Genomic DNA, 144,179 nt, shown 5'->3' on the forward strand with positions numbered 1-144,179 from the left:
CTATTATCATTTCTCTGAGTGACTATCTTACACTTCCATGAAGATTTAGCTAGTTGTTTTTAAACTCTAACCTATTTCTTAAGTTGATTTTGCTTCCTTTCTTTCCTTGTATAGTTAGATGGGTGCCCTCATCTCCCCACCCTACCCACCCCCCCTTTTTCCCCACTTTTCCCATGCTTTCTATCTTAAGGGTCTAAACTGGTATCTGTTTGTGAGCATATATTTTATTAGAAGTAGATCTCATTCCAGTTTGGGGAACTTCTCTCTCCTTTCTAATGCATGAGCAACATGTTATTCATCACATACAAAATTCTAAGGGCCACCTTGCTCTTTCTCTGACTCTACAATTTTCAGTGTTAGAGAACATTTCAGACACAGGAAAATTATTTCTGTCATGATCCTGAAATTTGTAAGCCTGTGATTTTTTTCTTTACATACCAAGGAAAGGACACTACATATACACTGTAAGATTTCAATATTTACTCAAAATATGGCAATGGTTCAATTATTTAATTATTCTATAATTCACTTTCCTTATCTGAAAAACAGGACTAATATTGTCCACTTATACATTTTGTGTGTGTGTGTGTGTGTGTGTGTGTGTGTGTAATGTGATCATTTTTTCCTTCTTGGAGGCAAGAGAGGAGTATGAGAAGGGAGAGACAAGGGAGGAGAAGAAGTACTTAAATGTACATTCCAAGAGAGAGCTGTATTTCTCATTTCCAAAATATATCATCAGGCTATCATACTGATAATTTACCCACACCGGCTAATTTTTTTATTTCAACATCACTTCTCTTTCTATGCATGTTTCCATATACTATTTACAAATATTTTCAAAATATATATTTCTATATATTAACTTCTGGGTCAAGTAGTTAAATGCCACCTTGGCAGAAATGTGCTTTATTTTTAATAATAACAACTTTTTATATCTTATATAACTACCTTTGATTTTTAGATTAAGCTAAATTAACTTCATTATGTTCAATAGATACTAACACTGCATTGACATTTAATAGGCTTTGTTTTGTCAGATTTTCTCCCCTAAACATGACATTCATGCCACAGATAATGCTGCAATCTTAAGGAAGTTATCCTATTGATTCCAAAGCAATCTTTCACATCATCCATCACTGACACTTTTGCAGTATCTCTTTTTTGTTCTTCATTTAGTATCTGTGATGGCAAAATCATAACATTCAAGAAATTGCCCTGTATTGAACCCAGTAATCCAGTCAACTTTGGCTTCAAAAACATGCTTATACCTGAAAGAAGTAAATACTTGGAAACAATTTTGTGCTCATAAAAACAGTATTCAGAGGAAGATAGGGGTGTCAAGATCACAAAAGTAATTTAGGAGACCACTCAGAACAACATCATATTTCAAATAAGCTAGAAAACCAGTCTGAAATATATCAGGCGACAATTATGTTGAGAGCAACCCTAAGCTTTATTGTGTTAAAAACTGTGCTTCGTTTTTGTTTTTCTATTTCTTTAATATACAGTAAAGTTTAATCCATAAACATAGTATAAAAATAGATTATAAATGAGGGGGCACCTGGGTGACTCAGTCGGTTGAGTGTCTTAATTCGGCTCAGGTCATGATCTCACAGTTCATGGGTTTCAGCCCCACATCGTGTTCTGTGCTAACAGCTGGGAGCCTGGAGCCTGCATCGGATTCTGTGCCTCTTTCTCTCTCTGTCCCTCCCCCACTTATGTGCTCTCTCTCTCTCAAAAATTAATAAACTTAAAAAATTTAAATAGATTATAAATGAATTTATTTAATTGCCACTTATATAAGTGGAAAGGCAAGTGGCTGTTATTCAAAATTAAGTTCCAGTTCAAGTTCTATATATAATTAGTTGAATCCTGGGGAAACAATTCAGTTAAAGATTCCTTTATATAGAGGATTACAGCCCCTCTCACAGGTCTGTAGGGAGATTGAAACAACAAAAGTGAAAATGGTGTGTAAATTACTGAATTTAACTCTTTCTTTTAAAGAAATGGTATGAGCCTCTTTTACTCCTAAATTCAATTTTGATTATATGGCTAGGCCAAATCCCTGTATGTAGGGTTTAGATGCTAAGCTAAGGGGTAACAAAGACAAAGCTTACCAAATCTTTTCTTTTTTATTTTTTTTAATGTTTATTCATTTTTGAGAGAGAGAGAGAGAGAGAGAGAGAGAGAGAGAGAGAAGGAGGGGCACAGAGTGAGGGAGAGAGAATCTGAAGCAGGCTTAGCACACTGTCAGAGCAAAGCCCTGACTGGACCTGGAAGTCACAAACCAAACCCTGCGATCATGAGCTGAGCTGGAGACTGATGCTCAACCCATTGAACCACCCAGGTGACCCTTACCAAACCTTTCTAATCAATCCTACATCCTTGATCCCATGTATATGTCAGGGGGTGGGGAAAAGGGGGTGGAATGTTGGATCTTTTGCTTATTGAAGAGTAAACTGAATCAGGTTCTAGCTTACACCCGTCCACAGAAGGACTTAGTGTAGACATGAATTCAAAGGTTATCTTTACTATCTACAAGTCATATGACATTGAGAAAGTAACATAACTTAAAAAATTTTTTAATGTTTATTCATTTTTGAGAGACAGAGAGTGACAGCATGAGTGGGGGATGGACAGAAAGAGAGGGAGACACAGAATCTGAAACAAGGTCCAGGTTCTGAGCTGTCAGCACAGAGCCCAACGCAGGGCTTGAACCCACGGACTGTGACATCATGACCTGGGTCGGAGTCAGATGTTTAACTGACTGAGCCACCCAGGAACCCCGAGAAAGTAACATAACTTTTTTAAATTTTCTTTCAGTTTCTTAATCAGAAAAAATGGAATAATTTTGAGGTATAAATAACCAAAGTGCATATTAAAACACTTAAAAAAACCTGCACTATAGTAGTTACTCATCAACTATTAGATGTCTTCTCTATTCTTTTTGTCTTACTTATCAATACAAGAAATCAACTCTTCTCCTATATAATACTTCTAGTAATATCCATTCACATCTTTAAAAACACCTCAAGTCATTTCCAGATATTTGCCTCATTTTTCAAGTGTGCTTTTGACTAACAGAAAGTATTTGTGCAATTTATATGATGAGCTTCACCAAATTTATATTTTTTAAATATTTGACTCCTTGATTTCAGTTTGATGACTAAATATAAGAGGAATAGATTTGGTCCTGAAACACATTTACAATGCATTCCTCATACTTAGACACTTATTTATCCTTTCTTCTTTAAATTCCATCATGTTTTATTTTGTCCATTTCTGAAATCTGTTGATGCTCATCTGTGTGTTGTCCTCATTTCATTAATTTGAAATATGTTTATAGGAAGTAAAACATTTATCTTTCATAAAGGGCTTCTACTTTATAAATGTATTCTATTTTTACTCAAACAGCTTACTCCTTTATTCTCTTACCAGGGAGATATTTTCCACCCATCTATGACTTTTTGTTAGAAAAATAATTACTACTTTGTACCCTTCCCTCTATTTTTAGCATGTGCATTATGGGATATCATTATTCAGTTGAATGGTATGGTCATGTTATATGATTTTGTGTTCTAGCACCATTCCAAATATACTACTCAAAACATGTACCGATTTAAATATTAAATTTGCTATATGTTATCCATAAATTGGACAAACATGACATCTCTATTGCTAACAACATGTTATAAAAGTAGATTAGGCAGAATAATCTCTATGTAAGATCCTGAGGTAACCACAAGAAATCACCCAGCCAGTTGATCAAAATCCAACTCACATTTATGTAAGATTGTGAACTGATTTCTTATCCAATAAATTAGTGTTGCATATCATCTTTACTTTCCTTTGCAGTTTCAAGTGTCTTATAAGAAATACTACCAAATGCCTTACTGATCTCTACATCTATTTGATTTTTCTACTATCTACTCATCTCATATTTCCCAAGGAAGTGAGTGGGTTTAATGTGATCCTAAGTGAACTGAAACTTATGTTAATGGTCCTTGATTACAGCATCTTGCCTGGGTTCAACATTAAGTGAGCCAGCCCACAGTTTGTTTACTCCATTTTGATAAAAGTCAAATGTTTATAAAAGTCAATATGATATTTGCCCATTTACAAACATTAATCTTCTATCTACAATAATGACTCCATGATGATCACCAATGGCCATTCAGAGATCTTGCTTACTAGTTCTTCACTTCAGTGCCAAATTTGTCTCCTGGGGAAATAGCTAGTTGTTCACATAAAATATCCTGATCCATCATGAACATCACCTTGGGAAACTGCCTCCAGTATTTGTGTTTGTGCTCCTATTTGAGTCTAATGGTCATTTTACTTGACAGAGAAGACAAAAGTCAAATATTGATTAAATGTTCTGGTTTTATACCTAATTCATCATTCAGCAGTTTCAATACCTCCTTGGAAAAAGCTCAGATATTAATAAAATAAGAAAATAATAGCTACACACTTGGCCCCAGAATGAAGAACTATCTTTCCTTGATCTTTTGTGCTAAAAATAAGAAAAAGCAGCATTTATGCTTAACTTAGCAATTTGCCTGCCTCAGCTCATTTGGGGGCATTTTTATTAATATTATATTTATTTACCTTTGCTTTTCTTTTTATCTGTTTATATACCCTTTTGAAATATAAACACATTAGTATGCAAAAGCTCCTTGCAGATTCTACATCCCATTAGCTCTGAAGAATACATTCAAATTTCATTGATACAAATTCATTTTTTGATCTTGGAAAAGTCAGTAATTCTCTCAGAGCCTTAGTTTTATCATCTGTGAAATGAGTGTAATAAAAACACCTACCTTATCTTTTGATTTTAAGTGGCATTTAGGTCTCCCTTTCAAAGGTGGACAGAGACCATTTAGAAAGACCCTTTCTCTATTCTGAATAAAAAGGGATAATTTTTTGCATATATGACTAAACATGAAATCTAGAATGGCAAGTCTTCAAATACCAGAAATTAAGATTTCAAAAGCATAAAAAGAGAGTTTATTGAAGCCCATAAAATTCACAATGGTATTGAAACTGAATATATAACTTAGGGAATTTGGTTTTATACCAGTGAGGGAAGGGGAAGGGAGTGGAAATAAAATAATCATCCTTGCCTTTTCTTTATTAAACATGGAGAAGAGAGTAGGGAGAGTATTTTATTAGGTTAAATATAAGAGTTTAGACTTATGTATTGGGTAATATTTTTTCCCATATACTACTTTGAAACTGACCCTTATCTTATACCATATACAAAAATCAACTCAAACTGAATTAAAGACTTAAATGTAAGCTCTGAAACCATTAAATTCCTAGAGGAAAGCATAGGGGAAAAGTCTCCTTGACTTGGGTCTTGGAAATTTTTTTATACAACACCAAAAGCAAGGCAACAAAAGCAGAAATAAACAAGTGGAACTATATCAAATTAAAAGCTTCTCCACAGTGAAGAAAGAAAATCAATAAAATGAAAAGTCAATCTATAAATAGGAGAATATATTTCCAAACCATACATCTGATAAAGGATTAACATACAAATACAGAAGGAAGTCATACAACTCAGCAGCAAAAACCCAAATAACCCAATTAGAAAATGGGCAAATTATAAAGCTACAGTAATCAAGATAGTGTGGTACTGATGAAAATGTATACAAATAGGACAATGGTGCAGAATAGAAAGCCCAGAACTGGATCCATGTAAATACATTCAACTGATCTTTGACAGGGGAGCAAAGGTAATACAATAGAGCAAACAAAGTCTTTCCAACAAATGGTGCTGGAACAACTGGATATCTATATGCAAAAAAAAAAAAAAAAAAAAAAAAAAAAAAAAAGGAATCTAGACAAAAACCTTATAGCCTTCACAGAAATTTGCTCAAAATAGACCACAGACCTAAATGTAAAACACAAAACTACAACATTCCTAGAAAACAGCATAAGAGAAAACCTAGATAAAGTTGGGTCTGGCAATGACTTCTTATACACAACAGAAAATAAACAATCTATGAAATAAATAATTGACAAGTTGGACTTTATTACCCTTAAAACCTCTACTCCCCGAAATATCGTGTCAATAGAATGATAAGACAAGCCACAGACTGGCAGAAAATGTTTGCAAAAGATAACTGATAAGAGATTGTCACTCCAAGTATACCAACTCTTAAAACTCTACAATAAGAAAATAAACAACATAATTAAAAAAATGGGCCAAAGACGTTGAGAGATACCTCACCAAATAAGACATACAGATGGTAAGTAATCATATGAAAAGATGTGCAAATCATATGTTATCAGGAAAATGCAAATTAAAACAACAAAGAGATACTACTATATACCTACTAGAATGTCCAAAATCCGGAATACAGACAACACCAAACACTGGCAAAGATGTGAAACAACAGGAACTCTCATTCATTGCTGTTGGGAATACAAAATGGTTCAGTCACTTTGGAAGACAGTTTCGTAGTTTCTTACAAAACGTTTTACCATATCATTCAGCAATGATACCCCTTGGTATATTATCAAGGAGTTGAAAACCTATGTCCACACAAAATCCTGCATACAGAAAGAAGTTTATAAGACCTGTATTCATAGTTGTCAAATCTTAGAAGCAACTGAGATGCCTTTCAGTAGGTGAATAAATGAACTACGATATGAAATATTATTCAGTGCTAGAAAGAAATGAGCTAACAAACCATGAAAAGGCACAGAGAAATCTTAAATGCATATTACTAATAAAAGAAACCAATCTGAAAAGGCTACATACTATATGATTCTAAGTATATGACATTCTAGAAAAGACAAAACTATGGATACAATGAAAAGATCAGTGGTTTCCAGGGATGGAAGATGGGGGAGAGATGAATAGGCACAGCACAGTCAATTTTTAGGGCAATAACAATAGACTATGTGATATTCTAATGATGGATATGTCATTATGCATTTGTCTAAATCCATAGAAGGGACAACATTAACAGTGAACCTTAATGTAAATAATAGAGTTTGGGTGATTATGATTGTCAATGTTGGCTCATCAATTGTAACAAATAAACCTCTCTGAAGGGAGATGTTGATAATGGAGGAAGCTATGCATGCATGGGCGAAGGACTGTATGAAAATTCTTTGTACCTTCCTCTCAATTTTGCTTTGAATGAAAACTGCATTAAAAATTAAGTTTTATTCCATTTTATATATAAACCACATCTTCTTTATCCATTCATCAGTTGATGGACATTTAGGCTCTTTTCATAATTTGGCTATTGTTGAAAGTGCTGCTATAAACATAGGGGTACAAGTGTCCCTATGCATCAGCACTCCTGTATCCCTTGGGTAAATTCCTAGCAGTGCTATTGCTGGGTCATAGGGTAGATCTATTTTTAAATTTTTGAGGAACCTCCACACTGTTTTACAGAGTGGCTGCTTTTGGCTCAGGTCACGATCTCATGGTTCATGAGTTTGAGCCCCACATTGGACTCTGTGCTGACAGCATCGAGCCTGCCTGGGATTCTCTCTCTCCTTCTCTCTCCCTCTCCCCTACTCATTCTCTATCTATCTCTATCTCTATCTCTATCTCTATCTCTATCTCTCTCTCTCTCTCTCTCTCTCTGTCTCAAAAATAAATACATAAACTTAAATTTTTTAATTAAGTTTTAATTTGAAAATCCAAAGCAAAATATGTATTAAAAAAAACTTGTATTTCTAATGGGAAATATTAAAAAGCCTATTAAGTGGGCATTTCATACACAATGAAGAGCAGTAGAGCATTATGCTTTTATTTTTGAAAAATTAATCTTTTGGGAGGAAGGAGGAGAGATGAATAGGCAAACAATGCTACCTCTCTGTCCACATTTGCCCACTTTGCTCAGGCATAACCATGACCCCTGGCTGGGGAATACATGGTCAATGAAACCATGAAGACAGTTGCCTGGAACTTCTTTTAAAAAGTAATCACAACTTGCCACCTTTGCCTAGGAGCTGGAAATGGGAGAGGAATGAGAAATCTTCCCCCTTATAATTAATTACTCCTTTTAGAATAGATTCAAGAATAGAAAACTTCAGAAGCAAGCCTAGGGCACTTTAGATCATGGCCTGTGTGGAATAGGTATTTGGAAACTACATGAAATCTTTGACCTTGGTCACCCTACATTTTGCCTATTTGCAAACCTAATAGAATGTTATTCCCTTAGACCCACAACAATCCAAATTCTGATGCATTCACATAACAAAATGTGGTTGAGTTCACCCAATGGGTAGTCATTGTATTTTACTGAGCAATATTCTATCTCAGTAATAGCCATGCCCCCCCCCCCCCATCCCCACCATCCATGACAGAAACTGCTGGCAACTTCAGCAGCACTGAAAACTAAAGTGCTTCATTGGGAAATTCCATTGAATTGAGGAAGTGTGGCAATGACAAGCACTGTGGCAAAATGCAGTCAGAGTTAGGTGAAGGTGCAGTTGATTTCTCAGTTTTTTCAGAAAACTGTATGAGTTTTCAATTCAACTCTGTTGGTGTGGGCAGAACCAATATATTTAATGCAATTATTGGTGATACACTGATCACCATCACTTAAACTATACAGTTGATGAATGAAATCTGTATAAACATTCCAATCACTGAATTAAATATATACATATTTATTGGTTAGTACTTATGTGCTAACAACTGTGATGGGTGATTTCACATCCTATATCTTAATTACTCAAGATAGTATTTCCCATTTGTATCGCTGAGCATTCTAAGACAGTTAAGTCATTTTTTCCATAGGTGTTATGTGCCAGAGCCAGATGAAGCATTATTTAACACTACCAAATCACAGCTGCATGAAAATATAATTCTACAGGTGGAAGATTCCTGAGAGATGACAGAGTCACACCTTCTATAAGTATAGCAATGTTACTGCATAAACTTCTGAATCTTCCTAAGATTAGTATTCACTGCTTCACAATGTAGTCATTTCTATTGCTGTGTAGCTTTGTTAGCATGTCTTCTTTACACTACGCTGAAATGGCTCCCTGAAATTTTTACCAAATCAGTCTCAGTTTTGTCTTCCAGAATTATACACCAACTTCAAAATCTTCTTCCACAGGGTCTCCATGCTTCTTGTAACTGAAGATGAAATCATAATCTCTCTAAGACTCATCTCCCCTATGGCCTCAGCTGTATTAATTGTTCCTCATTTAAAGAATTTTACTATCTTGTAAAGATATTATTGCTCGTATTTGAATACACTTACCTTGCAACATCCAATACTAATTATATAATTGATTATATATAAAATATACATATAGAAACATATAACATACAGAAACATACATATAAATAATTATGCTGTGATTTGAATTTATTAGTAGTCTATCACTCCCTTATTCTGGATTACATAACCTAATATAGCAGGTTACATTTGTTTTTCTTCCCCAAGTCTTTCGACATGATCTTTTGACTAGTTTATGTCATCCAGAAACTAGTTCTCAGCCTTATTGTTTGAACACACTAGTGTGTCATAATCCATGAAGTACATACTGTCTCAGGCATTTTTTTTTTGCAACTCATAATTTCTATAAAATGTGGGTTATTTACTTCGACATTATTTCAGTGACTCAAGGTTTTCCTTAAGGTAACTAATTTACATTCCAGTGTTCTTTATTAAATAACAAAGAAAATATTAAATGGTCTAAATTTTTGAACAGTGAAGGATGGCTATATTGTGACTATCAAATATCATGTGTGACTTGATTAAAAATATAGAAAAATAGATATAAAACCACAAATAACATGTGGCATTAGTTTGTAAGTTCTTTTCTATTTTCCCCTAAAATGTTAGAAATTGTTTTATGTGCTTATTTTTGCAAATATGTGTGAGAATTCCTAAATTATGTAACCAGGATAAAAACTCCTGAGTCATAGTGTGTGGCTTTTTTTTTCAAATTTACTGAATATTGACAAAAATGTTTTCCATATTGGTTATAGAAATATGCACATTTTTAGCAGTATATTAAAATTCTTATAGGTCCATATTCTTTTTTGTCTTGTTCCTTACCTATTTTTCCCAGTCTTATTGAAACATAAAATTGATATATAACATTGCATTCATTAGTTTAAGGTATACAACACAATGATTTGATGTAGTAATTTCACAATATATATTTCACAATATATATTGTGAAATTACTAACACAGTAAATTCAGTTAACATCTATCACTTAATGTAGTTACATTTCTTCCCCTTGTGGTGACAACTTTTAAGATCTACTATCTTAACAACTTTCAAATATATGAAAAAGCACTGTTACCTACAGTCGCCATGCTGTACCTTATATTACTAAGACTTACTTATAACTGGAAATTTGTACATTTTGACTCTTTCCTTCCAACTCCCCAATTCCCAATTCTGGCAACCGTCAAACTGTTCTCTACTTCTATGTGTTAGATTTTTTGAGATTCCAAACCTAAGTGAGATCATGTATCTTTCACTGTCTGACTTATTTCACTTACATAATTCCCTCATTCCATACATGTCACAAATAGCAGGATCTCCCTTTTCCTGGCAGAATAATATTCCATAGTATATTTATGCCACATTTTCTTATCCATTAATCCATTGATGGGCATGTAAGTTGTTTCCATTCTTTGTGTGCTTTAAATAATGCTTCAATGAACATGAGGAAGCAGATACTTCTTTAAGATAATGATTTCATTTCCTTCAAATATATACACAGAAGTGGGACTGCTGGATCATATAGGTAGTTTTTATATTTTCTAATATAAAAACTTCTTAATTTTTTGAGAAACCTCTGAACTGTTTTTCATAGTGACTGAACCAATTCACATTCCCACCACCAGTGTACAATTATAGTTCCCTTTTCTCCACATCCTTGCCAATACCTGTTATTTGGTCTGGCCCAACTAATTAGGAGCTCATAAGAGATGAAGAATCAACTGCTTCTTTCCTATGGGTTATTTTCTCAGTAGATCTTCTTCACGTTTATCCCCCCTGTTACTATTATATGCATCATGTTTCTTTTGGTCTGCTTGTCTATTCCTATTCCACCATGTTATTTTTTCTTGACTTAAATTAAGACTGTGATAGAGAACTCTCATCTGACATGACTCTCTTTCTTTTCATGTTTCTTTACCAATTTCTAACAGATCACATCAAATCTTTTTTTTTTGTATTGTATTGCAATAGACTTGTAAAATATAGTTGTAGAACAAATAAATAAATATTTTCCCTTTGAAAATTAAGAAGGGAATGGGACTCAGCGACATCAGACTATTTCCCATAGTATCTAGCAAAGTGTTTACACATTGTCAGTACTTAATTAAAGCTTTATTGTTACAGAAAGAGATAATGCCAGTGAATGCATTAACAAATACATAACATATAAGCCTTTTAAATAGAAGCTTCTTAAACAGAAACTTCTTGTGGGTGCGGGCCATTCTACTGTTGTTTTTTCTCCCTGTGTAGGTAATAGTACAACTAATCTGGAAGATATTTGATTAAAGCTAATGATTTCATTTGGGGTTCACAAGATATGTTTTTGCTGCAGGTAGCAGAATACTGGTCTAAAAGTGTTTTTAAAAATAAGAGTTAATAATCTTGCAAAATGACATTTCTGGAAGTAGATGTTTTTAGATGTGCTTAATTGAACAGATCAGCAAATGCTAAGGTGCATAAGGATCACCTGTCATTTTTATTTTTATGTTGGTTCTTTTCTTATAGACACATCACACCTATCAGATCTCCAAGTTTGTATCCTCATAACAACAATGCCCAAAAGTAATAAGAAAAAGCAGGGTTTCTCCTCATGTCATCTCTTTGATCATGCAGTAAATCATGCCTATAAGCTCCCATCTACCTCCTTTCCATGTTTAATGGCTACATGAAGACTCCTATCATTCATTAGCCATGACTAGTTATGATTTATCATCAGGCAGAATCCACTGTACCTGAGCATAATGCTGAAGGGATACTGGAATAAAACCAAGTTCCTTTTACCAGTGAAAGAGGATGAAATTTCTTCCCGATAGAAAGTCAACAATTTCTGTCACATGAAGTTTCATGTTTTCAAGTCAATAATAGGGGCAACACAGCACACATACTGAAAAGAGTGGTTATTTAATTTTTTTCTTAAAACAGTTTGTCTATAGAAATTTTTAAAAGAAATGGTTGATAATTACTTACCAATATCTTTAAATCTTGATAAAATAAAGTGATTTTTAAAGGCATTTGCTCCTGATTAGTACTAACAGTTTGTTTTTATCCCCCAGCTATCTTGTCAACATAAGATTGTGCTATTTCTTAATCACTTGATATAAATTTTAGAGAAAAAAACCCACTACCACAGAAAAGTGATGGATTCCCCTAGAACAACCTGCAATGCAGGAATCCCAACAAGTAAATACACACACACACATTCTCACAAAACATTAGTGAGATTTAATTTTCCACAGATAAAGCAGAATTTATATTTCCAAAAAATTATTTTTCCATCAAAACTAATACATAATTTATAGTTTATTATAATGACGTTATGCAAATATCTCCTGGGATTTCTATTGAGAGATTGTCTTTTGATTCTATGTCACCTTTTTTTTTTCTCTCTTGATTTTTCTTTTCTTTTTTTCTTTTCTTTTCTTTTTTTTGTGGGAGGAGAGGAAAGAGAGTCCTTGGAACTATGGTTTAATTGATTATCATTATCAAAAATAATTTCTATACCCAGGAGGTTTTTATGGACTAATCTTGTTACAAAGATTTGGGAGTCAAAAATACGGTTTGATTAAAAAAACAGGACCTCTGTCTTTGTTTTCTAAACTACTCCAAATACAGTCTTATAAAAGTAATTCCAGTAAACTTTCAAGCAATAGTATCATTGCTATAACAGATACATAAGTTTAACTAGTATAAATTAAAAATATTTATGAAGATCTATTTGTTTTGTTCTCATTGTTATTTTTTAATCTGTCTAGTTTCTTTTATTCATCTAGCAATGTATATGTATTTTAAATATCTTATTTCCTGGAATCAATGTTCAATAATTTGAATTAGACGTTGATAAGTGATCCTCAAGTGTCTACTCCTCTTTTACATGACTATCATTTTCCCTGATAATTGGAATCAATCCAGTATTGTCTTACTGATGAGCTTGGCAATCCTAGGATATGAAATATGTGATGGAAAATTTCTCTGAATATTCTTGCTAGCTTCATAAAATAGGCATCTTGGGAAATGCTGAGCTTGTGAAACAGGTAACTAAAGTAGGAAATGGATAAGATTTCTAACTTAAATTGGCCATTATATGAAATGAACAAACTTGCTTCCATTTCCTGAATAAGGAATGATTTCTTCCCTTCTGTGAATTGGATGGTGATCGATATGGCGGGTGGTAGGGAGAAACTAATAGTAATCCTTTGCCTATGAAAAGCAGAACTTCTAAGAATTGGCATGAGATGTTGCAGCTGTGGAGTTGGGGAAAGATCTAAGTTACTTCATCACAGTATTGAAAATTCACCTCCACAGGATTAAGCTTACATGCCCTTATTTCTAGGAGGTAACTTGTATATGTGAGGTGAGGTCTACATTGTATAAACCAAAATGGAAAAAAAAGTTAAATAGAGAATTAGGACACAGTAATCAGTTATATGGATTTTCTGTTTCCTACCTGCATAGTGCATGGTGGCAAAGTACTTAACACACATGCAGACACACACATGTACACACACACACACACACACACACAGACAAATGCATACATGTTTTCTAGTTTGGAGTTCCCCACATGATTTACCTGGCTAAGGTGAATTCATTTCCTTTCTTTTTCTTTGGGTCATACCATTCCTTCTGTTGTTTTAATAACGTTTCCTATGAACCCTGTATTTGTCTCCTTGTACTTCTGCCATTAACTACTACTGAAATTTTAATTGCATCTTGTTTTATATAATTTGCTACTTTGCTTATAAAGATTATGCTTCTCATCTGTTTCATACTAGAACCTCACTGGGGACATGGAATACATTTTTAATTTCTCTGAATTTTCCACACTGTTTGGCACACAGGGGGCATTCGAGAATAATTGTGTGTTGAGTGTGTTGTGTGTGCTCAGGGCTGAGCATATTGAAAATGTGTAAATAATTATATCCTGACTGATCTATTATCATCATAGACTAACCATTTTTCCCGAGAATGACCAAAAATGTATATTAAAAATATATACAGTTATGTACACAGTGGAAATGAAGGCACGATTTAAGAGTCTGGTTATTAAAGTTGGTTTAAAGCTTTATGTCATATATATTCAATATTTCCCTCGTAAAGTCTTCAAATTACTTCAAAAGTACAAAGAAAAGTGAGTTTTATTATATCTCACTAAACAAAAAGTCCTTCGTTCTCTCTCTCTTTTTCAACATGTGTACCACACAGACAACTCATTCACGTTTCTTGGCATTTTTAACCATTTTGCATTTAAAATAGTTAACACATGCCTAGGAGAATAGAAATAGAATTATCATTGGCCATTTTAAACCATTTAGAAATATTTGTGCTTATCTACAATGTTTAGTAATTCTGTGTTCATATTAAGCCTCAAACTCTGAATATGAATAATAATGGATTTTTTTCTTCATAAGGAACAAATGAGATCATATGGTTGTATCTAGTCTCTGAATTTTATGTATTCATTTACAGATTCATTCACATGTTCAACAGATATTGACACAGTGCCTACCACGTGTGGGTGGTATTCTAGACAATGGAAACAAGAAGGTTAACACTGATCAAGCAGACAATGTCCCTCCTCCCTTAAAGCTTCAATGTACTAGAGAGACAAAAAATAAATAGATAAATATACAAAGCAAAAAATGTTAAATAGTGTAAATGCTAAGAATTACATTCAATTGGGGGTTGTTCGGACTATGAGTACTATAATGAGTCAGTATTATAAGGACCCTAAGGCAGGAAACAGCCAGGGATGTTATCTGAGGAGGAAGAAAACTATATGCTGGCACTTGGGAAGTGGAGAGTGGTTCTTGATGGAATCAAAGTGGTAGGCAAGAATCAGGTCATGTGAGGCCCTACAGGCTGAAATAAAGAGTCTGCATGTTATTTAAAATAAGAAAGAAAGGGGCACCTGGGTGGCGCAGTCGGTTAAGCATCCGACTTCAGCCAGGTCACGATCTCGCGGTCCGTGAGTTCGAGCCCCCGTCGGGCTCTGGGCTGATGGCTCAGAGCCTGGAGCCTGTTTCCGATTCTGTGTCTCCCTTTCTCTCTGCCCCTCCCCCGCTCACGCTCTGTCTCTCTCTGTCCCCAGAATAAATAAAAAACGTTGAAAAAAAATTTAAAATAAGAAAGAAAGCACTACGGTTTCCAATAGGGAAGGAACATGATCAGATTTACATTTTCCCAAAGATGACTCAGGCTGCTATGTGGAAAATACATTGCAAAAGAGTAAGAGGAGAGTCAGGGCAACTAGTTAGAAGTTCCTACAGAATTTCAGTCAAGAGATGATCTGGAATAGTCTAGCAAGTTGGAAGCAGAATTGGTGAGAAGCAGACAGATTCAGAATATATTTCAGGTACCAATTCTAAAGTGAGCAAGAGGGTTGAATGTAAACATGGCATGAATATACAGTTTGTATCATGCATTTTGTTAATTACCTCATCACCATTGGAGGATAACACCAGAATGACTATGGCTTATCATACAGCAGCTTAGCAGAGCAGTAGAAACAGATGGTCTGGATATTAGAGAAGTTGTTTAACCTTCTGTGTTTCAGTGTTCTTATCTATGAAATGGGAAATAATAATATTATATAACACAAAGAGTTGGTGACAGAATTAATACATGCAAAGTACTAACAACAGCGTCCAGTATTAGTAATGCTACATAATATAATAAAAATAATGGTTATTTTTGAATGTCCACTATGCAACATCAGTATGACTTAATGGAAAGAAGACGGCTTGGGAACCTATCCTTGAATCCTGCTCCATAATGCATCATTTCTTCTTGGCCTTGAACATATCACTAAACCTATCTGAACCTCAGTTTCCCCACCTATAAAGTGGAGATATTCAATGCTACATCATAAGATTGATATAAGGATTAAATGGGATATTTGTAAATCATTCAAATCTGTGATCACCAAGAAACTTAAATATTAGTTACTGTGGAAAGTCAACTGTTTCCAATTCTTTATTCCTTCTCCTCTATAAAATTTAAGACGTTGATCTTAGCCATATGACTTTCTTAGCCAAGTAGATGTTGCCAACAAGATTCAAGGACAGTATTTATATGTGCAGATTTTGGCTTGTCTTCTTGTGCATTTCCAACGTGTTGTGAGAATATGGCCCAGGTAGTTGCTGGCCCAAGGAGAATAAGAAAACAAATGGAACAGATCTGAAGCCAGTCTGACACCTGGAGCCAAGCTCAGGGAATCCACAGCTAACCCAAAGAACTATGAGTAAGCAAAAAGAAACATTTATTGTTGTAAGATACTTGGATTTTGAAGATAATTGTTATGCAGTTTCACTGCAGTAAAAGTTGACTAATACATTACGTTTTCCCTTTCTTTGTTTTAAATCATGATAATTCCCAATACTTTAAATTATAGCCCAAACTTAATTGTTTGACTTAAAGAATTCTCAAGTATAGTTCTCTAAGACTTTGAACTGTAGTTCATATTTATTATCAATAAACTAGGATTGTTCACAGTAATCATGTGATTGGCATTGTAGATTCTCTTGGAAGAAAAAAGGTAAATATGTGAAACTTGATAAAACCAGGATCTCTCACTGAGAACATACTATGAGTCTTCCTGAAGTCCTATGTCCCAGGCATGCTTATGAACTCTGAGATGGAGGGACTGGAGTAGACAGGCAAGATTTCCTAAATGATGTTGGTATTGAGTTGGACATGAAGGACGGGTGTATTTCAACAGTGCCACCTGAATTCTGAAGCATTTTGGCTCTACAAATACTGGCTATGAAAAACATAGGAGTCATTAGTCAGTCCCTGACTTTTGTTTTTTCTGAGGCATAAGGAAAGGCAGTCCTCTCTCCCAGCTCCAGGGTCAGAGCCTCCTGACTGTGTATTTATCTACCTGCCTAATGGTACCTGATTTCCTCAGAGGCTATTGGCAAGACAACATTTTGGTTTGATCAAATTCATCTTCTGACTATTGTTTTTGTCTTTAATAAGCCAAAGTGACACTTTACATTGAAAGTTAAAAGGAGAAGAGATAGGGGAAGTCCATTGATTTACTGTTTTATTAGAGGAAACAAAGATGTGCTGTGGCCTCACATGTAAAGTCACCCATCTTTCACCTCTGAAGGTTTCAGATTTGAACTAGGTGTATTATTTATCCTAACTCTGTCAGGTGCTGTAATCACAGATACAGAGCATCCAGGGGGAGAGGGAGGCAATTGCTGGAAGAGGAATTTTGAGTAGATGCTATCAAGGTATCATCTTTCCCAATGTGTTAACTATACACCTCAACAGTGAAGGAAAAAGGAAGGAATAGAGAACGAAGAAAGGAAGAGTGGGGGAAAGGAGGAAAAAAGAAAGTGGAATAGGTATCTCTTAAGCAAGTAGTATAAACCAAGCACAGATTAGATACTTCATGATATATGAGGTATATATAGTTATATACTTCATTAATTGTTCATGTTGTCCCCCAAAGCTATACATTAATAGATCCATTTTACAGATGATGAGTTTAAATAAATTGCTTAATATCCTGCAGCTAATAAGAACCTGTATTTAAATGTGAATGGAATAATTTAATTATATAATGATATCAAGAATAATCATCTCATTTAAACTTTATAACAACTGTCTGAACATATTCTATTATTGTTCAGTTTTAGAGAAAACAGGCTAATGAATGTTTAACAACATGCGAAAAGTCATACAGCTTATAAATGGCAGAGCTCAGCTCACACTTGAAGTTACCTAACTACAAAGCTCCTGCTTTTCTTCTTCTAATTAATGAGTATAGTTATTCATTAATGAGATTTAATGAGATAAGAACAAAATTCACTTGTTTTCCAAATATGTCTGAAAGAGAAGGGCAGTTGGTGATTACGACAGACCTTGAGTAGTGCAGTTTCTGTGCTGCTTCATGCATCTTGCCTAATTTAAATAATTTCCAAGTTCTTTTTCTTCCAGTTGTTACAAAGTAAAATCTCTCTTTCCCACCTCTCAACTCACCACTAATTGCATTTCTCCTATTTAGCAGATATGCACTTCTGTCAACTAAACCGGTTTCCCCCTTCTGCTAAAGAAGCCAAGGATTCAGCAGCAATTAGGAATAATTGTTGTGATTTCTCCACCTACCTAACTCTGGCTTCCAACAGAGCAGCACATCCCATTAGCCTTTGAAGACAAGAATGTTGAAAGAAAAATGTATCTTTTGAAAACCAAACACCGTTGAATTTAGCATCCAGTAATCTTTATTAAGTCCTTCTCTGGGCAAAACAAAATAGATGATGTGTGAAAACACAGAAAAAGTGGAATACAAGGTTGTTTTCTTTAGACAAGTGTCAAACATTAGAAGAATTAGGTGGAGGAGGGCAAGGTAGCAACTATAAATTATAAACTGAGACGTGAGCCCAAAGTATTCTTCAGGTTTACCCAACTTAAAATTCCAAGATTGGGTCATTCCTTTGAGTTATCAATTCATGAAGAATCCCTGTTAAAATGAAAATTCTCTTTGAAGTGATGAAATGTACAGCTGTGTATGTGTGTATAAGTATGTGACGGCGGTGGGGGGGATGGGTATCTGTATGTATTTGTGGTAGAGAAAGTGTTGCCATCTCCCCAACACTAATCCTATTAAGACATTTAATGCCTTCACAACCTTAATGCCTGGCTATTTGGAATGCAGAGAGTAGGCCTTGGGGAGATAACTTAAACTGAGATGTTTTTAAGTTCCAGGCAACCTGTCTGTCTGGACAGCTTTCACCTAAGTTTTTTTCTTACCTGTGCTCCCCACTTGTAGAGAATTTCACTAGTTGGCTTGGGATGTATCTAAATTTGTTTGTATCTATTTGCAGTGGGCTTATAATGTAGTACAAAGTAGAAAAAAAATTTTAAAAAGTCACTCAAAAACCCAGATTTGCAAGAACTGGTCTGGAACATATGAAAAAAAAATCATTTGGAAATAAAAACAAACACTTCACTTACTCTATCAAAACATTATTCTGATGCTGTTTAAGTAGTCATCTATAAACAAACACATGTACAATTTGCTTACCAAGCTTTTATTTCAGCCCATTTTTAGCTATACATATAGACCTTGGCATTTAATCATAAGTCAAAATGAACAGTTATCCCAGTGGCTAGCTTCTCATTCTAAAATACCCCCTACCCTCCCTTCTTACAGCCCCACTATTCAAGACACCAGATCATTAGAAAATATAAGGATCTTGTCTCCTGGTAAAATATGTCATTGCTACAGCCCTGTCCAGTTGGAATGTGATCATAGATTAGTTTAACCTGATCATGAAATTAGGGAGCTCAATTCATCGCCCTGACCAAATAAAAATAGGATGGGAGGTAAGAGTCATGGTCAGAGAGCTGCTAGGACTTTGAACCTTGGCTTATTGAGAAAAACAACAACAAAAGAAACACACTTAGAGGTGGTAGTGGGTATGGCTCCAAACCACAACTCTTATGAAGAGTCAGATCCAAGGGGGTCTGCATTGTCAACATTTATGCAGATACCAAACAAGTGGGTTAGTGCGTTTTTGATATCAATTTCAAGTATCAGAAATTCCACTCTCTCCCCACTCCTTGTATCTTTCCTTAATAACATACATAATATGAATTTTTGAAATATTGGCACAATTCCCCTGTAGGAGTAAAGTTACTCCATATTAAATCCTCTCAAACTTCAGCTGTGAATTTCAAGTTCAGCATTCAGGGAGTTGGTTTCTCATCTCATCGTCTTTGCTGTTTTTTCATTTCAATCATAACTTCAAGTTCGACTTCATTTTGTCTTCTCCCTAGCACTAACCTTATCAGTTATCTTCATGTAAAGTCTTCCACTACCTCATGCTAATCATGTGGACATTTTATTTGGAAATATGTGACCCTGCTTGAATCTCTTCTGCACATCCAGATACTAGACATGAGGACAGGTGGTTCTAGGAGCAGTCTCCTGCAGCCAGAGGTGGGGGCAGGGTACTGCTCATGTGAGATCAGGAAGACTTTGCTGTGTTCACTCTGCCTTGGGCTGTTCTGTTGGATTATTCTCCAGCAGTGAAATTTATTAAACACTGTTGTTTGCAACCTGATATTTGGGGGTGCTGTACTAAGAGAGAGAGAGAGAGAGAGAGGGAGGAATAGAATCAAACTGAGTTTTCATTGACGTATGCTTCATTTTTCCCTTGCAATTACTTCAAAAACAAGTCTTACCAATGGATCCCCAAGTACTTCCTAGGAGAACATTGCAACACAGAAAATAAGTGCAGATATTCTGTGTACAGGTGAAGAATCAACTTCCCAAGGCAGTCTCTCTTGCCCTAATTAAGAGAAAATGTTAGAACCAAGCAGAAAAACACACACTTTCACAGCTAGATCTGACTTCAGTGATCAAAGATTTCCTCTTGGGGAGGAACCCTAATCATTTCTAAGCCAATGGCTATCGGCTGGTAAAACTAAAGCATAGTGAATTTTCAGGCAGAATATCTTGAATGGGGTAAACAGAAGCTGATACCAAGATAAAAGAGGAAAAGAGGCAGTGTGCTCAAGGAGTGTACTGTGGTACAGCATGCAATAATAAAAGGACAACTGGAAGATGACTTCAGAGACCAGAGGGCCAACCCTGGTTCCCTTCTGTATCATTAGGGAATCACAATTAGAGGGACTAGTGTTTACCTGGTGCGTCTGATAAATATCTAGTGTATATGATACCTAAGGTATTATATACTATTTGTCAAACCTTCCCCATGGGATGGTTCTAAACCTCATAAATTTGCTTTCAAAGGCAGATTTTTATTAAAGTCCTGATTATTAATGTTCTTACTAGATAGGGCTTAAACCAAGGTTTAACACTGCTCTTGGAAAATATTCTAAACATACTATGGTGGCTATTCTCCACGTGGCTCACTGCTTCAATACAGGCTCACCCTGCTGTATTCCTTGGGAGGCTTGGATTGCCTCACCCTTATCTTCTGGGTTGAATTCAAGACTGCATCAATGGGAGGTACTCTCAGTAGATTGTAAGCCAGGGTGAAAGAGTCTGAAGTACTTATTTTCCTCACTCATTTCCTGCCTCAGCACCGTGGTTCTGCCAATAGCTGGTTCTGATGCCTGACAGAAGACCTTTCCCTGGATCTGAACTCTCATCAGATGGGGACGAGGTTTCCCACACCTCTGTCACATCCCTTTCATTAAGCTACCCTTGTTTTAACCCTTTTGAGTGTGAATTTTGTTCCTTCTAGAACTATGACATTTTTTGTTCCCATTGGGATTGTAAGAGCTGGTGGTTACATGGGGATCCCAGAGAAGCCAAGGCAGAAAAAAACGGTTGGCCTTTGTATAGGCTATGTACACATTAATCCTCATTGTGTGCCCCCTACATTCCTCCTTCAGCTTTACATGAAATCCTCAACATAGATATGTTGTCTTTGCCTTAACTTTCAGGGCATCTGTCAAACTACAACTTGGAAAAATGCAGCAAATTAAGCATTTGGCTTGGCTTAATGTGTCAAAGTAGCTTCTGTAAATCACGAGGAAGCAGGGATTATTCATTAATTTATTCATCCATTTGACTGTTCATAAATTCATTCAATGAGTATATGTCTTTGTGCCAGTCTCATGACCGGTGGTAAACAAAAGGTACACTCCACTGGTACAGCAAAGAGAGTCTAATGGAAGTTATCATTACCTCTAGGTCTAAAGGTGCAAGGAAAGGGAGCCCAGGGAGTATTGGTGCTATGGAATCAGTCTATCAGGAAGGAGTTATTGTAAAAGAATATAGACACTGCCATGTGAACAGTACCCAGGTAGAGAGAGCAAGACAAGCTGCTTCTTCCTTTGTCTTTCCTCTCTCAAATTTCCAGAGAGTGACTGCTGTGGATCCAGCCCAATATAAATCCACAAGGCAAGGTAGTCTAGGTGAGTCTGTTTATAGGGGATAGTCCCTTGAAGGACAAAACTGGGGAAGGAGGATAGCTCTGTTTGTGTGACAAATGGAAAATCACTTATATAGACTATAAATGATGTAGAAGGTGAATGTATAAGTCCTGACGAAGAAGATAGTGATTCTTGCTCACAAGAAGCTCAAAATATAAAGGTACAGATTCCAGAGCAAGACCAATAGTAGTATTTAATGATGTTGACTCCGCCAGTCAAAATCATCTCCTTGGGAAAGTGTGATTCTTTTATGTACCAATAAATTATTGCTTAGACTCAATAAAAAGTCTAAACTATTTTGCAACTAGTTGCTACTGATAAGCCAAACAGTTTCTTCCACTTTAGTCTGGAGAGATAAGAAGTTATGTTGGAATATTAAATAGGCCATTTCAGTTACATCAGCATATGTATCCCTTGTCAGCGGAGATAGGCTTCCTGTCACTTCCTTGAAATTATATTGTACGAGGGATTTAGAAACTGGAGGTCTCCCCATTGGACACTCTACAACTGGTCAGACTGGCTAACAGTTGCATTTATAAAAGACATTTTCACTGGAGGTATTCATGACCACCCTCAGGCCAATGATTCACTCAGAGGACTCCGAAGTTATTCTCACCACTATGGCTTATTATAGCAAAAAAATACAGAGTAAACTCAACAAAGGGAAAAAACCACATGGGGTAAAGTCTGGAAGAAAACAGTGTCAAGTCTCCAATAGTGCCTTCTCACTAGTGTCAAAAAAATGTACTTAATTTTTTTATATGAGACAACACACGGGAAAGGTTGCCAACATGGGACACTTTTCTGAGCCTGGTTGTCCAGGATTTTTATTGGGTATTGGTCACATAAGCATACCACCACCTATGTGACTGACCTCAGTCATTCAAGCTCCAGACCCTTAGTGGGAAAGCAGCTGTTCAGCATACATCACAGTTAGAATCAACTATCTGGACAAACTGGACACTATGGTTCAAGGTCTCAGGCATGCAAAAGACACTCTTATCAGATAGAACATTTTAAGAGCTCAGTTCTCAGGAGCCCACTAAAGGCCAGTCATGAAAACAAGCCTTTCTTTGATAAGGTTTGAGCAACCCAAACCTGCTGAGTTAATCCTTTTTTTCACCCACTTGTAAAAGTGCTATATTAAATTTTCTTGTTCCTCTCTCAATGTGAGCAGCATTGCTGGAAAAATAAAATAAAGAGTCCATGTCCATACTTTCTCTGATTTGAAGCTAGCCACCAGCAAAATTGTGAGACTAATCATATTGACTCTTATGTCCCCATTTGCTTCTTTGTATCTATTTTCTCCACCTTTAGGGTTTACTCAGTCTCTTTTTGCAAGCTCTCACCATCCTCATGTTTTCTCTTCTTCCCTCATCAAACCCCATTTTTAGAAAGGCTTGGAGATTGCCACTTACTGCTTACAGTGAGCCTCAGTTTCTGCTTCTCTCAGAGAGAGTTTACAGCTCAATGTCCAGCTTTTTCTGTCAAATGAAAAGATGTGGCCCCTGAGGAATGGAGAAGGAACCCTCCAGGAAATGATTACATTGTGATGTCACTAAACCCAGCCCTAGGCATTAGCTCTTTGACATTTCACTTTTAGAACCTTATTTTACACTATCCAGACATTGTAATTTTGACTCCTAAATACCTGATCATTAGTTATCAGTTCACTGCTATTCACATGATAATTATACCTCACTAAACAGTCCACAATGATATCCCTCATCTATTTATTGGAGGCCACATATTCGGCTGTCATTCTCTGTTAGAAAATACCGTTTCTCAAGTAATAACTTGAGCAAAATATGGTGAGGCCCTGTATGTATTCATAAGTAACACAGGACATTTCCCCACTTTAAGAATCAGTATTTCTCAGATATTCACCTTTAATTGACAAATTGTTATTTTAAAATGAAAACATCATCAAGAGAACAGATTTCATGTATTTCACATTTTGTTCTTTCTTCTATCCCTGGCTGAATTTCAACCAAGAACAAGTATTGAGACCACAAAGTGACATGATTGGAAGCAGGATGGAAAACCATCCATGAAATTTCAATAGTCAGCTTCATATTATGTCTTCCCTTTCTCCCAACAAAGTCTGAGAAAACACAAAATCATTTGTTATTTGTAGATAAGCAGCTGTGTTTGGGACAATGCAATTACTAAAACACTCTATACTCTAGGAAAAGAAATGTGCATGTGAACGTTTGTATCAATGCATATGCTTATTGGAATGGCTGTTTGTTGCAGGATGTTTGTCCGTCTGTATATGCACGTAAGGCTATTTACCACACAGAGTTTCTGTCTATACCAATGGTCTCTTGTTTCTAAAAAGAATTTCTAGAAAACACATAAGAATGAGGAAAATAAATCTAAGCTTAGTTGTGCAGGAATTCATCTAACAGCCCAGAAGTTTGTAATAGTAGAGCCCTGTTCGGAGCATATATTTTTCTATGATGACATGAGAAAGGAAAGCAAGACCCCTCAAGACTTGCTAGCCTTGAATATTCATAGACCTAGAGAAACATACACAGCAGAAGGGACAGGATCTGCATAAACCAGGTGTGTATTCACCTCATTGTGGTGACAGCCCAGGGCTTTTTTTTTTTCTCCCACTTCCTAAACAAAACCAACAGCATATCAGTAAGTTACAGATTCAAGACTATTGCTTCTGGCATATTTCTAAGATAAAAAAATAAAAGTAGAGATGTTTACAGTGTAATTTTTTTCCTTTGTAGCAAAATAAACACGGCAGAAGTTTAGAAGGAATAAAACATAGGTTGAACAATTTCCCTGACCTTGGGGTACCATAGTACTAATTTAGTAAGATAAAGAAAAACTTCAACTTGTCTTTCTAATTTTCAGTCACTGTATTGCAGCCTGTACCCAGGATTTTTCTCCTCCAGTGCACTTTCTACACAGTAGCCAGAGTGACCTTTATAAAACACAAATTGAATCATGCCATCCCTGCTTAACATTTTTCAGTGGCTTCCCATTGTGTTTAAAATCCAAAAATCATACCATAGCCTTCAAAACTCTAGGTGATCTCACCCTTAGGCTTAATTCCTAACTTTCACTGCCACTGTCTCTTTTACTCAACATGTTTCAGGCTATAAGAACACCTTCTTGTTGTTTCTAACACACCAATCACTTGCCTGCCTTTAGGCCTTTTGGAATCACTGCTCCCTCTGCCTGGAATGCTATTTGCTTCTCTTGGCATGGCTGCTTCCTTCTTATTTTTTTTTTTTTTTTTTTTTTTTTCAGGTAGGGACTAAAATGTTAATGTCTAAAAGAAGCATTCTCTAAGAACCCTTTTATTTTCCAACTGGGCACCTGGATTGCTTTCCTAATTTTATTTACTTTTAATTACACACACACACACACACACACACACACACACACACACACACACATATCCTGTGCTCACTGGGGCTTCCTCTCTCCTCTTCTAATGCATCTATTGTCAGAACACTACTTGTTTATTCACTGACTGACTAAACCCCACCATGTCACAGACACTGTTCTTGTCCCTGGAACACTATGATGAAAAAGCACCATGTCTGTCCTCTAACAACTACTGAATTACATATTCTAGGTTTTAAAAAATTCCATTAATTTATTCACACTATTCATTGAATCTAAGATGCATTAAACTCTGTGCTGGGTTCTTGGGCTACACATTTAAGCTAAACAAATTCTGGCTTCCGTGAAAAGTTTATTCTATAATAAAAAACACAAATAATTACCTAAATTGCTAAGCAATTCCAATTATGATAAGTGCTTCAAAAGTTCAGAGTTCTAGGATTGCATATAAACCCATCCTAGTCCTGAAGGATGGGAAGGACATAGTTCAGCAAGGGAGAGAGTGTTCTAGAACAGATGGTGGGAAAGCTCTGAAATAGGCAGAAGCTTAGTGTAGTAAGGGTAAGGAAGAGGGTAGTGGGACTAAAACACAAAGAGGAGAGGATGAACTCTGCAAAGTGAGCTGAAAATAAAGCAAGTATTAGATACTGCAATCCTGAGGCGGCTACTCCAAAGAATTGGAATACATTAAAAAAGCAAGAGTAGATCACAAAAGTGAGTGACTAGACTTTTTATTTCTAAAAGATTAAAATTTCTTTTAGTATTAGAGTTGGTCAAGTGAAAAATATCTTAAGTATCTCTGTACCTTTTCTCAGTACCTGAAACATGGCAGGCACACAAAACATATTTACTTAATAAATGGCTAAACAATAAAAGGAGAAAATATACTTCCTATTAAGATTGTAAGTTTCTTGAGGATAGGAAATATGCTTTTTTTTGGCATATTTAACATTCTTCCTCTTGACTTCCAACAAAACATATGAGACAAAGCAGATGCTTACTAATATTGTGACTTCTACTCTCTTTCCTTCTCCTATCTGTGCCAATATATCTCCAAGCAATTAGGTCACAAAAGTAGCTACCAGTCTATGTGTTTCCTCCTGTTCTTGCTGCTCCTGGAACTCGAAAATTAATTCATAAGGGGATGTGCCAAAAAGAAGATAAAATATTCCCTCACTCCCAACAGCCACACAGATGCACAGGTATACACTCATCGATTCCTATGCAAAGCAGAAAAGGGAAGAAAGAGAATGTTTTAGGAAATCTGTCCTATGCATTTTGCCTGGTTTTGATGATCCTTATCTTCATTTGCTGTAATCATTGGAATTGCACATTTGCTTAAATGTGTGTGCGATGGCATATGACAAGCAGATGAAAATTGGCAGTCTGGTCATTTCCACTCCAATCAATATTTCCTTCCACTCAATTAGCATGTGCTCTATGGTTTTAAGGCCTCCTTATTGGTTCTGCCATTTTGCTATAAAACTTAAGTGTTGCACTTCCAGGCTGCATCATAATCACTTTATTAGTAGTTGAAACAATTTGTAAAATGTTGAGGGAATATTCTTGCCAAAATCCCTGGTGTGAGACTGATGTAATGAAACATTCTCACCCTCATAGACTTAAAGACCGTGATGCCTTTTGTTTCTCATACTTAAAATCTTTTTTTTTTAACCAGAAGACAACAACTATTATAAAAAGTTGTATTTTTTTGTCTCCTTACATACTTTTGCCTTTTATATTGCTGTGACTATCATTTGGTTTATCTTTTCCTCCCTGTCCTCCTTTGCTAGTGCGTTTTTTGCATTTTACGGAAACCTCATGATGTATGTTTTTATTGAGTAAAGTGCAACCTACTGTTTTCAAAGAGCCTCCACTAACTGGGTTTGTGATGGGAGTACAATCACTGAGTATAGGGGAGAAAAAGTAAATTAATTTAATCTTTGAAGTCTTAGTGGAAAAACCTTCTCTTTCTTTCTTTCTTTCTTTCTTTCTTTCTTTCTTTCTTTCTTTCTTTCTTTCTGTTGAGAGAGAGAGTGTGTGTGCATGTGGGGGAAAGGGACAGAGAAATAGACTCTTAAGCCCGCTTCACACTCAATGCAGAGTCCAACACATTGCTTGATCCCACAACTTTGGGATCATGACCTGAGCCAAAATCAAGAGCCAGATGCTCAACCAACCAAGCCACTCAGGGACCTCTGAAGTCTTACAAGAAAAACTTAACTACAAGTTTTCACTTTTCTAAGATTACCTTGGTCTGGCACAAAATCTTCCTCTCTATCTTCTGATGTTAATGTCTACTCAGTGGTCAGATGCTTTAGCTTTGTGTTATATATAGTTTCTTGATCTAGACTGGCTTTCCTGTAATCTGGAGTTTTGAATTAGTCATCCTTCTTCTACCTTGTGGACCTCCTCATTCTCAAAGCCACCAATGCTGATAGGGAGAGGGGTTTTCATCCTAATTGTATTACAAACTCTTAGTAGTCTATTAAAGGGAAGGCCTCTCTTACAATTTTTCTTACAGTTCTCTTTTTCAAGAAATTTCAAGGAAATTGGTGTCATCTCCTCCCCAGATTGGGATAGAACAAGTGACACCACATATTTATGCACCCAACTTATATTTTTTTTCTGCCAAGAATCAACTTGATTCTAAGATAAAGGGTGAATGAATTCTCCTCTCCTACCTTAAGTAATCTCTGCTTAGTTGGGGCTGATGTTTTTTGGGAGGTCTCCTCTGAGTACTTTTATAGGCCCCATTTGGAGTTCTCCTATTATTTATGCAATAGGACCCACTACTCAACTTGAAAACCGAACCTCTAAAGAGCCCTTCTGTTATGCTAGAGGTTACTGGACCACATATAGATAACAAATTCACACTTCTATGAGATTCTTATAGAAGTCTCATATGTCTTTCTACTAAACTAAAACAAATAAATAGGTGTGTATGTTTAGCTGATTATATCTGCAATTCCAAAAGAAAATCACACAAAATACTTTTTACTATAGTTATTTTCTTTGACAATAAATTAATATTTGCATCATTGTACTGAAAACCCTTAAGAGAACACCCACAGGGGGAAAAAACATTCCTAAGATTGTTTTAAAGAATCCAGTTCTCTTGCAGTTCAAGTGCTTGGTGAATATCAACCATATGAAAACCTAAACCAGAAGAGGACAGTGTCTATTTTCGAAATAAAATTGTACATTTATATAAACAGAATGAATTTACTAGATTTTCATAACACTTTTTTCCCTATTTTGAAAGGAGAAAATAAAACCAAAGTGTACATGGTTCTGTCTGTAAGTTAGTGTTTCCTCCATATATTCATTTTTATTCAGATTTTTTATTTTTTTTTTTTTTTTATTTTTTTTTTTTCAATATATGAAGTTTATTGTCAAATTGGTTTCCATATAACACCCAATGCTCATCCCAACAGGTGCCCTCCTCAATACCCATCTCCCACCCTTCCCTCCCTCCCACCCCCCCATTGACCCCTCAGTTTGTTCTCAGTTTTTAAGAGTCTCTTATGCTTTGGCTCTCTCCCACTCTAACCTCTTTTTTTTTTTTTTCCTTCCCCTCCCCCATGGGTTTCTGTTAAGTTTCTCAGGATCCACATAAGAGTGAAAACATGGTCTCTGTCTTTCTCTGTATGACTTCTTTCACTTAGCATAACACTCTCCAGTTCCATCCACGTTGCTACAAAAGGCCATATTTCGTTCTTTCTCATTGCCACGTAGTATTCCATTGTGTATATAAACCATAATTTCTTTATCCATTCGTCAGTTGATGGACATTTAGGCTCTTTCCATAATTTGGCTATTGTTGAGAGTGTCTGGAAAACAGTGTGGAGGTTCCTCAGAAAATTAAAAATAGACCTATCCTATGACCCAGTAGTAGCACTGCTAGGAATTTACCCAAGAGATACAGGAGTACTGATGCATAGGGGCACTTGAACTCCAATGTTTATATTCAGATTTTTTATAATAGCCTTATAATTTAAAATTTTTAATTGTAGATAGCATGACCAAACACAAGGGAGGCCCCAAGGATTACTTTGGAAAACCTGCTGAATAGACATATTAAAATAAGACAATATATGTAAGTAGAAGTATTTACAGTAAAACAATTTTGTTTCAATTTATGGACTTCTTTACATCCACTCTGTCTCTTTCCACAAAGTAATAACGCAGGACATAAACTAGAGGGAAAAAAAAGAAAAAGCAAACAAAGTATGGGAAATATATCTTGTTTTCATTTGTGTCAAAACAGCAATAAACTGGAAAAACATATTCAGCTAAGGTGCTATTTGGATTTTATTTATAAAGGCTACCATCTCCAGCCTAATGTTCATTAGCTTTGTCCTTGTTGCCTAGTTACAGATTTATAATTTTTGTCTCTCTTGTTATTGACGACTCTAATGGAGAGAGCAGCAACTGAGGGCCTGATGAAAACACTTTTCATCTCAATTCAGAGATGTTAACATTTTTTGTATGTCCAGTGCTGCTGATTACAATGATCTGGGAAAAGAATGGTCCTAAAAGAATCAGTGAGAAGGACCTCAGGGGTGGTCTGAGACGGCCTGTCTTTGTTTGGTTAGGTAAGTGTACTATTAAAAAGTTTTATCAACAGGATTTGCTTGTGAAAAAGGTATTGAACTAGGTTAGCAATTCTGCCCTAATGTGCCACAGATAGTTAGGTGTGGTGGTTACATTATTAAATGTACTCCTTACCAGAGTAATGTCAGGAATCACCTGTAGATCAAATAAATACAATTATAAATGTTACATTGCGGTTAGCGAAATATTTGAAATAAAAATTGTGGCCCTATAGTTGAATACCAATACTGACAATGAAGATGGATAACTTATCAGGTTCTGAAAAAGCCTAATTTTAGAAGTTTAGGGTGCTCTGGTCTATGAATGTTTTCAAGCTCCCAGTAGTATCCCGTATTATATTTAAATTTCCATATCTTGATGAACTTTATTCCTAGTAAAGCAGAGACAGAAGCATTAGATAACAAATGAGACGCAACCTCTAGATCAATGCTTCTGAAAATGTAGTTTTGGGATCAGCTGTATCAAGATCACCAGAACTTGTTAGAAATGCATATTCTTTGGCTGTTTCCTAGACCTACTAGGTAAACTCTGGGGTGAGGCCCAGCAATCTGCATTTTACAATCCAGGTGATCATGTTACACTTTAAGCTTTGAGAACCACTAGTCTAGAATAAGGTGTCCCAACCTCTGCACCCTGGACATTTTGGACTGGATACTTATTGTGAAGGGCTGTTGCCCACATTGGCATATTAGGAGGTATATAAGCATTCCTGGATTCTACCTACTAGATATCAGCAACATGCACCCCAGTTGTGACAACTAAAAATTTCTCCAGACATTATCAAATGAATCCTGAGGGGAAAAATCATCCTTGAGTTCAGAACTACTGCTCTAGATCAGTAACTTTAAACTTTATTTGGATCTTGTTAAAATGAGTATTTCTGTGTCCAAACTCTGCAGCTGATTTAGTAAATGTATGGAAGGACTCTATGGTCTATAAATTCAAGAGGGATCACCAGTGGCCCATGAGCTATACTGTAAAAAACAAAGCCTCTGAATCAATGGTTCTCAAACTTTGCTATGTTAAAAAAAAAAAAAAAAACTCTATCTATCTTTCTAAATATCTATTTATCTATTATCTGTCATCTATCCATCCATCCACCCATATCTTTGTGTGGGTGATTCCAATAGGCTACCATATTTAAACAACTTCTCTAACTCAGTTGTTTTCTGTGTTGAATGGATATTGGAATCCATGTATTGGATTCTGGACCTTACAAAATTCTTCATGCCCATGCCTCACCTCAGACAATTACATCACAAACTCTGGGATGGGTCTTTGACATTAGAAAAGTGATTTTCAAATTTTGCCACACACTGGAATCATCTGAGGATCTTTTAAAAACACTGAGACCTGGCTCTCAGCCCCATTCTAATATAATCAGTATCAGGTTTGAACTTCTGGTTTCAGGAGATTTTGATGTGCCATAAAATTAGGGAACCATTACATTAGAATATCTTAGAAGCTTTTCATATGTTCCTAATGGGAAAAAGGGGTTGAAAAACTGCCTTGAGCTGATCCCAAGTCTAAAGCTTAAGTGGCTAGTTTAACTTGTTCTTTCTTTAAAAAAAAAACAAAAAACGTTTATTTAGTTTTGAGACAGAGAGAGACAGAGCATGAATGGGGGAGGGTCAGAGAAAGAGAGGGAGACACAGAATCTGAAACAGGCTCCAGGCTCTGAGCTGTCAGCACAGAGCCAGATGCGGGGCTTGAACTCACGAACCACGAGATCATGACCTGAGCCGAAATTAAACGCCTAACTGACTGAGCCACCCAGGTGCCCCAACTTGTTCTTTCTAATAGTGAAAGAAAAGTAAATGATCCCATTGAACACTATGAATTGTTCATAGCTGATGATGCCTGAATGAAATTTAGAGCATCAAATATGAAGAAGTCTTCATGTTTCAGCCTTGGCAGAGACTTAATAATAACAGAGAATTTGGTATTCTTTAAAAAAGGGTGTCTTATGGTATATGAAGAACCAGTAATGCTCAAGTTGTACTCCATATATCTACACATAATTGGGGATGATTACTAGGCATAATTATTTTCTAAAGAATCCCAAGTGATTCCAATAGTACAGCAGAATTTGGGAAACACTGTTGCTTTTTTAGTACCATCAGCAGTCAACCATTTGTCAACAATTGCCTGCAGATCCAAATTCTTTGAGAGCAAGAATCAGGCCTGTGACTTTTTCATATATTCTCTGATTTTTAAAGTGTCTCTTGCCCTTTGAACAGATGTTTAATGGATTGATTAATTCAATTAGTCAGTTGAGGCTATTCAATACTCCACAATTATGTCATTTGCCTGCATATAACTCAGGATGTTTAGATAGATTCCTGATAGATTCCTTCAGGAGGAAAGGATCAAGAAATAGATTTATTTATCTACTCAGCATTTTACACTTGAATACATGTTATGTGTGTTTACACATTCATATATAAAAATACATATACATGCACATACACAAGCAAGCAACATATTGTGCTATATTTGATTGGAGTTATAAGAAGGAAAAATAGAACTCTCTGCTTTAAACAAGTTTTCAACGGGGAAAAAAAGATGGAAATCACAGTTTTTCCAAAGAGCTCCTCCTGTAAATCCATTATGTCCTCCCAATAAACTCATATAAAGTACCAACCTTTCTTTTAAAGTTCAAAGAAGTCTTTGCCTGAGTGATACCCTTTTGAGATCTTCTGTTTCCTCTTAGCCACTAATCAAATGAAGACTAAAAGGTTATCTATACACCAGGCAAGGAGCAACATATGGAGTGCAAGAACTTGCAGCAACATAACGAGTGAAATGGACCTCACTCTTACTTCACTTCAGTCAAGTTTTCTAGCAAAAGTCCTCTATTTTATAGTCATGATGGGATTTTCTGGTTTTGTTGTTTCCTGTCTTGTTTCCTTGGACTTGCTTTAACACTAGCAATTTAACTCAATTTCTGTTTAGGTCTCTTTTACATAAAGTCCCCCACTTGTGAAATAAATAACTTGAACTCAGTAGTCCTGTACTGTTACTTATTTTAAATAAATGAATCTTATTTTTTCACAGAATTTCACTGAAAGATTTAACATATGTAATATTCCCAAGCATAGCTTGTCTGCTTGAGCAAAGAAGGCTACCCACAGCCTTCCTCATATAGCTTCCTCTGCCCCTGAGGTGATATCCCGAATGCCTGGTCTCTGGAGAACACAATTTGAAGAGCATCAAGTTAGGTCTTTCTCTAATTACTTTCAACTCTACGAACTTTGGTTAATTTTTGTTGGCTGATATGAGCAATTCTAGACCTGTACCAAATAGAGAATTTACGTAGATCCAGTTGAGGTATGATGCAGAGGGTGTAAACACTGAGACACATCCATCACACACAGAGATTTCAATGCAGATCACATGTAGAGATATGAATTTTTCTCTATCTGCCAGAAACATAACAGAAACTCCTCTGTGCACCAAAAGAAATTGTGCCCTTTCAAATATTAAATGTCATCTATAGAAATGCCAGGCACCATTAAATATGGAGAGAAAAAATTGGAAAAGATTGCAGAGTTTTATTGCCCTCTTTTTCGCAAGTCACTTGTACACACATCTTACTTTAAAAGAAAACCCTAAACCTCTATACAAGAGTTATTCCCTCTGCAGCTGTTGTAGAGATATGACAGGCTGGAATACAGTGTTGATTGAAGAGTGGGATTTTAGTACAGTGAGATTTGTTTGTGCTTTGGACTGCATGCTTTGCAGTTTTATGGAAGGATGTACTATTTCTCTGAACATTGTCCAGCAAGCTGCAGCACAATGCATCTTAACAAACTCTATTTGGTGGGGAATAAATAGCATGCTGGGACTTCCATTAGGACCCAATGCAAAAACATTTTGTGATGAGGTTCCCAAAGCATCTCAGAACATACATATAAATAAGCAGATGAAGTTCAGAAAACACCTTATGGAATGAGCTAACCGCCTTCAGTGGAAGAGGCAGGAGAGCTGAGGCTAGTCTCCCATTGTTTACTGCTGGTGGTGAGAATTAATAATGGATATTCTAAGCATATATTATTTATCAGACCTGATCTTGGACCACACAAATCTATTGAGGTCACCAAAGCTATCTTTTATTTAAAATCCAGGGCCCAGAAACTAGAAAACAAAGAGGAACAAAGTAAGTTAACTGATACTAGATAGGAAAGATATCATTATAAATGTCTCTTTTCTATGACAGAATTTTTCTCATCCCGAAGTATTATTGAGTTTTCTTGCAGGGGGCAGGAGTGGGGGATAAAAAGTACCCCTTGGTTTAGAAATGACCATCTGAGATCTTTTAAATAATGAAATGCTAGGCGTGTGATACCATCAGAAGATGATATAAATTTCTAAATAGATTATAACCTAACTTTTGGAGCTTCTCTACATGAAATATCAGTAAGCAATTTCACTTACCTTGCACTAAAATGCCTGGTTCATTTGCTCCCTGATGTGGAGACCTTTTAGCATGAGAAAGCATGGTTCAAATTGATTCCTTTCTCTACTCCCTTATCTGTCTTCACAAACATAAAAAAAAATTGCTCTTTCTTCAGGACTCTCTTTGCATTTCATTTACATCCCTTTACTTACCCCTAGATTGATGACAACTTCAGGGCAGGGCCATACCTTTCATTTCTCTGCAAATCCAACAAACATTCATCAGTTTTCCATGTAATAAACCCTGTTGGATAAATGAAAAAAATGATTAATAAATAAAAATATGAAAAAAGTGCCAAGTATGAGTAAAAATAGAATATTCTTATAAAAACAAATGTGATTCTCTAATAAAATCTATTTTGAAGAGTTCTCATTTCTGTGTAAAATTCCATCTTAGAATTTTAAAGGCTCTGGGAGAAACAACTTATTATGTATATAAATATTTTTTTAGGTCACTGGGTATGGCCTGGGATGGGTTCTGACAGACTCTCATTTGCTTTCCTGAGGGTGCTGCTGAATGCTCAAGTCTGTGCAATTTCTCCCAATCTGCCCAACTTTCTCCCAGTCTGTCCAACTTTCTGCATTTGCTCACCTGCTGTCTACAAAGTCTCACTCTCACTGCCCTCAGAAGCAAGCACAGAGTAATGCCCATGGAGCTGGGGAATGTGTGTCAGTGAGGTGCATGGAGTTTGGGGGCACCTATCAGCCACGTGGCAGGGGTCTGCAGGTGATGCATCTCCAGCAGCTCTTAGACATGCATCCTGATGGAATCTGCAAAGTGATTAATAGGATCTGGGTCTCTTTGCTGCTTTCTGAGAGCCCTGACTATGGCTTTCCTAGCCTTCTTTTGTCTCCAATTCATGCAGCACACCTCAGTATTTTGGATGGGGCAAGGAGTGGATCTCTGGCAGTGTTTGCATTGCTGGGGAAGGCTGGTTCTCACAGACGTGTTCCCACTTTCCCCTGTGGGAGAAATTACGGGTTGAGAAGATTACTCTTGGAACTGAGCTGTGTCACCTTGAAGGTGGAGTGACACAGGTAAAGTAAAGGTGGTCCTCTTACATTCTTCAATGCTTCCAATCTGGGATTTTTTTTCCCCTAATGAAGTGCTGTAAGTTATTTACTTGACTCCCGACTTCCATAAAGGGACTCTTCTCCATGGGTGATTGTCAATATCAGTGTTCTTTGAAAAGAAAATGGTAGAAAGCTATTTCAACTTTTTGATGGCATCACGATACCACATTTTCTTTATCCATTCATCTGTTGATGGACATTTAGGTTGCAATGAACATGGGAGTGTAGATACTCTTGTCAAGATAGTGATTTAATTTCCTTTGGATATACATAGGTCAATAAAACTGATTCCTTCTGATATATATCATGATATATATATATATATAGAGAGAGAGAGAGAGAGAGAGAGAGAGAGTTAACAAATTGTAATACATTTAAAGTGTTTAACATGATGATCTGATATATGTATACATCATGGAAATGATTCCCACATTCCAGTTAATCAACACATCCATCACCTCACACATTTACTTTTTTTGATGAGAACACTTCAGATATACCCTCTTAATAAACTTCAATTATACAATACTAATTATAGTCATCATTAGATTCTCAGACCTTGTTCATCTTATCACTGAAAGTTTGTACCCTTTTACCAACCTCTCTCCATTCCCACCACCCACCAGCCCCTGACAACCATGATTCTACTCTCTGTTCCTATGAGATTGACTTTTGTTTGTTTGTTTGTTTGTTTGTTTGTTTCCACATATAAGTAATATTATGCAGTGTTTGTCTTTCTCTGTCTGGCTTGTTTTACTTAGCATTAGTCCCACGAACTTCATCTATTTGTTGCAAATGGCAAGATTTCCTTCTTTGGTAAGGCCAAATAATATTCCATTGTGTATGTCACACTCTCTTTGTCCATTCCTTTATTGATATCACTTTAAATTGTTTCCATACCTTGGATATTGTGCATATGCTGCAATGAACATGGGGGTACACATAGCTCTTCAAAAGAATGATTTTATTTCCTTTAGATATATACCCAGAAATGGGATTGTTGGATCATATGATAGTTCTAGTTTTATTTTTGAGGAATCTCCATAATTTTTTCCATGGTTGCTGGACTGACTTATATTTCTACCAACATCATACAAAGTTCCCTTTTCTCCACATCCCCCTCAGCATTTGCTGTCTCTTGCCTTTTTTGATAACACTCATTCTAATAGCTATAAGGTGATACCTCATTATGGTTTTAGCTTGCATTTACTTGATGAGTAGTGATGTTGAGCACCTGTTCATGTACCTGTTGGCCATGTCCATGTTTTCTATGGAAAAATGCTTATTGAGATCCTCTGCCCATTTTTTAATTGAATAGCTTGACTTATTTTTTCTGTCGAGTTGTGTGAGTTTCTTCTATATTTTAGATATTCCTATCAACCGTTAGGTTAGCAAATACTTTCTCTCATTTCATAGATTGACTTTTTATTTTGTTGATTGTTTCTTTTGCTGTGCAGAAACTAAAAAAAAAGCCATTTTTCTTATTCCATGTTCCATCTTCAGACCTAAGACATTGTCTACAATTGAATAAATGCCCAGAAAATTTTAATTTTAATAAATACTTACCTAACATGAGTAAATATCAAAGAAACAGGTCATTATATATTGAAATGCTTATGAAAAAGATTCAAGTGGAGTTTAATTTTAATCTGGGTCTCAAAAGACGTGTATGAGCTGATTAGAAAGGACAAGGGAAGGCTTTCTAAATTTGGGGAAAGGATACAGAAACATGTGTTGGATTATGAGACACATGTGGGAGATGTTGAGAGCCTAGATTGTCATATTTGTGGTGGATCAATTTAATAGAGTAACACTCAACAGCAATCAATTTCTTACTTTCTATGCATCTGGCATAGTTACTCATTTCACAAATATTTACCAAATGCTTAATTTATGTTGGGAAATGTTCTAAACACTAAGGAAATATAGTGGAAAAAAGAGCCAAAGTTTCTGTCCCTGGAGACAAAAAGAAAAAAGGATACAAATACAATAATTAGTGTATACTAAATGCCATGAAGGAAATAAATAGGGACATGTGATAGGCATTGAGGTGAAAAGGCTGAAGAAGACATCCTGCTCAAACAGGGTAGTTCATGATTTATTGATTTAAGTGGTGAAGCAAAACAAACAAAACTGAAAAAAAAAAAAGCAAAAGATAATGAAGTAAGTGCTATGATAGAAGTCTACATAAAGTGCAGTCTCATTAGGGGGCATTATGGTCAGGAATTTGACTCTGAGGTCAGAGCAATAGTTGTGATATCTGGGTAAGATATTTCAACTCTCTGAATCTCAGAATCTTTATTTGTGAAAGGTGCATTATTGTAGTTGAATTTTCAGGATAATTCAATAAAGTAAGTCATGTGAAGCTTCTTCTAGTATATACATAGTACTCAAAAAATTACCTCTTATCATTATTATAGATTTACTTTATTTAATTGTTATTAGAGCCATGGCCTGTATCAATTAACTCTTATGGTTCCCAATTCACTTATGCCTTCTCGCCACAATATGGAGCTGAAGCCCCAAGAGATTATATACTTTTTACAAAGTCATATGGCTGGGAGTAGGTGGTTCAGGTCCCTGTGTACTTAATGACTATGTTACTCAGCTTTCTAAGCTTAGAAGTGGAGGCAAAGTGTGAACTTGACCCTGAATGACGACCAAGTTTTTATTAGGCAAAGATAGGAAGGGCATTATTGATTCAACATTGGCAAAGACACAGAAACTTGAAAACTCTCGGCATATTAGGAAAATAGAGACACTTCTTCATGGCTAGAGTTTGTTTATGCTGCAAAGGTAAGAAAATGTTGGAAAGTGAAATTAAAAGTTAGGATGGAGCAGTGGTTCTCAACATTTTTAGTCTAAGGACCCCTTAACACAGTTAAAACAGTGAAAATTCCCAGAGAGCTTTTGTCTATGTTGAATTTACTGATACCTTTTGCATTAGGAATTAAAATCAGGGGCACCTGGACAGCTCAGTCTGTTAAGCGTCCGACTCTTGATTTTGGCTCAGGTCATGATCTCACAGTTTGTGCATTCAAGGCCAGCATTTAACTCTGTGCTGACAGCACAGTGCCTGCTTGGGATTCTCACTCTCCCTTCCCCACTCATGCTCTCTGTCTCTCTCTCTCTCAAAATAAATAAGTAAACTTTAAAAAAATAAGTTAAAAATTTAAAAATGTCTTAAAAGTTTATTCACTTGTGTGTAAGAATAATGGGCTCATTACATGTTCAGAAGAAAACTATATTTTTTACAAATCTCTTTAATGTGTGGTACATTAGTTTCCTATGCAGCCTAAAAAATTACCACTAACTCTGAGGATTAAAACAACAAGTATTCATTACCTCACAGTTGCTGTGGGCAAGAAGTCCAGGGCTCACCACACTGTGTCCTCTGCTTAGAATTTCACAGCATTGCACTGAGGGTGTTTCCAAGCTATGTTCCCACCCGGAGGCCCAAGCAGGGAAGACCACTTGAGTTGCTGGCAGAACTCATTTCCTTGCCATTGTAGGGCAGAAGTTCCTATTTTCTTGTAGGCTGTTGGCCAGGGGCCACTCAGCTTTTAGAGCTCGACAGCAATTCTTTGCCATGTCATTCTCTTAAAACCTGGCAGCTTACTTCTTCAAAATTAGCAAAGGGGTCTCTCTCTCCAGTCTAAGATGAAGTCTTGCATCATGAAATATAATCGTGGCCACGATATCCCATCACCATTTCCATGGTCTATTTGGTAGGAGAAAGTTACAGATTCCAAAGGGTACAGGATGGTACAAGGGCATGGATACACAGTATGGTGTGTCTGACACATGGCTGAATAAAAAGCAGCTAAATTTTTACATAGGTTTTTGTATGCAACTTGTGACTGAATATTTTGATAATCATTCAGGTAATTGCAGACATTCTTTAACATTACATAAAAAGTCAACAAATGGTAGTTTCTTGGAGATTAGTTGCAAAACAGAAAGTGAAACACTGTCAATGAGCTTTTCAAAGTGTTACATTAAAATTCATTGGTTTTTCCTGCTTGCATTATTTTGACCTCATAGACCCTCTGAAAGGTCTCAGGGATTCCTGAATCCCCAGAGCAACAGTCTAAGAACCACTGGGAAAGAGAATTCTAAATAAGTGTAAAAAGTTAGGAAAACCTTCCCTTTTTGTATATAGACAGAACAACATAGAAATTAAGGGCATGGCCTCTGGAGTCAGCCTTCTTGCAGCTAAATCCCTGTGCCACCACTTATGAACTGTGTGAGTTTCAGCAAATGAAAACACCTTGAACTTTAAATTACTAATATGTGAACACTACTAGAAATTATTTGATGAGATCATTGTGAGACTTAAAGAGAACGCACATAGAGTGGTAGGTTCAGTGACCAATACACAGTGAGTGTTAAGTAGGTAAATGTATCAGCATGCGCTAGTAGATATTTTCAAGTATGGGAGGTAGAGGAACTGTCCCCCAGGACTGAAGTAATCACATGACTGATCTACTATAGGAGTCACACATTCAAGCCAAGCTGATGCTCTTTTAGGAGCTCAGAAATATTTTCCACAAAATCTTGGACCTTCTGCTAGCTGTGTTTTAGTACTTGCTTTTCCTCCTCCAAGGAGACTTTTGTTTAGTTACCACCTAAGAGGACTCATTATCTTTTTCATGATTATCTCTAACCTTTAAGACAAGCTCAGTACCATGGAGAGACACTAGAGGGGTGGGTATTTTGGCACCTGCAACCTTGTTTCTATCTGGAACAGAAATGTGTGGCTTTTCCCATATAATTTTTCTTGTTTTCATATCATCATGAAATTTGATGTATTCAGCAACAAAGATTATATGTTGTTGTATGATCTCTTGGGCTTACATTAATGAATAATTAGACCCCATCCTCAGAAGGGTTACCAGTTGTGGTGATAACAAAGCTAGACAATTTATCTTGCCCTTTAACATGGCTACACTCTTCTGGAAATTCACATTCTGTTTATCCTACCCCTGTCTTTACCAATAGTAAACCAACTCAGTTAGGCCAGAATTGTAGGAGGCCATGGCTTGGGAGAATACTTGCTTAAGTGACCTCCATCTCCACGTCAGAAAACTGACTGCAGAAAAAGGTAACTACTTTGGAAACAGAATCAGCTGATTATTAGTTATGCCTTTGTGGCATACTAATAAGGGCAAAACTACCCATCTGGAACACCTCAGGCTGATGCAAGACTACACCCCATGCCACATAAACTGTGGGGCATTCTTAGAGTTGAGTGTATCATAACTTAAGAGTGAAAAGTGGAGGCAGGATATTTTTAGAGAATCCAGTCCTTAGCTTAATCAGATAAAGTATCTGGATTAGGCAGCAGGGAGGGTTGATATGCTTCTGCATTTTGAAGAAGCCAAGATTCAGGTTTATCAAAGGCACCCCAGGTAACAATGAAGGCTAAGGTCATCTACTCTAAAGGATGAACACTTGAACTGTATTTAGGTTGGGTATGTCCTCGCCCATGGTCATGATGCCAAACTGGCCTTCACCATGTTTTAGGTGAAAGCCTTTAAAATGGGCTCATGATGGTCCCATGGCATAGTTCAGTATGTTGGCATCTGACAACTTTGTCCAAGGAAAGGGACACCTTAGAAATCCAGGAGATAGTAATGCACATAAGGTTTCTATTTTGATTATCACTTTCCCAAAATAACGATACTAACCTTGTGGTGATGGAAGCCTTAAGATTAGCACGATCCTTTTGTGTCAGCCCCGACTTGCTTTAGCCATCACTATGTTCTACATCACGGTTTTTCAACAACACCACTATTGACATTTTGGGCCAAATGATCTTTTGAGATTTGTGTGGGTGGGGGTGGTGTACATTAGAGAATGTTTAGCAGCGTCCCTGACTTATAGTCATAAGATGCCAATAGCACACTTCCCTCCCCAAAGCTGTGGCAACCAGAAATGTCTCCAGACATTGCTAAATTGCCAAAAGTCTCCTGGGGTCAAAATCATCCCTAATTGAATTCCAGTGATAATGCTATATTAATAGCATTATCTGCTCCAAGCATATGCATCTGTGACCCAAAGTTTGTATCACAGTTTTGGATGGGGCTGTTCAAGTTTTATTATAAAAAATCAACATATTTAGTGTCCCAAACCCAAAAATAAATACTCAAAAAGACATATCATTAAGATATTAGTTAAAAAAAACCCTCAACTTTCATACATTTATACAAACTTTTAAACTAACTACTAATAACATGATTTGTGTACCTGATTCACCTTGGTTGATTTTGCCTAAAGCAACTGACTACTTCCCTTTTCTCTGTAACAACCTATTTCAGAGCAATTATGTCTTCCAACCCTGATATTTTCTTACAATCTTCAGCACTACAAATAACCTCCAAGTAGGCTAGTATCTGGAGTAAGGATAAATAACTCAGAGATTCCCTCAAAGATATCTTTTGTCAAACCAATGAGCAGGATATGGAATATATCAGACCACCGGAACAAGCAGCTGAATGAAAGCTATGTTCTGGTTCTCTTGTAGACACATTCTTACTACTTATTTTTACTTAAATGAAGAGGACCTGTTCTTGGGACTCTCATTATGATGTTGGTTATTAGTGCTATGACTTCTGACCTTAATTTCCCACCATTCATAAGCATTATTACTATGTTCCAATGCCTTCTGTTATAATAAAACAAGCTTTTCAATCTCTCCTTTACAGTAGGTTATGATATCAGACAGGAAAAAAAAGATTTTATGTTACAGAAATTGATGGACTCCTGATGGTGTGACTGCCTTTCCAGGTCCAAGGTTGCAAAAACCATTTTCCACATACCAAATGTACCAGAGCACTTAGACCCCCTTTGCTTCAGGGAAGAGGGACTGGAGAGATGGTATAGAATGGGATTACATCTGTACCATCAGCTTACTGATTTGTTCCCAGGACAAACACCCCAGAGGGTGAAGCTATTATATAAGGCATTGCAACAAAGTCAACCAACTCTCAGGTAATATTTCTGGGTTCATATTCTTTTGGTTATTATGTATTTCCTTATTCATTTCCTTCCCTTGCCTTCTTAAAAATATTTTTATGATGTATTTTAAACATACTGGAGAGAACAGGGAATAATAAGACAACTCCTATACAGATAAATCTCAAAAACACACAGTGAGTTAATATAGTAAGTTGAAGAATAATATATTGAGCATGATATATAAAGCTTGAGAGCCTGCAAAAGTATAATGCAATGTTTATCAATATTGAATATTAATATTTTGACATGCTAAATCAATATATTTAAAAAAAAAAGTTAAAAAGGTTGCAGTACAGTTGAAATCCTCATGCTTCCCCCCCTTCAGAAAATAACCCTATAATTATATTGGAGTTTATGTTTCTCTCATGTTTTTATGATATTTTTGCATATGTAGATACCCATATAAAATATGTTGCACAGTTCTCTATGTCTTCAGATTATAAATAATTGGCATTTTAAAAGATGTATCATGCATATCATCATCATTGAGATTTTCCATGTTGTTGTATATAATCAATCCTAGTGTATCAATTTCACTGAATAACCTTTGATAATTGTATTAAAATTTATCTGCTTATCTTTGTCTTTTTGATAGTCTTTAAGATTTTTCCCTCTAATATTTTGAAATTAGAAACACTGTTATAATTGGCATTCTTATTCATACCTCTTGCGAACACCCTCTAAGAGTTTTTGACATTAGCCACAGAATGGACTTACCAATTCTGTAGGATCATATAACCTCAGGTTTTAGCATACAAACTTAGTACTGGCGGCGCTGTAGTCCTATTTTCTGATCAGGACCAAGGACACTACTGCAGGGGGTTTCAATATCCCCAACCATATCTTCACATATGGTAAGGGAGGTCTGATATCCCTTTTCTCACTTCCTCAACAATACTCATTTTCAGGACTTCAAATACTATCCCTATGCTGACATCACCCAATTTGGTAGTCCCAGCTCTGAAAAAGGGCAGAAACCTGAACCTAGCCCTAAATAGCTACTTCATTCATTCATTCATCCATTCATTCAAACAAAACACATTTATTAAACCTCTACCAGAAATATCAAAATCAAGATTTCACTGAATCCATCTTTTATATTTCTTTTGACCTCCATTCTGAGTCTACTTTGTCCAATTCTTACTTCTCACTGCAGATAGAACAGTCTTTTTAATTTGAAAATTTGATTATGTAACTACCCTATTAAATGACCTTCAATAGCTCTCCATTGCTTTCATGACCTCAAGGTTAATGTAGAAGACGTATTTTTCTCTTCAGTCACCATTACTCTGTAAACTCCAATTTGCAGATGAAACTTCTAGTCTTCAACTCCAGTTTACAGATGAAACTATATTAACAGCTACTTACAGTTTGTTGTGCATTCTCTCACTGCTTGTATTTTCACTGCCTAAAATTCATCTCTCCCCTTCTTCACTAGGCTAACTCTTCTGGGTGAGGGTCCAGTGCTTTATTTGGACTTCCTGTAGCATACTCTGGGGATTTATTTCATATTACATATCATGCCACGCTTAAATTGGCAGCTTGCTTACTTATCTCTCACTTTACTCAGGATTCCTTGAAGGCAGGGTCAGTGCCTTACATCACTACCTTCCTGTCACCTAAAATTGAGGTGATACATAGCCAATTCTAATCAAATTATGGGACAAGCACATTGAAATGAATTCCTCAAGATCATGCAGTTAGACCTGGGTGTGGAATTCAAGCCTACTTATTTTCAGTACAGGCCTGGTTTCCATCACCAATTAGACAATGTGTCATTTTTTAAAAGTAATGTCAAAATATACTAGTGTCATACAACATTAAGGTTGCCAAAGGAACATTTCTGTGCCCAAAATGTCATTTTTCTTTACTGACTGAATCCTAAAATTCCATCAGCAAGAATATATAAAGAGTAAATATTTCAAATGCAAATACTCTAAAGAGAGGGAATAATGATTTACATTTACTCTATAGTTTATACATTTGTACTGAAGTAAAAATGATGATATAAGAATCTCTCTTGGTAGTAGATAAAGAAGCAGAATTGAGGACCTAAAATACTAGAAACATGGAAGAAGAGGCAAAATGCCAGAGATGCTGAAATTAAGTTCCATTTGCCTCATCTTGGGCTGATACTTTTTAAAACCGCATTTACCAGTGTGGTACCTCAATTACTCTACTTGCTCCTGCTTGTTTTTTGACATTCACATTCAAAGTAACTTATTTAACACTCAGTCTGTTCTTTTAAGAACAACTGTGACAGTCAAAACCATTAAAGATGTACATCTAATATAGTAACAAAGATAGACTATAAAAGCAATTACACAATTTATGGTAATTAGATCATCATTACAAAAGTTTGGGTGGTGGGTACTTTTGGGAGATGATTGGTGTTGGGATGGAACACAGGAAATGCCATGGTGGCAGCAGTGGTTTCTTCAACTTTTCCTCTTTTCCATTTTAAACTGGGGATTATGTGTTCACATTAAGCTTCACATTTATGTTTTGTGTACTTTTCCATATGTGTGCTTTATTTCAAAATTTAAAAATTACAAAAAGGAAAAAAAAACAAAAGTGAAACGAAGATAGATATTTAAAATAAAAGAAATACGAGAGAAAATTTATGAGTCCAGTATAAATATTAGCAAACTAAGAGGTAAAATGAGAAGGATTTTTTAAAGAATATAATCATGGGATGAGGCTGAAATGTATTGATTTCTAGCTAACTGAGAAAAAGAAAGAGATAGAAAGATTCTATTAGGCAAGTATTCTTATATCAATAATTCTTATTGATATTGTTCTTATTCCCCTATTTTATATGAAGAAAACTAAAGACAAGGGAATTGAGCAACTACTTGTCTAAAGTGGGAACAAAGAAAGCAGTTTCTGACAGATGGGGTCTGGAACCATCAGCTGTGTTTTGGTGCTCACCTGCAGAACATAAATAATTCCACCACCATCAACATTAGACAAGGCCAAGCCACTCTGTAATCATGATGGATCGTGACAAAACCAGAATTCTTTGAAATGATACCTGAGCATGCTCACAAAAACAAGAACATTATCCAAATCACAAAGTGACCAAACACACTCGTTTCCTGGCTAATGAGTGATTGCTACTTCTTTACCAATTATAATTTTAGCTTTAGCCTATGCTTCCTTGCTTCTAGATAAGGGTTAGTGCGATAAACAGGCATATAATTAACCATAACTTCATAACAGTATCCAAGCCAGAGCAAAGCCTCACTTTGCTTAAACTCTTCTCAAAATAACTAACACAACACCAACTCCTAAAATAATTCTTGTCTAACACCTTCTTACTAGAAGTCCCATGGTATGTTTTCCCTCATTGCAAAAAGCAGGATACCCAACCCATTTAATTTCAGGTATGTTACTGGTTTACTATTGATATAGGAGTTTTGTTTAGAGGTAAAGAGGAGAAAATAATAGAGCAGGTTTTGAGATAGAAATGAAGAAATTTGTACACATGACAGTCTTCCTTCCCATACTGCCAAGTATCTTGGTTCCTGAATCTTTGCTTCCTCATGCTGATGCGGACATGTTACATTTAACACCTATGTTACACAATAGTTTGAATATCTCAAGAAAATCCTATAACTCCATTTTAATAGGCTTGTAATGAATTTAAAATTTATTTCTTAATGATACATTTTTTACTTTTGTTTAGGGCACACTGGCAATTTGCAGAAGTCAAATTTGCTCACAGTGAATGCAATGCTGTTTGTAGTTACACAGGAAATAGTGTTCCTTTTTTTTTTCTTTCTTCATTTATGAGCTCTGAAAACCTCCTGGATATGAATTTGTAAGCCCTTGTTTACAGACACATGCTGTGTGTTTAAGACTTCCCCCCAGTTCACTGACACATTAGATCTGTGAGATAAGGAGGAGTAATGAGGAGGAGCAAGATGAGATAAATGTAAGCCTGAAAATGATGAAAGAGAAGCATGGAAACTCAAAGGTATGATGGCCTCGGTTAATGGTCTGTCATGCTTTGAACTCTGCATTTCGCTGTGACTAGGCAATTCGGAAGCCAGCGCCAAGAAACAATTTGAGAAACATTTGCAAAACTGAAGGCAGGTGAAGAAAATATTAAGAACTCTTAAAAAGTATAGCTAAATTAGTGTAAAGGAGAGGAGTATGGAAAAGGAACCAAGGTGATACATGGGAAAGAGAATAGGGAGAGAGAAAGACAGGATTTGCTGACATTTTCTTATATTTATAGTAATAACCTAATTGAGCATGGTGTGGTGGTTTTAAACCACAACACTATACAATATTCTTCCTTTGAAGAAGTGTTTTTTTATGTTCCCTGTCCTTGCACTTAGTAGAGCCTTTGTGACTGTCCCAATGTATAGATTTCAGTGAAAGTGATGCTGTGTGACTTCTTAAATCTGATTAGAAAAGGCCACATAGCTTCTGCTGACTTATCTTAGAACATTCACTCTTGGAGCCTTCACCAACCATTCAAGGAGCCTGACTATCTCGAGTAAGCCATGCAGAAAGCCTACAAAGAGAGACAACTAAGATACAGAAAGATGTCCCTCCTGTTTGGGCTCCAGCTGTTTCAGACTGCCCAGCTCAGGCTCTAGAACAGAATGACAACTCCATTTCTAGGTAACATTGGACTGCCAATGCTCAAGAGACTCAAAGCAAGAACTTCCTCATGAGCTTATTCAATTCCCAAATCTGTGAGGAAAATAAATACATGTCCTTATTGTATACCACAGTTGTAGAGTGGTTTGTTGCAGAACTATAGACAACTGGAACATAAGGTGTCCTGAGGACTAATCCACAAGCCCATCTTCAGGTAATATGGGGACCAACGGTTGTTTATAGAGCACATTTTCCATATTTCTTCCAACATTTTCCTTGGAAACTTTCCCACTGAAACTCAGGATCAGATATCCAATTAATTTATAATAATTAACATTTTCCACATTTATAAAATAGGCATAATAATATCTATTCCATACATCTAATATAGTTGAAGAGGATCAAATAAAGTAAAATACCTGAATTTTTTATTTGTTCAATATGGAAGCACTGTGTAAACACAATTATTATTATTATTAGCAGTAATAACAGTAGCTAACATTTTTTTGAACACTGAATATATTCCAGATACTCATAGTGCTTTAACTTATTACAGTAGTCAGCTTTTTTTTAATGTTTATTTATTTTTGAGAGACAGAGAGAGGAAGAGAGTACGTACGCTGGACTTGCTAATTTGAGTTATAAGGAATAGCATATGGCAAAAGTGATGAGATATCACTTCCATTATTAGGTTATAAAATACCATGACTTCAGTGTTGCTTGCAGATTCTCTTTCTGGCTTTGATGAAGTAAGCTACTATGTGGGAGGGTCTCAAATGGCAAGGAATTGAGGTCAGCCTCTGAGTAACATCCAGAATGGTACTAAGAACATCAGTCCAAAAACCCACAAGGAACTGAATTCTGCAATAACCATATAAATAAATTTGGAAGCAAGATCCTGCCCCACTTGAATATTTATTATAGCCATGTGAGAGATCTTAGCTCTGAGGATCCAGTTAAGCCATGCTCAGATTCCTGACCCATAAGAACTGTGAGATAATAAATGTGTGTTGTTTTAAGCCAGTAAGTTTGTGGGTAATTTTTAATGTAATAATATAAAATTAATACACCTGCATTAAGGAAACTGTGACACAGAGATAATTACTAACTTAGGGTCTCACAATTAATAATCATCATATTTTTAGGGCTGGTAAAGTCATGTCATTAATCTAAATTATTCCTTTCTACTTTGCCATTGGGAGAGACTGAGATTATAATGCAATTTAACATGAACTTTGGAAGAAAAAATGTTGCCTCACATATTTCAATTGTCTGAAATAGAAAATGAATAAAAAATAAAAATTTATGTGGCTCCTGGGTGGCTCAGTCAGTTAAGCATCTGACTCTTGATTTGGGTTCAGGTCATGATGTCAGGGTCATGGGACTGGGCCCTGTGTTGGGCTCCACACTGGGCGTGGAGCCTGCTTAAGATTCTCTCTCTCTCCCTCTACCACTCATGCTCTCTCCCTCTCAATCTCTCAAAAAATATTAATAAAAATAAAAATTTTGAATTTAAAGTTAAGTTAGAGTCAAAAGGAACTAAAATATATTGGGCACTTACTCAATGCCAGGCACCAGGGTTAACATTTTATTCATTCAGTTCCTGAATCAATGTCTTTGTTACCTGAATGTTACCAGGCTATTCATTTCATTGATTATGTCTGCATGGCACAGTCTTACCTTTGCATCATTCCCGGAAATATCTGCAGTACAGGCACTTGTACCACAAAACTAAATTAAAACATGTAATTAAGAGTAAAATTCATATACCATGGTCCCAATTTTAATTTTGTAGTTTGTTACAGACAATGAGATTTACTGAGCTACCTTGGACTGAAAAACCTGCACACATACATTGCCCTGTATACCATCTAATACTTCCCTTCAGACTTTGGACTGTGCTTGCTTTGGGGTTCAACATGCTGGATCTGCTGGAGCTTCACAACTCTACAATGGATGATGTTTCCCTGGGGTAGGTAACAACAGTTTTATTACTTCACAAAGTCCCCCTACCCCTGCCCCTTGGTCAAAATATGCAACAAACAAAGGGCTGGAACAGAAACAGAAAATCCTCCCTGATTCATTCTAGCTAAATTTCTATCTTCCTGTGTCCTCCTGGCAATCCACATGTTGTTGTAGCCAACACTGCCTGACTTCCCGTTTCCAACTATGGACTGCTGGCCAATCCTACCAGGGAAATGGCTCTCAATGAAGTGTGTTGCACTTACTCAATACCATCCCCATTTTTAGCTCCAGACCTTTGTGGGGATCATTTTTAGAGAATACCATTAGCCCTATATTATCAAAATCTTAGCATGATCAGTACTTATAAGACTGTAGTATACTTTTTTTTTTTTACTATGAAATTGACATTACTATGTGGATTTGAATATATGAGCATCTTCACTTGGCTAGAATGCAAAACTGACAAATTATCTACTGCCCAACAGGAACAGAACCTCAGCAACTATGCTTAGAGAAATGATTTCTCCAGGCTGGAAAAAAAAAATGAAACTAATTCAGGCAAGTGTTAGAAGAATTTGTTGTTCTTGGCAAAAAAATTGAGAACTGGAAAGGATCTTAAGTTTATCATTTTATTCTACATGTGAGAAGGAGACAATTTAATCCAGTGGGTGGGATTCTAGGCAAGGTCGTTCTAGGTTTAACTTCTACTTCAGCTGCATGTTATCTGTGTGACCTAATAGCATACTTAAGATCTCCAAACCTCAGTTTCCTTTTATGAAATAGGAGATTAAAATGTATATGGCAAGGATAGCCAACTTCAGGATCACTGTGAGGGTTAACTATGACAATGATATAAAACATTTAGCACATTTTTATACACAAAGTGGTTAATAAATGGTATAATTTTTCCCAAAGTGAACTTCCTCCATAAGGTTTTACCTCTGTACAGTCGAGATGCCAATGAAATATTCAATTCATTATAGTTAACTGACATGACTCTGGAAATAAACTGTTTCTAAAATAACTCGCAAATAGTGATAGTCATTTGTGATGACACACAAAAAAGCAGTAAGGAATGGAGTGATGAACTCAGGTTTACTCCCTTCCTCCTAAAAACCCACCTGCACATTCACAAACATACAGTTGTCCCATAAATGTATAAGAACCAGGCATATATCTTTTTTTTTATTAGCTGTACTACATGCTGAAGAATACCTTAATATAGCCTCTGAAATTCTGAGGAAAGATGATTTTGAGCTTAGAAATCTGGATCTGGGCTAAAAAAAAATCAATCAAATGTGATATAATACAGACATTTTCCAAGACAAGAACTGAAAATATTGATCTTTCTTGCAACCTTTTCTGGGAAGTTACTTGAAAATTTTATAGAAGTCTCTTCAATTGAGGTACTGAAGGGGACAGTGGGACAGATAGTAGGAAGCAAAGGAAATTAGACTAAAGATCTGATATGATCTTTTAAAAATTTTTTTTTCAACATTTATTTATTTTTGGGACAGAGAGAGACAGAGCATGAACGGGGAAGGGGCAGAGAGAGAGGGAGACACAGAATCGGAAACAGGCTCCAGGCTCTGAGCCATCAGCCCAGAGCCTGACGCGGGGCTCGAACTCACGGACCGCAAGATCGTGACCTGGCTGAAGTCGGACGCTTAACTGACTGCGCCACCCAGGCGCCCCTGATCTTTTAAGAATTGAAAAGTCTTAAGCACATGGTAAGAAAAATCTTAACAACAGTTCTAGTGCTCATTCCTTCTTCATTTGGCCAGGCAAAATGAATGATCAAGACCACATTTTCTTGTAAATCTGTTAAGGGGATTGAGTAGGCATTCTTCTGCAAATGTAAATAGAATTACTGGTGGAAAGACACCTGGCAGTCCCTTTCCTGTAAAATTTTTCTTTCAGAATATACCATGTTTGACTAAAGTATTTATTATAAGTATATCTGGGATTATAAATTTATGGGGCATAGGTAAATATTTGATAGGGCATAAAAAGGAGGAGTATTGAAAAGGAAATGGTTCTTTTACAAACAATGTTTCTGTCTATGTTGCTCAAGATTTATGTTTTACTATGAAAACATATTCAAATATAGGAGAAATGGATATGTTTTAAAGCTTGTCTATGATGGTTTAGGATTCTTCTGAGAAAATAAAGTTCTGATCATGCCTGGAACTCACCTACAACCTTTTTATCATTCCCAAAGTTTGGTGTTGGGTAAGGTCTATGATTACTACAAGTTCTTTATTTATTTTTTTTTAATTTTTTTTAATGTTTATTTATTTTTTTTTTTGAGACAGAGAGAGACAGAGCATGAACGGGGGAGGGGCAGAGAGAGAGGGAGACACAGAATCGGAAACAGGCTCCAGGCTCTGAGCCATCAGCCCAGAGCCCGACGCGGGGCTCGAACTCACGGACCGCGAGATCGTGACCTGGCTGAAGTCGGACGCTTAACCGACTGCGCCACCCAGGCGCCCCTCTTTATTTTTTCAATTCAACCCTTCAAATTAATACAGCATTAAATACAAACAAAAACAAGTGAAAGGGGCCATTTAAAACTCCAAAAATAAAGCAATGGATGTATAAGAAAGGAATCCTGACAATAATATATTAATTAGTTGCATAGAAAATCTTATATGCATAGTCATAACAAAGCAAGTATTGTATGGAATTTTAATCTTTAAAATCTACATATAGACAAAGCACAGAACACATAGTTACAGAGTACACTGTAAATGCTGTAAGACTTGGCAATAAAAATATAAATAAAGGAAGTTCAGAGGGAGAAGTAGAACGGAGTTGAAGGAGATGATTGCTAATTTGCTTATCTTATAGAGTAGCCTAGACATAGATCATTTGCTTGACCAAACTAGAGCTAAAGGACTAATGACATAATAACATTACAAAACTAACAGACTGCAGAAATATAAGATAGCAATTTTGCTATTTAGGAAGGGAAGGACATTCAGCAATAGTAAAAATAGTCCTTTTTTTATCTGTCACATCAGGAGGCAACTAGAAATAACTAAAATTAATAATAAAAAATAGAAAGACAAATATAGATGGAGATAGTTAATGGAAGAAATAGTTCTTCTTTATGACCCTGTATTCCATTTAACTATTTACATATATACATGTACATATATGCACATTTATGAATATAAATATGTGTATGTGTTTGTGTGCATATACATATATACATACACCTATACACATTCTACACCTATGTATGTATATGTGTGTGAATATATATATATATGTGAAGTGTTTTTTTATATATATATATGTACTCATATATATATATATATACTCATATATATATATATATATATATATATATGAAGTTAGAAAAAGAAAAAGATAGAGGGACTTGAAAGTGGACAGAAAACAAGACTCAAGTTTTTATCCAGCTCTAACAACAAAACAATAATTTGTAATAATACAGGGGAAGAATATTTACAATTATCTTAGTTGAATTAACCTGTATTCATACTCCATATCCAAAAAGGACATGATAACTATAACTGAATTCCCACATGGGTCAGAAAACAGAGAGAGAACATGTGAACTGTATGTAAAAATCACAATGAGAGTAATAAATTGTTATTTGGATGTGTACCAGTCTCTTATGAATTTCATGGTATTCAAACATGTCCTGGTAAATGATTAATTTTATAAACACTGAGTAAAACGTGTACCTGGATTTGGAAGCTATGTGCCAATGAACTACATAGCACCTATGTTTCTCATGGAGATGACGGCGATGAAGAACTAAGCCAAACAGAGTAAGCACTTTTCAGGCTTCTGCTTGTATGATATTTGCTAATGTTGCATTGGCCAAAGTAAGTCACATGATCAAATCTAAAGTCAAGTAGTGGTGAAGAACACCTGATCCATGGAAGTGAAAGGCACTGAAAACTCACATGGCAAAGCTATGGACAAGGAGAAGGTGAAAAATTCAGTACAGGGGAACAATCTATTACATATATTAAGGCTAGGACTATTGCTTGTGTATAAGGAATACAAATGAATACTCGTTGTTGACCTTTCTTATAATAGACTTTCCTTGTAAGTTCTAAGAATTTCTCTTGCCCATGCCATCCTTCTTGAAATAATATAATCTAACAGACACACTGGAAGGAACATTAAGCAGGAAAAAACAGGAAGACATATTTCAGGTCCAATCCACCAATAAACAGGCAGAAAAAGCTTACGTTTGGGACCTGCAAGTCAGCGCTTGGCTCATGCTGACTTTACAGTACTAACTCAAGTAATCTGTATTTATGTAAAAAATAACTAAAATTGTGTCATTTTATTTATTTTTATTTTTTTATTTTTATTTATTTATTTTTATTTTTGAGAGACAGAAAGAGACAAAGCACAAGGGGGGAGGGGTAGAGAGAGAATGAGACACAGAATCCAAAGCAGGCTCCAGGCTCTGAGCTGTCAGCAGAGAGCCTGATGCAGGGCTTGAACTCACAAACTGTAAGATCATGACCTGAGCTGAAGTTGGACGCTTAACTGACTGAGCCACCCAGGTGTCCCAAATTGTGTCATTTTAAATGGCATGTTCTTCATTAAGATGAGAGGCAACTGAGTCAGGTCTATTTCACTATAAGCAAAACAAGAACTATATGCATCTCTAATAAAAACTGAAGTAGAACTCTTGGGATATGTGTGTATGGTGCAGTGGGAGAGAGGTATACAATTCAGGTGCTATTATGAAACTAGGGACACAGGAATGGTTGAAATTGAAAATATAGATAAAGTTAAATATATAAGGAGGGTAGAACCCCTTGTCTATTGAAAAGAAAATGGAATAAAATACTTTTGAGACACATAGCAATGAAGATGAAAAAAACTCTGTCCTGACAGAATTGATTGCCCTAGTCAAGTCCATGATTGAATAACATATGGAAAGAATACAGACTGGGGGGTAGAATGAGTCTTGGAAGAAAACTGCTATTACTATAGTAGAACACAAAAATCTTGCAAACACTTAGCAATAGCAGGGATGAACAAAGAGAAGAATAACCTTGTTTGTGTAAAATAACAAGCATTCATTGTGAGACTAGAGTTAGCATTACAGTGTTTGATCCAATGACCAAAATAACCAGATACAATTTGGTTTGCTAATTACATTAAAATAAATTTGAAAATTGATTATTTAAATCTGTAAAAAAGGACTTACAGTCTCCTAAATAAAATGTCATGTATCTGGATCTGGAAGCACATACATTAAGGTTTTATCAAAAAATTTTATAGTGGAGGAATGATGATCGAGCCTACGTTCTGTTACAAGTGACCTAAATTGTGGGTTAAAGCTGTGATTTAACTTGATTTGTTTTAAACTAAATCCACACTATACCCTGTGGCTTATGCCTGCAATTTTACATAAAGATTCTTATATAATAGGTAGAAAAACTAAGCATTAGCAGACGTAACCAGGAAACACAATGCTATAAATCAACCCACACTGAGAAACAATGCATGTTTTCTTAGTGACTGTGAAAATGGATGTTAGTTACAAATACAAAAACAATATGAATATTTGATATATCTTAACAATGCCTTCAACTTAACTTCAGAAAACACTTGACCCAGCATATTCTCATAAACCACAGCGTGATTTGCAGAATGAGAACTTGTACTGTCTACTCTACTTTTTTCTTATATTACTTCAACAAATTTCTATTGAACCATTACTTTAAAATATTACCCAAGTATATCTAGCTGAATAAATGAGGGTCCTGTCCTTAAGGAGAAGAGACACATGTGCTAATGATTATTGGTACAAAGATAGGAGTATGTCCTGCGTGTTAGAGAAACAGAGGAGTGGTACCTGTCTTGATCTTAGCTAGCCATGGGAAGATTTCTAGAGGAGTCAATACTTAAATTGAGACTTTAAGGATAAAGAGAATCAGGGAAGTGTGTTCTTGGCATAGGGAAGGGGATGAGCAAAGACAGAAACATAGGAAACAACTTAATGTGTGGAAGTAATTATTTATTATTAGGTAACTAGAGCGTTGCATAGCTGCCAGAGAATAAGGTGGTGAAGGTCACATAATGGTCTTATAGGCCATACTAAGACTTTTTCTTTGGCAAATGGAATCTAAACTTTAAAAAGAAATATTTTACAATAGCTTTATTGAGGTATATGATCAACATACAGTAAGCTGTACATATATGTCTAATTTCATAAGTTGTGGCATACAGACATGCCCACTAAATAGTAATCACAGTGAAGATTATTGAACATATCTAATACCTACAAAATCTCCTGATGTCCTTTATCTGTCCCTCTCTCCCACCTGTCTCCACTCCCTATTTTCAAGCAACCGCTGATCTGCTTTCTTTTCACTATAAATTTCAATTTTCTAGTTTTACAGAAATGGAATCATACATCTTTTTACTCAGCGTAATTATTTTGAGATTCATCTGTGCTGTTGTGCGTATCAATAGCTCATTACTTTTTATGGCTGGGAAATATTTAATTAAGTGGTTGTATACCACAATTCATTTATCCATTTACCTGAGGATGGCAACTTCAGTTGTTCCCAGTTTGGGGCTATTACAGATAAAACTACTATAAATGTTCATGTAGGTCTTTGTATGGACATACATTTCCTTTTGTCTTGAGTAAATACCTAAGACAGGAATGACTGGATCATATAGAAGATTTTTTTAAAAACTGCCAAGCTCTTTGCAAATTTTGTTGTACCATTTTTCATTCTCTCTAGCAATACATATGAAATCCAGCTTCTCAACATCCTTACCAACACTAGGTAAGGTAAGTTATATTATATTATTTTATTTTTTTAATGTTTATTTTTGAGGAGAGAGAGATAGAACACAAGCAGGAGAAGGACAGAGACAGAGAGAGAGAGAGAGAGAGAGAGAGAGAGAGAAGGAGACACAGAATCTGAAACAGGCTCCAGGCTCTGAGCAGCCCAGAGCCGGATACAAGGGCTCAAACTCACAAAACTGCGAGGTCATGACCTGAGCTGAAGTCAGACGCTTAACCAACTCAGCCACCTGGGCATTCCAAGGTCAGTCATTTTAATTTTAGCCATTCTAATAGGTGTATAGTGGTACCTTATTTTATCTTTATCATTACAAATATTTTAAGAAAACATCTTAATATAAATACATTTATTTATGAATAATATCCAAGTATTAGTATACCAATACTGAAAACAATACCAAATATTCAAATAAAAAGAACATGTTTGGGGTGCTTGAGTGGTTTAGTTAAGCGTCTGACTTCAACTTAGGTTATGATCTCACAGTCCATGTGTTTGAGACATGCTTCGAGCTCTGTGCTGACAGCTCAGAGCCTGAAGTCTGCTTCAGATTCCATGTCTCCCTCTCTTTCTCTGCCCCTTCCCTGATCACACTCTGTCTCTGTCTCTCAAAAACAAATAAATATTAAACGAGTAAATAAAAAAAATAAACAGAACATGTTCTAAAAGGATGTGATAAATCATAAGTGGAAATTCTGGTGTTTTATTCGTACACAGCAGTAATTTACCAAGTACATTCCTGGGAGAGTGATACACCCACTTTGGTAATCACTGTTATAGTCACTGGGGGTAATTGAAGGATTTTTCAAAAAGAATTGACTTGTTCATTGTAGCAGCAAAATAGAGGTTAGAGGCAAGAAAGGCAATCTGAGAGAGGTGCAAGAATAATGAGGCAAAGGATGATAAAAATAATAGTGGTAAAATGAAGAGTGAATAAATTCTGAGGAATCAAAATTAGCTGGATGTGTTAATTATTGTCTTCACATGACAACTCCTATGTTCATAACTTAGTGTTAATTAAATGATTAAGTCAGTTAAACAATTCAGGAACAAGGCCAACTTTGAGACGTCAGTGTCTCCTTTTTCCAGATACTTGCTTTTTATCTGAATAATCACGTAAAATGTTAGCAACCAAATGGTTTCATTATGTTGTGGTTACTTAATAATTTACTCTACCAAAGTAATATGCCCCATTTAAGGGCTTCTATTTATTTCATTAACTCACTAAGGAGGAATTAAGTGGCTATTAAAGGCAGAATGACACCATGGCTAAAAAATACCTTGGTGATTTTTCCTCATGAAGTCTCTCAAAGTCACCACCTAGATGCCATACATATGCCAAAATATAGGGAGACTTACCATGGAGATTTAACACAGATGGTTTGGGGACACTGCAACACTTAAAAAAATCTATTCCTTTCTGAATAGTTATCAAATTCTAGTGCTGAGACTGTAAGACAAATCCCAAAGGGTGGCAGACATCCTATCTTTATAATAATCTTCTGAAATTCTTATATTGTCTATGGCATTTAAAAAAGCCCAGACACCCAACCATGAAAGTGCTTTTCATCTAATAAACTTTTATAAGGCTTTTTGTTTTCAGAAGATCAAAGCCCTTAATAAATGTTTATTTCAATCTGACAACATTTCAGCAACAGGAAATACATGAAGGTAGGTCAACCTCATTGGCTGAGGAAGGTGGTAAAATGTAGAATATCAGAGTTGAAACTGAAAAGCATCTCAGTGATTAGTTGTGGGCTGAAGCAGCTTCTTTTTGTCAAGCTTCTTCGAGGATATGAAGAAGGTTCTTCTCATGATGACAAAAAATGTATTTTCTCACATTTTCATGAGAAAAGAGAAGTGGTAAATTATGGAGAAAAGACAGAAATAGGATAGAACTAAAAGAGGTAATGAGTACATAGTTGATCAGAATCTTAACGTTGAGTTGACACCATAGAATCGCACCAGAGGTGACTCGAGCTTCAGCTGACCCAGCCACCCTCTAGATCACCAGATGGAGTTACTCCCATTTAAGATGACAAAGCTGTAATTGAGACAGGTTGGTACTATGTCCAATAACAGTGAGCTACTGGTGATGAAACAAGAAATTAGACCTCCGGAGTTTCAAGTCACCCATGAGGGACCATATTTGTTATGGACAAATTAATTATGTTGTTCATACTATTTGTTTAAAATCTATTACAATTTGTTTTAAAAAATATTTTAACTAAAAAACAGGCGTACATGTGTCTACGCATTTGTATGAACACCTATGCATCTACCGACAGCTTGAAAGGCCCTCTTTTGGTCAATAAAACAAGAGGACTTAAATTTCATTTGGGTGATAGATTACAACTATTTTTGTACAAAATAACAAATCTAATATTTTAGAATGTAGTTTTAAATATATTGACCTTTTCATTTCACTATACAAATATTGAGAATACAGATTAATATAGACTATCTCTTGTATTTTTCTCACAGAAGACAACATTTTGAATTCTAGGTACGACAGCTGAGTGAGGTGAGGTGGATATCCTGCCCCTTTCAAGGTCTGAAACATCACCTGCAGAGATTAATGAGCATTTTACGAACACTTTGGGTAATGCACTGCCTTACTCTAGATCTCCAAGGCTTAAAAGAAAGGGTTGGCATTGGAAAAGATAAGTGGGCCTGACTGAAAATCCAGGACCAAGTGTATATCTGGAGATAATGATTTTTGAGAGCTATTTCTGAGGTTGACCACTTTCTTGGATGAGAAAAATCTATAGCTCTTTTGCTATATTCAGTAAATATTGATATTTCTTTGGACAGACTCTATAAAAAGTAAATAAGGGTAATTTTTAAATGACTCTTTACTTGTGCCAAGAGCCACTAAGTACACTCTTGATATTTTTAATGGTGGAAATATATTGTCAGTGTCATTGGAAATGAAGACTTTTATGGGGGACATTAGAGAAAAAGAAAAAACAAAAACCAAAAAAAGCTCTGTCAACTTTTCTGTCACCTGTCATTCACTGTGATATACTCATCATTTGTTTTCTGCTTCAAACATTTTAAAAATGAAAATATATACATCTGACTTTCTTTAATTAAAAATTTTTTTTTTACATCTGGCTTTTTAGAAGGTATCATAGGTGAAGATAAGAACTTCTTTTCTGGAGATTATCAGATGGAAGAAGGGGAAAATAAAGATAAGAGAAAAATGAAGTATATTTTAGAATCTCTCTTAACATTTATAAATATATGAAGTTCTAGGACATGTATTTGAAAATAAGAGACAGTTACACCCAAAGAGAGTTCTCAATAATGTTATTAATGAAAAGCATTGCAACTACAGCTTTTTTCTTTTTTTTCATTTTTTTTAATATATGAAATTTATTGTCAACTTGGTTTCCATACTACACCCAGTGCTCATCCCAAAAGATGCCCTCTTCAATGCCCATCACCTACCCTACCCTCCTTCCCACCCCCCATCAACCCTCAGTTCGTTCTCAGTTTTTAAGAGTCTCTTATGCTTTGGCTCTCTCCCACTCTAACCTTATTTTTTTTCCTTCCCCTCCCCCATGGGTTTCTGTTGTTTCTCAGGATCCACATAAGAGTGAAAACATATGGTATCTGTCTTTCTCTGTATGGCTTATTTCACTTAGCATCACACTCTCCAGTTCCATCCACGTTGCTACAAAGGGCCATATTTCATTCTTTCTCATTGCCACGTAGTACTCCATTGTGTATATAAACCACAATTTCTTTACCCATTCATCAGTTGATGGACATTTAGGCTCTTTCCACAATTTGGCTATTGTTGAGAGTGCTCCTATAAACATTGGGGTACAAGTGCCCCTATGCATCAGTACTCCTGTGTCCCTTGGGTAAATTCCTAGCAGTGCTACTGCTGGGTCATAGGGTAGTACAGCTTTTTTAATTTACTGCTCTTTCTCAGGTTCATCTAAGTATCTCCTTTTGTATATGTGATAAATTTATTACTGATTCAAAACTATTTTAATATATCTTTCTATTAAAATGCCATCTTTAAAAATGTTCACAGGTGTTTATATTTTTATTAACACTCAAAATTAAGTAAGCTTTTAATTTTCTAAGAATTAAAAAGAGACATGATATAATCTATGTTGTCTTCTTACCTCAGATACGAAATAAAACAGCTTATTTTCTAAATGAGAAAAAAAAAAAACTGTCTTAAGGTTTAAAAAAATGGGTTTAGTTCCAAAGCCTGTTATTTTCTTCTCCATTAACCTGCCTGGATATCCAGTTGCTTATCTACAAATAGGGTTAATAGTGCCTTTTTTGCAAGGTCGTTATAAATATTAAAATTTTTTGAGTCTTGTAAAAATACTTTGAAGATATCATTATGAGTATAGATAGTGAAATTATAATACAGGTCATAGGAATCTAATTTATCAGAGTAAAGAAATTTCTCAGAGAATCACAAAGTACATTTGGAATCTGGTAAACACAGGGCATACCCAAGAAATATTCTTTTGTTCAATCTATTCCCTTCATCTAAAGTTCTATCAATGTTTGAAGCTTCATAATAAAGCACACTTCCTTCAAGAAGCCTTCCCACATTTCTCTCTCCCTCCACTATACTTTCATAACTCCAAAACTGCAGTGCATGTAAAAGTAGTATACTGAGTACCACTAATCATCAGGAAAATGCAAATTAAAACCACAATAATATATTGCTTCACACCTATGAAGATGGCTGTTATCAAAAGAAGAAATGCCAAGTGTTTGGCAAGGATGTGGGGAAATTGGAGCCCTTGTATGTTGCTGGTGGGAATGTAAAATGGTGAGGCGCTGTGGAAATAGTATGAAGGCTCCTCAAAAGATTAAAAAAGAACTACAATATGATCCAGCATTTCCAATTCCGGATATTTATGCAGAAGAATTTAAATCAGGATCTCAAAGAGATATCAGCACTCCTATGTTCATTGCTGTACTATTCACAATACTCAGGATGTAAAAATAACTTAAATGTCCATCTATGGATGAATGGTTTAAAAGAAAAGCGGCATATACATATAATGGAATATTATTAAACCTTAAAAATGAGGGGAATTCTGCCCTATGTAATACAACATGGGATGAACCTAAAAGACATTATGCTAAGTGAAATAAACCACAGAACACATACTGCATGATCTCCTGTATATGAGGTAGCTAACATAGTCAAACTCAGAATCAGAGAGTGGAATGGTGGTTACCAGGGACTGCAGCGGGGAGGGAAATGGGAAGTTGCTAATCAAAAGGTTTAAAGTTTCAGTTATGCAAGATGAGTAAGTTCTAGAAATCTGTGGTACAACACTGCATCTATAGCTAACAGCAGTTTATTGTACACTTAAAAATCTGTTAGGGGGCGCCTGGGTGGCGCAGTCGGTTAAGCGTCCGACTTCAGCCAGGTCACGATCTCGCGGTCCGTGAGTTCGAGCCCCGCATCAGGCTCTGTGGGCTGATGGCTCAGAGCCTGGAGCCTGTTTCCGAGTCTGTGTCTCCCTCTCTCTCTGCCCCTCCCCCGTTCATGCTCTGTCTCTCTCTGTCCCAAAAATAAATAAATGTTGAAAAAAAAAATTAAAAAAAAAATCTGTTAGGAGGGTAGATCTCATGTTAACTGTTCTTACCACAATAAAACAAAAAAAAATTGAAGTCAGTTTATCTTATCTTAGGTATGTTCTCTTCGATTGTGAGTCTTCAGTAACTTGGGCTATAATTCTTCAACGTTCCCACCCACAAGGTCTAGCACTGTGCTTTATATATTAAGTAGCCAATGACTATATATTTAAAGAATAAATTTATACTGACTTAATTCGTTCTAATGGAGAAATGGAGGCATGATTTACATTATTTTTAACCTCATAAAAAGTGGTAGGGAATATATATATATATATATATATATATAGTTACATTTACATATATTTTTATGTTTTTATAAATGTAAAATATAAAAATATATGTTTATAAATATATAAATACATTTCCCTACAACTTGTGTATTCAGCATACTGATGACCCCTGAGGCTCAAGTTAGCCTAGAAAGACTGAGACAAAAACTAAGTCTGGAAGGATTACCAGGATAAAGAGGAAGAACACATTACAAAGAGATGAACAGAGAAAATTTCTTGAACGAGGGAAAGAGCAAGAGAACTTGTTACATAAAATAAGCACCTCCTGCCTCCATCCACAGCACTGTTGGTTTGGGGATTACTATCTGAACTGTGCCTCTGTGGCACTGTGTTACTCTGGAGGGTAGCGTCCTTTAGACGGGTGTGGGGTGGACACTACTAGCTCTGGGTTTTTTTCACCCAACAGCTTCTCCAAACTCAAGGAATCGATGCTTTGCCAATTCTTAATTTTCTATTCTTGGGTTTTGTATTTTGCCATCTCCTCCTTCACCAACACTTATTTTCAATATTTAAAATATTAACCACACACATTTCTCTCTACTTTGATCTGTATCTTTTAAAATATTCTAGTTCTTTATGCCTATCCATGTATCTATTGGGAGATGAGAAAGAATGTGAAAAGGCCAGAACCAGCCATCAGGAGGGTCAATTACGAACAATGAACTTTTATGTAAATAGCCTTTAATCCCAAGATGTATGCACTTTCAGAAGAACTCTAACATCTGGTCTGTTTGGCAAAAGTAAAGCTGAGAATAGAAGCCATAACCCCGGGTAATTTTGGAAGTAGCTTTGTTTTGTGTATGTAATTTGGCTGCAGCATCTATCAGAAGAGAGTAGGGGAAATGTACTGCAGGAAGAACAGCAGTAGCCCTTCTGAGGAGCTCAGTGCCCAACTCCGCAATGGAAACCTCTCCTGCTTTGGGGAAGGATTTGGAGAGCCTTTTCAGAATCCTGCAACATGAAGTGAAGGGTTAAAGCTTGTTGAAAGAGGCCTCTTCAGATGAAAGAAAAGAGAGAGAATGATACCAAGGCAAGGAAGAGGATGCAAATGCAGATTGGGAATGCTGTCTTCAGAACCCTTCTTCCCAGCCTTGAAGCCCTCAGTTTTTACACTGTCAGGCAGTGAGTAAAGGGAAAGGATCTTCCTCTTGGCAGCTCAGGCTGCCATAACAGAATACTGTACATTGGGTGACTTAAATAACAGAAATGTGTATTCTCACAATTAGGAGGCTGGAAATCCAAGGGCCAGGTACAGACTAATTTGGTTTCTAGTGTGGGCTCTCTTTGGACTTGCAGAGGACCATCATCTGGTGTTTTCAAATGGCAGAGAGACAGGTCACAGCAAGCTCTCAGGTGTCTTTTTTCTATAAGGGAACTAAACCCATCACTAGGGTCCCACCCACATAACCTCATTGAAACCTAATTACCTCTCAAAGACCTGATCTCTAAATATCCTATCACTGTGGTCATTGCTTCAACAAAAAAACAGTGTGTGTATGTCTGTGTGTGATGATACACCATTGATTTCATAGTAACCCTGAACTAAATAAAAGATGTCTATTTAGTGATGCTGCCTCTAACTAATCATTTGACTTCAAACAGATCAGTATAATTCTGTCGACTGCTCTGTGAAATGACAATTAAAATACATGATCGCCTATAAACTGCAGAATGTCAAAATAGCTTGACTTCCTCAATCTATCTGCAGGGAACAATCAAAGTGGGCACTTAAACAATAATTAGAAGCTATAGGAATTATAAATTTCCTCTCAGAGTCCTACAGATGATTGGCTTGTTTTGAGAGTTGTTTGGGATTGTTTTTCTCCTTTTTTTCCTGTCATGATAGCTAATTTAATGGAAGCTGGGTGTGCATATATCTGAAATCTCTTATCTGACTCTTAGCATCTTTAGCATCTCATACTACAAGTTGATTTTCTTTTTTTTTTTATAAAATTATTATTTTTTTATTTAAGTAGGCTCCACATGTAATGTGGGGCTTGGACCCACAACCCTGAGATTAAGAATTGCATGTTCCCCCAGTTGAGCCAGCCAGGTGCCCCTACAAGTTGATACTATACTTCTTCAGTGACAGCAGCAGCATTTAGCTTTGTGGCCTCCACAGAAGGGGGTTTTATCAGTGATGGAAACAAGACAGGTTTCTCCCAGCTGATTTCTGCCAGGGATGTTATTTACCATATACCCAAGCTGTACTGTTCCTCTGGGATTATGTCTAGGTGTTTCCCCTTTGGAGCTATCAACATATGTGGATAAAATCTCAAATATCTGTATGTAGGAAATAAGTTTGGAAAAGGTATGTATGCTAGAACTTTAAATTCTTTATGGAAGAGACAATGTCCTCATTCTTAAACCATTTCTTAGATCTCATTCCTCTGAACCTAGAAGTCCAGCATTTCAGGATTGGGCCTAAATTTTCAAATTTCTGTGTCCAACAATGGTAACTTGTATTTATTATTATTATTATTACTATTATTATTATTATTTCATCATTGTCATAATGATAATCATCACATCCTCTCTGGAAGATTCATAAGCTCACAAATTACAAGGCAGGTCTATAACATTGTGAGACATTATAATGTAGGCACTTAATATTTGAATTTGTGTGAAAGTTAAAAGCATGTGATTGAAATAAATGAGACTAACATTTTTACCTCAGAGAAGTAATTTAATTTTGTAGGTGTAAACCTTACTATTTACAAGAAAAAAAGGGTATCTAGACATGGAAACCCAACATCTTGCTTTTCGGGGGTTGTTTTTATTTTTGTACTGAGAGTTAAAAGTGAAGTTAAACTATTCCATACCCTCATTTATTAACAGTAGACCACAATATTGTCTCATGTAGATTTCATTAATTTATTTGCTAATATTAGGGCCAGAGGCTGAGATTCTATAGGATTTGCAAAAAAAGCCACATTTGAATTAGCATAAGATTAGGAATTGCCTCCGGGATTGATATTAGAGAAATTTTCCTTAAGACCAGTTACTATTCAACAAATATGAAGCTATCAACCCTACTGTTTTGGAATATATTGGGGGTTCCCAAATTTTCCTGTTTATTTTCTTTACCCATAACTAATGTTTCTTAACACTTATCTGACAGTTTAGCCTTTATCCAATTTCTAAGGCCAGTACTGAGGGGGTTAAGGCCTCCTCAACCTGATTCTAAGGAATTCAACGTAGCCACCTTTTACAGGTTGCCCCTGACTTGTAAGTACCCAAGTACTGATTACCATGCCTTGCTTCCTTCCCAGAACTTAAGCTTCGGCTCAGGCTCTACTGGTTAAAACAGGGTTTTGTTTGTTTGTTTTGTTTTGTTTTATTTCCTCAAATGCTTGAGGTTCCGTCTTTATAAACCATACATTACCCAAATTTCTCTTTAGTATCCAGTTTCTGATGGCTGCTGCCTATGAGCTGCTTAAAATTTCCTTAATGCTAACTGCTTATCTCCATCTTGAATGGTCAAGATTCTCAAATCTATTAGATGTCTAAACACACCTACTACCTCTTGTAGATATCTTTATCTGTGACCAAACAGATTGATTCTTATCCTGCTCCTTGTGCTGTGATTCTCACCACACCTTCAATCTTGTCTAGCTTCCCAGTGCCATGGTTTCCTCCATGTGTCTGTGTGATTCCAGTTTCCAACCACTGCCAAACCACCCCATTCTCTTGCACTTAATAAGAACTTGCCTTAAATAGCCATGTTCTGAGGTATAAATGTACTTCATACTCCATATACATTTTCTGCTGAAATTATTCTGAATAGAAACTTAGGATATGTAGGGAAATTTGTGTTAGATTCGGGGTGGACTAAAGAAGAGGAAGTTAAACTGTATCTTGGCAAATGGAACTCCAGCATAGAATTACTCTTTTATTTTTGTTTTTTAAGTTTATTTATTTATGTTGAGAGAAAGAGAGAGAGTACAAGAGGGGAGGACAAAGGGGGAGAGAGAGAGAGAGAGAGAGAATCCCAAGCAGGCTCCGCATTGTCAGTGCAGAGCCCAAAAACCATGAGATCATGACATGAGACGGAATCAAGAGTCTGATGCTTAAAGAGTGAACCACCAAGGCGCTCCAGAATTAAATTTTTTTTAATTTTTTTCTTTAATGTTTATTTATTTTTGAGAGACAGAGAGAGACAGAGTATGAGCGGGGGAGGGGCAGAGAGAGAGACACATACACAGAATCCGAAGCAGGTTCCAGGCTCTGAGCTGTCAGCACAGAGCCTGACGCAGGGCTCAAACTCACAAGCCATGAGATCATGACCTGAGTTGAATTCGGACGTTTAACCGACTGAGCCACCCTGGTGCCCCAAATTTTTTTAACTTCACATACCCAAATCACTGCCATTCCCTATTTTAATTCTTTGCATGATACATTGCTGAGAACATGATCCTGTGTCCCTTTATGGCAGCCCATGATTACATTAATCCCAAAGAGTGTGTCTCAATACTGTTTGGGACTTCAAATTCACATTCCTATCTTTGGTGAATTGGGGGGGTCATTAATAAGCCAAGATGACTCATTACTTGTAAATTAAACCAAGGGGTAGTAAAGAACAGAGTGACTTACTGAGCAATTTTTTTTTTTTTTTTTTTTTTTAGATTCACTCTTAATCTTGTCCTTTCGATCCTCATTCTTCACTTTAAGACAAGAAAGCAATTGACAAGACCTCTTCTTCCTGATGCTGCCAAGTTGAATTTAGCCTTTTCTTGGACCTCTCCTCCAGGAAACTTTCAGACCCAACAATTAAATGTTTGTCAAGGGAATGAAAACACATGTGAAGTAAATCATTTAAAGATAAATGGAAGGTTGTTTTTTCACTTACAAATCCTTTTTAATTCTAAAAGTGTTTTTCAGTATGGTGTTGTCATCTCATAGTCCTGATAACTCTCTTCTAGCATTGACCATATCACAACTTCTATGTTTGGGTGTGTTTGTATGATCACCATGTTAGCGATTTAATATCATGCGACAGCTTTGTACAGAGTTACTGGGAGGAGAAAATACATATTAAAGAATTTCTAACATCAAGTAGTTTCCTTCCAGGGATGTACTTTACTTTAGTGTCTACTGGACAGATTTTTCTGGAGGTTCCCACAGCACACAAAACTGACATTCAGGGACCTTCTCATTTTTCTATTTCAGTGATACATAGAAAAATGGTAAAAACAAAAACAGTGTCTGAGATAACTTTTTTTCACTCTAAACATCCTTCTTCCTAATTATGGCTACTTATCACCTCCTTACTTCCCCATGAATGCCTAGCCTGAGTACAATTACAATGTAACCTTGATATAAGCCAGTACCTATTCTATGCCTTCCTGACAAATAGTAGGTTTTCATATACCACCTTAGGCCAGTGTGGAAATGATCTCACATGTTTTATTTATATTACTGTATTTTAATCACCTTCTAACTTTGTCTCCCTAAAGTGTCTATAAACTGCATGATGGCAGGACTAACTACAAGCTGGCTTCGTATGTCTGCTCCCTTATGATAAATGAATTATTGTTCTCAATTTACCAGTCCACTGTAGGAGTTATGTACATGCTCACGCTCACTCTTTACCATGGTCTCCCCATGACTTGGTCCTCAGTCATATCGCTTGTTTTGACTAACATAATGTTAAGGGACAAAAACATGAGTAGCCTCTGGAAATGTGAATGTAGGATTGACCTTGTGCTCTTCTCTTCTTTTTTGCCATCATCCAAGGATGATGAGTGATAATTGAAGTAAGCCTAGGAAATAATCAGAGCTAGGTGTCAAATCTAGTTAAACCTAGCCAAGGTCAGCTAAACCTGAGATGATTTGTAGACATATGTGATAGAGAAATAAATACTTATTATTGAAATCACTGAGATTTTCTGGTGGTTTATTTTGTAGCATTATATTTACAATGTAAGTTTACAATTTATAATAATTATAATGTTAAGACATAGTAGGCACTTAAATGTTTGCTGAATATGAACTATAACTATTAAACACTTTAATGACCAAATAACTATTAACTGTCATTTAAAAAGAACCTATCAAATAAACAAACACATGCAAGCACATATGCATACACATACTTTGGCTGCTACACTCAACTACCATGACCGCAGGTGGGAATTTTAAGAAAACCAATAAATGCATCATAATATATCTCCATCAGCTGGCCAAGTACTAACTGAACCTATTAAATAAAGAAGATGACATATATTTCCTATTATTGTGGAAAAATAAATATAGTTAAAATGACAGAAGTGAAATGGTGAAATAGCACTTTTAAAACTCTTGGGATTTAGGTAGGAGAAGGAGAAGAGCAGTCATTCTAGACAGAGTGAGGAACATAAAAGAAAGGTGTCAAGCAGTAGAGAGTGACTTAATGTGGGAGGAGAAAAGATTTATACTGGAAGGTAGATCAAAATCAAAATAAGATACATTTGCATAATTTGAGCACAATAAGACACTGGGGGACACCGAAAGTCAACTAGGATTCTGAAAATGATATGAACGAAAACAGGAAATCTTGGGCCACAGAGTGATGTAGTGAAAGAAAACTTGTTCTAGCAGGAGTACTAGAGTTGTTTGAAAAGGAGAAAATTACAGTCACAGAGCCAAGGTGATAAGTGGTGACCTTCCATAAAGCCTGGCTTCATAGCCTGGGATTTCATTTTACACTGCTGAAGAAAATGTGTATGTTCTCCAAAGTTATCACTTTCTCCATAATGCAAATATTGAAGTGAGTTTAGAAAGTCAAGCAGCAGGATACCGCATTATTAGGAAGAACAATCCTTCAGTATACCCTTTCAGCCAGATTCTTTTCTCTGAAATATATTCATTATTTGAGTCACTGGTATTAAAGACCACATTTACCCAATGGATGAAGAATTCATTTAAACTATTCTTCAAGGAAATTGGAAAAAAAAGTTTTTTTTGATTTTTATTTTTTATTGCCATGTATTAGGAGCTGTGGGTTGCTACTTCAGTGCTTTACTCATTTTTTAAGGATGACTGTGGGTGAGATTGTGGAGGTTGTAACTCAACTATAAACATTAAAACTTACAGTTATCCATGTTTGTAACATGAAAGTGATATAGCTGTTGCCAGCAAATTAGGGGTTATTAATTGCTGGGGGAAAAAAAGAAAGAAAGAAAACTATAAGAACCTGAGTTGATTCAATTACCTCATATTTAGCATTATTTTCTGCATGTGCATGCTTACAAATGCTACATGAAAATGTTAGAACTTGATAGAGGTACATTTTTCAACCTGTTACCAATGCCTATGTCTATGCATTCATTATAGTTCTGCTAAGTCGCCTCGGTTAGTTAATTTCAAATCTACTTTTACAATAATACAGAATTTTAGAGCTGGAAGGGACCTCAGAGAAACCTCATCTCGTGCCATTTTCTGAAATGGAAATGGTTGTCTAAGTAGGGACTGCCATGAGGGGGGTGCTCTGGAAAGCTTATTTTGGGGTTTCTTATGGTACTACTGCCCACCTATCAGTCAAAGGCTCACAATCATCTAGGTCTCTCTCTCTCTCTCTCCCTCTCACCTGCTATTCATTCTAAAAGTGAAATGCCCATTGTTTCCGACTCCCCTTCAAAGTTCCTTTTGAAATACTCTAATTTAAACCTCCACTGCCTCTCACCTGGACAATTTTAATAATCTCACAATACACCTGGACAATTTTAATAATCTCACAATACATTTATGTGCCTATTTTCTCCTTTTCCATCCATCTTAAACATTGTACTTCCTGAAAAATCATCCCTTATTATGTAACTCCTGATTAAAAATATAAACTCTTAATCTCATTACATGTCAAATAAAATTCAAAGTTATTAATATTCATAGCACTATTTGATATGACCCCAGTCCATTTCTCCAATCTTATGTCTAATAAATACAGAGAACTAACTATGAGCAAGATACTGCTTATTGGACAAATATGCCTCATAGTTTCCAATTTTTGCAATATCTTACAGCACTAGAACTTATAATTCTAAGTAAAAGAATATACTTATAAATGTAAGAACACTTACAATTCTAACTCTGAACAATAAAAAATAGCCTCATTTATATTTAATACCATCTGGGATAGAAAAGCTACATTTTTGTATGTAAAAATGTATATATTTATATGTACGTGTGTGTGTGTGTGTGTGTGTGTGTGTGTAACCTGATATAAAAATTACCATCATAAATGGTTCCAATTTTTGGAACATTTTTATATTTTGAAAATTAATTTGAATAGAATTCTTCAAAACTAAAAAAAAATAGTTATAGTAATTACACCATCCCAAATGTTGCTATCTTTACATCACAAATTTATCTCCTTTTAGTACTAATTTTGATGGAGAATTTCAAAACTTTCTCAAATTTCATTTGATATTCCATTGCTTACATTATACCACAATGATGTCTTTCCTTTGAGAAGTCAATTTCTTTTATAAGCTAGTTAATATTTATCAAATGATATCACAGCATTGTGCCTTTTAATCATGAGCTCTTGCTCAGACATGGCAAGAAGACCATTATCATGGTTAAGAGCTTAGACTCCACAAGCTGATTGTTTAAATTAATAAACATTGCTCTCCCTTAGTAGTTTCATGAATTTAGCAAACTCTGTAACTTCTAGATTCCTCAGTTTCTCATATAAAAATGGGAATGATACCCCATAAGGTTTTTGCAAAGATGAACTAAGATTATACATATATGGACCTCCAAAGAAAATCTGATTTAGAAAAATCATTCAGTAAGTACTAGCTATTATTATTATTCACTACTACCTGGCCTCAAACTTTATATTAACTGTCAAATATCCCCTTAAGCTGTTTTATTCTCAAGCTCTATTTGAAAACCATAACATTTACTAGAAACTTTCTAAAGATCTTTGGCACTAAATTTTAGTTAAGTGGAATGGGATTTACATACTCTTTTAATAATAGTAGGTCAAGTAAGTAACTGTTGTAAGAATACAACAATTATTTTGGATTCTTGAAAGTGGGAGTTAATGCCTCTAGGAGCAGATTTCTTAATATTAGAGTCTGTTGAAGAATTTTGACCTCCTAATCTTCAAAATTAATCTCCTACCTAGCTGGGACTTCGAATGATTTCAAGAAGAAATCAGAGGCTTCATACAATTTGTTGTCTGGGTATTGTCTTTATATCTGTCAGGTTTGTACTTGATATTGGAGATTAACCCTTTGTAGTGCAGACACAGTCTACTCAAGCTGTCCTTGTTGATAAAAAAGGAAAGGTGCCTTTAACTCTACTTCAGTGGTTATTAAATGTTACTATACATCAGAATCACCAAGGGCTTATTAAAATAATAAATTATTTTGGTTCTGTAATTTTTGAGTGAAGCTGGAGAATCTGCATTTCTAAGAAATTCCTATGTGATGTTGATACTGTTATCTGGGAACCACATTTTCAGGAAAACGGCTCTACTTCATTCAAAATTGTCCACTTACCTTCACGTCACTATCTCCTCTTTATTATTCTTCCTCTTCATTATTCTCTTTTCATTATTGTTGCTCTCTCTGCTTAGGAAAGAGCTTGGGCTTCTGTTGCGCACATTCAACAACAGGTACTAGAATTTATTGAAATATACCATGCTTCAGACATGGTAGAATCAGATGCAATTTAGAATAATACTTTTCCCAGGCGGGCTTATTTTCCAAGACTCATCCTCTCCACTCCCTTGATTATGTATTCTCTGGTTAATCGATGCTGTTTTGATTTTCCTCCCTTCTTAACTCACAAACTAGTACTTACTAGCTCATTGTGTATCATTATTCATTGTTACTTCCTCTGGGGTATTTCTGTCTGCAAGACCTGATTACTAACTTTTAGAGAGTAGAAGACTTTGTCTTATATATCTTCTGTTTCAGCATGATCTTTAGCAAGTAGATTTTACTTTTCAACATGTGCTGATTTGTTTATCAAAATTCTTCTGATAGAGCTTTTCATGATATCAACTAATGCAAAGGCAAAATCTATAGCATTAATTGGTAGGACTGCCAGATTCAGCAAATAAAAATGCAAGACTAAAGTTTAAATTTTAGATAAACAAAAATAATTTTTAGTATAATTATGTCTCATGGAATATTTGGTACATACTTATAGTAAAAGATCATTTTGTTTTCTGACATTTAAACTTAATTGAGCATGCTATATTTTGTCTGGCAACCCTTTTCATAGATCTTCAGAACTTCTTTTTCAAAACTTTATTAATATGGTCATTTGAACATATTTTGCTCTTAGAAATAGCTCTTCTATCGTACTTCACCATACCTTAGCATTGTAATTTTGTGTAATACACCTATCTCTCTGAGCTTTACTTGACTCATCTAATCAATGAAGATAATGGTTGTAATTGTTCAAGCAAGTAGATCATAATTTCTCCAGTATTTTAACATAAATACTTAGTAGGATTATACACATATGGTGACCATTAATATATTTGTGAACTGGTCATCTAGCAAAGATCTAAGCTAATGTAATTCAAATAGTACATGCCATATATTACATTTCAGGCCAATGGTAGATACTTTTAAGGTATATTTCTTCCCTCAGGAAGCTTAATGAAGTGGCAAGCTTTTAAATGTATAAGATCTAGTTTAAGAAATAGGTCATTAATAATTTTAGAGCTCCTGGGTCCACTAGCCACAGAGTCTGGAGCCAAGTCAGCTGGTGAAGAGGGACAGTGAAAAGCCAGACCTTGGGTATTCCCCTGGATTAGGCTCCTTCTGACTAGACAGGTCCCACCACTATGTTTCTCATGCCCCCATCACCATGACCACAGAGCTGCAGTTAATGAAATTAGACTCTGGTGATAATAGTTTAAGCTGGTCCCACTGGCAGAGAACAAGGAATCTGACCACAGGTGTGGTCTGAGAGCTTTAATTTCTCTAAATCTTATATTAAAATAAGTAATTGATGTTCTGATGCTAAAAACTTATTCATTAGTTAACAGGTGTCTGGAGTGAGTCCTCAGGAAATTGGAATTTAGAAAACAGGTTCCTGAAAGGATTCTAGGGACACCAATAAAATTAATGTATGAGCACCAAAGACAGAATTTACTATCCATCACTATTTTTTCAAGTCTCTTTCTCTCCCAGAAATATGGGCAATCATTTGTTTAAATCCTAAGGAGAAAAAGACAGAAAGTTCATCAACTCTGACCTGTTGTATTTGCTTGATGCCCAGATACTGACCTAAATTTCTTTCAGTTTCTGAGTCTCACACCTGTGTCTGCAAATATGAACTCTGTGGTCCTGGTATATTTGACCCCTCTTTAAAGGAATGTGAATGGTCCTACTTTGTGTTTTACTTGCCTTGCAAGGAGACCTGTAAATGTTTAAAGGTCTGAAAAGTATCCTGTGTTCAAACTGTGATGCTTTAGTAAATAATAAATGAGGATTTCTTAACTATTTGCAATTATTTTGCAGCCTAGAGAAAGTTTTTGGCTGGTTTATTAGGGTTTGCAAGTTTCTTCGTATTGCTTCAAATCATGTATTTATTCTCTGTTGGTGAACTAACCATTATTTTCTTCCTTTTTTTGTTCCTGATGTCATATATGCTTCTCAGTTGGGCTGTATTTGCCAACTCTCTTTCATGTTATCTTTCTAGATGTGTTTGTTAATGTAAAATTATTTGCTCTCCAAGTGTGTTCTGCTTTGTCTTTTCCCTCATCATATTTTTAAGATTTTTTGTGTTATAAAATTATACTAAGTCAGGCAATGGATGCCCATGCCTTCTCATTTAAGAAATGTCTACATGCAAGCAATTATCCTGTATAATTTTATTTTGTGACATGCATATTTGTTCACAGCAAAAACTTGGTCAAAAAAATTTTAATCATTTTCCCACCCATTCCTTAAATTGAACACAGCTCCAAAGTTGGTGTTTTGAAAATAAAATGAAACAAAAACAAAAACAAAAGGCTCTTAGCTCTCAGCAATAAATGTAGTATGAAATAAAAGAGAATGTAAAAAGGTAAAGTGTGTGTTGCCGAGAGAGGAGAGAGATTTTTAATTTGACACTTACCAATAGCCCTAAATGACAAAGGTCAAATAAACATCAATAGAATTTAAAAAAATAATTTTAAAAAGGTTTCATTTACATGCAATAAAATCCACCCATTTTAACAAGTGCTGGCAAGGATGTGGAGAAAAGAGAACCCTTGTGTACTACTGGTATGTATGTAAATTGGTACAACCACTGTGGAAAACAGTATGGAGGTTCCTCAAAAAATTAAAAGGGGAAAGATCATAAAATACAGTAATTCAACTACTGGGTATTTATCCAAGGAAAATGAAAATACCAATTTGAAAAGATATATACACTCCTATGTTTATTGCAGCATTATTTGAATAGCCAAGATATGGAAGCAACCTAAGTGGTTGTTAGCAGGTGAATGGATAAAGAAGATGCGACACACACACACACACACACACACACACACACACACACAATGGAATATTACTTAGCCATAAAAAAGAAAGGTATTGCCATTTGCAACAACATGGATGGACCTTGAGAGCATTATGTTAAGTGAAATAAATCAGACAGAAAACAGCAAATACCATATGATTACACTTATATGTGGAACCAAAAAAACAAAACAAACATACAAATAAAACAGAAAAGAAGCATCAATACAGAGAACAAACTGGTGACTGTCAGATGAGTAGGGTTTGGGGGGATGGGCAAAATAGCTGAAGGAGATTAAAAGGTATTAACTTTCAGTTATAAAAGAAATAAGTCATGGGGATTAAAAGTACAGCAAAGATAATGCAGTTAATATTGTAATAATGTTGTATGGTGACAGCTACACTATTATGGTGAGCATAGCATAATGTAAAGAATTACTGAATCACTATATTGTATACCTGAAACAAATATAACATTGTATGTCAACTATACTTCAATAGATTCAGCCAGTTTAAATATAAAGTTAGATATATTTTTTTTTTAAGTGTACACTCAGGTAACCATCATCAATATATTACTATCACCCCCAAAATATCCCTATTGACCCTTTGTGGTCATTCCTATACTTGCCACTGTGATCCCAAGGAACAATTAATTTGCTTTCTTTCATTGTAGTTTTTGGCACTTGTCTGATGACAAAGTATATTAAGCTTCTTTTCATGTATGCATTTGCATCTGGTATTTTTCTTGGTAAATATATTCTCAAACTGTTTGCCCATTTTATAAAACTCAGTTGTTTGTATAGTTACTATTGTTGCAAGAACCTTTTTCTAAAAATAGATTTTGGATATGAATTCCCTGAGTAACACATATTTTGCAACTATTTTCTCGGATGTCTTGACTTTACGTTTTTGTAACAGTGTCTTTCAGAGTGAAGTGTTTTAATTTTAAGGAAAAGTCTAAGGTTTTTCTTGCATATTTGTGTTTCTCCTCATTTTTAAGTAAAAATTTTTATATCATGTGAAGTAACACGAGGTCCATTCTCTTCCAATGTACATATCTACTGTTCCAGCAACATTTGTTGAAAAAATATCTTTTCTCTCTTGAGTTTGGTTAAAATCAATTGTTCACACAGTGTGCATGTATCTCTGTTTCATTGATTTATCCTCATGCCAATGCCATGCTGTCTTCATTATTGTAGTTTTATTTTTTTTTATTTTATTTTTAAATTTTTTTTTTCAACGTTTATTTATTTTTGAGACAGAGAGAGACAGAGCGTGAACGGGGGAGGGGCAGAGAGAGAGGGAGACACAGAATCGGAAACAGGCTCCAGGCTCTGAGCCATCAGCCCAGAGCCTGACGCGGGGCTCGAACTCACGGACCGCGAGATCGTGACCTGGCTGAAGTCTGACGCTTAACCGACTGCGCCACCCAGGCGCCCCCATTATTGTAGTTTTATAGCAAATCTTGAAATCAGGGAGACATATTCTGTTCTTCTTTTTCAAAACTGGTATGGCTGTTTTAGGTATTTGTATTTTCATATACATTTGATATTCAGCCTCTCATTTTCTTCAAAATGTTGTTGGACTTTTGGATTTCATCATAATTTATACATCAATTTGAGAATTGCCATCTTATATAAGTTGGTTTTTAATTTTTCTCAGCAAAGTTTCTTTTTTGTATGTTTTATATTTATGTCTATGTACTTCATGTTTTTGGTGAAAACATAAAAGATATTTGGAAAATTTAATTTACAATTTCCTTGTTAGTATATAGAAACACTACTATTAGATATTTATTTTAAGTCTTGTAAGTATACTAGGCTCCTACTAGTTCTGGTAGCATTGTTATAAACAGTAGGATTTTCTATTTATTTTTGCGAATAAAGAAGGTTATTAGGTAGCCCACTCTTTTTTCAAAGTTTCCCTCACCTCTTCTTGCAGCCTTCTGGGGATACCTACCTTAATCTTGAGTCCCTTGTTCTTGTCATGAAACAAGTATGCTGTTTGGAGCCCAGCATTACTTTTGCAGACCTCAAGAGAAGAATCACTTCTTATTTGCTGGTTTTTAGTGCTTGATGTTGGCCCCTCAAGTTTTACCCATCAGTGGAGCTCTGATAATGCAGAAAGGTGCGTCAGATCCTAGTTTTTCCACTGCATCAGTCCTTTGTGTTTGTTGTTGTTGTTGTTGTTGTTAGTTTTATTTTTATTTAGTAAGCATTTTTTAATTTGGGAAATAATTAACACAATACAAAACTGACCATTGTAAGTGTACAACTCCGTTGTTTTTAGTGTATTTAAAATGTTGTTCATTGATTACCACTGGCAAATTCTTGTACATTTTGATTACTCCTCTCCCCTATAAAATCCCATGCACCCATTAGCGGTAACTATGTTTACCCACCTCCACTAAGGCCTTGACAACCACTGATCTACCTTCTGTCTCTATGGATTTGCCTATTCTGTACAGCTCATATAAAGGAAACAATACCATATGTGGCATTTTGTTACTGGCTTATTTCATGGAGTATGATGTTTTCAAGGTTCATCCATGTTGTAGCACTTACGAGTACTTCATTCCTTTTTATGGATGAAAAATATTCCATTGTATAAATTGTAATCAGAGGGTGGATTGTGCAAGAATCCAGGTCATCTATTTTTTGGTGAATATTTTTGATTCTCACAATCTGTACAATACAGAAGAAGCTACATGAATTCTGCAGCTAAATTATAAATATGCCATAATTTTTTGCCTTTGTTTTAGGATGCTTGCTCTTAAAAACCAGCCACCATCCTATAAAGAAGCTTGAAGAGTCCATGGGAGAAATGTTCATTCTCAGTGTGGCAACACTGAGAGGACACATACAGGCATTCTGGTCAAAAACTCAGCTAAGACTTCAGCTGACATCTAGCATCAACTGCCAGACAAGACAGTAATGATATTTCCAGATGATCTCAATAAAGGCTGAGACATCACCAGTGTTTGAGTTTTCCCAATGATGTTATGGAATACAAGCAGCCCATCTATAGTGTTCTCTCTCTGAATTTCTGGTTTGGAAATGCGATAAAATGTATTGTATACAATAAAATACAAAAATATGATTGTTTTATATTTCTAAGTTTGCTGTTTATTGGTATACAGCAATAATATCTTGAGCATCTTGCCTTACTTTTTTTTTCAGTAATCGTCAGTGTATAAAAATGAAAAGAGATTTTATGTTTACAAAAATATCCCTTCACAGCCAGCAACTTAAGAGTAAAAATCAGTGGTAGCAATTTTAAAAGACAAGGAGGAAAGGTTAAAGCAAGAAATAGCAGGGTAACAAGAAACGAGGAAGGTGCAAATTCAACTTCCAAGGGATTCTAGCTTCCTCAGCAATTTTTAAAACATTTTCAAACTCTTCAGTGTTTATTGGAATGGTATAGATAACAATCCATTGTTTATTTATGTCACGGTACAATTTCTGTCCAGCTGAACTTTTTTTTTTTTTATGAAATTTATTGACAAATTGGTTTCCATACAACACCCAGTGCTCATCCCAAAAGGTGCCCTCCTCAATACCCATCACCCACCCTCCCCTCCCTCCCACCCCCCATCAACCCTCAGTTTGTTCTCAGTTTTTAACAGTCTCTTATGCTTTGGCTCTCTCCCACTCTAACCTCTTTTTTTTTTTTTTCCTTCCCCTCCCCCATGGGTTCCTGTTAAGTTTCTCAGGATCCACATAAGAGTGAAACCATATGGTATCTGTCTTTCTCTGTATGGCTTATTTCACTTAGCATTACACTCTCCAGTTCCATCCACGTTGCTACAAAGGGCCATATTTCATTTTTTCTCATTGCCACATAGTATTCCATTGTGTATATAAACCACAATTTCTTTATCCATTCATCAGTTGATGGACATTTAGGCTCTTTCCACAATTTGGCTATTGTTGAGAGTGCTGCTATGAACATTGGGGTACAAGTGCCCCTATGCATCCGTACTCCTGTATCCCTTGGGTAAATTCCTAGCAGTGCTATTGCTGGGTCATAGGGTAGGTCTATTTTTAATTTTCTGAGGAACCTCCACACTGCTTTCCAGAGCGGCTGCACCAATTTGCATTCCCACCAACAGTGCAAGAGGGTTCCCGTTTCTCCACATCCTCTCCAGCATCTATAGTCTCCTGATTTGTTCATTTTGGCCACTCTGACTGGCGTGAGGTGATACCTGAGTGTGGTTTTGATTTGTATTTCCCTGATAAGGAGCGACGCTGAACATCTTTTCATGTGCCTGTTGGCCATCTGGATGTCTTCTTTAGAGAAGTGTCTATTCATGTTTTCTGCCCATTTCTTCACTGGGTTATTTGTTTCTCGGGTGTGGAGTTTGGTGAGCTCTTTATAGATTTTAGATACTAGCCCTTTGTCCGATATGTCATTTGCAAATATCTTTTCCCATTCCGTTGGTTGCCTTTTAGTTTTGTTGGTTGTTTCCTTTGCTGTGCAGAAGCTTTTTATCTTCATAAGGTCCCAGTAATTCACTTTTGCTTTTAATTCCCTTGCCTTTGGGGATGTGTCGAGTAAGAGATTGCTACGGCTGAGGTCAGAGAGGTCTTTTCCTGCTTTCTCCTCTAAGGTTTTGATGGTTTCCTGTCTCACATTTAGGTCCTTTATCCATTTTGAGTTTATTTTTGTAAATGGTGTGAGAAAGTGGTCTAGTTTCAACCTTCTGCATGTTGCTGTCCAGTTCTCCCAGCACCATTTGTTAAAGAGGCTGTCTTTTTTCCATTGGATGTTCTTTCCTGCTTTGTCAAAGATGAGTTGGCCATACGTTTGTGGGTCGAGTTCTGGGGTTTCTATTCTATTCCATTGGTCTGTGTGTCTGTTTTTGTGCCAATACCATGCTGTCTTGATGATGACAGCTTTGTAGTAGAGGCTAAAGTCTGGGATTGTGATGCCTCCTGCTTTGGTCTTCTTCTTCAAATTTACTTTGGCTATTCGGGGCCTTTTGTGGTTCCATATGAATTTTAGGATTGCTTGTTCTAATTTCGAGAAGAATGCTGGTGCAATTTTGATTGGGATTGCATTGAATGTGTAGATAGCTTTGGGTAGTATTGACATTTTGACAATATTTATTTTTCCAATCCATGAGCAGGGAATGTCTTTCCATTTCTTTAAGTCTTCTTCAATTACCTTCATAAGCTTTCTATAGTTTTCAGCATACAGATCCTTTACATCTTTGGTTAGATTTATTCCTAGGTATTTTATGCTTCTTGGTGCAATTGTGAATGGGATCATTTTCTTTATTTGTCTTTCTGTTGCTTCATTGTTAGTGTATAAGAATGCAACTGATTTCTGGACATTGATTTTGTATCCTGCAACTTTGCTGAATTCATGTATCAGTTCTAGCAGACTTTTGGTGGAGTCTATCGGATTTTCCATGTATATCATGTCATCTGCAAAAAGCGAAAGCTTGACTTCATCTTTGCCAATTTGGATGCCTTTGATTTCCTTTTGTTGTCTGATTGCTGATGCTAGAACTTCCAGCACTATGTTAAACAACAGCGGTGAGAGTGGGCATCCCTGTCGTGTTCCTGATCTCAGGGAAAAAGCTCTCAGTTTTTCCCCATTGAGGATGATGTTAGCTGTGGGCTTTTCATAAATGGCTTTTATGATCTTTAAGTATGTTCCTTCTATCCCGACTTTCTCAAGGGTTTTTATTAAGAAAGGGTGCTGGATTTTGTCAAAGGCCTTTTCTGCATCGATTGACAGGATCATATGGTTCTTCTCTTTTTTTTTGTTAATGTGATGTATCACGTTGATTGATTTGCGAATGTTGAACCAGCCCTGCATCCCAGGAATGAATCCCACTTGATCATGGTGAATAATTCTTTTTATATGCTGTTGAATTCGATTTGCTAGTATCTTATTGAGAATTTTTGCATCCATATTCATCAGGGATATTGGCCTGTAGTTCTCTTTTTTTACTGGGTCTCTGTCTGGTTTAGGAATCAAAGTAATACTTTGATTCATAGAATGAGTCTGGAAGTTTTCCTTCCCTTTCTATTTCTTGGAATAGCTTGAGAAGGATAGGTATTATCTCTGCTTTAAATGTCTGGTAGAACTCCCCTGGGAAGCCATCTGGTCCTGGACTCTTATTTGTTGGGAGATTTTTGATAACCGATTCAATTTCTTCGCTGGTTATGGGTCTGTTCAAGCTTTCTCTTTCCTCCTGATTGAGTTTTGGAAGAGTGTGGGTGTTCAGGAATGTGTCCATTTCTTCCAGGTTGTCCAATTTGTTGGCATATAATTTTTCATAGTATTCCCTGATAATTGTTTGTATCTCTGAGGGATTGGTTGTAATAATTCCATTTTCATTCATGATTTTATCTATTTGGGTCATCTCCCTTTTCTTTTTGAGAAGCCTGGCTAGAGGTTTGTCAATTTTGTTTATTTTTTCAAAAAACCAACTCTTGGTTTTGTTGATCTGCTCTACAGTTTTTTTAGATTCTATATTGTTTATTTCTGCTCTGATCTTTATTATTTCTCTTCTTCTGCTGGGTTTAGGCTGCCTTTGCTGTTCTGCTTCTATTTCCTTTAGGTGTGCTGTTAGATTTTGTATTTGGGATTTTTCTTGTTTCTTGAGATAGGCCTGGATTGCAATGTATTTTCCTCTCAGGACTGCCTTCGCTGCGTCCCAAAGCGTTTGGATTGTTGTATTTTCATTTTCGTTTGTTTCCATATATTTTTTGATTTCTTCTCTAATTGCCTGGTTGACCCACTCATTCGTTAGTAGGGTGTTCTTTAACCTCCACGCTTTTGGAGGTTTTCCAGACTTTTTCCTGTGGTTGATTTCAAGCTTCATAGCATTGTGGTCTGAAAGTATGCATGGTATAATTTCAATTCTTGTAAACTTATGAAGGGCTGTTTTGTGACCCAGTATATGATCTATCTTGGAGAATGTTCCATGTGCACTCGAGAAGAAAGTATATTCTGTTGCTTTGGGATGCAGAGTTCTAAATATATCTGTCAAGTCCATCTGATCCAATGTCTCATTCAGGGCCCTTGTTTCTTTATTGACCATGTGTCTAGATGATCTATCCATTTCTGTAAGTGGGGTGTTAAAGTCCCCTGCAATTACCACATTCTTATCAATAAGGTTGCTTCTGTTTATGAGTAATTGTTTTATATACTTGGGGGCTCCGGTATTCGGCACATAGACATTTATAATTGTTAGCTCTTCCTGATGGATAGACCCTGTAACTATTATATAATGTCCTTTTTCATCTCTTGTTACAGCCTTTAATTTAAAGTCTAGTTTGTCTGATATAAGTATGGCTACTCCAGCTTTCTTTTGGCTTCCAGTAGCATGATAAATAGTTCTCCATCCCCTCACTCTGAATCTAAAGGTGTCCTCAGGTCTAAAATGAGTCTCTTGTAGACAGCAAATAGATGGGTCTTGTTTTTTTATCCATTCTGATACCCTATGTCTTTTGGTTGGCGCATTTAATCCGTTTACATTCAGTGTTATTATAGAAAGATACGGGTTTAGAGTCATTGTGATGTCTGTATGTTTTATGCTTGTAGTGATGTCTCTGGTACTTTGTCTCACAGGGTCCCCCTTAGGATCTCTTGTAGGGCTGGTTTAGTGGTGACAAATTCCTTCAGTTTTTGTTTGTTTGGGAAGACCTTTATCTCTCCTTCTATTCTAAATGACAGACTTGCTGGATAAAGGATTCTCGGCTGCATATTTTTGCTGTCTAGCACCCTGAAAATCTCGTGCCAATTCTTTCTGGCCTGCCAAGTTTCAAAAGAGAGATCAGTCACGAGTCTTATAGGTCTCCCTTTATATGTGAGGGCACATTTACCCCTTGCTGCTTTCAGAATTTTCTCTTTATCCTTGTATTTTGCCAGTTTCACTATGATATGTCGTGCAGAAGATCGATTCAAGTTACGTCTGAAGGGAGTTCTCTGTGCCTCTTGGATTTCAATGCCTTTTTCCTTCCCCAGTTCAGGGAAGTTCTCAGCTATAATTTCTTCAAGTACCCCTTCAGCACCTTTCCCTCTCTCTTCCTCCTCTGGGATACCAATTATGCGTACATTATTTCTTTTTAGTGTATCACTTAGTTCTCTAATTTTCCCCTCATACTCCTGGATTTTTTTATCTCTCTTTTTCTCAGCTTCCTCTTTTTCCATAACTTTATCTTCTAGTTCACCTATTCTCTCCTCTGCCTCTTCCATCCAAGCTGTGGTGGTTTGCATTTTGTTTTGCATTTCCTTTAAAGCGTTTTTCAGCTCCTCGTGACTGTTCCTTAGTCCCTTGATCTCTGTAGCAAGAGATTCTCTGCTGTCCTGTATACTGTTTTCCAGCCCAGCGATTAATTTTATGACTATTATTCTAAATTCACTTTCTGTTATATTATTTAAATCCTTTTTGATCAGCTCATTAGCTGTTGTTATTTCCTGGAGATTCTTCTGAGGGGAATTCTTCCGCTTGGTCATTTTGGATAGTCCCTGGTGTGGTGAGGACCTGCAGGGCACTTCCCCTGTGCTGTGGTGTATAACTGGAGTTGGTGGGTGGGGCCGCAGTCAGTCCTGATGTCTGCCCCCAGCCCACCGCTGGGGCCACAGTCAGACTGGTGTGTGCCTTCTCTTCCCCTCTCCTAGGGGCGGGATTCACTGTGGGGTGGCGTGGCCCGTCTGGGCTACTTGCACACTGCCAGGCTTGTGATGCTGGGGATCTGGCGTATTAGCTGGGGTGGGAAGGCAAGGTGCATGGCGGGAGGGGGGGCAGGCTTAGCTCGCTTCTCCTTAGGTGATCCACTTCAGGAGGGGCTCTGTGGCAGCCGGAGGGAGTCAGATCCGCTGCCGGAGGTTTGGCTCCGCAGAAGCACAGAGTTGGGTGTTTGCGCGGAGCAAGCAATTTCCCTGGCCGGAACCGGTTCCCTTTGGGATTTTGGCTGGGGGATGGGCGGGGGAGATGGCGCTGGCGAGCGCCTTTGTTCCCCGCCAAACTGAGCTCTGTCGTCTGGGGGCTCCGCAGCTCTCCCTCCCTTTGTCCTCCATCCTTCCAGCTTTCTGAGCAGAGCTGTTAACTTATGACCTCCCAGACGCTAAGTCGCGCTTGCTGTCGGAACACAGTCCGTCAGGCCCCTCCGCTTTTGCAAGCCGGACTCGGGGGCTCTGCTTGGCTGGCGAGCCGCCCCTCCGCCCCGGCTCCCTCCCGCCAGTCCGTGGAGCGCGCACCGCCTCGCCGCCCTTCCTACCCTATTCCGTGGGCCTCTCGTCTGCACTTGGGTCCGGTGACTCCGTTCTGCTAATCCTCTGGCGGTTTTCTGGGTTATTTAGGCAGGTGTAGGTGGAATCTAAGTGATCAGCAGGACGAGCGGTGAGCCCAGCGTCCTCTTACGCCGCCATCTTCCTGCGCCTCTCCCAGCTGAACTTTTGTATTTCATATATATGTGTATGTATATGTGTGTGTATATATATATATATATATGTGTGTGTGTGTGTGTGTGTGTGTGTATGTGTATATATGTGTAAATATATGTGTATGTATATATGTATATATACATACACACACACACATCCTCTCTGCTTTTTTACCCTACTATTTTGACCACTACCTCTATTACATACACAATATTCCACTCAAAAAAAAGGGCAAAGACAGGCTAAAAACTTCAGGTATTATTGAGTATGCCCCAAAAGGCTAGCAATCTGGTTGAGAAACTATGGATGGAAAGATAACTTCATATTAAAAATGAGGTGGGAAGAAAAGGGGAGGAGACTGGATGGGTGGAATTTAGAAATATTTTTATAACAGAGCTTTAAAACATTTATCAATAGAAGTTCAGACTATAAAACAAAAATTCTGAGATACCTTGATCTAAGTGTAGATGGACATGTTTGAAATTATGGGTCAGTTTCCCCGCACATATCCTGGTAGCCCCAGAGACTCACAGATCTAGGAGTAATCTGTTTGAAAACAAAAACCACTGAATTAATCTATACAGTCTTGTTTGGCTCCAACACTCACTTTATGGCTAATAAGCAATTACTAATACACAGGAGAATGCGCTGAAGTGCACATGAACTTGGGTGAAGTCTTGCAGACAAGCAGAATAGTTATCAGTATGCTTAATATGCTTTAAGTAAGAGAAGAATTCAAAGTTCCAAAATATGTGCCCATCTGCCCCATGCCCCATGACATCTGTCAGTGATGTTTACTGCCCAACAGAAATGGCACAATTGAAATTAAGTCTAGCAGGGATCATAAAGAACAAGTCAGTTTTAACCAAGCTCCATGTCTTGTCTAACAGACTGGTCTGCTGTGACAAGGATTCAGTAGACAGTGCTGAATTCCAGTGAGGCAGTGTAGTAGTCCCTTGTGACAGTCTTATCTGTAACTGAAAGGTGGTTAGGTAGAATAGAATCCAGTCCAATAACCATTCAAATGGTACTGGTTAACAGAGCACTGTCAATCTGAGTGATATTTCTGAAGTTTTGTCTCAGGGTTGCAACCTCCACACTATCCTATCCACATCAATGATTTAGATGACCATATGTAAATGTCAAAAGGAGAGACAAATATGCTAGATGACAGCGTGAGGATTTCAAAAATCTCTGGCAAGCAGGAACAAGACATAATTCCAATAATATATGATTTAACAAATATTTACTTGAGCTGGTGAATCCAATACTATAAAGACTAGAAAAAATATATTTTAGCAGATAAAAATCACTACAGATTTTGAGGCACAGTAAATTCAGTGTAAATTGGGACAGTGTAAACTAGAACACCATTTTTGGTGTTCACGTCCAATTCGGAACAATTCTTAGGGATGCAGCAAAGGATAAAGGAGTAAATTGAGCTTTGTAAGAAAAGTTGTGTAATAGTATTTACATAACAGATAAATAGTATCTATAAAATGGAATTCGATGCAGCATTGAAAATTCACTAAATAAAGCTACATGTAACAGTATTAATGAATCTCAAGAAGTATATAATATTTAGTGAAAAAATTTCAAATTATAGAAAGATAGAATATAATTTAACTTATACAATTTCCCAAAACTGTCAAAACTGTAATATATTGCTTCAGGATAAAAGTGTAGGTACTTATTTTTTAGAAAGAATGACAATCACATCCTAAAGGCCGGTAGATGCATCTGATGAGCACGTAGTGAAGAGTATCAAAGAAGCATACACTAAATGTAAAAATATATTTTTTAAAACTGTGTGCTTGGTGAATGCATTTCACTGAAATGTTACCTTTTATTTCTCACAAATATTTAATAAATACACTTTTGCCACTTTTACTATTTGGTAATGGTAATTGTAAAAAACAATTGCTAAAATCTTAGGATGTCTAGAAACCTTGTTACATGACTTAAAGATTAAACACCCTTTCACGGTGAGGTTTTGTTAGGATAATTTCACCTCAGTTATTGGGAACTTATCTTAAGAAACCTACTTTGGTAACACAAGAGTTACCAAAAGGCATCTGAATAGCCACCGAAATCTTAGGAAAATGCAATATGACTCAGGATGTTGTGTAGGTCTGGGGACCTAGTGAACTCAGTATCTTTGCAGCATTTAGGACACACTGTCCCCACTCTAGATTTCCTCCACTGCATGCCCCAGCTGATTTCTGCCTCTGCTTACTTTATACTACCACATACCTGGCTCTGCATGCCTTCCCACCTCCATCTAGATACCCCCAGAGAAAGCTTCTGATTGGCTGGGAGACAGGGTCCAATACAGACTGTCCCTGAAAAAAGGCCACTTCCTACACTTTGGGGAATCAGAACTTCTTTCAAGTCAAGCCCTCTCCTTTACCCACTTAGTAAAGAAGAGTCATCTTTTGTTTTCCACAAACAGGGATTGCAAATATAGCTGTCATTCAAAGAGTCATGTCCTGCCATAGGGATACGTATATTAGTTATTAGGAAAAAATGGTCTATAAGGTCATTCTTTTTTTTTTTAATTTTTAATGTTTATTTTTGAGAGAGAGAGAGAGAGAGAGAGAGAGAGAGAATACAAGCAGGGGAGAGGCAGAGAGAGAGGGAGACACAGAATATCAAGCAGGCTCCAGGCTCTGAGCTGCCAGATCAGAGCCCGATGTTGAGTTTGAACTCACAAACAGCAAGATCATGACCTGAGCCTAAGTCAGATGCTTAAGCAACTGAGGCACCCAGGTGTCCCTATACGGTCAATCTTTTAATCTTGAAATTTAATAAATATCACTTTTCCAAAGCTAAAGTCATACATTATCCATCAATTTTTTATGACCCATATCATTGTATATAGTGTTCTACAAATATATCAACTTAATGCTTGCTAAACGTAATAATTAATAAACGTACATTTAACCAAATGAATTCATGTAGTTATCGAAGATTATTATGCTTGGAAGATACTAGTAATTAACATATAAGTCCCTTCTTTGTTTTTTGAACAACGGTTGATCTCATGAACACAAAAAAATACTCACCAAAAAAGCCTAAATGTGAGACCTACAAACAACAAAATCCTAGAAAAAAACACAGGCAATAACTTCTTTGACATCAGCTGTAGCAACTTTTTTTCTAGATAGGCCCCTTGAGGCAAGGGAAACAAAGGTAAAAAACAACTATCAGCACTACCAACTATCAAAATAAAAGTCTTCTGTACAGCAAAGGGAACAATCAACAAAACCAAAAGACAACCTATAGAACGGAGAAGATATTTGCAAATAGCATATCTGATAAAAGGTTGGTGTCCAAAATATATAAAGAATGTATAAAACTCAACACCCAAAAGTGATTAATCCATTTAAAAAATGAGTGGAAGGGGCGCCTGGGTGGCTCAGTCGGTTAAGCGGCCGACTTCGGCTCAGGTCATGATCTCGCGGTCAGTGAATTCAAGCCCCGCATCAGGCTCTGTGCTGACAGCTCAGAGCCTGGAGCCTGTTTCAGATTCTGTGTCTCCCTCTCTCTGACCCTCCCCCATTCATGCTCTGTCTCTCTGTCTCAAAAATAAATAAACGTTAAAAAAATTTTTAAAAATGAGTGGAAGACATAAATGGACATTTTTCCAAAGAATACAAACAGATAGCCAACAGGCATAAGAAGAGACGCCCAACATCGTTCATCATCAGGAAAATGAAAATCAAAAGTACAATGAGATGTCAGAATGACTAAAAATCAACAATGCAAGAAACAACAGGTGTTGGTGAGAATGTGGAAAAATAGGAACCCTCTTGCACTGTTGGTGGGAATGCAAACTGGTGAGGCACTCTGGACAACAGTATGGATGTTCCTCAAAAAGTTAAAAGTTGAACAATCCTATGACATAGCAATTTTACTACTAGGTATTTACACAAAGAATAAAAAAAATACTAATTCAAAGAGACAAATGCACCACAGTATTTATAGCAGCATTGACTACAATAGCTAAATTATGGAAATACCATGTGTCCATCGATTGATGAATGGATAAAGAGGTGATATGTATACATAATGGAATATTATTCAGCCATAAAAAGAATGAAATCTTGCCATTTGCAATGACATAGATGGTACTAGAGAGAATTATGCTAAGCGAAATAAGTCAGAGAAAGACAACTACCATATGATTTCATGCACATGTGGAATTTAAGAAACAAAACAAGTGAGCAGAGGGAAAAGAGAGGAGGGGCAGAGAAAGTGGCAAACCAAGAAACAGATTCTTAAATATAGAGAACAGACTGATGGTTACCAGAAGGAAGGTGGTTGTGGGGAATGGATGAAATAGGTGATGGGGATTAAGGAATGCACTTGTTGTGATCAGCATTCGGTGATGTATGGAAGTAGTGAATCACTGTATTGTACACCTGAAACTAATATTACACTGTACGTTAACTAATTGGAATTTAAAAAAAACTTTATTTTTTAAGGTTTATTTATTTATTTTGAGATAAAAAGAGAGGGGCAGAGAGAGAAGGGGAGAGAATCTGAAGCAGATTCCATGCTGACAACAGAGAGCCTGATGCCAGGCTTAAACATGAGCCATGAGATCATGACCTGAGCTGAAGTCAGATGCTTAACTGACTGAACCACCCAGGTGCCCCCAAAAAAACTTTAAAAAAATCAGTCATTAAATACAAAAATGGACTCAAGAACTGTTCCAGATTAAAACAGTCTAAGGAGACATGACTATAAAAATGTCATTAGGATAAATGATGAAATGAGAATAGGATCTGCAGGTGTATTGATGTTTATTTCTTGATTTTGATAACCATTCTGTGATTAATTCAGGTAATTTTCTTGTTTAAGGGAATACACACTGTATTATTCAGGAATAAACTGGCATCTTGCATCATTCTACAACTTAATTTTTTTTTTAATACATGTTTGTTTATTGTTGAGAAAGAGAGCAGAATATCTCTGCTGGGGGAGAGGCAGAGAAAGGCAGGGACAGAGGACCGAAGTGGGCTGGGTGCTGACAGTAGAGATCCCAGTGCAGGGCTAGAACTCAACAACTGTGAGATCAGGACGTGAGCTGAAGTTGGACGCTCAACCAATTGAGCCACCCCAGTGCCCCTCTACAGTTTAATCTTAAATGGCTCAGAGAAGAAATGATAACAGAGAAAGAAAGTGGATGGAGTGGAGAGAGGGGACAAATATAGTGAAATGCAAACATGTGGAAGAATCTGGATGAAAGGATTACAGATTTTTATACTAGTTTTTTTTTAAGTCTGAAATTACATGAAGATATTTTTTAAATGAAAAATATTATTCAGATTTACTGGTAATTATGAGACTGGGTTCCTGTACTCTTGATTCTACTTCTGCTAGTTTTTTGGGGGGCAGTCCCTTCCTAAAGCCCTGTTGCTGACTATACATCTTCTGTTCAGACTCTAGTTAGAATCTCCCCTCAGTGTTTCTTATTTGATGCTTTAAAAGTCTCTGTTCTGCAAAAGCTTATATCCATACTTGCTAGAACTATGCATAAAATGAAAACAAATAGACATATCATGGTTCAATTGCATTTTATAAACATTTTTTGGAGTTCTTCAAGCACATATTTACAAACTATTTGGTCTACACGAAATAGTTGAGGATGCTAGATATAAGATATTAGTTTTAAGAAAGTCAAAAAAATTTTGATATATTTGTATAATACACAACTATATGCTGTTAATGTGTGTGCCTTTGGACTCATTTCAAAAGTGTTTGCCTTGATTTCACAGTATATCACAACAACCTAGCTTAAAATAATATGTGAAGGTTGTGGAGCGCTTCCATTTTGTTTGCAGAGAAATCCATATAGTAATTCTCTATGGGGTGAGGAAGAAATTCAAGTGGAATAATTTAATCTAGAAATATCATGTCTAAGGGTGCCTGGGTGGCTTGGTTGGTTGTGTCTGATTCTTGATCTCAGAAGAGGTCATGATCTCATGGTTTGGTTCGAGCACCATGTAGGGCTCTGTGCTGCAGCATTGAACCTGCTTGGGATTTAATCTCTCCCTCTCTGTTTTTCCCCCACTCATGCACATGCTCGCTCTCTCTCTCGCTCTCTCTCTCTGTCTCTCAAAATAAACAAATCAACTTAAAAGAAAAAAGAAATGCCATGTTCAGTACTGGTTAAGCAGTAATTAAGTACCCCTATCCTCATTTCCTTCATCTATGTACTTACTTTCACCATCAAATGAACATTCCATAAAGAAACAAAAAGGAGGGGTTTGAACCTGTAATGTTGTGGGAGTTAGAAGCCTAGTGTATTTGAGAGGAAATAAACATGCCAAGTGTTATTCATTATCCTTTTGATCACTCAACAAATAATTACTAAGTTGAACTTGTATGAGACAATGTGATAGACTCTGGTGTTATGTAAAACAGAGATAATCATTGCTGTCATTGAGCTTACTGTCTTCTGGGCCACTGAAAGAAAATAATAACAATAATAATAAATAAAATCTAAAAGAAATGGATATGTTGTCAAAAATAATGAATGTGATAGATGTCATGAAAGTAACTTTTTGGGAATAAAGATGATATTGTCAGGGAGATATGGTAGAACTATGTTTTGCATGCTAGACTGAGAACTTTAGATTTGATGGGCATGTCATCAGGGTCCTTTTAGATTCCTAAGTAAGACAGCAAATTTTATGGGCTTCAATATCATCTGTAAAATAAGGGGTTTGAGGTAATTTTCAAAAGTGCTTCTGGCCTGGCATTCTCTGGCTTTACCACAAATAATCGTGCATGAAAGACTTTGGAGGCAGAGGCGGATCAGATGTGTATTCTGTTGATAAGTGGTAATGGCAGTGACACTACAACATATGCCAGAATGCCGGGAAATTAGTTGTCTGTGAGGAGGTTTTTGGGAAACTGAATGAGGAAATATATGAGGATCAAATGAGATCATGTATGTAGAAGTTGTTTGAAAAAGAAAACACAATGGTCTATACAAGTGTGTCATTATTTGCAAAGCTGACTCTTTAGTACATATATACATACAAGAGCATCTTAGAGCTTTTTGACTATAAGGAACTTTATAAATCTAAGGAGTTATTTTTAAAGAGAACAAAAATAGTACATGATAGTGGTTTGAAGTCTGCAAGCTAAGTGGCCTATAAGTAGGCTTAGTCCTCCAGAATGAAATTCTTAAGGGACAGGGATGGATCACAATCTCCAGCACAGTTTGAAAAAGCATATTTTATTTATTCATTCATTCATTCATTTAATTAATTTATGTTATTTATAGTGTCTATTTTATTAAGCATTGTTTCAGAATAATTGAAAAAAAAATTTTTTTTTGAAAGAGAGAAAGAGAAAGAGAGAGAGTGGGAATGGGGGAAGGGAAAAGAGAGGGAGACAGAATCCAAAGCAGGCTCCAGGCTCTGAGCTGTCAGCATAGAGCCCAATGTGGGCCTTGAACTCACGAACCATGAGATCATGACCTGAGCCTAAGTCAGACGCTTAACAGACTGAGCCACGCAGGCACCTCGATAATTCCAATTTCAGTAAATATAATTATCTTTTTTAAGAGTTTGATGAGCTTTTAAAAAAATAGCATCAAGGTAAAATTGCACATATTTAAGGGATAAAGTTTTATGTTTTATTAAGCTTTGACATATTATGTACCTTTAAAACTATCACCACAACAAAGTAATGAACATATTAATTACTTCCTAAAGTTTCTTGGTGCCTCCTTATAATCTCTTCCTTGATTTCCCTCTCTCCACCCCCAGACAACCACTGGCATGATTTCTGTCAATATATACTAGTTTGGATTTTTCAGATGTTTCTATGGATGAAGTCATACAGTATGACTTCTTGTATTATCTGGCTTATTTCTCACAGCATAACTATTTTGAGATTTCTCTGTATTTTATATATTAATAGTTTATTCCTTTTATATTGCTGAGTAGTATTCTAGTGTATGGATATATTATAATTTGTTTATCCATTTATCTATTGATGGGGAAATTGAGTTGTTCTACAGTTTAGCTATTACAAATAATGTTGCTCTATGTGTAGAAGTTTTTCTAGGAATATATGCTTTCTTTTCTCTTAGGCAACTATGCAGGCATGGAAAGGGGAGATCATACGGTAGGTGTATATTTAATTTTTTAAGACACTGACAAATCATTTAACAAAATATCTGTACCATTTTACATTTTCCTCTAGAAGTGTGTAAGAATCCTCCCTGCTCAGAAGCATGTGGTATGGTCAGTTTTTAAAATTTTAGTCATTCTAATAGATAAGTTGTTATATGTCATCGCAGTTTTAGTTTTTGAATTTTATTTCGCTAATAACTAATGATGTTGATCACCTTTTCATATACTTATTTACTATCCAAATATCTTATTTGGTGAAATGTTTATTAAAATATGTTGTCCATTTTCTTAATGGGTATCTATTAATACTGCATTTTGAGACTTTTTTATATACTCAGGATATGACTTATCTTATGTATGATTTTCAAGTCATTTCTCCCAGTCTATGTGTTATATTTTCATTGTCTTAGCAGTGTCTTTCAGAGAATGAATATTTTAAATTTGGATTAAGTCCAATTTATCAATGTATTCTTTTAGGGTTCATGTGCTTTGTATCTATTTAAAAAATCTTTGTCTAACCCAAGTTTATAGAGTTTTTCTCCATATTTTCTTTTAGAAATGTATACTTCTAAGTGTTACATTTTGAGCTTATTTTTGTACAAGGGGCAAAGTGAGAGTCAACGTTATTTTTTTAATATAGATATCTAATTCTCCCCAGTTCCATTTGTTGATAATAATATAATTTCAAATTTTAAGTAACATTAAAGGAGGTCATATATTATTCTGTTGATCAAAGTAAAGATAGGGTAGAAAGTGTTGAAATACACTAGTCTATTTTATGGAAGAAATGCTTAGTGGCATGTAACTATTTACTAACATTTACAACTAAATGAAAAAATATTTTATTTTAATAATTTTTAATATCCTTCTTTCTCAGCCTGTAGTCTAGATGGTCTGTTTAAAAATGTGCTTTCTAGAACTGCCCAGATCTAATGTACTGTTAATTGTATAAATCTTACCTTTATTTTGATTTGATAAACCTTCATGGCAAAACTAGTCATTCCATTTTGCTAGTTCCTTTAACTAATTCATTCATTCAACCAAGAAACAAAAATATCATCATATGACTAGCAGGCACTGGGTAAAGAAAAAAAGAGAGAGACAGAGACAGAGACAGAGAGAGACAGAGACAGAGAGATTGTTTCAAAACAGACAACTGCCAGAAGTATAGGCAATGGGAAGAGAGACTGTGTCTCAAAGCACTCAACCTTTGTAGAAAGTGGAGATGATACTGACCTCATTGTGCAGATACAAGATTTAAACAATAGTTTGTACAGAGCTTAATGAATTACCTGACACAGTTAGGACTCAATCAGGAGGAGCTAATTTATTTCAACTAATGATATTAGAAAAGCTTCTTATAATTTTTAAAAGATTTCAAAGATATTGGATATTTCCTGGAATAAACATATTACAAGGGAAAAAAAGACTAAAATATCATAGTAAAAACAATGTTTATCCCTAACTATTAGACCTTTAATGTGCCCAGATGGCCAGCAGTTCTCCATTCATATATCATCAATGTTCTAGAACTAGTCTGTTAGATACATGATGTGTTGACATTTGAATATAAAAAACCAAATAGAATATTATAGAAGATTCAATACTGGAAAGCAAAGAATGGATCTTTAATAATTCCATTCTCAAAATGGCATTTAAGGAATGGGAGTAGAGGACCTTCTTAGTCCCCTTTAACCCAGAGACACTTTGGAGATTTCAAAACTAAGTAGTGTGTTCCATTCAAAGAATTTCTACATTTTCCTAAGTTTCATTGGAAATAATTTATATGTCCATTGGCTGATGAATGGATAAAGAAGAATTGGCATATATATATATATATATATATATATATATATATACTCAACCATCAAAAAGAATGAAATCTTGCCATTTGCAACAATGTGGATGGAGCTAGAGTGTGTTTGCTAATGAAAGAAGCCAGTCAGAGAAAGACAAATCCATATGATTTCGTTCATGTGTGGAATTTGAGAAATAAAACAGAGGAACATAGGGGAAAGGGGAAAAAATTAAAAGAAAGAGAAGCAAACCATAACAGACTCTTAATTACAGAGAACAAACTGAGGGTTGATGGAGGTAGGTGGGTGGGGGATGAGCTAAATGGGTAATGAATATTAAGGAGGGCACTCATGATGAGTACTGGGTGTGATACGTAAGCAATAAATCACTAAATTCTACACGTGAAGCCAATTTTATTATACATGTTAACTAACTAGAATTTAAATAAAACTTGAAATAAGAAAGAAATAATTTATATGTGGATTATAATAATATCTCATCTTTGAACTAGTATATATATCAGACCTCCCATTGTAAAGAACAGAAGAAATGTCCACCCCTTATACTCTTTAGCCTATTTTTAACATTTCTAGTGTCACAAGCAATAATTTGGGATCAAAAATGCTACTAGTACTGAAAATTCCCTTCATAAAGTATTCCTTGAGTCACTGGATTAATAATTAATAATAATAATAAAACTTTAAATGCATTGTATTTTAACATCATGAGAACACTGGTACTATTTTTATCTTTTTCCATGAGAAGAAACCCCAAAATCAGACAGTTTCATTAACTTACTAAAGATCACAATGTACCAGAACCAGTAATTGGAACTAGGAAGTAAGATTACAGGATATTTATGTTCAACTACCCTGCTAGCCAATAGATATCAGTTAAGAACATCTTCAAGTTTGAGTGAAGGCTAAACAGAGAAAAGTCAAAGCAGAACTGAGAAGACATTTATACTAAACATAAATGGTATGGTATGGCATGGCATGGCATGGTATAGCATGATGTGGCCTAGTGTCTGTTTGAAAATACCTAACTTTTAATACCCCCACAATAAACATAGTTGATTCCATGACATAAACTGAATACTATTTTACATTATTATCATTTTGACGCCTTGGAGTTAGAAAAGTTACTAAGAGTCACAACAGTAACTTGCAACTATTGTTCTTTTCTAAGCCTTGGCATTTTAAAACATTGATGGGCAGGAATGGGAGTAAGTACCAATCCCAGTAAGTCCCCAAAAGATTTGTCTTTTCCCCAAAACACAACATCTGATATCGTGGAGGCAACTGCCAGCACACTCATGGGTTAGCCCGAAAAACGCTTCCACTAAGAGGCTGCTAATTCTGGAGGTTCTAGAAGGAAATCTAGTGTTCCAGCCTGAAAGTCAGTAGAGGCTCTTAAGCACATTTCAGATCAATTCTTTGCATGGTCTTCTGTTAGCCCTGGCTCTACAGCATTCTGCAGCATTTGCCTTTCAAGCTTCATTCTTGGCAATTTTTATGGCTCTATTCCAAAGGTAATATCCTCTACAACTTACATGATTCCATGGCCTCAAACTGACATCCATGTGGATTCTGTAACTTTGGACTGTAGTGATACATGGGAAGAAGACTCACTTCTAAGCTTCATGAATCACATTATATACGAGCCTGATGATGCCAACAGCAATACACAGCACCTTAGTATGATGGGGCAGCGGGGACTACTTCTTCCCAAAGCTAGATAATAAACAAAAATTCAGCCTCAGTGTTTGCAATTTAAATAGCCCATTCACCACCATCTGGACAACACTGTATAATGTTCTCTGAGGCAAAATATTCTTACAAAATTATTTGTGCAAAACAGCACAACCCACCTTTTCTATTAAGAAAAAACCCGTCTTAGTACTAATGTGCTTCTCCAAGTAAAAAAGTAAGTATAACTAGGTAAAAGTATTTTTCATCCCTTCCTTTCTCAATTCATCTGCCCCTACCCCTTTCTTTTTTTTTTAATTTTTTTTTTTACATTTATTTATTTTTGAGAAACAGAGTGAGACAAAGCATGAGCGGGGGAGGGGCAGAGAAAGAAGGAGACACAGAATCTGAAGCAGGCTCCAGGCTCTGAGCAAGCGGTCAGCACAGAGCCTGATGCAGGGCTCGAACCCACAGACTGTGAGATCATGACCTGAGTCGAAGTCGGACGCCTAAACTCTTTCTGTTTTTTTATTCTCAGAATGCATGCATACAGCCTGAAGTTACTATTATGTTATACGACTGCCACCTTATAACCTTACAGTGATAAGTAACATTCCTGTTACTCCCAATATCCAAATCCCCCTGTGTCATGGCTACATACAAAGGGCATATACCCATTGCCCGATATGACAGAATATGGATGGACATGTCATGTGTTGCTTTCAGGCTGAGGCAGTGAAAAAACCACAGTGTTACTCTTTTTTTTCATTTGCATTAGGGGATATGGAAACATTGTGATGAGATGGCTGAACCAACAGATCGAAGTGGCTTGGAATGTTTTGTTATAACATGGAGGAGGGCTGCCACAGAGATTTGTTTGGATGCACATTGGACTCTGAGTGAGCAAAATACACTTGGGTTGTGTTGAGCTTCTGAGGTATAGGTATATGTAAATACCACAGAATCTTCCTACCTATCTTAAGTGATAAAAGGGGTAAGTGTAAGGATGAAGGCTTATGCACTAAAGGTGGTATAACAAAACTATTAAAATAGCCCGCGTCCAAAAGCATTACCAAGCTTTAGTGGCAGCCCTGAATGCCTGCAAGCAGGCATGCTTGCAGACTTCTGAGTGAAAACAGAACAGAACAAAACAAAAAAAGAAACAGAAAAACATACACCTATTAGTTAAATGACTTAGTTGCTTTTGTTTCAATTTGTTTTGCTTTCTATTTTGTAAGTGAAAGCATCTACTTCTTCATTTTACTAGATACCATGATACAACACATAAATGTTTATCTCATTCATCACTTGTTCCTTGACTCCTGGCAGCTGTGTTCACCCCAACAATGATCCAGACAAATAACTCCAGTCTGTATTACCATTAGGGGCTACACTGGCCTACATGATGGGGACACATCACTGAAATTCAGTCCTTCACAGTGTAATTTTTCCTGCTTTAAACAGCCTTGCTTTATTTTTTTTTTTTCACTATGCTGAAAGCATGGAGAACAATTGCTCAATACCTGAAAACTACGCACTACATGAATAATAATATTCTGCAATGTGGGAGAAAAATCCACATCTACTTTCTTTTATGCCAGACTGATGTGTGCTTTGTTATTTTCACTGGATAAATGTAAGAACTATCAAAGGACAAACTTACAAAACAAAATAAACTGTTTGTACTTTCTTTCTTGTCTCAGATCCAACAGCTTTTCAGATTTAGTTTCCATTTATTAGAACAGATTGAAATTACTTATTGGAATTTCTTAGCACTCTTTTATAAGCCCAGTGAACAGGTGTAATTGTGTTTGGTAGATCAATTCATCCATCGCACTATGCCCTGAAAATATGCTAGTTACCAAATAACAGCAAATAGCCGGGTTGTTTAATTATATCAAGTAAATCTATGCCTTTTGATAGAAGTAATCAATTCAAAATGAAATAATAAATCTTACAAGTTGGACAATCTATCCAATTAGTTAATTTTTTTTTCTCAAACTCACATTTCAAATTAATGGGCATAAATTCACCACCTATACAACCGACTGATAGAATCTTATCAACATAATGCATGTTAGTGTCTACATTATTAAAATTCTACCAAAGCCTAAAATGGAGAGAACAGCCATGCGTAATCATTTAACATTAATTCTAAAGACAAATTTTTCCATTGCAATAGGGAAGTTTTATTCTATTTTCACTTCTACAAACAAGAAGTACTTTGAAGTATTCTAATCAATCACATGTACATCAGTGCAATACTTCAAAATGTCTTCATTATTGAGATGCAAGAGTGTACATTTATCTTTCCCTTGACTGATATTTTTTATGGTAAAAAAAGCACTGCACAAAATGCAAAACACATCATTCAATTCAACACGTATATGTTAAGAACTGATTGGTGACCAGTACTGGAGTTTTTAATGCTCCAGGTAATCTTGATACTGTCTTCACATATCTAGGTTCCACGGAACTCTTTAATTTAATTTATTGATTTAGTTGAATCAATCAAATCACTTTTGTGAGAATATATTCTACTTCCTTAGTAATGATAGTCTGTGAACTTTGCACCAACAGTTATGTTTGCTTTACAGACATGATGTCTTATCCATTTCCCTTTAAATAGTAGCATCTCAGAAGTGTTTGGTGAAAAAATAATGAATTGATGTCTTTTTATGTTAATATCTAAATGATAAATAAATTTTTAACATTTTTGATGTATTTATTTATTTTAGAGAGAGAGAGAGAGGGAGCATGAGCAGTAAAGGAAAGAGAGAGAATCTTAAGCAGGCTCCATGCCTGGCACAGAGCTTGATGCAGGGCTGGATCTCACAACACTGAGATCGTGATCTGAGCCAAAATCAAGAGACGCTCAATTAACTGAGACATCCAGGTGCCCCAAAGAAGAAAGAATTTTTAAAACAGGAATGGGAGTATGACTAGTGATCCCAATTTCCAGGGATAGCTGTTTATATTGAGAAAGTAAATATCAAGATAGAAAAAACTATTTTTAACACAATTCTTTAAGAATGCTATGGGCTTGGCATTAATATCCACCATGGCTTTATGTGTTGAACAAACTCTCCAGTCAAGAATTGTTTACATTCTTCCTCTCAGACAACAATCTCTAAAACCTGTGTTAATGTTCATTCATTTACATTAAGTACAATGGGAGAATCATAAGATATAAAGATTATATGTTCATTTTGTTTATAAGGGTTAACTTTTGGTGGAATGAATAAAATTAAAGAAGAAACCTAAATGTCCATAGATGGATGCGTGGATAAAGAAAATGTGGTGTGTGTGTGTGTGTGTGTGTGTGTCCTGATGTCAAAGTCAGGACAACAGAGTATAGAATAGAATGGTGGTTGCCAGGGGTTGAGATATGGTAGAACTGAGGAAATGTTGGTCAAAGGATAAAAATTTCCAATTATAAGAGGAATAAATGGGGGGCATTTTATGTACAGCATGGTGAGTATAGTTAACAATACTGTATCAAATACTTGAAAGTTGCTATGAGAGTAGATATTAAATGTTCTCATCATAAAAAACCCAAAATGGTAATTATGGGAGGTAATGGACATATAAACTAACCTTATTGTGGTAATCATTTCACAATACATATGTATATCAAATCAATATATTGCACATTTTATAATTATACAATGTTATATGTCAGTTCTATTTCAATAAAACTGGAGAAAAGGAAGACAAAGCAGGTTAAAAAAGAAAAAGCCAAAAATTATGATAATGGTTACCTTTAGAGAAAAAACAGGCATGAAAAGGTTTCTATTATCCTCACAATGCTTTATTTCTTGTCCTACGTGGCACTTAATGGTGTGCTTAATTTATTATAATTTCTCTGCACAATCAACTATTTGCATATTTTTCTCTATGAATGATCAATTTAATATTAAAATTTTATTTTTAAAAAGGATATAGAGAAATAAACATTTTTCAGATGAAAGATAATGAGTCCACCTTAGATATGTTTAAATTGAAATGTCAGTGATGGAGGTGTCCAGTAAATAATTAGATAAATTACACTGGGCTAGAGATTGATATTAGAGTTAGCACAATGTAGTTCCATTACAACTGATAAAAGTTTAAGAATTTATGATTAGGAAACACGACCAGAACACAACCTCGGAATGCAGTCACACATGCAATTAATAAAAAGGCCTTTTTCGTTTGGCACTCTTCCCTGCGCATCTCTCCTACAATCACCGAAAGATAAGATGAACAGTCAGGCCCAAAATTCAGCTAGTTGAGGAGAACTATTCACAATCAATTTTTAATGTTTAACTCCTCTTCACAAGTCTTGTAGGTATGGTTGTAAACCATATGGCAAGACAAATTTATTAGGAAGCCAGGACTCATGAACACTGCTGGGTTAGATGCTGTGATGCACTACTTAGATCCCCTTCAGAAGAGAGGAACATATTTCTCTAATAGCTGCCAGTGCTGTGGGCAGACAGCCTTGAGCTTTTAAACCCTCTGAAAGGATTTTCCTAGTTGAAGAGAACTGTCTCACCCATGTCCACATTTCCTTCTCAATGTCTGAATACAACAACTACTTGGTGTAAAGCCACACTCTTCATGTTCTAACTCAGGAAAACTCCAGAGAGTCATCTCAACTTCTGAACGGCCCATAGGGTTAGCTTAGGCCTCCGATGAGATTGCATCACACTTCAACTTTTCTTTCTTCCCAATCCTCCTTCCTTCTCTCCAATAGGTGTTGATCCCAAAGAACCTTTTGCAGGTTAATCTACATCTCAGAGACATCTTCTCAAGGAACCTAAAGTGTGGCAATTACCCAATGCTGCTGAAATAGGGAATACAAATATATATTTTAATTAAACTACAATGTGGTCTTTAAAGATGATTTTGATATAGTTTCAGTGGTGTGATGATAGGTAAAGAAACTTTATTATACCAAACAGTGAGTGGGATTTGAAGAAACTCATTCTTCAAGTAGAGGTAGTTTTTAGAATATTTTTCCATAAATACAATGAAATAATAATAATGTTCCATTAGATGTAAGATCAATGTTGGTTTGTTTGTTCGTTTGAGGATGGTTTTTTATGTATTTATGTTTGACTATGGAAGCTGAGAAAACCTAAGTGGAAAAAGTTAAGAAACAGGATAAATAAAAGCATAATGCAATTTTATCCTTAAAAATGTACAATGCTATGGAATCCAGAGAACAGTGTACAGTTGTAAATTAAGATAGAATGAAGTAACCGTTATATTTCATAAATAAGAAAGGGAGATAAAGATAGATACAGCCACAGTTAAGTTTATATAAGAGGTAGATAGTTTAGAAAGTCTTATCAAATTGTTCTCTCTGTGGTGGCGGCAAAAGCTCCCTGAGGGCAGTTGGAAGTTGGGGAGGAGGGTGTGGTGGGGTAATTTTTTTTAGGTACCCCAGTAAAGAATGGAATAAGGCAAACGTTTATATTGATCCAAGTGTCCAGTTTAGTGTGGGGATAGCAATGGAATTGCAAGTGAGCAAGGGAGTTGAGGTTGCTTGTAAATCTGAGTTTAAAATTATGGAAAAAGAATCATATACTGAATAAACAAAGATATCAAGAAAGGAGGGGTCACTAGACTGAAAACAAAGGGAAGGAGCTAGGCACTCAAAGTATTAATAAGGCAGAATAAAGGAAGTGAGAGTCCTTAGAAATAGGACACAGTCAGAAAATGTGTTATTGTAGGAAGAAAGAACAAAAGAGCTTGGGCTTAAAAAGCTGTAGTCTGTTTCCGATTCTGTGTCTCCCTCTCTCTCTGCCCCTCCCCCGTTCATGCTCTGTCTCTCTCTGTCCCAAAAATAAATAAAAACGTTGAAAAAAAAAATTTTTTAAAAAGCTGTAGTCAGAATGTGATGTAGTAATTAGGTATTACAGGAGCACCGTGATTCCCAGTAATAACAAGACCCAGGGTCTTGCATGTTTATAGAATTAAGGTCACAAAAACTGTATATTAAATAACTTAAAGACTAGAACTTGGATAGGTTACCCCCAAAAGTATTGAAACTACTGCAGGATCAGGATGGGATAAGTTATTTTTAAAAGTTTCTCAGTTTATTATCGATATATTTAACAAATATATGGGAGAGACCAGAAGGTGGAGAGTAATGATGAAATGAAGAGTAGTCATAGTCAGTGAGACAGCTGAATGGAAACATTAACTTCCAGGATATATTAATTTCTACCACGAAGTAGAAACATGCTGATCTGTGTTGTGATCCAGTGGTAGCGCAGGAATGGGCAGTATTCTATTAAAATGACTGCCGTCAAAGCAAAATGACAAAGGGCAATCAAAAAACCATCTAAATATATGGAAATTTGTGTGTTGTGGAATAGAGGTCCAGAGATCAAGGAGAACAGCAGACACTTGGGACATGGGTGATGGAAGCTCTGAACAATCTGGGAATGAGAATCCAGAGAAGATATAACCATAATTTGAATTTGAACTATAACAAGGAAGATGGATTTGTGACACACAATTAAGTTAACTGGCTTCTCAAGTTTTGAATAGACACCTGGTATGTATCTATCCAATGCTGGCATAAGTGAAGGACCCTGCAGTATCAAGGTTATGGTGACACCAGCAGCCATGAAATATCTACATATTCATTAAATTAAATTTCTTATATTTGTATAATGATGGTACCATCTAATCTAATCATCACAGGTCTTTACATGAGGTAAAAAGAGGTAACACACATCAATCACTTTTCTCTATGATTTATTTATGTATCTCTCTAGCTGTCTAACTACTTACAGTGGTTCTGTTTTAAGGAGACCCTCTTTATAGTGTACATCAGTAAATTGGCCCTTAATATAACTGCTGATATATTCAGGGTTAAATCTATTATCTTACTACCTTTTTGTATTTGTCTCATGTTCTATATTCATAAATATCTCTTTTTGTAACTTGTCTTGGGTAAATTAATTATTAATGTATTGTTCCATTTTATCTATCAATGATTTTATTATTTACACATTCTCATTTTTCTTTTAGTATTTACCCTAACTATAACAAATATACACTTTATTCAAGGTTAATATGAATTGGTCCTTTATCCACTTTCCAAAAATGAGTGCTGAGAATATTTTAAGTTGTTTATTCACTTTCTGCCCTATGTTCCATTATCATTACGCATTTTAATTCTCTTTATGTTTAGGACCCTATGCCAAGTAATAATTATTTCATTCTATAAATGTATATAAGATGTACCCACATGCATACCCTTCTCCAACCTTGATTGTACCCTGAATCTCTAGGATTATTATCAGGAGTCATCTTTCTGCTATGAAGTACATTTTAGGTAAGGGTATGAGTATGTGTATGAAATAGAGATAGAGATGATAGAGGAGATAGAGATAGAGATAGAGATAGAGATAGAGATAGAGAGAGATAGAGACTGAGTCACTAAAATTTCATAGTTATTTTTTATCTAAAAGTTCTTTATGTAAATTTCATTTTAATTTTTCAAGAATTAACACTCTCAACAATAGCCAAATTATGGAAAGAGGCTAAATGTCCATCAACTGATGAATGGATAAAGAAATTGTGGTATATATACACAATGGAATACTATGTGGCAATGCGAAAAAATGAAATATGGCCTTTTGTAGCAACGTGGATGGAACTGGAGAGTGTAATGCTAAGTGAAATAAGCCATACAGAGAAAGACAGATACCATATGGTTTCACTCTTATGTGGATCCTGAGAAACTTAACAGGAACCCATGGGGGAGGGGAAGGAAAAAAAAAAAAAAGAGGTTAGAGTGGGAGAGAGCCAAAGCATAAGAGACTGTTAAAAACTGAGAACAAACTGAGGGTTGATGGGGGGTGGGAGGGAGGGGAGGGTGGGTGATGGGTATTGGGGAGGGCACCTTTTGGGATGAGCACTGGGTGTTGTATGGAAACCAATTTGTCAATAAATTTCATATATATAAAAAAAAATAAAAAAATAAAATTGCAAAAAAAAAATAAAAAAAAAAAAAAGAATTAACAAATTCTTTTGGCTTCCATATTTGTGATGAAAATTCAACAGTGCATCCTTGTATTGTTCTTTTAAAGATTGACTTGTCCTTCCTTTGGCTGCCTTTAAGATTTTATGGTTTTCTATATATTTCTCTTGAATATGTTGCAGTTCTTGGATCTGTGGCATTTTCTCAATTTTGGAAAATTTTTTCTGTTTTCATTCTTTTTACCTTGTGTTCACTCTCCTATTCCTCTGGGATTCCATAGATAAATACAGAAATAAATTTATATTATATAAATATATATTTACATAAATACCTTTCACTTTCCCTATATTATTACATACTTTTCTATTGGCATTCTTCAGCTAGCATACTTTTCTCTGTCGTATCATTCAATCCACTAATTCTCTTCAACTCTTTAATCTGCCATGTGAAATACATATATTAATTTCATTTTACTTTTTTCAGTACTAGAATTTTTCAATTGATTTATATTGTATCCCATTCTTTGAATAATTTTGCATTATTTCCTTCATTTAATTAATATTTCATTCAGCTGTTTTAAAGATTCATGTCAGTGAAGTTTAAAAAGTAGATGATAGCATCACCTAAGTGGTTCAGTCAATTAATCATCCTACTTTTGATTTCGGCTCAGATCATGATCGGTCATGAGATGGAGCCCTATTGAATATGGGATTTTCTGTGTCCCTCTCTCTCTGCCTCTCCCTCATTCCCTCTGAGTCTTGCTCTAAATAATAAACATTTGAAAAAAATAAAAATAAAAGTTCATGTCAGATACTTGGCAAGTCTTTTCATTCTCACTTTGTTCAGTTCTTACATAGTCTTAATCTTAGTTCTTATTAAAGAATTTCTGAATATTATAGAAAAAGTTGTAGAGATTTTTTAAGGCTCTCGATGACCTAGTAGAGGATATACTGTTATTGTTTGTCTCTCAGATTAAGGATAAATCTCCTTTATATAACGAGGATTACAACAATTCAAAACTGGGGGGCACCCAGGTGGCTCAGAGTCGGTTAAGTGTCCAACACTTGATTTCGACTCACGTCATGATTTCACAGTTCGTGAGATCCAACCCCATATTGGGCTCAGGCTCTTTCCCTCTTTCTCTGCCCTTCCCCTGCTCATTCTCACTCTCTCTCTTTTCTCCCTCTCTCAAAAATAAATAAATAAACATTAAAAATTCAAAAAAAGAAAAACCAATTCAAAACTGGGATTTAATCCTTGTGTGGCTTATTTTCCATTCACATTTATTCTTAGGATGCAGCCCTTTTAGCTACTTGGTGAATGAATGACCAAGGTTTCCATCAGAGAACTTCTTTAGTAGGTCCTGAACTCATTTTTTTATTCCCAAGATCCATAGGTCCACGGAGAATTCAGTTTCACCTCTGTGGTTCTCAGCTCTAGATTCTCTGCCCCCATCTTCTTCATATTTCAACCACGCTTTCTAGTAGATCAAGAACAAATCAACATCAACAATTAGCCTCTTTTCTCTATCCTTTTTCAGGTCTTGACTGCAAATCCTAGCTTCCTTGAAGAATGTGATGCCTTCAAATATTAGATTTTCCAGTTGTTCTCAGCATGTGGGTTGGTTCAAAATTGCTAGCCATTTTTGCAGAAGCAGAGTTTTCTTATTTCTCTCAATAAATGGCACTGTGTTGAACTTATTTCTTCAAGCCAGAGATATAAGGAATCATGTACACAGTGATTTGTCCTGTCCTTTATTTATCCAAGAAATAAGTTAATTCTGTCAAGTTCATTTCTTTGATACCTTTCAATTCCATTCCTCCCTCCATTTTCCAGTACCCCCATGACTACTGGCTAGCACATTTAATTTTCAACTGGATTAAGAATTCAGCCTTCTAAATGATCTCCCCATCTTGATTTTTATTGCTTGATTTTTTTATTCTATTATCATACTGCCATTCAGAATGTTTGTCCTAAAATTCAATTCTTATTGAGTAGCTCCCATACTTAAATTCCTTCTATCCTAAAATTCAAAATAAAAATTCTTTAACATTATATTATAATATTTTTCATGAATACATATGTGTTTATCTCAGCTATGTCAGCTCTCATGCTTCCATGCTTACCGTATGTTTCCACCACATTTGACCAGTTTAAGTTCTTGAAAACACCATGAACTTGACTTTGTGCATACTCTCTCCCATTGTTTTTGGAGGACAAATTTTGGTACTGGTTTCTCAAGAATGATTTCTCTGATCAATAGCCACACTTGTTCTGACTCCCAGGTATATATGAGTGCCCTGTCCTGGCTCTTCCTCAAGCTACTTAAAGATCAGGAAGTATAGTAAGTGCAAAAATCTATTTTTTTTTGTAAATAGATATATAGCACATGTAGCTGAGGTATATGAGTGAGGGGAAGAGACATATAACAAGGTCAAAGATGGTAGAAATAAAAAAAATATGGGTGAAAGATGTTTGAAGCATTTTTTAAAGTGCCATGGGAATCTTTGGAAGGTTTATGCATGGCATATTCATGCACCCCAAAATTAGGCCTGTGTCTAACATATAGTATAATTCAACATATTTGAATTAAATTATTCAACCAATTTATTCATGAGTTGAATACATGTTATACACAAATACTCTATCTGACGCTGAAAAATACATAAAAATGCATAAAGTACTTAGTCCTTAAGGTCCCTGCATTCTTCCAGTGAACTTATAACATGAATACAAATATATTTTATGTAAGTTCAAATGTGAAGGTGAAATACATTAAAAAGGCTATGGCTTTTTTTTTAGGTTCTTATTTTAATTCCAGTTAGTTAAGTAGAGTGTTCTATTAGTTTCAGGTATACAATTTAGTGATTCAACACTTGTATACAACACCCAATGCTCATCACAAGTGCTCTCCTTAATTCCCATCACTTATTTCACTCATCCCCCTACTCACCTCCCCTCTGGTAACCACCAGTTTGTTCTCTATAGTTAAAAGTCTGTTCTTTGGTTTGCCTCTCTCCCTCTCTCTGCTTTCCCCCTTTGTTCATTTGTTTTGTTTCTTAAATTCCATAGGAGTAGAATCTTATGGTATTTGTCTTTCTCTGACTTATTTCACTTAGCATTATATTCTCTAGCTCCATTCATGTTGCAAATGGCAAGATTTTATTCTTTTTCATGGCTGAATAATACTCCTCTGTGTATATGTGTGTGTATCTGTGTGTGTGTGTGTGTGTGTGTGTGTGTCACACTATATCCATTCATCAGGCAATATTGGGCTGTTCCCATAATTTGGGTATTGTAAATAATGCCACTATAAACATAAGGATGCCTATATCCTTTTGATTTAGTGTTTCTGTATTCTTTGCATAAATACCCTGTAGTATGGTTAATGGATCATAGAGTAATTCCATTTTTAACCTTCTGAGGAACTTCCATACTGTTTTCCACAGTGCCTGCACTAGTCTGCATTCCCACCAACAGTAGAGGATGGTTCCTTTTTCTCTGCATCTCCAAAAAAGCCATGGCTTAAACAAACAAACAAACAAACAAACAAACGACAACAACAAAAAGACACTCATTCTAATGAGAGAGAACTTCAAAGTGGTGAAACAGATTATCTTTCTAAAACATTTTATTGGAAAAAATATCTGTAAAGATTTTTTGAAAACGGTATAATGATCTTCTGAAAAAAATTCACCTAGGTTCACCAATTGTTAATATTTTGGCATATTCTTTTTGTTCTTTTATTATTATTTTGCTGATCTGTTGAGAGTAAACTGCAGTCATTGCACCCTTTCAACCTAAATACTTGAGCAAGTATCTACTAAAAACAGGACAGATTCCTACAGGAACACACCACAAGCATTCAATATAGAAAGTTTAGCATTACTATCATACTATTATCTAATATATAGTCCATTTCAACCTTCACAAATTATTCCAGTTCTGTCTTTAATAGGATTTTTTCTATCCAGGAATCAGCCAAGAACCAGGCATTTCATTTAGTTTTCACATTTTTATAGTCTCTTTTTAATTTGGAACAGTTGTCAGCTTTTTTTTTCTGTCTCTAATAGATCATCATTTTTTAAGACTACCATTTTTTAAGAATACAGGTTAGTGGGGCACCTGGGTGGCTCAGTCGGTTAAGCATCCGACTTCGGCTCAGGTCATGATCTCGGGGTCCGTGAGTTCGAGCCCCGCGTCGGGCTCTGTGCTGACCGCTCAGAGCCTGGAGCCTGTTTCAGATTCTGTGTCTCCCTCTCTCTCTGACCCTCCCCGTTCATGCTCTGTCTCTCTCTGTCTCAAAAATAAATAAACGTTAAAAAATTAAAAAAAAAAAAGAATACAGGCTAGTGTATGTGCATTACCAGGTGTGTGTGTGTGTGTGTGTGTGTGTGTGTGTGTGTGTGAGTAGGATTGTTTGATCATGATCATACTCAAGTTATACATTTTTGGAAAAATTATCACATTCTGACAGGTGATATTTTATACAAGTTTTGAGAGGTAGAAAACAATTACACAGAGGAATGTCACAGAAGACAGAACTAGGAATTGAATTTAAGATTCTTAATCCTAACACAAGGCTTTTACCACTCACTATAGATACTATGGATGACTGATTGACAGCCTGAGACTTATTTTTTTGATCAACGTGAAAGTATTAAAAATTAGGTGTGTCCAATAGAAGGCTTGAATGATTTTTTTTTTCAAAAGACAGACTGTGGAGCACCTGGTGGCTCAGTCAGTTGAATGCCTGACTCTTGATTTTGGCTCAGGTCATGATTCTAGATCTTATCTGCTTAAGAATCTCTCTCTGTCTCTGCCCCCTCCCCCATTTGAGTGCTTCCTTTCTCTCTAATAAAAAAAATTTTAAAAATTAAAAACAAACAAACAAAAGATAGAGTGTGGTATAATATAACCAAAACTGGTTGCCTAAAGAAAACATTCAATGCTAGTCGGTAGTTAACGGCAGATATAAGCAATCTCTAATTAGAAATTGTTTTATTTTTTATTTAAATTTAATATTTTTTAATGTTCATTTGAGAGAGAGAGAGAGAGATTGTGCATGGGTGGGGGAGGGGCAGAGAGTGAGGAAGACACAGAAATGAAGCAGGCTTCAGGCTCCCAGCTGTCAGCACAGAACCCAATGTGGGGCTTAAACTCATGAACCATGAGATCATGACCTGAGCCAAAGCGAGACATTTAATCAACTGAGCCACCCAGGCGCCTCCAAAGTCAGTTTAGATCTTTAAGGTGTTTATACTTTTTGATAGGAAAAAATGAAGAACTTTTGCTTTAGGGTCAAAAAGGTATACCCAGTATTAAAGCAGGCCTCAATAAACTATTAACATCTGCAGGTGTTAATAAATTCATGATAGTAATGATAGTGATAGTAAATTCAGAAGATGTTAAAATTAGGTGAACATGATATGGGATATTGTAGAATCACAGAGACATAAAACAATCACATTCTTACAGACCATCCCCTTATTTGGTAGATATAGTAGACCCAGAGAGACTTACCCAAATTTGCAAAGCTGGAAAGTAGTGTAGACGAATCTCTTTCCTAGGATTCTCAATCCATTGTCCAACTGACTGATTCCTAGAATATGCTTACAGAAATGACAGAAATTCTACTTCATGTATAAACAACCTCTTGCCATGACTGCCTCCTTCACAGATTAGGCCTTTTATAATTGGGACCTCATCTCCCAATGGGGATATGCCAGAAAAAAATTCACAACTGCTTAATAAGACCCACTTTTAGCCTCATTTATTTTGACCTTCAAGCATTTACTGACTGAAGTGCATGAAGTTTCTATTCAGATTAATGCCAAGTTTCAATTGCCATAGACCACAAGAAAAATCATTTTTTTTCATGTGATTCCCCAAAAATGAATTCAACAACACTTTTATCAGCCATGTTTTTAATCCATTAGCAATATTGACTTTGCCATGAAATGAGAGTAATTCAATTTTAAATTATATTATAAAGCTGAAATTATTATAGCTTTGCCTGCTAGTTTTACAGTAGTTAAGGCTATGTCAGGGTTTTCATGCTGAAGCTTTATATTTCAAAGTTTTACAATCAGACATTAAAGAAAAAAAAAAAAGCCAAATGGCTTTTGAGACTGCATTGGTGCCTGTGAGAAATCCATGTCAGGCTTTTTATTCAAAGAGATCCACTTCGATGGGCAAGTCCCTCTGCTTAATAACTTTCATTATTAGATTGTCTATGGGTGCTACTGACACATTTTCCTAATGCTACAAAGTGGGGCCCACTTTGGGGTTGTTCCTCCTCAGTATCAGGCATGGAGCTCTAGGTGGTACTATAAGTAGAAGACAGAAGATACAATACAAGCCCCCAGACTTTTAATACCTGACTATGGGCAGATTACTTAATATTGTTGAGACTTGGGGCACCTGGGTGGCTCAGTCGGTTGAGCATCCGACTTCGATTTCAGCTTGGGTCATGATCTCTGGGTCTGTGAGTTAGAGCCCTGCATCCGGCTCTGTGTTGACAGCTCAGAGCCTGGAGCCTGCTTCAGATTCTGTATCTCCCTCTCTCTCTGCCCCTCCCCCACTCATGCTCGCTCTCTCTCTCTCTCTCTCTCTGTCAAAAATAAACATTAAAAAAGTTAATATTGTTGAGACTCAAGTTATTTAAAATGAAGAATGAGGAAAAATCTATCCTATCTTTCTGAAAGCAAGTGACTGGACCTTTGTAATCCTTTCCAACACTCATATCTATGAGTTTAAAATCAGGAGGCACCTGGGGCACCTGGGTGGCTCACTCGATTAAGCATCTGATTTCAGCTCAGCTCAGGATCTCATGGTTCATGAGTGTGAGCCCACATAGGGCTCTGTGCTGACAGCTCAGAGCCTGGAGCCTGCTTCAGTTTCTGTGTCTCCCTCTCTCTCTCTGCTCCTTCCATGTTCATGCGATCACTCTCTCTCTCAAAAATAAATAATAAAACATTTAAAAAATAATAAATTGAATAAATATAAATAAGTAAGTAAGTAAATAAATAATAAAATGAGGCACCTACTATAAGAGATCCTTAGTAATAGAAAAGAGATTTTTATCTCCATCTCAAATTTGAGACATTAAAAAAACATCATTCCCCAAAATAACCAATATAAAGCAAGTACTGGCCTTAAAACATATTTATTTAAATTATATCCCCCAATAAATTGCAAATGAACATTGTAGCTATTAATCACTTGGCATGAATATTCTGAAGACAGATCTATATTAAACATTCTTGATGGGCCATGTACAGGAAATGGACATAAATGAAATTACTATTCTTTGATGGAAAGCTCCCTGAAGTCAGAAAGAATAGTGAACTAAGAAGAGAATGGACAACAGTGTTGAGTAAATTGAAACTTCCTCCATAACTCTGCTCAGGATCACTGGTGTCATTTATATTTAGTTTCATGCCACATGGGACGCTTGGGTGGCTCAGTCAGTTAAACTTCCAACTCAAGTCAGATTTTGGCGCAGGTCATGCTCTCACAGTTCAGTTCGTGAGACGGACTCCTACATCAGGCTGCTGCACAGAGCCTGCTTAGGATTCTCTCTCTCCCTCTCTCTGTCCCTCTACCATTTGCTCCTTCTCTCTCTCTCTCAAAATAAACAAAGTAAAAAAATAAAAATTTTAGTTTGACTCCACATAAATTTAAGCCTCTTATAGGCATAACAATGTTCTGACATCATGCTTTGTTTCAATAAATAAGATGGCTTTCATGCTTCCTGGAAATGTATGACTTTATGCTGAGGAAGCTATGCAAATTCTTAATGACAGTAATAGTTTCTATACCTTCTGCATTTACTTAGTGGCCAGCATGAAGCTACATAATTTATATATATCCTCTCGGTTAATAATCATAACGATCCATGGAGGAATTATCGTCCTTTCACTGGTAATGAAATGGAGACTTAGGAGAAATAACCTCATCAAGGTCATTTGTGAGTGACAAATTCATTATTAGGATCTGGCTTTCTTAAAGCCTGCAGGTTTTTTGTTTGTTTGTTTGTTTTTTCTCCAGGTTATAAATGCTTTGTGCTTCTAACACAGAAGAAACTTGGTGATGGATATATAGCCATTTGATGTTTCTCTGAGTAAGAGTTCCAGTTCAGGCTCTCTTTCTTATAGAATGTAAATGAATACCTACACATACATATGTAATTGTTACCAAAATTAAGTTAATCACTAAAGGAAGATTTATCTGAACTTTCTCTTGTATTTCTTTCACCTTTGCCACAAGGCCCTGGAGCCTCTGACCTCTCAAGAAGATGTAGGTCCTTCCAATATCATTTTTAAAATCTTATTGCCATCACTGGAACATCCATTTGAGCCACTTTGAGACATATGGCACATCTTGGGTCCTTGGCTATAATTAAGATATTTTCTGATGTTACTTCACTTTCCTATGGTCCAGAGTCTTATCAACTGTTTTGCTGTGATTGCTCTGAAGTGGTTTCAGAATACAATTGATTTACTTGTGACATCAGTGTCACTTATAGGAGATACTTCAAGTGTGACATCTAGGCTTTGGATAGATGACAACTTTGCATCTAAAATACTGAGAGTTGTTTCAATCTGTTATATATGACGAGAAAGATCTGCCAGTTTCTCCTTACAAACTGTAGAAAAGTGGTTGAGGAACTGTACTGTGCTCACCACAAATTGGTTTAGAAATGCCACCGTTATTTTCTGGTGAACAGCTGGTACTTCTGTTGGTTCTATGCCTGACCTCATAAGAGGAAGCCCACCTTCGTCCATCTCCTTAATGGGTGGGAGACCCTGAGCTCACCCATAAACCCCTCACCAGTGGGGTTGCCCAAGCCTGCACTCTTAAATTATATGTTACATAATATACAATGGAATACTACTTGGCAATGATAAAGAATGAAATCTGGCCATTAGTAGCAACATGGATGGAACCGGAGGGTATTATGCTAAGTGTAATAAGTCAGGCAGAGAAAGACAGATACCATATGTTTTCACTCATATGTGGATCCTGAGAAACTTAACAGAAGACCGGGGTGGGGAGAAGCAGGGGGAAAAAAGTTACAGAGATGGAGGGAGGCAAACCATAAGAGACTCTTAAATACTGAGAACAAACTAAGGGTTGATGGGGGCTGGGGGAGAGGGGAAAGTGGGTGATGGGCATTGAGGAGGGTACCTGTTGGGATGAGCACTGGGTGTTGTATGGAAACCAATTTGGCAATAAATTATATTTAATAATAAAAAAGATAAAAAATAAATTTTCATAATTTCCTAGGAGGACAGAAAAACAAATTAATCTCTCAGCGAAGACAAGGAAAACATTTTGTAAGTGAAATCTCTAGCACTCAACATTCCCTAAGTGAGACCAAGTGGTACAATCCAATCAGTCTCTAAGCCCTGCAGTTTCTATTTCCAAACATCCACCATCTACTCCCTTCTTTCTATTCCCAGAAACCCTACATTTGTCCAGACCATTCTCTTGCTCCATATGAATCACTGAACAGTCTCAGAGAAACTTTTCATGCCCCACCCACCCTCCTGTAGGCAACCCAGGTTTAAAGACCTGGATATACACACTCAGTTGTTTAGTAACAAAAAACTAACTGGAAATCTCCACAACATCATGGTTAGTTGATTGATTCCTAATCTATTCTAATTGAGAATGCTAAATAAAAGATACACCTGCTCCAAATAGGAGAATACTTGGGAAAATACTCAGTTAAATTTTTAGCATCATCAGCAGTTACTCTCCATTCTATCTATGGCATCCGTCATTTTGTCTTTCCTTAAATTCCTCAAACACGTCATGCTTCTTTTGCCTTAGGACCAAGAAACACACTTTTCTGTTTTCATTGTTCTTAAATGCTTGGCTCCCATGTGGAGCTAATTCCTACTCCTCTTTCAGACTTCCACATAAATACTGTTTTCTTTAGTACGCCTTTTCTGTCATGACGGTCTTAGCAAGGTTTTCCTGTTAGATAATCCCAGAGCATTTTATACTTGGCAACAATCACCATATAATCATAATTGCAATTCATGTTTTTCATTCACTCACAAAATATTTTTGAACACTAATTATGTGCGAGGAACTATTCTAAATGTTTTCTCTAATCTACAGGGGGAAAAGACAACAAATAAAATTATATATGTATATTCATATGCACACATATGTACATATATGTATAAATATATATAAAATAAGTCTAATGGGAAGAAAAATGAAAGAACAGTAGGTTTTGTATCAGTGGTGCTGAACTGCATATGTGGCAGGGACATAGTTTACAGAATAAGTGGCAAGGAGTAATAAAGGTAAGCCTCATTTAAAGGCTAAAAATTTAGATTGAAGACGGTGAAGATAGCAGATGTACATATCAATGGAGAGAGCAGTCCAGGTGAAGGAAAAATTTTGAGAACTTGTTATTAGATGTGAACATAACTACTATGTTTGAAGGACAAGTAAGAAAGCCTGTTAAGACTGGAATGGAGTGAACCATGCACAATAGACACCACAGTAGTAATGGAGGACATGATCAAGTAGAGCCTTAAGGTAATTCCATTTTTATTGAGTATAAAGAGGGACAGTTAGCAAAGTTTGAAAAGAATATCTATGTGAGGTGCCTGGGTGGCTCAGTCACTTAAGCATCGAACTCTGAAACTGGCTCAGGTCACAATCCCAGTGTCGTAGGATCAAGCTCTGCATCAGGCTCAGCACTGAGCATAGAACCTACTTAAGATTCCTTCTCCCTCTTCTCCTGCCACATGTGTGCTTTCTCTCTCTTTTTCTCTCTCTCTCAAAAAAAGAAAAGAAAAGAAAAGAATATCTATGTAATCTTTATTTAAATAAATCCTTTCTGCAGCTGTTGGAAGACTACACAATTTCACAGATAGGAACAGGGTGATATGTTATGAACCTATTGTAGCAATCCAGATGAGAGATTCTTATGGCTAGAACCACAGTGGCTAATAGTGAAGATGGAGGGAAATGAATAGATATGTGGCTATATTGAAAGCACAATCAACTAGATTTTTTTTTTTGACAGATCAGACATAAAATGTAAAAAAAGCAGAATACTTAAGGATAAACCCAGGTTTCAAATGACATGAGCAACTGGAAGTTCCTAACAAAATTACGGAAAACTGTGGGTGCAAGGCAGAAATCTGTTCACGAGATCATTGAGAAGCATATTGCTAAGTAACATCGACATTGGGGGAATTTTTTGGTTTTCAAAAAAACACAAAAATGCAGTATATACAGATAAAACATAGATCTAATTGCCCTTCTCAGGTAAATGGTACTAAACTGTCCCCTAACCACAACACAGTTATTTTATGGTTCAACCATTTTATACTCACTAACAATGTAAAAGGTACAATGAGAAGTGGTAGCAATTGAAAATGTTTGATCAATAAGTGAACTGCTAAGACATACAAGGAGGTGAATGGTATATTCCATTACATGAATGAGCCATTATAGAGAGTGATGTAGGCATAATCTATGGGGATACATTTTTAATGGTAGAATTTGTGATGTTAGAATAGATACAATGCAGGTATATATCTTCTCCATCTATAATTAAGATCATCAATAAACTTCTGAAACAAAAGTAGTGTGGAGTAACAGGCCTACTACATTCCAGGCACAGTGCAAATTTGTTTTTTTTTTGTTGTTGTTGTTGTGTTTTGTTTTTGTTTATGCTTTGTTTTTGTTAGATAACCTCTTTATCTCTTTTTAGCCTTCTATGTGGTAAATACTATTATTATTTTTTTTCAATTTCCAGACCTGGGAGATTTGGGATGGGGAAATTAAGTAAGTTGCCAGCTCATATAACTGTAAGTTGGTAGAGCGTGAACTAGTATGTAAATTTGACCTGTGCTCTTCACCACCATGAAATAATACCTTTGATGGGGAACCTCAAAACATAACAGGAGCTTTTTAACTGAAGATTTTGGTAATCTCTCTAGTTGTAATCATATCTCATTCTCTTCTGTTGAGAAAAGGCTGTCTTAGCTGATGTATCTTTTCTCCCTTTCAGAACACCTAAATTATGGCCAATTACAATCCCACTTCCTGAATCCTTTCTGGCTTTCAGCATTTTCCCGCTCTGACCTCTTCTAACACTTATGGTGGAAGTAAGCCACTTAACTCTAAATTATTGATTGTTTGTTCTATACTGCATATTACTAGTTTTAGATTATTTATTTCACACACTGGCACAACACAGAGCTTAATAAAGTGACTATTGATTGCATAACTCTGAAGTAAGCTAAAATTAAGAGAAATAATGATTTAAAATGTTAAATTATTATAGAATTTTCTCAATGCAAGATTCTCTCTACCTACTACTTAGTTGAAAGGTAAGCCATCTCATAATTTAAATAAAAAAGAATTACACTAGAGTGCATGGGTGGCTCAGTGGGTTGAGCATCTGACTCTTGAGTTTGGCTCAGGTCATTGTCTCAGAGTTGTGGGACTGAGCCCTGCATCATGCTCCACGTTGATTGTGGAGCCTGCTTAAGATTCTCTCTTTTTTTCTTTTTTTAAGTTTATTTATTCATTTTGAGAGAGATAGGGGGGGGGAGAGAGAGAGAGAGAGAGAGAGAGAGAGAGAGAGAGAGAACGAACATGGGCACACATGCATGGGGAAGGGCCAGAGAGAAAGGAGAGAGAACAAATCCCAAGCAGGCTCTGGACTGGCAGTGCAGAGCCTGATGCTGGGTTTGAACTCAAAAACTGTGAGGTCATGACATGAGCCAAAATCAAGAGTCGGACACTTAAATGACTGAGTCACCCAGGTGCCCTAAGATTCTCTCCCTCTACACCTCTCCTCCACTTGTTTACTCTCTTTCTCTATATAAAATAACAAAAGAAGGCAGGAAGGCAGGCGGGAAGGAAGGAAGGAAGGAAGGAAGGAAGGAAGGAAGGAAGGAAGGAAGGAAGGAAAGAACAAATTATACTAGTGGAGGGCCTGGGCTTATTATTCTGTGGTAGAAAGCAGTAACATACAACTTTCATGAGAATTACTTCATGAATCTTGTTCTAATTTGAATTTTCATTATACCAAACCCAGAAATTATGGGACACTGGAAATCTCAACAGATTTTAATATTCATTTGAATTCAGATTTTCAGATGAAATTATTTCCTATAATCTTTCCAAATTTAACAGACAGAATAAACAGTGTCTTCCAGGAAGAAATCCTGGAATGATTAATTGGAAATTATGCTGAGTATTAACCCTGAATGTATTACTGTCAGACTCAGGTGTAAAGACTTGTGCCCAACTATGAGGATAGAAAAATAAAACTCTTTTTTTTGTTGTTGTTTTAATATACTCCAGGGCTTCATTCTCTATCTCCTACTCACATCCTCTCCCATGGATAAATGATAATCTCTAAATGTGTAGCATCATTTAGGGCTGAACTTCACATGCAAGTGAATTTTCTATTTCATTGTTTTCTCAAGTGACAGAATTCTTACATTTTTATAATTTTTTATGGAATGCATCATATATCTGTGTATAAAATTAAAAGAAAATTATTAAGTAGACTCAGTTTCAAATCAAGGGAAATGCTACAACTTTATATACAGATTGTAGTTGGTCAATATGAATGAATAATTATTCAGTTAAAGAGTTCATGGTGAGTAAGTGTGGTAGCTTCTTTAAGCCATGCAACCCTTTCATGATACTCCTTGATTTGATATTCAGAGTGAAAATAATAATAATAAAAATAATGCAAGAGTTTTAATGGACAGGCCCTCATTATCTAAAAGACACTGAAGCTTTTCAGTTATCCAGTTACTTAGCTCACAGTGTAAAATTCAAAGATCATGGAATACAGATCATGGAATATAATTTGATGTCAGGGTGGGAGAAGGTCTAAAGAAACTATGTGTCTAGGGTTGGATGTGTATGGACTTGGGCTGAGAGATGGGCCTATAGAACCAAAGGGCTCCTGGAAGTCACTATGGAAATAAAGGGCTGGGAAACCTGATAAAAGATGTAGGAAAGACATCATATTCAAACATTCTTAGTTTTCAGCTTTAAGAGAGTTGGCCTGTGCTTAGGACCCTGTGTGTTCAAGTTTAGCCTCTGCACTGTGTTTACCATTATGTCAGGGCTCCAGAAATAGTTAGTGGTCTTGCCCAAACCACAAAATAGCAGCTCCAATTACTGCTGCAGCTTACAGATGCCTGCACCATATGCTACCATTCTGAAGTTTTTCCAGATATAAGCAGGGATGCCATTTTTCAAGGAAGAAAGGGGCTAAATTATTAGGTAAATTGATCAGAATTAATATTAGTCTGATTAAGTCTGAACTTAATCTACTTTCAACATTCTCATTTTGGTTCTTTTCAAAATCCAATTAACTTATACAGCTGATTAGCATTTGCTAGTTCTGATTTTACAGCCTGCAAATTTCTCTCACCATTGCCTTCTTTTTCATTTTCATGACTTTAATCCAAATATTACAAAGAGATTTGACAAAGTGTTTGAACATTAGCCAGTTTAGAGGCTGAAAATTGCATGTACAGCAATCATTAGTTACGTTTTCAGAAGCCAAAGTGACATCCTTAAAACAGACAAGCAGGAGGAGCCATAGCTGTAAAAAGAGGTGCCAAACCTATAGAAATAGCATATTTACTACATCTAAACGCTTCCTTCTCTATTTTCTGATAATAAGGAAACAACCAATAAAATAGTATAATCATGCTTCTCCCTGGAGAGACTCAAGAAAGTAGACCTTTCCATGTATTAGGAAACTGACCTTAATTTTTCAAGGTCCTTAAAAGACTAAGTCATCTTTTTATTTCACACCCCAAATCAGTGTCAAGCTCACAGTTTCTATAAGAACAAATTAAAGAATAAATGACAATTCCATGTACTTTCTATGAATCTAATATGTGAGTATGAAATTCTTTTTAAAAATTACCTAAAATTATTTCCAGTTTACATTTAAAACCATAGCCTAAAATTTGTTTTACTGTAGGATGACAGATTGAAGACCCTGAACAAACTTCCAAGCTGAAACTACTAGACAAGCAAGGAAATTGTAAAGCTCCCAAATTTAGTGAAATTAGTAACTCTTAGAGGTAAGTGAAAGATAGTCACCTCTTAGCCTATGAGTTTCTTTGGAGGCCTTGAGTTTACGCTTTTGAAATGCATGAGGCACGAGGAAGAAGAAGTACATTCAGAATCTGTCAAAGTGGAAACACTGAGGAAGACTGGGAAGGAAAAAACAAACCAACAAACAAGCCTAAGGACCCAAAGAAGACATTCTTCTTCCAAGAAAGCATGCTTCTCTTGACCCCTGCACTCAGTGGAAGGGAAAAATAATTTCCATCGGGAATTCCTACTCACAATGAGGAGTAGGAAAAAAAAAGTTTTTTTTTCAGTCCAAATCCTTGCTATGTTGTTGCCTGAGAAAATTTGGTTATTTCAGGATTTTCCCTTGACACAAAGTATAAATTTATACAAGAAGAAAAGTAGAAGAGAAAGAAAGAATAGAAGAAAAATAGAAGTTTGTACATACTGTCCGGTGCTATGAGGCCTATAGTGGACTTGTTACTCAATTGGTTTGTTTTCTTCTGTAAGTATCAGCTCACATAACCCCCAACATCGAATGACTGACTGAGTCAAATTGATTGGATCATTGTTGGACATCTGACTCTAGGTGAGTCAAAACTATTTTTTTCTCCTGGTAATTTGTAATTAGAATACAAAGATTCTAGGCAATCTCTATAGACACTTCAACCAGAAGATCACATAGAATTGAAATCAGAGAGTTGATAGAAGCACAGAAGAAATGTAAAGAAATGCATATGGAGAAAATGCATATGTGAAGACAAAGAAGAGGAACTATAGGTGAATTTTCACTTCCTACTTGTCATTTTCAGCTTTACTGAGGTATAATTCACTTTCTATATTTAGTCCCTTAAGAGAAACTCATATTGTTCAAGCAAATTCCCCTTCAGTAGTTAACACAAGTTTGACTGGGTTTCTGACCCTTGACTCTAAATGATCTCAATTTAGTAATAGGACTTTCATGTTAAGTAAGGTAAAACTTCTTACTTTATAGATAGGGAGACTTAGATCTAACAGAGTAAAGGGTAACACGATGACTTATCTATAAATGAGTTCTAGGACCACTACACCCAAACTACTTCATTTATACCCTCTGAAACTGCTTCTTTTTGCTTTGGTTATTTAACAAATTGAGACAAGTTGTTTTTCCATTCTTACTCTACCATTGGTAAAGATATAATGAGTTCACTTTCTAATCAATATTGAATAAACTAACTAGTCATTTATGCAATCAGCAGAGGCTGCCTGAGGAATGCATTTTCTATAGTAGATATGTCAAAAAAGCACGAAGCAGAATATTGAAAACGTTAGAAAATACTATTCATAATACAGGGCCTAAGAAAGAGTATGTTCCTGGTCAATGAACAATAACTCTGTTATAGCCAATCTATGGTTATGAGGATGTACCACACTGAATCCATTCATTTCACCAATCTTCACCATGGTTAGTGCAGTGTCTTACAACAACTGGCAAGAAAATACAAAGTTTGTCAGCTGTAGCCCATTTGTTTTCCATAACAGGATGAGGACAAAGAATCATTGATCCCAGCAGACCAAGTGTCACAGAAAATGCAATGATTACTACTTCACATAAAGAAGTACCTACCTCAGCTTACTTAATTGGAGAAAATTAAATAATTCATCAGTTTATTGACTTTAAATGAATTACCTGTTACACAATGTATTTTTTTCTGAACTAACCAAGTATTACTGCAGTGGTCAAATTATTATTTTTTATCATGAGATGGACACAAATAAAATCTCGTGAATTATTATCTACCTTCCTGTCATGAGAGTTTGTTTGCTTTAGTAGATTTTTGGAATTCAGATCTGAGAGAGAACAAACAACCCAGGTATCTATAAGGCTTCAAAAGCAAATGAAATTAAATATCAAGAAAAGATTGTTACCATGATTACCATTATTATTAACAGTAAGAATCACTGTCAGGAAGATTCAGATGATGCATTTATTTATTCACTCAGAAAACATTAAGACTTAAGTTTCCTTCTACTAAAAATGGCAGAAAGATCTTTATATATTTGTTGTGGTTTTTTTTTCAGTTCAATACACATTAATTGAGCCCAAATTCCATACCAGATAATGTTTGAGAGACTTGGGAAATATCAGTAAACAAAAGAGACAAAGATTCTTGCTCTCGTGGAGTTTAAGCAGTTTATATCATCCATTTGCTTAACACCTGCTCTGGCTTCCCATCACACCTAGAATAAAGTCCAAACTCCTTACCATGGCTTATAAAGTCTGAAGTGATCTTACCCTCATCTATAGTTTGTTTACTCAACACATTCAGTGGCACTGACCTTGATGTTCCTGAGATGAGCTGAGCTTTCCTCATTTCCTCTGTACTTTCTTGTGCCAGAACACTCCTTGCTCACATGTCTGAAGGGCTAACTCTTCCTGGTTTTACAGGTCTCAGGATAAGCATCAGTGCATTAAAGACAACTTTTCTTATCACACCATTAAAAAGACAAAAAAAAAAAAAAGAAAGAAAGAAAAAACACATCCACCCACTCCAAGTCTATCATGCCATGATTTTTTGCCTTAATGCAGCCAAAATTATCTTATTTGTTTGTTTATCCTATCTCTTCTCTCTTCACACATTGTAAATTTTGTAAGAGTTCTTTCATTCTTAGTCTTATTTCCAGTCCCTAAATTGTGTTTGGAATTTATTAAGCTGTCATAAAATACACTGTAGAAGACATAAATAGGTAAATTCATGAATTCATATTTATTTATGCTTTTCTTAGCGTAAAAATATCTAACCAATTTTGTAAAAGAATTTAATTACTCATTACAACAGTAATGCATTGCTGAAAGTAATGCAAGATGGGGAATATACTTAATTTCTCTAATTGACAGACTGATAAAGAGGTGAAAAGTAAGAAAAAAGGCTCATTTCAGAGTGGCTTGAGGTCATCTAATCTTTTCCCTTTTTTAGACTATAAACTGCATGATTATTAGAATTATGCCTATACATATAATAGACTTTCTTTGATATATATTTAAATCAGGATTATAAATCACATAGGGAAATGATTTATGTAAATTGAGAATTCATTAGTATGTATTGAATTATTTTCCCTACAATTCAAGCAAATGGAAGAAGTCAAATGGATCAAGATGGTTTATAAAGAAAGAAAGGAAAAGCAACTTGCTAATAATCTCATTACTATGTTGATAAATGACCAGAAATGGGTAACTCCCAGGCTGCAGAAATCTTGTTACCTTCATTATAATTCAAACAGTACAGGAGACCAGTTTTTCCTTGTTTGCAATAAATAGTTGACTTTATGGCTCAGCTTATAGGCATCTTGCTAATGACACTGGGTAAAATACATTTGATCATCATAAAAACAATTTCCATTAACTATTGTAAAAGTCTTACTATCATTTAATTATTCTAGTTATTGGAAATGTCAAGTAACTTGATGGAAATGAGAGGAAAGTGGGATAATAAAGAGTGAAAGTAGCTTCAATCCTGATTCTCCCACTAAGTGGCTTTCCGAGATCTAGTTTATCTAAACTAAGAGGCTAGGTTTTCTCACATACAAAATAGAATAAATAATTCCAATGGGACATGGCTGTAATAAAATTCAAGATAATGCATAGAGTATGCCTGATATCCTATAAGCACTGAATAAATATTATTTTTAACCTTTTCCAAATGTATTCACCTTTTGGGGGCAAAGTAGATTTTTAAACTTTCTCTTTCACATATATTCCAATATCCCTACTTGCTATGAAAGGTTTGCCATAAAATACATTTTTAACCAATTGATTATGCTAGCCAAAGAGGATCCAGGTTCTCTTCATTGTACATAGGATTAGTTCGTGTTCTTTACCATAATATTTGAGCCTTTTGTGTTGTGACCCTACCATTTATTTTCAGGTTCCCATCATTATCAGGCTTCAAGGTTTATGGTTTCCCTTTTTCAAATCTGACCTTCCTGGCACATCTCCTATTTTCTTTCAGCCACTCATTTCATTGTTCACCTTTTACACATTAGTTTCCAATAATGAATCAGAAATAAAAATTCTAAAATTAGTGTTCAAATCCCTTTGGCCTAGAGACCTTGAGGCCAATCAAAGCCACTCTTTGGCTTGTAATATCTCTGTGGTATAAAGAAGAAATTTGAAGAAATTCTTCTCTCTGTTACTATTATTTGCCTCACTGACACATTTAGATTTATTCTGAAAGGTAGATTTCTTCTCAATTTCTTTTCTCTGGTCAATATATTAAAAAAAAATTTTAATGATATCATAGAAAAGAATTGAAATTGGAGTTAACACGTCTGCATTTGGAAATGATATCTGCAATTGATAGTTTGTTTTGACTTGGGCATGTTAGAATTTTTTATATCAATTTCATAATTTATAAACTAAAACTAGTATAACAAAGTGGAGTGCATAAGTAGATTAAAATCATCTATGAAGTATCTTTTCCAATTGAGCAACTAATATATCATTCTTCTACTTTTGCTTATTGAAAATTAATTATTCTAGCTATGTTATCATTCTTTTGTATTTATTTGAGTCTTTATTACAAATATGCCTATATTAGATCATCTCTTTTCTTCTCTTATAAACTTGAAGTTGGCATGATAGTTTCTCTTTGAGTTACTTTTTTTTTTTTTTTCCATTGACCAAGTCTTTCCAAGGAGTCAGGAAAAGTTTTCAGGTGGGCTAGGGACTGGCTGGAACAGTTCTCTTCCATCAGCATAGGTACTGCATTATTGTATTAGATTCTCAGTGTATTCTGCCAAAGTTAGCATATATTAATCCTAATGACGTTGTTGCAAATAATATGACGTAGAGCAGTGGAATGCACAGTGCATCGCAGGATAGCTTCCGTTAGCTCAAGAAATTCCTAACTGAATGGCTGGTGTGTATGTGTCAAAGAACCTTGCTAGATCTAAGATAAAAACTATTTATAAAGACTTCATAAAATATGTTTTTAGTACTTCCATTTAAGTAAATATTTATAAGCATCAGGATCTTCTGTTTCTTTAAGCATTACCAATGAGTTCAAAATCATGGTCACTACCTGAGTACCTCTTCTGCCTCTCACCTTTCAAAGTCCTGCAAAGTAGTTTTGCTAAAGACAGAATTAAGGCCTGGGCAATTCTCTTCTCTAATTTCTTCCTTTATTCATGAATAAATGAATTTATTTATTCTTTAGGTTAAGCCAGAAATGAAATAAAGCAGTGTTTTTCAATTTCTAGATCATGAGCCATACAAAGCACACACTCAGAAAAATTTTCCCTCTTTAACAAAGAAAAAAATTATACACACATACTGAAATTAAAATTTAACAAAACTACATGTAATTGTGTATGTTATAATCTCTAATCTATTTATAAATTTAATTTTTTTAATGACAATTGTAATCCACTAAGTTGGTTTTATAACAGAGTAATGAGTGGCATCAAGTAGTCTGAAAAATACCAAATAAACCAGATCAAAATAGTGAGGTCCTGGTTTTGCTGGTCAGTTACAATCTGCGGGTGTTACAAAGTGACCATTTACTATAGATTTGACTATGTTTGCCATGTCATCATGACAAAAACGTAGGGGGAAAAAGGGAGGTACTAGATGGATATGGATGAGGAAGTGCAAAGTTGAGATTCTCTGGCTCAGCAAACACTCACCTTAGGATAGACAGTGGGGTGGGGTGGGTTCAGGAAGATTTCTGGGTTTCCAAGTTTCAGGCAAACTGTTAAGAACATCAGGCTATATTGTCAAAAAAGGAAAAAAAAGAATGGAATTAATTCTCCATAAGCTATTTATTACCTACTCTCTAATACCAGCACTCAGGTAACAGCAATTGCTGATTGCTAGGTGCTCTTGTAAATATTTGGATGTATTTAATTCATTTAATGCTCATAAGTATCTTATGAGATAGGTACAGTTATTATTCCTATTTTGCAGATCATGAAAAAGAAACCCAAAGTAGTTAAGTGATTTGTCTAAGTTACAGAGCTAATAAGTGTCGGGAATTTTAGTCATTATGGAACACAATCTAAAGTTTCTTGTAGGCAAAACTGCATTAATAATTAATAAAAAGAATAATACATTGTTTGTTGTCAGTGGATCATACTTTCTGAGATGTTTCTTTTACATGGAACATGATGTGTTTATAAGGAAAAGTTGCACCAATTGCTTGTGGTAGTTAATTCTGCAAGCACTCTACAGAAGGCTTAAGTTAGGAATACTAATGATTAATCCAAAGAAAGATTTCAAGGCAATATCACTAGGGAAAAATATTCAGGCAATGATTTTGAAGGGAAAGTGAGGAGCATACAAAACTTTTCCTTAATAAGGAATAACTATCAGAGAAAAGATACCCTGACATTATCAGTAAGAAATGGCCATTCAGTAGTAGAAAAAACAAAACTTAAAAAAGAGGTGTCTCCACACTAAAGTCTTACAAATAAAACAATATTGTATATTTATACAAAATGTAAAATTATTTTTACAGGTTTCTCACTAACTGCTTATGTTTCCTCCCACACACACCCCAGATTCTCTAGTCTTCCAAATATACATCAGTTTTGCTTTCAGGATGATGGGCAAAAGTTCAGAATCTCTCAGGCTCTTTGTTGTTCAGAGTCTTAAGAGAGTTCTTTCTCCACTCTGACAATAGACTGACCATTTGCAGGTGATAATTTAGCTTCTGAAAATAGCAGAGACCAAAGCTTTTATCTCACTCTCCAGATTGTCTCTGGTATAGGAACTGTAGCCATTAGAACTCTGTCAGCCATAAATGCATAATGGACAATAACAACATACCCAAGGGAACTTTAAGTCAGAAAAAGAAAAAGATGAACACTCTGATCATGTGCTCCCAGAAAATTTGAGACTTCTGGAGGAGAGAGAGGACAATAAGAATAAAATGGTTATAATGACAGTGGTGATGGTGGCAGTAACAGTAATAATAAGTCATATTATGATTAGTAATATTCATACTAATAATCATTAGTATAATCATTAATCACAATATTAACAATTAGATGTCTTCAACTGAAGACAACTGAAAAAAAACTGGGATGAAGTATTATTTTGTATTATTTTAAAAATCTTCTGACATATTCAATAGACTCATGATAAATTACTGAGCTAATACCCAGGAGAGACCAAGATTTCAGCAGTTTTCCAGCACATGGGGCTACCTCTTCTTGAGATTGACAAAATAGAAAATGAAGCATAGAGGCTTTGTGTTTTTGATAGCTAACTGGACAAAAATGATGATAGGACCTGACAAGTGTAAGAATCTGGAGAGATCATTCCTTGGGTTTAGACCCCAAAGGGTTGTTCAAAAATTTAAAGGAATTGGAAGAAGGGAAGCTACTAAATGACTTTCTGACCAATTTCATGTCATTTTCATAACCAAGAAAAACTTGGTTTTCAAGACTTGAAATAAGACTAAAATCTTTCATTATGTAAGTCCTCTGGCACCTGGTAAAGGAAAGGAAGATAAGGTCATCTAAGACTCAAAATATTTATTCAAATTATTTTCTCATATAAATGGCTAAAACACAAAGATAATCAGATATATGAAGAGAAAATTAAATATGAGTGAGAAATAAATGAGAAGAAAATATGCTTCCTGGTATTAGAAATATTTTAATTGTCAAATGTATTTCAAAAACAACGTATATTTACTACAAATGTGCATGAAGATACTAGTCAAGCTTAAAAATTCAGCAGGAAACCAAATATTATTTTTGAAAAATCACTTAAATTATTTGAAAAATATACAAAAAATGATAAAAGAATAAAATGACCTGAATTAATAACTCAATGGGTTAGTTTAACAGTAGATTTTACCAGCTGAAGAGTGACTAACGAAAGTCTCAGGCAAAATCCTAAGTAATTAAAGCACTATAAATACATTCTCTTTAAGATAGATAAATAGATAATAATGCATACATAGCACAGAATTGGAGAATGTGGCATATAAACTTAGAGAAGGAAAATAAAGAAAATTATAGGATTAAAAAAGAAGAGTTGAAATACTGTCCTTATTTGCAAATGATACATTCAATTAAGTAGAGAATCCAACAGAATCTACAGATAAACTACAATGATTCAGCACAGTTTGGTCACAAAATCAATATACACAATTAAGTACTATTCTGTAAAGGCTATAATCAAAGAAAAAGGAAAATAGAAAAGATATATGTTCACTCAGAGCTTCTAACATATAAAGCAAAACCTCTTAAAATGTAATGTTGACTTGATTAAAATAGGATTATGGTAGCATTTTAATACATTTTGCATTTAAAATCAGCTCCAAAAAGTAATTTTGTTTCAAGGATTAATATAATACAATTAATTTTAAAAACTTAGGCTAATAAAAATACAAACAGCTTCTAATACTTCAGAGAATAAGTGTGTTTTCTCATGTCTACAAAACACCAATAAAAACTAAATACAATTTAAATAAAAAGAATGGTGAGTTACAGACTATTATCTGTTTATAATTCAACAAAAGTTAATTTTGAAGCCTTATAAAAATATTTCTTTGGAAACAAACATTTGCAAAAATATAAGTGAAATATAAAATAAATTAAAACTAAAATGGCAAATTAGGGGTGCCTGGGTGGCTCAGTCAATTAAGTGTCTGACTTCAGCTCAGTCATGATCTCATGGTTCATGCCTGGGATTCTCTCTCTGTCCTTCTCTCTGCCCCTAACCTACTTGCATGCAGATTCTCTCTCTCTCAAAATAAATAAATAAACTTTAAAACAGCAAATTAACTAGAAAGTAGACTAAACACATTAACATGAAATGTATGCAAAAGTACAACAGCTAAACTCTAAATACATTTATAAACTTAAATGCCTTTATCACAGAAGGAAACACTAAAGCCATAGGAACTTGGAACATACCTAATGCGAGTAAAAAGAAAATAACATAATGAAATAAAAGATACAGGAAGAATAATTAAAATACAAGATGAAATTAATGAAAAAGGTTGTTTTAAGTAGAAAAGATACATGTGTTCAAAGTGACTTTTCTGAAAAAACAAACAAAGAAAACAGTAGCATCAATTAGTCCTTTATGAGTGTGACTGAAGAAAAAGAAGGTAGAAAAGAGCAGACATGAAGGTAGAGCATTCCAAGATGAAATTGTTGGAAGACCTTGGACTTACCACCTACCGCAGACACACCAAACATATAGCTACATACGGAACAATCCCTTATGAAAAAGAACTGAAAACTAGCTGAATTGTTCCTCCACAACAAAGGATGAAAAGACAGGATGGGCAGGGGAGCCAGGGACACTGTCTGGAGAAAAAGCCCACCCCTGGCATGGTGACCCTAAATAGGGAAGGATCTCACAAGTCCATATATTCTCCCAGAGAAGAGAAGGGTTTGTGCCCCATATAAGCCCCAACCCTTGGGGCCTATACCAGAAAAATGAGCCTGTAATGTCTTAGAAAACCAGTAGGGCTGACCAAGAGACCCGAAGGGCTGTGGGGAACTGAGATACTCCTTTCAAAGGACTTACAAGTGGTTTCACCTGACCCAGGACCCAGTGCAAAAGCAGCTGTTTGAAAAGCAGCTAGACTATCTATGAAAAAGATTCATTTCTTAATCTTAAAGCATCTTCTGAAGGGACAGGGAACAGTTGAGACTTTCTCTGGAGATGGAGGCACCCAGGTGCATCACTTTAGCACTCTCCCTCTATCCTACTTGGGTACACTGGTGCACATGGACATGTCACTCCGCTCCTCCCTTGCTAAAGCTGGCAGAGGCAAGCATTCATCTCATTTTCCTGTTGCCTTGCTGAATCTGGTGGCCGGCACCATTGTACCACACCCACACTGCCTTCCTGGGGCAAGAGAGTATGAGAGGTCACAACATTCCCCTGCTGCCTCGTTGGAGCTAATGGGTGCACACTGCAGAGTAGGCACTTTCCTGCTGCCTCACTGAGGCTTGAGGGCACATGTGGCCAAAGTATTCTCCTGCTCCCTTGCTAGAGCTGGTGGCATGCCTGCTTCCTGCAGCTTCATCACTAAATCCAGCAGACACACAAAGTATTTTCTTGCTGCCTTGATAAAGCCAGTGGGAAGAGCCTGCCACCTTTGCTCTCCAGCTACATTGCTAATACTGGCAGGCACGTGCAATGATGCCTGTTGATCATCTGGCCCAGGCTGCCTTCGGGTTTGAGTGCCTAGGGTCCACAAGGACTGTGACAATGAGAAAGACAGCTAGTTCCTGGTACGTAACTACCCACAAGGCACCATGCAGACTGTAGACTGAAACACACTCCAGTCTTCCTATGAAAAAGGCCTATTTATGTGTCTTGCAGCTTCATCAGAAGGACAGGCTTCAGATTTGCCACACATCTAGAGACTATGGAGTAATTCCTGAGCAAAACCAGAGAACACTATTCTTGTGTTTTCCCCTGGCCTCACTACAGCTCAACAGCAGCCCCCCAGAAAGGGCTCCTTCTGGAGCCCCCTGAAACAGTCACCCAGAGGACATCTTCAGATCTCCTCATCTGGAGGACAGCAGGGTTTATTATTACAGCCCCACAGGACTGTACAGAGTTGCAGACTTTCAGAGCTGCTGCCTTGAGGGCCTGGCTTCCAATTCTCTTGACTGGGTGCTGAGTGAAATCTCTCTCGTTGGAACACTGACAGAACTTTGTCCATCCTCAACAACAGGAACCTATCAAGAATAAAATGGGCTGCCAGGACAACCACAAAGATTGAGAAACAACCAAGAGCTAGGGCAAAGTTGAAAAATAAGTTTCATCACCTACACAAAACCATTCCCTCAAGACTGAGAGGGCTTTTTAGCCTAATACACTAAAATTAATTAATTAATTAATTACAAACAAAAACAACACAGAAAGAGTCAAGCAAAATGAGGAAACAGGGGAACATGTTCCAAACCAATGAACAAGATACAAGCGCAGAAAAATATTTCAATAAAACAGAGATAAGTAATCTACCTGATAAATAATTCAAAGTAACTATTGTTAAGATTCTCACCAAACTAGGGAGAAGATTGGATGAACACAGTGATAACCTAAAGAGAAGGGAATATATAGGAAAATAACAAACAGAAACCACAGAAATAAAGAATAAGGTAACTAAACTGAAACATAAGGAAAGATGAGTTCAAAAGAAGACTAGATGAAGCAGAGAGACAGGTCAATGATCTAAAAGAGCAGTGGATGGAGCACCTGGGTAGCTTAGTCAGTTAAGCATCTGACTCTTGGTTTTGGCTCAGGTCCCAATCTCATGGTTCGTGGCTTTGAGCCCCATATCTGGCTCTGCATTGCCAGTGTGGAGCCTGATTGGGATTCCCTCTCTCCCTCCCTCTCTCTCTGTCTCTCAAAACAAACAAACAAACAAATAAATAAATAAAGCAAGCAAGTAAGCAGTGGAACTCACCCAAACACAGTAGCATAAAGAAAAAAAAAAGAAATTAAGTAAGCATAGCTTAAAGGATCTATTGGAAAATACAAAGTAAAATAACACTCACATTATATGGATACCAAAAGAGAAAAGATAGGGTGCAAAACTTACTTGAAAAAATAATAACTAAATTTCCCTAACCCCAGAATGAAACAATGAGATCCATGAAGCCCAGAAAGTTCTGAATAAAATAAACCCAAATAGATCCACACCACACAATATAATTAAAATATGGGAAGTTAGAAGATTATAGGGCATCTGGGTGGCTCAGTCAGTTAAGCTTCTGGTACTTGATTTTGGCTCAGGTCATACTCTCACGGTCCATGACATTGAGCAGAAGGGAGTGGCAAGATACATTCAAAATGGTAAAGGAAAAAAACAAAAACAAAAACAAAACTTCCAAGCAAGAATACTCTACCCAGCGAGGTCACCATTCAGATTGAAGGAGAGATAATTTTATAGACAAGGAAAAACTAAAGGAGTCCATCACCACTAAACTAGCCTTACAAGAAATGTCTTAGGGCCTTCTATAAGCAAAAAAGAAAATTCACTAATTAGTAACAAGAAAACATATGAAAGTAAAAGTCATGATAAAGCTAAATATATAGTAAAGATAATGGATCACTTTATAAAGTTAGTATAAAGGTTAAAGACAAGAGTAGAAAAATTGTCTATAACTATACTGGTTAAGAGATACACAAAATGAAAAGATATAAAATGAGACATCAGTAACAAAATGTGGTGGGAGGGATAAAAATGTAGTTTTAAAATGGATTCAAACTTAATTAGCTATCAACTTTAAATAGACTTATAAATATAGGATGCTATATTTGAACCTCATAGCAATCACAAAGCAAAACCTATAATAGATACACAAAAGATAATGAAAAGATAATATAAACATAATACTATGAAAAGTCATCAAACCACATGAAAAGAGAGCAAGAAAAGAAAAAAAAGGAAAGAGGAATTACAAAAACAGCCTGAAAACAATGAGCAAAATGGCAAATAAGTACAGATCTATAATAATCACTTTAAATGTAAATGGATGAGACTTTGCAATCAAAAGACAGAGAGCAGCCTAATGGATTAAAAGCAAGACTCAGCTTTGTACTATGTAGAGGACAATTACTTCATTTAAAAAAAAATTAATGTTTATTCATTTTTGAGAGAGAGAAAGAATGTGAGTGGGGGAGGGACAGAGAGAGAGGGAGGCAGAGAGTCTGAAGCAGGCTCTAGGCTCTGAGCCGTCAGCACAGAGACCAACATGGGGCTCAAACTCATGAACTGTGAGATCATGACCTGAGCTAAAGTCAGACACTCAACCTACTGAGCCACCCAAGCATCCCAAGGAGACATTCCCTTCAAATGTAAGGGCACACAGACACATAGACTGAAAGTGACAGGATAGAAAAAAAAGTATGCCATGCAAATGGAAATTAAAAAAAAAAAAAGTTGAGGGAAGTATGAGGGAAGTTCATAGCAATACAGGTAGATCTCAAGAAACAAGAAAACTCTCAAATAAACAAACTAACTTTACACCTAAAGTTGTTACCAAAATAGACTTTAAAATAAAGACTGTCATAGGGGTGCCTGGCTGGCACAATTAAGTGTCAGACTCTTGATCTCAGTTCAGGTCATGATCTCACAGTTCATGAGTTCTAGTCCCATATCAGGCTGTGTGCTGATGGCACAGAACCTGCTTGGGATTCTGTCTCTCCTTCTTTCTGCCCCTCCCCTGCTTGCTCACTCTCTCTCTCTCTGTCTCTGTCTCTGTCTCTCTCAAGAAAATTTAAAAAATAAAAATAAAATAAAATAAACACGGTAATAAAGTCAAGGAAGTACATTCCATATTTATAAAGGGATTAGTCCAACTAGAAGATATAACATCTGTAAATATAAATGCGCCTAGCATAGAAGCACCAAAATACATAAAGCAAATATTAAGAGACCTAAAAGGAGAAATTGTCAGCAATACAATGATAGCAGAGGATTGTAATATCCTACTTATGTCAATGGATAGATCATCCAAAGAGAAAATCAATGAGGAACCATTACCACTAAACAACACATTAGATTATATAGACTCAACCAATATATACAGAACACTTCATCCAAAAGTATCAGAACACACAGTCTTGTCAAGTGCACAAGAGACATTCTCCAGGACAGTTTACATGGTAGGACACAGAACCAGTCTCAACAGATTTAAGAATACTGAAATCATATCAAACATCTTTTCTGACCAAAATGGTATGACACTAGAAATTAATTATAAGAACAAAACTGGAAAAAATGTGAAAATAAAACAACATGCTACTGAACAAACACTGGGTCAATAAAATCAAAGGAGAAATTAAATCTCAGTGATTCTAAGAGGGAAGTTCATAGCAATAAAGGCAGACCTCAATAAACAAGAAAACTCTCGAATAAATGAACTAACTTTACACCCAAAGGAACCATTAAAAAAAAGAATACAAAGTCCAAATTTAGAAGGAAGGAAATAATAATTATCAGAAAGGAAATAAATGAAATGGAGACTAAAAGGGCAATAGGAAAGATCAATAAAACTAAAACTGATTCTTTAAAAAGATAAACAAAATTGACACACCTTTAGCTAGATTCACCAAGAAAAAAATGAGAAAGTGTTCAAATAAATAAAATCAGAGACAAAGGAGAAGTTACAATTGGTATTACAGAAATACAAAGTATCATAAGAAACTGGGATGAATAATTTCAGGCCAACAAACTGGGCAACCCAGATGAAATAAATAAATTCCTAGCAACAAACAAAAAAAATTTTTCAAAACTGAATCATGACAAATTGGAAAATCTGAATAGACCAGTTACTTGTAAGGAGATTGAATCAGTAATCAAAAACCTTCTAACAAACCAATCCAGGACCAGCCAGCTTAACTGGTGAATTCAAGCAAATATTCAAAGAAGGTTTAATACCTGTCCTTCTTATACTCTGAAAAAAAAAAAAAAAAAAAAAAAAAAGAAAAGAAAAGAAAATTATAAGCTGATATCCCTGATGAACATGGATGCAAAAATCCTCAACAAATATTAGCAAACTAAATTCAATAATACATTAAAAGGATCAAGGGCCATGATCAAGTAGAATTTATTCCAAGGATGCAAGGATGGTTCAACATCAATACATCAATCATCTTGATACAGGACATCAACAAAATGAAGGATAAAAATCATCTGCATCATTTTGATATATGCAGAAACATTTGACAAATTCAACATACATTAATGATAATAAATCTCAAAAGTGTGGGTATAAAAACTATGCCTCAACATAAAATATATGACAAGCCCAGAGCTAACATCATACTCAAAAGTGAAAACTTGAATGCTTTCCTAATAAGATCAGGAATAAGATAAGGATGTCCACTCTTGCCACTTTTATTCAACATATTATTGGAAGACCTAGCCAGAGCAATAATGCAAAAGAAAGAAATAAAAGTCTTCAAAATTGGAAAATTAAAATACAACTATCAGTAGTTGCAACTACATGATTTTGTATACAGAAAAACCTAAAGATTCCTCTAAAAAACTGGTGGAACAAATTCAGTAAAATCTCACGACACGAAATCAATACACAAAAATCAGTTGTGTTTCTATACACTAACAACAAACTATTAGAAAGATTAAGAAAACAATCCCATTCATAGCTGCATCAAAAATAAGACCTTAATCAAGAGGGTGAAAGACCTGTATTCTGAAAACTATAAGACAATGACAAAAGAAATGGAAGAAGGCGTAAATAAATGGAAAGATATTCCATGCTCATGAATTGGAAGAATATTGTTAAAATGTCCATATTACCCAAAGCAATATACAAATTCAATGCAATCTCTATCAAAATTCCAACAGCATTTTTCACATAGGACAAACAATCCTAAAATTTATGTGAAACTAAAGAACATTCCAAATAGCCAAAGCAATCTTGAAAAAGAATAACAAATCTGGAGACATCATGTTCCTTAATTTTGAACTGTATTACAAATATATGGCAATTAAAATAGCATGGTATTCACACAAAACCAGATATGTAAGTCAATGAAACATAATAAAGAACCCAAATATAAACCCACACATAAAGTCAATTAATTTACAATAAAGAAGGCACCAGATACAATGGGGGAAGGACAGTGTCTTCAAAAATTGGTTCTGGGTAAACCAGATGATCACATGCAAAAGAATGATACTAAACTACTATTTTATACCACAAACACAAATTAACTCAAAATGGATGAAAGACTTGAATGTAATACCTAAAATCATAAAACTCCTAGAATAAAACATAAGCAGTAAGCTACTTGACATGAGTCTTGATGATAAATTCTTGGATCTAATTCAAAAAGCAAAGTCAACAAAAATAAAAATAAACAAGTGGTACTTCATCAAAGTAACAGCTAAGGAACATTTACAAAATGAAAAGGCAATCTACTGAATGTGAGAAAATGTTTGTACACCACATAAAGGGTTAATACCCAAAATATATAAAGAACTCATAGAACTCAATAGCAAAAAACAAACAATTCAATTTTAATTTTTTTTTCAACGTTTATTTATTTTTGAGACAGAGAGAGACAGAGCATGAACGGGGGAGGGGCAGAGAGAGAGGGAGACACAGAATCGGAAACAGGCTCCAGGCTCTGAGCCATCAGCCCAGAGCCCGACGCGGGGCTCGAACTCACGGACCGCGAGATCGTGACCTGGCTGAAGTCGGACGCTTAACCGACTGCGCCACCCAGGCGCCCCAAAACAATTCAATTTTAAAAAAAATGGGCAGAGGTGCTAAACAGACATTTTCCCAAAGAAATACAGATCTCCAACAGGCACATGAAAAGATGCTCAACATCACTATTCATCAGGAAAATACAAATCAAAACCACAATGAGCTATCACCTCACACCTGTTCAAATGGCTATCATCAAAAGACAAGAAATAACAAGTGTTGGCAAGGATGTGCAGAAAAAGGAACCCTAGTGTACTATCGGTGGGAATGTAAACTGATGCAGCCCTATGGACAGCAGGGTGGAGGTCCCTCACAAAATTAAAAATTGAATCACAACATGATTTAGTAATTCCAATTCTGCATATTTAATTGAAAAAAATGAATTCAAAAAGTAATTCAAAAATATATATGACCCATATGTCAATTGCAATTTACAACCGTCAAGATATGGAAACATCCTAAGGGCCGACTAATGGACGATAAAGATGTGGCATAAACATACTCACTTGCGTGCACACACACACACACACACACACACACACACGGAATACTATTCAGTCATTAAAAATATATATAATCTTGCGCCCCAGGCGCAGGAAGATGGCGGCGTAGGAGGACGCTGGGCTCACCGCGCGTCCTGCTGATCACTTAGATTCCACCCACACCTGCCTAAATAACCCAGAAAACCGCCAGAGGATTAGCAGAACGGAGTCACCGGACCCAAGTGCAGACGAGAGGCCCACGGAAGAGGGTAGGAAGGGCGGCGAGGCGGTGCGCGCTCCACGGACTGGCGGGAGGGAGCCGGGGCGGAAGGGCGGCTCGCCAGCCAAGCAGAGCCCTCGAGTCCGGCTTGCAAAAGCGGAGGGGCCTGACGGACTGTGTTCCAACAGCAAGCGCGACTTAGTGTCAGGGAGGTCATAAGTTAACAGCTCTGCTCAGAAAGCGGGAAGGCTGGAGGACAAAGGGAGGGTGAGCTGCGGAGCCCCTGGACGACAGAGCTCAGTTTGGCGGGGAACAAAGGCGCTCGCCAGCGCCATCTCCCCCGCCCATCCCCCAGCCAAAATCCCAAAGGGAACCGGTTCCGGCCAGGGAAATTGCTCGCTCCGCGGAAACACCCAACTCTGTGCTTCTGCGGAGCCAAACCTCCGGCAGCGGATCTGACTCCCTCCAGCTGCCACAGGGCCCCTCCTGAAGTGGATCACCTAAGGAGAAGCGAGCTAAGCCTGCCCCCCCTGCCGCCGTGCACCTTGCCTTCCCACCCCAGCTAATACCCCAGATCCCCAGCATCACAAGCCTGGCAGTGTGCAAGTAGCCCAGACGGGCCACGCCACCCCACAGTGAATCCCGCTCCTAGGAGAGGGGAAGAGAAGGCACACACCAGTCTGACTGTGGCCCCAGCAGTGGGCTGGGGGCAGACATCAGGTCTGACTGCGGCCCCGCCCACCAACTCCAGTTATACACCACAGCACAGGGGAAGTGCCCTGCAGGTCCTCACCACACCAGGGACTATCCAAAATGACCAAGCGGAAGAATTCCCCTCAGAAGAATCTCCAGGAAATAACAACAGCTAATGAGCTGATCAAAAAGGATTTAAATAATATAACAGAAAGTGAATTTAGAATAATAGTCATAAAATTAATCGCTGGGCTGGAAAACAGTATACAGGACAGCAGAGAATCTCTTGCTACAGAGATCAAGGGACTAAGGAACAGTCACGAGGAGCTGAAAAACGCTTTAAAGGAAATGCAAAACAAAATGCAAACCACCACGGCTCGGATGGAAGAGGCAGAGGAGAGAATAGGTGAACTAGAAGATAAAGTTATGGAAAAAGAGGAAGCTGAGAAAAAGAGAGATAAAAAAATCCAGGAGTATGAGGGGAAAATTAGAGAACTAAGTGATACACTAAAAAGAAATAATGTACGCATAATTGGTATCCCAGAGGAGGAAGAGAGAGGGAAAGGTGCTGAAGGGGTACTTGAAGAAATTATAGCTGAGAACTTCCCTGAACTGGGGAAGGAAAAAGGCATTGAAATCCAAGAGGCACAGAGAACTCCCTTCAGACGTAACTTGAATCGATCTTCTGCACGACATATCATAGTGAAACTGGCAAAATACAAGGATAAAGAGAAAATTCTGAAAGCAGCAAGGGGTAAACGTGCCCTCACATATAAAGGGAGACCTATAAGACTCGTGACTGATCTCTCTTTTGAAACTTGGCAGGCCAGAAAGAATTGGCACGAGATTTTCAGGGTGCTAGACAGCAAAAATATGCAGCCGAGAATCCTTTATCCAGCAAGTCTGTCATTTAGAATAGAAGGAGAGATAAAGGTCTTCCCAAACAAACAAAAACTGAAGGAATTTGTCACCACTAAACCAGCCCTACAAGAGATCCTAAGGGGGACCCTGTGAGACAAAGTACCAGAGACATCACTACAAGCATAAAACATACAGACATCACAATGACTCTAAACCCGTATCTTTCTATAATAACACTGAATGTAAACGGATTAAATGCGCCAACCAAAAGACATAGGGTATCAGAATGGATAAAAAAACAAGACCCATCTATTTGCTGTCTACAAGAGACTCATTTTAGACCTGAGGACACCTTTAGATTCAGAGTGAGGGGATGGAGAACTATTTATCATGCTACTGGAAGCCAAAAGAAAGCTGGAGTAGCCATACTTATATCAGACAAACTAGACTTTAAATTAAAGGCTGTAACAAGAGATGAAAAAGGACATTATATAATAGTTACAGGGTCTATCCATCAGGAAGAGCTAACAATTATAAATGTCTATGCGCCGAATACCGGAGCCCCCAAGTATATAAAACAATTACTCATAAACAGAAGCAACCTTATTGATAAGAATGTGGTAATTGCAGGGGACTTTAACACCCCACTTACACAAATGGATAGATCATCTAGACACATGGTCAATAAAGAAACAAGGGCCCTGAATGAGACATTGGATCAGATGGACTTGACAGATCTATTTAGAACTCTGCATCCCAAAGCAACAGAATATACTTTCTTCTCGAGTGCACATGGAACATTCTCCAAGATAGATCATATACTGGGTCACAAAACAGCCCTTCATAAGTTTACAAGAATTGAAATTATACCATGCATACTTTCAGACCACAATGCTATGAAGCTTGAAATCAACCACAGGAAAAAGTCTGGAAAACCTCCAAAAGCGTGGAGGTTAAAGAACACCCTACTAACGAATGAGTGGGTCAACCAGGCAATTAGAGAAGAAATCAAAAAATATATGCAAACAAACGAAAATGAAAATACAACAATCCAAACGCTTTGGGACGCAGCGAAGGCAGTCCTGAGAGGAAAATACATTGCAATCCAGGCCTATCTCAAGAAACAAGAAAAATCCCAAATACAAAATCTAACAGCACACCTAAAGGAAATAGAAGCAGAACAGCAAAGGCAGCCTAAACCCAGCAGAAGAAGAGAAATAATAAAGATCAGAGCAGAAATAAACAATATAGAATCTAAAAAAACTGTAGAGCAGATCAATGAAACCAAGAGTTGGTTTTTTGAAAAAATAAACAAAATTGACAAACCTCTAGCCAGGCTTCTCAAAAAGAAAAGGGAGATGACCCAAATAGATAAAATCATGAATGAAAATGGAATTATTACAACCAATCCCTCAGAGATACAAACAATTATCAGGGAATACTATGAAAAATTATATGCCAACAAATTGGACAACCTGGAAGAAATGGACACATTCCTGAACACCCACACTCTTCCAAAACTCAATCAGGAGGAAAGAGAAAGCTTGAACAGACCCATAACCAGCGAAGAAATTGAATCGGTTATCAAAAATCTCCCAACAAATAAGAGTCCAGGACCAGATGGCTTCCCAGGGGAGTTCTACCAGACATTTAAAGCAGAGATAATACCTATCCTTCTCAAGCTATTCCAAGAAATAGAAAGGGAAGGAAAACTTCCAGACTCATTCTATGAAGCCAGTATTACTTTGATTCCTAAACCAGACAGAGACCCAGTAAAAAAAGAGAACTACAGGCCAATATCCCTGATGAATATGGATGCAAAAATTCTCAATAAGATACTAGCAAATCGAATTCAACAGCATATAAAAAGAATTATTCACCATGATCAAGTGGGATTCATTCCTGGGATGCAGGGCTGGTTCAACATTCGCAAATCAATCAACGTGATACATCACATTAACAAAAAAAAAGAGAAGAACCATATGATCCTGTCAATCGATGCAGAAAAGGCCTTTGACAAAATCCAGCACCCTTTCTTAATAAAAACCCTTGAGAAAGTCGGGATAGAAGGAACATACTTAAAGATCATAAAAGCCATTTATGAAAAGCCCACAGCTAACATCATCCTCAACGGGGAAAAACTGAGAGCTTTTTCCCTGAGATCAGGAACACGACAGGGATGCCCACTCTCACCGCTGTTGTTTAACATAGTGCTGGAAGTTCTAGCATCAGCAATCAGACAACAAAAGGAAATCAAAGGCATCCAAATTGGCAAAGATGAAGTCAAGCTTTCGCTTTTTGCAGATGACATGATATTATACATGGAAAATCCGATAGACTCCACCAAAAGTCTGCTAGAACTGATACATGAATTCAGCAAAGTTGCAGGATACAAAATCAATGTCCAGAAATCAGTAGCATTCTTATACACTAACAACGAAGCAACAGAAAGACAAATAAAGAAAATGATCCCATTCACAATTGCACCAAGAAGCATAAAATACCTAGGAATAAATCTAACCAAAGATGTAAAGGATCTGTATGCTGAAAACTATAGAAAGCTTATGAAGGTAATTGAAGAAGATTTAAAGAAATGGAAAGACATTCCCTGCTCATGGATTGGAAAAATAAATATTGTCAAAATGTCAATACTACCCAAAGCTATCTACACATTCAATGCAATCCCAATCAAAATTGCACCAGCATTCTTCTCGAAATTAGAACAAGCAATCCTAAAATTCATATGGAACCACAAAAGGCCCCGAATAGCCAAAGGAATTTTGAAGAAGAAGACCAAAGCAGGAGGCATCACAATCCCAGACTTTAGTCTCTACTACAAAGCTGTCATCATCAAGACAGCATGGTATTGGCACAAAAACAGACACACAGACCAATGGAATAGAATAGAAACCCCAGAACTAGACCCACAAACGTATGGCCAACTCATCTTTGACAAAGCAGGGAAGAACATCCAATGGAAAAAAGACAGCCTCTTTAACAAATGGTGCTGGGAGAACTGGACAGCAACATGCAGAAGGTTGAAACTAGACCACTTTCTCACACCATTTACAAAAATAAACTCAAAATGGATAAAGGACCTAAATGTGAGACAGGAAACCATCAAAACCTTAGAGGAGAAAGCAGGAAAAGATCTCTCTGACCTCAGCCGTAGCAATCTCTTACTCGACACATCCCCAAAGGCAAGGGAATTAAAAGCAAAAGTGAATTACTGGGACCTTATGAAGATAAAAAGCTTCTGCACAGCAAAGGAAACAACCAACAAAACTAAAAGGCAACCAACGGAATGGGAAAAGATATTTGCAAATGACATATCGGACAAAGGCCTAGTATCTAAAATCTATAAAGAGCTCACCAAACTCCACACCCCAAAAACAAATAACCCAGTGAAGAAATGGGCAGAAAACATGAATAGACACTTCTCTAAAGAAGACATCCAGATGGCCAACAGGCACATGAAAAGATGTTCAGCGTCGCTCCTTATCAGGGAAATACAAATCAAAACCACACTCAGGTATCACCTCACGCCAGTCAGAGTGGCCAAAATGAACAAATCAGGAGACTCTAGATGCTGGAGAGGATGTGGAGAAACGGGAACCCTCTTGCACTGTTGGTGGGAATGCAAATTGGTGCAGCCGCTCTGGAAAGCAGTGTGGAGGTTCCTCAGAAAATTAAAAATAGACCTACCCTATGACCCAGCAATAGCACTGCTAGGAATTTACCCAAGGGATACAGGAGTACTGATGCATAGGGGCACTTGTACCCCAATGTTCATAGCAGCACTCTCAACAATAGCCAAATTATGGAAAGAGCCTAAATGTCCATCAACTGATGAATGGATAAAGAAATTGTGGTATATATACACAATGGAGTACTATGTGGCAATGACAAAAAATGAAATATGGCCCTTTGTAGCAACGTGGATGGAACTGGAGAGTGTAATGCTAAGTGAAATAAGCCATACAGAGAAAGACAGATACCATATGGTTTCACTCTTATGTGGATCCTGAGAAACTTAACAGGAACCCATGGGGGAGGGGAAGGAAAAAAAAAAAAAAGAGGTTAGAGTGGGAGAGAGCCAAAGCATAAGAGACTGTTAAAAACTGAGAACAAACTGAGGGTTGATGGGGGGTGGGAGGGAGGGGAGGGTGGGTGATGGGTATTGAGGAGGGCACCTTTTGGGATGAGCACTGGGTGTTGTATGGAAACCAATTTGTCAATAAATTTCATAAAAAATATATATATATATATATATAATCTTGCCATTTGGTACAACATGGATGAACATAAGCAAAATAAGTTAAACAAAGACAAATATTTCATGTCTTACACTTATATATGGAAATCAAAAAAAAGACATACAAACCATAAACCATACATACAGAGACAGAAAGGTGGTTGCTAGAGTGCAGGGGGTGGAGGTTTGGAAGTGAGTGAAATGAATATACGGGATCAAGAGGTACACACTTCCAATTATGAAATAAATCACTCATGGGGGATGTAATGAACAACATGGTGACTGCAGTGAATAATATTGTAGTGCATACTGGAAAGTTGTCAAGAGAATAAATCCTAAAAGTTAACTTTGTTTATGGATGATAACTAGATTTATTGTGGTGGCAGCTTCACAATGTATACATATACTGGATCATTATGTTGTGCACATAAAATCAATAATGTTGTATGTCAACTATGCCTCAATAAAAAACTTTTCTAAAAGAAGAAATGAAATATAAGACATAAGTATCAGTATAGAAGACATTAAGAATTATATTTCTTTAAAAATATAAACTTAACATTCTTAACCCTGAATACTCATTATGATCACTGCATAGAATTTAGAAAAAAAAATACCAATATTTAGACCCTACCACAGATCTATTAAATCAGGATATCTGGGAATGGAGGCCAGCTTTTTTAAAGCTCCTCAGTTGGTACTTATGGATGCTGAAAATGGAAAGCTGATATTTTGGTCAGAAGATTCATTTTCTATGTTCTCATATCTATTATCATTAGTTTACTTAATATTCTCTTGCTGTAGGATATATTGAAAAGGAGGTTAAAATACACCAATTAAAAGATACCAGAATCACATGAAATCACAGGTGAACTCCATTCGACTTTTAAAGAGAGAGGTGGAAAGTCATTTTTAGTATTTCATTTCATAGTAAAAGATGAAAAGCCTCCCAATTCATTCCATAATAACACTAGGAACTTAAAACCAACATTTGACTAAAATAATAATAATACCAAAATAAAAAGCTCTCACATTCAAAAATGAGACCCAGAACCTATGCAGACAAATTAAAAGAATTAAGCAGCACGAAGGCATCTAACCTAATTTTAACTGCCCTATTCAGGATAAATTCCATCATGGCCTTTCTTTCATTAATAGAGAAAGCAGCTGGAGAGAGCTGCACTGTGGAAATAACCTCATGGAAAGAAAGCTAACACATTCTCCTGGTGACACTGCAACCTAGCCTTAAAAGGCCTTAAAGTCATTTTATCTAATCTTACTTTTTCACATTTTGCCATTAAAATTATTTCTTGGTAACTTTAGTTCCCCTTATTCATAATTATCCTGTGTTCAGTAAGATGGAATATTAATTATATGTCAACAAATAGAGATTTGTTTTTGTATCATGGGACTCTACCAGATATTCAGATAGCTGGAGTATCCTTATAAATAAACAAAAGAACAAATAAAACAGATACTTTTTCTGTGTGAATCACTATTATTATTTTAAATCTATACTAATTAATTATTGCTCTAATTTTCCATCTGGTATTTCTTTTGTAAACCTACAAAACCAGTTTTGTGTCTTTCTCTTTTGATCTACACCCAAATGGTTCCCATGAACTGCCCCTTATTTTATGAATTTCTATATAATACATGTTTGTGTGCAGCAGATTCTGGGCATAAGGAAATAAGATAGAAAGAATGTCAAAAATGAGAGAGAGAGAGAAAGAGAGAGATAAAGGGGAAAAAAAAGATACTTTGCAAAGGCCAAGGAAAGAACCTAATGCAAATTTGTCTTATTTAACAAATTACACTAACCAGACGTTGAACATAAACAATACTTATCTTTTCAACGGACTTCTGTGGTTTCTCAACACACAGAAAAATCACAATCACTTAATTGATATCATCACAGAAACTGCAGTTTTTACTGTTTTTAGTGTTATGAATCTTATAGTGAGAAGGTTCTTTTGGTTAGAATCAGCAAAGTGGGCAAATTTATGAACATAGTTAACCAGGTTTTTTGTGTGTATTGTCCAATCTCAATTCAGAGAAAATGCATCATTCTCAAAATATCCTCTACCATGTTTAGTGTTGTCAACATTTTATCTAACTAATATGCCAGTTTCCTCTTCTTTTTTAGTAATAATTTTCTGGGTGACTTTTTCACAAAGGTGCAAAATTCTATAGGTGACCTTTTCACACCTAAAAACTGTGGTGCTATTCAAAGCTCTCAGAAAATAAAAACTGTACATAGGCCATGACACTCTCAGTCCTCATTCCTACCAATGGATATAAAGAGGGAAAAGTTGACAAATGTTATTATAGTACAATGTTGCAGAAGTATGAAAATGTCTATAGGGTCACGGACATGAACAGATTCCTGACCACATATGAAAGAGAGACTGGGAAGAAAAAAAAATCTACCTAGGCAAATAATACTATGTAAACCTTTTTCTACAGTTTATCTCCTAACACTACGGCACATTTTAAAAGATATAAAAGGCCGTGTTTTAAGAATGAAATTGAGAGCATAGAAAACCAATAATTTCAACAACGTATGCTTGTATTATTTTTGGATTGTGTAGCCACAGGTTGTAGTAAGCTGGAGAACAAGTATGAATGGGTTCACAAACATCTTCTTGATTTCAAGAGGGATAATGCAGCATTGAGTTACTGAGCAGATTAGAATACACTAGTCTGGACTATCTGGGTACATGGATATTATTCTATTTGATTCAGCATTTCCCATAAGTTGCAAAGGGAAATACATAAAGACCTGAAGCACTTGTTTACCTTATGATTAAATTTCACCTCAATAGTATTTTTAAAAAAAAATTTTTTTTTTCAACGTTTATTTATTTTTGGGACAGAGAGAGA

General features: G+C 36.1%; 1 pseudogene; it reads right to left on the reverse strand.

Annotated features, from left to right (window-relative positions):
• Positions 1-111,689: 111,689 nt before the first annotated feature.
• On the reverse strand, positions 111,690-112,269 carry LOC115509744 (annotated as a pseudogene).
• Between the last annotated feature and the right edge of the window lie 31,910 nt (positions 112,270-144,179).

This window comes from Lynx canadensis, chromosome A3, assembly GCF_007474595.2.
Source record: "Lynx canadensis isolate LIC74 chromosome A3, mLynCan4.pri.v2, whole genome shotgun sequence".
Lineage (NCBI taxonomy): Eukaryota > Metazoa > Chordata > Mammalia > Carnivora > Felidae > Lynx > Lynx canadensis.